The sequence below is a fragment of the Pezoporus occidentalis genome, unplaced genomic scaffold (genome assembly GCF_034315485.1).
Source record: "Pezoporus occidentalis ecotype Australia unplaced genomic scaffold, CSIRO_AGI_Poc_V1 ctg1, whole genome shotgun sequence".
NCBI classification, from domain to species: domain Eukaryota; kingdom Metazoa; phylum Chordata; class Aves; order Psittaciformes; family Psittacidae; genus Pezoporus; species Pezoporus occidentalis.
The window spans coordinates 15,829,950-15,948,764 of record NW_026912778.1 but is presented as its reverse complement, the minus strand read 5'-3'; the positions used below and the strand labels follow the sequence as shown (position 1 = coordinate 15,948,764).

Sequence of the window (118,815 nt, the reverse complement as noted above, 5' to 3'; positions counted from 1 at the left end):
ATATTTTAAGAATATTTTGTCATGATTTAAAGTCACTGTTGGAAGATCAAAGGCCCTTTCTAAGGAGCATCTGTGGGAAGCTGAAATAGGAGGGGAGTGAATGTCATTGTGCATCCTGGAACATGACCTCATGTCAGTTTTAACAGGTATAAACTCATTTTAGCATTAACAAACTACATTTTGCTTTGGGTTTTGTTTGCTTATTTGTTTGTGGGTTTTTTTTGTTTTGTTTGGTTTTGTTTCTTTCTCTTTAGCAGAATTAACAGCTAAATACAGGAAATTAGGAGAGGTTTGAGTAATAACACAGCTTTAAGAAACCTTGTCCAATCTTTTACAGCTGCCTTGTCCAGTCTAGATCCAGTATAGATCTAGCCAGAGACAGTTACATTTTGTGGCTGAATTGAGAAATTACCAAACTGTAACTCCTCTTTTAACCTTGGCCCTCATAAATTATATATTGTAGGGGTATACGGCAGATTGATTTCTAAATCAGAAAATAGAAGTACATTGAGCAAGACTCCATTGGTCAGTTGTGTTTAATACCTTCAGCCAAGTGGAAAAAATTTACAGAAATGAAGAAAACACAGTTTTACATATTAAAAAAAATCTACATTTTGGCAATGTGTAACAATTGCTTGGAAAAGACATTTTCTATTGTTCCTTATTGGTCATGGCCTGGCTACTACATTTTATCAGCCATACCCTAAAGACATGTTTATGTATTAACATGAATATATCAAACAGTTCAAGTAATATGCAATGATTTTAGCCTTAACTCTGCATGCAAGCACAGAAGAAATGCTATATTAATTTACATTAATAAAACTAAAAATGAGTTAAAAGTATTGATGGTGTGGGGAACCTCCACCAAAGCAAAGTTTGAACTGGAAGGTAGTTTCAGTTCTAACTGAATTCAGCAGTGGGTACCAGTAGCTACAGCTAGGTTTGGACATAATTTCTCATGGTTAGATGCCAAATCCTAAATTTCATGATCACTACTCACAGAGTAATGCTTCCCTCTGAATTATCCCTAGCATCAAAGGCTGCCAGTTTCTAAGGGTGCTTCTACTTAGGAGGAAAGCCAGAATTTGAATGTTTTTCACGGAAGTTATATTAATGCTGTGACCAAATCGAATTAAAGCACCTGATCAGAGATGGACTTCACTGTCATTTGAAATCCTAAGCTACTGTCATATTGTAATGTATTGAATGCATTTTGCAACCCCCAGTATACCTCCAGTTCTTTTGTGAATAGGCTTGTCTCCTAAAAGATACAATACTTAATAATAGCTTTGCCATGAGGTCAGCTGAGAACACAGATGCAAGTTGAAAGGATGTTAGTTTTGCTCTTAAAATCATAGAATGGTTTGGGTTGGGTTGGAAAGGACCTTAAGATCATCCAGTTCCACCCCCCCTGCCATGGGCAGGGACACCTCACACTAAACCATGTCACCCAAGGTTCTGTTCAGCCTGGCCTTGAACACCACCAGGGATGGAGCATTCACAACTTCCTTGGGCAACCCATTCCAGTGCCTCACCACCCTAACAGGAAAGAACTTCCTCTTTATATCCAGTCTAAACTTCCCCTGTTTAAGTTTTAACCCATTACCCCTTGTCCTGTCACTACAGTCCCTAATGAAGAGTCCCTCCCCAGCATCCCTATAGGCCCCCTTCAGATACTGGAAGGCTGCTATGAGGTCTCCACGCAGCCTTCTCTTTCCCAGGCTGGTCAGCCCCAGCTTTCTCAGCCTATCTTCATTCGGGAGGTGCTCACCCTGGAGTCGGGCAGGAGCCGCCTCAGGAAGGCACGCCCAGCCGCAGTGGAAAGAAGCAGGATCACCCTTCACCACGGCACTGCCTAGCAACTTCCGAGGTGCTTTCACCACCGCAGAAGCTCGGGAGTTCTCGGTGTTACCGTTCCAGCCCAACCCCATAGCACGCTTTTAGTGCCCAGGACGGCTCGGCAGGGCTCACAGCGCAAAGCCCGCTCTAAGGCTTTGCAGCACCCTCAACCCCGAGCCGCTGCCCTCCGCCTTCACACCACGGAGCCGCCCCTCGCGTTACGCTCATCCTCTCCGAAGAGGGCGCTGTGGGAGCTCTATGGGCTTCCTAGCCTGCAGTCTCGCTGCTGGCGTCACGTGAGCGGAAGCGGCAGCTGTGGGCAGCTTCCGGTGCTGGGTGTTTGCGGCCGGAGCGGCTGGTGTTTCCCGTCCGGCCTTGGCCCCGCGCTGGGAGCGGGGTGCCCCCGGCAGCCTTTGCCCCGCCTGTGGCGGCTTGCCGCGGGGCTCGCTTGGACGCGCTTCGCTGCGCGGCTCCCCCGTGTCGGGGCCGCCGGGCTCGGCGTGGAGCAGTGGTGGCCGCTGCCTCCCGCCGGCGGCTGCGCGGAGCCTTGTCTCTGGGGCGGTTGCTGCGGGACTCGGAGGCCGTGAAGCTGCTGTCGGACGGGCCCGTGGGAGGCCGCCGGTGCTATAAGTAACTCTTAATGAGTTTTCCTCTTAAGTGGGTAATCTTTTGGCTGATTGATTCCCGGGGATGTTGCAGGCAGGCTGTGCTCTCATGTTGTAACCCGGCAGGATGCAGGAATAGCATGTTTTCCTGTTTACATGCTGAGGGAGGCTAAACAGTGCTAACTAAGTAGTTTTAACAGATTGCTGTGTAGAATCTTTCCCGTATATTTCGTGGACAGGCTGTGTCTTTTGTGGTGGACTGAAAGACACGGGCTCAGTGCATGATCTGCTGAAGTCGGTTATTCCTTTTTTTCTTGTCCTTTTTATAGCTACAGTCAAGGATCTTGACTATGCAGCCAAAGAGGATATTCACGTACTTAGCAATCTCACCTCCTCAAGAACATGCAGGCATTGTTCCAGTGTTCTGGAACAGAAAGTCATCAGTTGTGCCCCAGTGTGCTGTGAACAGACCAAGTCAGCACAATAATCACTGTCTTTCTCACATGCTCCTACACATACTCCTTTTGCGCACAGAGCTGTGTACTTTTGAATTCCTGATGGTGGTTGGCCAAGGACCCGTTATGATTTATAATTTCACCTGCTTTTGGAGAGGCCGGATAGAGACATGATTGCATGTCCTTGACATCCTCAGTTTTGATGTCGTATCTTTGTCGTATCACATTCCACAGTCTGTGATGTCGTATCTTTGATAGATTTCATGTAGCTGAGGCCTTGTCAGTAACAGTGCTGGAAAAAAGAAAATAAGATGCAGAAATATGTAAAGGGACTTAGAGTCTGGTGTGGTCTCGGCTCTTGAAGCATTTTTCTGAGTAAGCAGCTTTATCTCTAGCTCCTTGTGCTTAATTCTGTGTTCCTTTGGGACCGTGGGATTCATGTATGAGGAACTTAATGATGTGCTTGGTCCTGGCACGTTCTGAAGGTGGTTGAGTTTGTAACAGAAGTTGGACTGTACATCAGAACAAATCTTTGATCTCAGGTTTAATGTGTTCTGTTTTATGGGAAAGGTGCATTCTCCACAACCTAAACAGTTTGTGTAGCAGTGATGTGGGAGAGTTAGCAAGTTGCAGCAGTCTGAATGTGACTTAGAGCAGAAAGTAAAATCCTAAATCAGGAGGATGTTTCTGAAGTGCAGCACCTTGTTGGTGTTTTGTGTGTTCATCTTACACGCCTGTTGAAGAGTAACAGGAATGATAACATGATGCAGTTTGGGAAGCAAAAGATGGGCCCAGCAATTGATGAAAGAGGAAGAAAATTGTTATGCAGCAGCTATGGAGTGTTACATTGCATGAAGTTGTCACATAAACAGCATCTCTTTGGATGCCCCAACATCTATACACTTGACAGTACTGATTCCAGCTTGGTGTGTTGGCCTTGTTTTCCCAACACCCTGGGGTTACTAATCTTCACTAAAATGAAAGCTGTGGTGGTGGCCACCTGAGCTGAGGTATAGTGGGACATTAAAGAAAATTCAGCACTATTTTAGTTTTAAGTGCCAAGAGAACCTTTTTAGTTTTGCTATGTATTTGTCAGAGGGAGCAGCCCAGGCATCCCAAAGAGAAAAATGCAACCTAAAATTTAACTCCATGTATCATCTGAGCATCAGGCAGTGTCCCATGTATTGTATATTAATCCTGTTATTAACCCTGTAGAATTCTGAGGCATAAGTTCAGGCTAATATTGGAACTTCTGTATTTAAATAAAACCACTGAAATGTGATGTCACAGTGTTGCTCTTTTTTTTTTTTTTAGTCTACCTAGAATCTGTGTAGTGTGAGGAATTGTTCTGAATTGGGTGAATGTTACAAATGTCTTAATTTTCTGAGTTTGGTGAGGGTTTTGTTTTTGGTTTGGTTTGGCTTTTCTGATTTGATTGAGCTCTGCAAGCTTGAGTATTGGGTGATGTTGTGTCGTGTATGTCATTCATCCCCCCCTGCCCCTGCCCTGGATCTAGCAGGGACTAGACTGCACTTTGCTAGGGAGCCAGGTGATTATGCTGAAATCTGTCTTGTATGTCTCTTTCAGAAGTTTGTGACTTCCTTGGCATTTTATTCTTGTTTGGTGCATGATTAGTTTAATGTTGGTCCTATCTTACCTCTGCAAATTCTTCACCATAAATGAACGTTTTAGAAGTACAAATGCTTTCATCTGTGTTGCATACTTACTTAGAGGCATTGCCAAAGAAAATCGGGACTCTCAGTGGATGTTTTTTAAACAAGCCACTTGTTAGAGCACAAATTTGAACAGCTTTCTTTTCTTACAGCTATTTCTTTTCTTACAGCTATTTCTTTTCACCCTTTACTTTCTCCTGTTGCTGTTACTGCAGAGATTCATCGCTTGAAGGGGGAACCCTGTGAACATCTCCAGTTCCACCTCTCCCCACCCCCAATCTCTGCCTCCTTTTCTACCTCTCTGGCTCCCAGAAATCACCTGAAAACTCTATTCCTAATGAGAGAAAAAACTAGAAAGCAAACTTTTAGGTGTTAGGAAAGTACTTTTGCTGTTACTGGCAGATGCTTCTCATTTATGCAGTGTGATGGTCTGATCAGGTGTGCAGCTATGTCAGTGACATTAAACTGTGTCTGCCACTGTACCAGAAGGCGTCAAGGGCATTCCTTGGTGGCTTTGTACAATCTCTTGTGTTTGCTGTTACAGGCTACAGGAGTGAAATAATGTCTGGTTTACTGTCTTTCAGCAAAAGTCTGCTTTTTTTAGATTTTGGTTAGGCTACAAGGTTTAAGGTCAGCATTTGATTCCAGGAAGAAATCTCTGCATTTATTACTAAGTGTATGTGATTACTTTGTCTTTTTTATATATCCTGTTACTCCTTGCTAAAGAAGAAACTCCATAATTAGTGTTCAGTTCCTGAGTTCCAGTCCATACATCCAAGAGAAGGCTTCAACCTAGTCAAACGTAACTGACTTATTTTTGCAAAATTCGGTGGCGGCCTTTTTAGATTTGAATGACCCTGAAGCTGACATTTCTGCCACCTACAAAGATGCATTTCTTTATTCTGCATTACTGTAACAATTGACAGACACTCATTTGCAGATAAAGAGAACAGCCTGTTACATTTAAAAGTAGGTGGCAGAAAGAGGGAAACAGGTCTTTGCAAAACATTAAAACACAAAACAAACACAGTGCTGTATTTTTAGAGGCTCAAAGATTTACTGTCTTAGTTGTGTATCTGTCCCCATAGTGTGTGTCTTCCAGGAATTGTTCTTGTTATAAGGAGGCTTTTATGAAAGAAACTTCAATATCCAGAAGATAAATCTGACTTAACAAAAAGTTATTTAATTGTATTGCATGGATCCTCTGCAATGTTATGTTTTTATCAATAATAATAATAATAAAGTATTGCCTACTTCCTGAATAAAGTTATAACACTGTGTGTGTGTGTATATATATATATATGCACACAGTGCCACTCATATGTTAATAGTAAGTTTCTAGTAACTCTCCAGGGATTAGTAGTGATGAATTTGGCAATAGATATCCACCACAGGTGTTCTTTACAGAGGTATTAAACCTCAGAAGACTCTAGTACACTGAGGTTTTTATTTGCTTGGTTGGGGGTTTCTATTTGCCACCAAACAGAATGTGATGTATTTATTCTGGTTTAAGAAAAATTTTTGAGTAGGATATTTGGGAATGTTGTCAGAAGATGGGATAAAGTACTAATTTAGAAATTCTCTTCCAATATCAAGGGAGGAAGGAGTGAGGAAGCATGCAGGGACATGGATCCTCAATCAGATTTTCCCTCTACCAGAAGACAATTAGTATGTGTATGTGATACCCAAAGACTCAAAAGTAATAATTTGTTAGACTTGAAATTGTGGCATCTGAATGGTGAATTGAATGACTGCTGTGATATACTGTATCCAGAATATATTCCAGAAATCTTCTTGCAAAGCAGGGAGACGGAGACACTTTCTCCTTTTAAACGGAACATTGTTTTCAAATTGGTCTGCCCAGTATGTAACCTTGAATCAGACTCTTGAAAATTTAACTGAAGGGTTTAGGTATATTTGATGGATTCTGGAGCTTAAGTTTCGTTTAAGGTCATCCCTGTCAAATTTTGTGTGTTTTTTTTGGTTCACCTGTCTTAGAGATCTTTACTGGATCCCCGGGTTTCATACCCATTCTAAAATTCCACTAGTTAGTGAGAGTCTTTTGATTCTAATTTCAACTTTTTTTGTCCATGCCTCACATTCGCTTTTACTACTAAGAAGCTTTTTGTTCTCTATTAAATTACATGGAAGAATCATTCTAGTGTTGATAAATTATAGTTGTCCAACTGAAATAAGATGTTAAGCTTTATCTTGGACTTCTTCCTAAAGTTGGCTGATCTGCTACCTAAGTCATATTTGTTTGGATTCAGTTACCTGTAAAATTTAATTCCAGGAAACTGTAGCTGCTATAAGTAAATGACTGGTGGTGGTGTGGTGGGTATTTTGTTAAATGTGACTGAATGTATTATGATTTCTTCAAATCTTTCAGTTAAGTGAAAATGACTGCAATCAAGCATGCTTTACAGAGGGATATTTTCACTCCCAATGATGAACGCTTGTTGAGCATTGTGAATGTGTGCAAAGCAGGCAAAAAGAAGAGAAACTGCTTTTTGTGTGCCACAGGTACATAGTAATACCACACTGTATTTCTTGTCTTCACGTTTTTCTTTTTTTTTTTTTTATTCAGTGCAATTGTCTTAGCTTTATTTACAGTATTTATTATTGCCCTATATAAAACAGATGTTTCCCATTGCTAATGCAGAAAATCAGTTGTAGTTTATATTTCCATTATTGCTTCTACTAAAAAAGAAACAAAACCCTGTACTTTCATTCTCAGATCTCATTGTAACTTTAAATGAAAGAATCAAAGTTGTGTGGGACTGGTAGGCTTTTGAAGCAGCATTTATATACTGCTTAAGAGGGGATTTGCTAGGTATCTAGGCTGATCAGCCTAAACAAAATGCAATATAGAGTGCTGGTTAGAGTCAGAGGCAGAGGGCTCTGGAAAAGCACAGTAACTGAACTGAGTTCCAATGCTCTTTTGAGTGTATGTGTATTCTGTTCCATCTCTTCAAAAGGTAAGGTGCTTTAGGTCAATCTATCAATAAATCAGCTTGTTAGAATATTTTTTTGACTGAGAAATCCCAGAAAATGTTTTTATTGTGACTATAATCTCCAATTACCTCTGTGCTTTGTCAGTTATGTGGCCATGGTCTGAGGTCTGCTGTATCAAAGATGCATCTGAAAATTGGGTTCATTACTTCATGTGTATAGAGATGTATATCTGGTTGACTGAGACTTAAACTGAGCTGTGGATATGGGGATGAAAATGTTTCCAAGGGCCTATTTTCATCAAATAAATATTATGAAAACTTCCCCACAGATAACCAATTTCAAAAGTTGAAGAACAGCAGAAATAGATGTTGAAATAACTTGTGCATTTTGAAATTACTCTTCTACTTCATTTAACAGTGACGACGGAACGACCAGTGCAAGTGAATGTGGTAAAAGTGAAAAAATCTGACAAGGGAGATTTCTACAAAAGGCAGACTGCATGGGCACTTCGAGATCTTGCTGTTGTTGATGCCAAAGATGCTGTTAAAGTATGTGTAACTGTTTTTGGTTTAGTGCTCTGCTCAGAACATCCTTTTGGTTCCAAGTTAGAGTTAAATGCCTTGATTCTGACTGCTGTAAAGGTTAGATTGCTAACATGTTAATTAGGAATTAGCATGATACGTTCCTGTGCTGCTTATGCTTTTCCAGGGATATAACCCTGGTAACCTGAGTAAGAGTAGTCTAGATATGCTTGAATAGCAATATTCTGAATATCTGTCCTGTTTATTGTAGTGATCCCTCAGTCACTGTGGAGTGCTTGTGCTAAGGACCAGTACTTTTTCAAGTCTTAAAAAAATATATGGTCATCTTACTAATGACATTCAGCTACATGTAATGTTTTTTGCTAGGACACTTAAACCATTCTTAATAAGCAGCATATAAGCTTGAAGGTGAGCTTTTATAATCTTTTTTCTAAATCTTGACATTGGCTATTTGTTGGAAGGTGTACAGTCCTGAGGTGGTGTTCTAAGTTGTACAAACAGGCAGAGGTGAAAATTCTCCATCCTCTTGTGTCTGGTTTTATGTTCTTTTAACTGGTGATTTGGAAGAATAATGCAGAAAACTATGAAGTTGGAAATTCTTTGATTTCCCCCTCCCCAAGTGTAGGTTAAATATACCTTGTCATTTATCCGTATACTTGTTGGGTAGATTCTAGATTTTCCTTGGTGTTCCTAAATACCATGTTGGAGAATTGCTTCTTTCAGGTTAAGGGTCCTACAGCATCTGTAAAGAAAAAGGCGAAACACACACGCACGCATGCACAGAGCTTTAACAACTAGTTCTAGTTCAGTTCTTTATTTGGTACAGCATAGTAATATGTAGCATACAGATACGGGTCTGAGCTATGAGGCCAAACAGAAACCACATCAATCACAGTGACTGTTTTCAGTCACTATAAATTCCATTCTATAAACAGTTACTCCCCAGGCTGTTTCCCAGCCTGACCTTGCACCCAAACACTCCCTGGCTTGCCCCAGACCCAGATGCACTATCAAGAGTTCTTCTTCTTTAATTATCTACATAGCTGGAACAGGATGGCTTGCAGTTCCCACATCTCCCCCTTTTTTGTTTTGCACGATGAAGGTGGTGAGCACTTTGGCTTTGATTCTTAACAAGTCTCCAGATGACACGGAGGAGAAGCAAAGCAAATCGGTGATGTCCAGGCTCCAAAAACAAGATTTCACCAATGTGTTGGCCAGATATACTGGGAGTCTTTGGCACCTGGAGATAGATGCTGTTACTTCCAAACACACAGTCCTTGGCTTTCCTTATCCCCTTCTCTGCTTAAGGAGTCTTAAATCACACAAGAGCAGTTTCTTGACATTAGCATTTAAGGATGGGAGGTTCAAATACAATAGTTACTGATTATATTATTATTAATTATAATAGTTACTTATGCTAACTTTTGCTTTTTTACTGTTAGGGTGATGAAACCTGCTTTAGATGACCCTGCTTGAGCAGGGGATTTGGACTACATCATCTCTTGTGCCAACCGCAGGCTTCTTGGCCTGCCCTTCCCTCCTGGATGGCCCTCTTATAACAGAAGAAGCCATCCTTCACATCAAGGTCTGGCATGGCATGTGTTGCCACCACTCAACATCTACTGGGTTGCAGACAGCAGTTGAGCAAAAGGTTCTTCTTGGTGACAAACACAGAGGCCAACCCAGCTTTGCCCTTGACTATGGTAGGAGGTGTTTGGCCAACCTCAGTCTTTGCACCTTGTTGTCAATGCAGAGTTTCACCTGCTTCATCCAGTAACAGGTCGCTCTCATGGCAAAGCACACACAGATTTACATTAGCAGTATGTCCTGGGTTCAGCAGTAGCAGTCATTTTTCTCCTTCTTGGTAGCTGGTGCAGTGCTGTGCAAAGTCAGGATAGGGTTAAAAAAAATGAAAATGATCTCTTTCTCTTGGTCTGTGTGTGTATATGGATGTATGTATGTGAGGGGGGCAAGTTAACAGTTGGCTGGTGGTGAGGTTTCTCTTCATTTCCTTTATCATTATTATTATTGGTGGTAGCAGTTGATTTGTGTTATACCTTAGTTACTAAACTGTTCTTATCTCAACCCAGGGGAGTTGCATTCTTTTAATTCTTTCCATTACAAGCTGTCTTCATGACACAGTATATAACTACTACAGGGTGCAGCAGCTTGTTGAAGATGCTAGTGGCAGTGGGGGACCAGACAAAGCAAATTTCCCACCAATGATGTTCTCCCACCCTGTTAATTCGTTCCATTACCTGCTTTATAACACTACCATCGTGATGTGTTAGGATCTTTCTAGCTTCTGCCTTAGCATCTTCTAGCAGCTACTGCACATTTACACACTCTAACATCTCTTTTACAAGTGACAAATACATAAGATGCAAGGTGTAGTTTCTTATTAGCAACTGGCTAGTAAATACAGGTGGTTTATACACAAAATTACAGCCTCTAATAACAGCTATGTTGCAAGCACACATATTTGAGTCATTAAACATAGTCTGGTTATAGACACTTTTCAGTTGCCCCCAGGTGATGTTTTGCAAATAATTTCTTTTTTTTCTTCCTCTGTCTCATTCTGCTCAGGGTCTCCAAGGTCATCTCCTGCATCTGAGGCATTGGGTTCTTCAACTTGCCTGTCCAGCTCATAGTATGTCTTGACAAACTGCAGGCAGCCACCGTGGGCCTGTAGGTAGGAGAATACAAGCATATCTCCCTTCCCCAGGTTATCAGTTCCACAGGCCCTTCCCATTTCTGCAGGCCCAAAGGATCATGATACAACACTTTACCACATTCTGAATGTGGACTATCAGAGCCAAAATGTCGTTGCGCTGCAGTGACAGGTGTATTCATGGAAGATTGAGTGCAATTTAAAAAATTCAATGGATAGATGGCATTGTCTAATTGTTCTTGAAGGACCATATTCCCCCTTTTTTGTTTTTGTAGCACGGATTTCAGAACAGTGTGAGTTTGTTCCACAATCCCCTGGCCTCCTGTAGGGGAGGGGGGAATACCAGTGACATGCGTGACACCCCATTGCTGTAAAAGTCATGATAATTCTAATGAATTATATGCAGGGCTGTTGTTCATTTTCAACTGGGAAGGTCCTTCTAAGGTAGCAAATGCATGTGTTAAATGTCGGATAACATCATGAGCCTTCTCTCCTTTATGGGCAGAAGCTGAAATCGTATGTGAAAATGTGTCAACAGACACGTTCACATATTTAATGGTACCAAAGGAAGCAATGTGTGTAACATCTGTTTGCCAACTCTCATTCACCTTTAAGCCACGAGGATTTACACCCATGGCAAATGAGGATTGAGCTATCGACTGACAGTCAGGGCAAGTCCTGACAATTTGCTTTGCTTGAGAAGAAGACAGGTTAAAGTGTTTCTTTCAAGCAGAGGCATTCTGATAAAAAAAGGAATGTGAAGCAGCTGCAGAAGTAAACTGCACAGTGTCAACAATCAAGGAATCTTCTATGTCATTACCCACAGTTAAAGGGCCAGGCAGGTTGGAATGCGACCTAATATGTCCAATAAAACCAGAGTAATTCCCAGTTTCCAAACAATGTTTTAGCTTCAGCAAAATGTCAAAAAATGCATGGTTACTGATTTCTTTTAGCACATTAAAAGGAAGGTGTGGTAACAATCAAACAACATATTCTGAGTCACAAACAATATTTAAGGATTCTGAAGAGAGCAACTGTAGGCCATGTAAGACTGCAGCAATTTCAACAAGCTGCATAGAGCCATCCACATCTGTAACAGAGGATTGCCAGGAATCATTTTCAAACCAAACTACAGCAGCTTTGCCAGTTTCTCCAAGGCCACCAACAAAAATGGTTTTAGCATTCTGAATGGGTTGTGTTTGAACTACAAATTGCTCCTGTAGATCAAAATCTGAAAAAGCTTTTAGCAATTTATGTTTTGAAGTACCATAAAAAACTTTTCCTATAAAGTCTGCTAATGCTATTTGGAAAGACACAAACTGAGCAAAAAGGAACTGAAAGTCTGTTACAGTTAATGGTAAATACAATTCTGCAGGGTTGTTGCCTGTTAAATGTTGAACCCTCGTATGGCCTTTGGCAATTAAGCCAACAATCGTATCTAATGATTCTGTCACAGCCTTTCTCTGGGTATGTGTTAAAAAAACCATTCCAAAAAGTAAACAGAGTTACTGTCAATTTGACATATAACTCCTAATGGCCTTTGTTGCATATTAACAACGAGCAGAAAAATCCACAAGTGTAAATGCACTCTATCTGCCTGTACTGTCTCAATTTTTTGAGTCGCTATATTCAGTATTCACTATATTCACTGTTACCATTCGTTGTGGCAAAACAGTCCATTGATATCTTTGCATAGGAGCAGCACAGTTGACTGAAGGCACGGAAAAAGCAAAATGATCACAATCTGCAGGATGCAAAGGAATTGCAAAAACCAGTCCTTAAAATCAATAATGCAAAGAAGCCAGTCAGCTGGAATCATAGTAGCATTAGGCAAACCTGGTTGTAAAGACCCCATGGGTAGCATTACATTATTAATTGCACGCAGATCTTGCAAAAGTTGCCATTTCCCTGATTTCTTTGGAATTACAAAAACAAGTGTGTTGCAGAGGCTAGTAGATGGAACAATGTCCTGCTTTCAGTTGCTCTTCAACCAATAAATCTGCTTGCTCCAATATTTCCCCTTTTTAAGGCCACTGATCAACCCAAACTGTTTTTTCTGTTAACCATGAAAGTTTGAGCAGGGGCTTCAGTTCAGCCACCGTTAGGTTAAATTTGCACTGTCTGTGGTAAGTAACAAATTCCATTGTCTTTGCAAATCTCACCCCCAGAGATTCATAGAAACTGGCAGTATATATGGTTAAAAATCAGCTACATCACCATCCGATGCAATAGCTTTGAGGACTCAACTATGTTTTAAGAGGAGACTGTATACCTCCTATTCTGGCTACTGTTGCTGAAGTATTTTCAAAGGGCCAATCAGTCAGCCATTGAGATGGTGAAATAATTGAAACATCTGCCCCAGTGTCTGTTAATCCACTAAAGATTCTATTCTCTATTTGCAAATTCAATAAAGATGGATTCTGAGTAATCTGCTGGGTCCAGTAAGCCTCGGCTTTCCCAGTTTCCAAATCCAGAGATACTCCTTGTGTTAATTTCTCCTTTTGGCAGCCAGTATGGAATCAAAGCAAGTCGTGCTAGTTTTTGACCTTTTGGAATTTTAAAACTGCCGTTTAAGGCGGATGCAAAAATTTTTATTTCTCCTGTATAATCCAAATCTATTACCCCTGGATGAACTTTTACTTCCTGGAGAGGTGTATTTGAGCATCCTAACAAAAGACCCATAAATCCATTTGGTAAAGGTCCCCAAGCATTGGTAGCTGTAGCTTTAACAGTGGAGCAATCTAATTCGATGTCTGCACTTGTTGCCAAATCCAACCTGGTGCTGCCTGTTGTGGCAGCTGCAAGATTGGAGATGGAGCATTTGCTGCAAAAACCATGTTGTTTTGAGGGGCACCGGATTTCGCCGCACCCCATTTGGAGTTTCCCAACAAAGGATTTCCATCCTTATCAAATTTAGATTTACACTGATTGCTCCAGTGATATCCTTTCTTGCATCTGGGACAGGGTTGAGATGGCGTTTTTTCTTTCTGCTTTTGTTTCTTTTTGGGACACATTTTACTGATATGTCCTTCCTGGCCACAGTTACAACATTTTTGCTGATGCATATTAAGTTTCAATAATGCAGCAGCCGATACAGAACCCTTATGAGTCTCCATACCGATATCCTGACATGTTTTCATAAACTCAGCAGTGTCTGTAAATTCTTCCCTGACTGGGGCTAAAGCAGCTTTGCAATATCCATTTGTATTTTCATATGCTAGCTGAAATAAAAGCGCATGAGCAGCCTCAGGATTATCGGTCTGCCTTTGTATAGCATTATTTAATTGGTCTATAAAAGACACACAGGGTTCCTGAGACCCTTGGCGAACAGTTGCGAAAGAAGTAGTTTTCTTTCCTGATGCAGGTACTCACCTCCAGGCTTGAACAGCCATACAGGTGGCTTGCTGGAATACCAAAGGGTTTAGATTAATTTGATTATGAGGTTGCAACCATCACCCATAGCCTGTTAACATGGCACCATCTATTGGTATTCTTCTTTGAGCATTATCTAATAACTGTAAAGCCACTAAGTCACTATATTCCAATCTCCACATTCAGTACTGATCAGGTGTCAAAATCGTTCTCATTTAAGTGTTCCAATCCCATGGCCCCATAGAACCTGAAGTATCCATCATTTCTAGCAGACTTATTGTAAGGACTTTGAATTCCATTTTCCATCACTGATTTTTTCAATTCCTTAAAGACTGTGTACGGAATACTTTCATGTACCAGTTGTTGTTGTCCCTGCCCATCTGTTCTATAAAATACAGGAAAAGCGAAAGCCATGCCTCCAATAAAATCACCATCCTCTATCGCTTTGTATTTTTGTATACATGTTTTAGTGGCCTTCTGGTTAACTAACAGCTGGCCAAATGATTCATTATCAAGACTAATCAATGGAGGTTCAGTAGTCTTTAACGTTGAGGGTTTTGACCCATAACAAAAGATTCATTACTTGTCTGTCAGACAAACGATATCCAGAGGATTTTAAAATCTGTTGTAAAACTTTCAAATATGATTTCTGTTCAGCTGATTCTACTTGTCCCATTTTTCTAATGAAATCCTGTAACTCCCCATTCAGTGGGGGATTGCTGACCTTTTAACAGGCGAATGTCGGTACCAGAAATTCCCCGTTGGATCATGCAGGCACTGCGATGTTGAGCAGTCTAGTTATCACACACGGGGCACCATTTGCAGCGCTATTAAGAAAGAGGCTAAACACACACACACACATGCACAGAGCTTTCACAACCTGTTCAGTTCTTTTTCATTCGCTACAGCATGGTAATATATAGCATACAGATACGGGTCTGAGCTATGAAGCCAAACAGAAACCACATCAATCACAGGGACTGTTTTCAGTCACTATAAATTCCATTCTATAAACAGTCACTCCTCAGGCTGTTTCCCAGACCAGCCTTGCACCCAAACACTCCCTGGCTTGCTCCAGGCCCAGGTGCACTATCAGCAATCATTCTTCTTTGTTAATTATCCACATAGCAGGAACAGGACGGCTTGCAGTTCCCACAGGTTCCATTTTAAATTATACTGGCTTTCAGGGCTTTTTCTTACAAGACAAAATTCAGTAATTGTTTTCAGAAATATTCTGTAATGTATATACCATTCTAATGAATAACTTTGAAATTTCCTTTCAAAAGTCAAATGTTGAATGACAAACTCTCTCATACTAAAAAAAAATGTAAGAATTAAAGTTGATAAGTGCATCATGTTTTCATTTCCAAAGGTGATGCTGTGCAACTCTTGACACAGGCCTTTCTTGTACTAGTTGTGAGACAACTCAAACGTTATGTAATGATACTGTTTGTTCAGAAATGGATGTGTCCTGGGTTCAGCTGTAATTATGTTTATCAATATAAGCTACAGAGAAAAGAAGAACAAACCAGAACTGCTTTTATTGTGTTGCACAGGAAATATTTCTCATCATGTGCGGTTTCATGTGCAGCCTGCTTCTACTAATAGTAGTGACAATGTAAGAAATAAATAATAGCCATAGCAGTTTTTACAAACTCTGTAAATAAGAATTTGATATGTATCTGAGGCAATAACATTTTTCATCAGAAGGAGGCCCAACCTGAAATGCTTGTAGTGTGATCTTTAAAACAGACTGTTACAGTCCATACTGAGTTACAGTCCATACTGAGTTCACAAGCAGCTGTAGAAAGTACTTTATTCAATTGTTATCAAAGTAATGTTCTCATTAGGCAATAAATCTAGTAGAAAATACTTCTGTAGTAGATTTTTACTGTTAAAATACCAAATAGTCTTTTCTATCCTGTTCAGTGCTGTCAAATAGTATCATACCTATAAAAATACATCAAGCATTTTATGTTTTTTCTCTTGCTTATTCCCCTCAAGTCTCCTTGAATTGTGTTGTATATGTTGTCAGTAATTCCAGCTTCCATTTTCAATTTCAGAGTGCTAACTCAAGGCATTAGTCATTCTAAGGACAGTGTTTCAGGGCAGACAGTACTGTCAAATGTTTGTTGAAATTTACAGATCACTGTATTATGTGTTATTTTTGCCTTATCTGGCTTGACAAAACATTGTCTTCATAGCATGGATTCTGTTTTTTTTTTACTTTCAATGTTTTAGCATCTTCATTAAGGTGCATCAGGGTGCTGGAGCTCGTGTATTAGGTTGGCAACTGTGTAATTTAATTTTTATCCTGTCTTCTCAATAGCTAAATATGTAAGCAACCTCTGCTGCTCAGAGAATCATATGACTGTTGGGCCTGTAACATATCCCATCTTTTGCAGGAGAGTCCTGAATTTGACTTGCATTTTGACAAAGTGTACAAATGGGTTGCCAGCAGCACAGTGGAAAAGAACACCTTCATTTCATGTATCTGGAAACTCAATCAGAGATATCTTAGAAAGAAAATTGACTTTACTAATGTTAGTTCACAACTTTTGGAAGGTAAATGTCTACGACAGTATTTTAAGTTTAATAAAGTTTAATAATTATTGATGTAAAGCAGATACACATAAAAATCCTAATCCTGATGGTTTTCCTATTCAGTTTTAATTTTGTATATTTTCAAAGTCTTCAGATAAACAAGGTGACTAGATAATGGCTTTTCTGTTAGAGGACTGAGACAAAACACTTCATTAATGAAGCTCTAAATATTGATAAACTTATTGTATTTCTAGGCTATTCTGTTTCTTGAACAATATAAAATATACCTGCAAGAACTGGTGGGTCTAAATGTGTAACAAATCTGCTTTTGTCCCCATTTTTTCCTGAATTAGAAAAGCACTTTAAAAAGTGATGCTTCTTACCACAAAGTACCATGCTAAAGCTATGAGGGTTTATATGAGTTTTCTAAACTGTGAAGCCTGTGTTAAATTCTGCTGGACCCTATTACAGTTTATGTGACAGATTTGCTGCGAAGGCTTTGTATCTTGTTTGCTCATGCTGTGTTAAATACTTTTGCAGTTACATTACCTTTTAGTAGTTAAAATTTTTTAGTCAAGCCCAGTGAGTAAGAGTATCGTATCCTGGGTCTGTCCAAAGCGGTTAAACTGTAGATATTAAATACTAGATTTGCTAGTGTGGAAGAACTTGAATTCGAACTGTAGAACTGGGAGCATTCCTGTATCTTGGTGTTAACTGAAATTTGTTTTTAACCAACCTCTAACTTTTCAAGTTTGTGCAATATTAAAGTTGTCAAACTTACTGCCCCTTAAAAATATACCCACTGTTCATGCTTTGTCTAGCTAACATTCTCTGCTTCCTTTCCTCTGCTTTTCCATACCTTGTAATTCTTCAGAACTGCCTAAAGTTGCAGAAGGTGCGTAACACCTTTTTCCTTTATCTTGCTTTGTAAGCAATTTTCCTTAAATAAAATGCCTTTTTTTTTTTTTTTTCCATAGCGGTTTGTATAGCTTATCAAATTGTTAGAGATAAAAGAAGTGTTTCAAATTTCCTAAATACTTTCTGGCTGGACTTCATTAATGTTCTGTAAATGCTTGTCAGCCTTTAAATGGCTTGTTGAATAAAGTAAGCACTGCTGTGAGAAATCATAGTTTATGACAACATTGTTATTAATTTTCACTTCAGTACTGATCTTCCTCCTGTGAGACTTACTTTGAGCATTAAGATATTATTATCATTATTCAATGATACATTTCTTCATTAACTTTAGTACGTTTTCCTATGTTCTGTCTACCAAAGGAGAATCTAACTTCTACTGATTTGCTAACAAGCTAACACTGTTACATATTCTGATGTTGATTACCAGCATGAGAGGTGAATAACCTGAGATGAAATTTCTCTTTGTATGTGCAATATAGGAAGGTGGCCATTTGTATTTAGCCTGTGTTGCATAATTTAGAAAACGTCACTGTTGGGAACCAGTTCTGGAAATATTAATGAAGCCTATGGAAGACTGAGACTTGAAAAAAGTGTACAAAGGCGGCAGCTGCTTGTTAGGAAAGTTGTTTAATGGATTCATTTACTTAAAAGCAGTTGAACATACTTAAGTATGTACTTAACTCTTAAAATGCTTGTGACTTTTGTGACTTTCTGCCCTTGATAGTGTTTTTATTTCTATTCTCTACATAAGAATCAGTTCCAAGTGGAGAGAATCAAAGTGTAGCAGGAGGTGATGAAGAAGCTGTGGATGAATACCAGGAGTTAAATGCCAGAGAGGAACAGGATATTGAAATAATGATGGAAGGATGTGAATATGCTATTTCTAATGCTGAAGCCTTTGCAGAGAAGTTATCAAGAGAGCTACAAGTGCTAGATGGGGTAAACATTTTTTCTGTCATTCAGTGTGGTAGCATGTTGAACTGTTTCATTGATATTGACTGTGTAGCTTTCTTTGAAAAGGTAGCTAATACGTGCTGTCACATACTTAAATGTGTATCTGCTCCTAAGCAGAGCTACGTTCTATTATCAGATGTTAAAGATCTTCAGCTTTGCTCTTTACCTTCCAGGCCTTCTGGGATGAGTCACAGGTTTTCAAATGAAGAGTTGAGAAGAAAAAAAAAGGGAGGCATTTTGAAATGCCTCTTGAATTACCTTTCTTCAAAGGCGTGTTGCAGGAAGGGAGAGAGCAGATGTTCCTGTCAATGGATGTGATCTCTTATACGTAAAATATTGCTCTCTGTGTAATTAGGAAACACTGAAAAGTGTAATGACATTGTCCTATTCAGCTGTCTGTAACAGTACCATATTGTTTGCTACTTTGCTTTTTAATCAACCAAACATTCTAGAGGTCAATTGGAAACCTTAAGGAGATGCAGAGGATACAGTCTTGAGGGAACAGTTAACAATCTTCTCAAACTGTTAAGTTGTATGTTTCTTCTGTATTTTGAAAACGGCTGTTGTCAGAGAGATAGGTCATCTTGCAACAGAAAATGTGACCTTGTCACCTAAGGCGCTTTTCTAGAACAAAAAAATGTTCCAGTGTATTAGGGATTACTGTTTGGTTTTTATTTTTGTGTAGATAAATACTTCAGTTCTAAGAACTGAGTAGATTTTGGGATTTATATCTTAATGGAATAAAGAAGTGTCATAGACTAAGGAACTGCTATGTTTAGTAACACTGAGAAGTACTACACGCTTATATTGTTTTGTCTCATTGAGAGTTTTGAAGAGTGTTTGAAAGTAACAGAGACAGAAGGAGATCTCGGAATGCATCTGAGATATCAAAATGTCTCTTAAAATGTTGTGGCTTAATTTTCTGTACAGGCAAATATCCAGTCAATTATGGCCTCAGAGAAGCAGGTGAATATCTTGATGAAGTTGCTGGATGAAGCTCTAAAGGAAGTTGACCAAATTGAGCTAAAGCTGAGCAGTTATGAAGAAATGCTTCAGAGTGTAAAAGAGCAAATGGATCAGATTTCAGAAAGCAACCACCTAATTCATCTCAGCAACACAAATAATGTGAAACTACTGTCAGAGATAGAGTTCTTAGTGGTAAGCATTTTTGTTGCATTTACTGTGGTTGTTCATATGAGGTATATAATTCTTTTAGGTCACTACCCTCTTTAGCAACTGCCTTTGAGGTTCATTTAAAATGTTGAGTTTATTTTTCTGTTTTATTACTGCACTAACTTCAGTAAGTTTTTATAGTGATGGAATCATTTATCATTCTTGGTTCAGCAGCATAGCAGGCTAACCTGCTTATGAACAATACTGTCTATTATTTTGTAGAATCACATGGATTTGGCTAAAGGTCATATAAAGGCCCTTCAGGAGGGAGATCTGACATCTTCTCGAGGCATTGAGGCCTGTACTAATGCAGCAGATGCCCTTCTACAGTGTATGAATGTAGCTCTTCGTCCAGGTAATGTTTTTATTAAACTATTCTAATATTAAAAACGTATTATGGTACTGCCTTTATCATACGTGCCTGTGCAACTAGTTTCTGGTTTTGTTTGTGTAGATTGAGAGAATAGCGACCTCTGGTCCTTTTGGCTCACATATACAATATATTTCTCTGTATTTTGTACTCCATGAAGTTCTTTTTTGTTTTTAGGACATGATATGCTTCACGCAGTGAAACAGCAACAGCAGCGGTTTAGTGACTTGCGTGAGCAATTTGCACGGAGACTTGCCAGTCATTTGAACAGCGTATTTGTCCAGCAGGTATTACTCCTTGCTATTTAACATTTTCAGTCACCAGCTTTTGCTGAGAAGAAAAGCAATCCACCTAAAATTGGTCATATTCTATAATATACTCAGTAAATGAATGGACTGCTAGAAGCACTTCAGGCAGAGATATCACTAAGCATGCCAAGCTATAGTTGCCTGCAGAAGTCTCTTACATTTAAAAAAAAAAGGCACCTCTTTTCAGTGGATTTGCTGTCTGAATTAGATACATCATGTGATATATAAGGATTTCTTTTAATTTTAGAGCTTATTAATTGAGAAGAAAAGCACTGAATTTTTTTAAGGGTGTCAGAGGCTGAGAATGTTAGAGTTCTTGCTGTCTGAACTTCAAGGGCTATAGAAAAACCTCAGCAAACATACAAAGTAAAATGTCTAAACCTTGATTTTTGAGCATTATCTTGAAATATTCAGAAATCACTGTCCTGAGACTTGTTTCCTAAAGTCTTTTTTAGCATCAGTTTTTTAATTTCTGTATCTCTTTATCTCCAATTAGTTTGCTCAGAACTTTCTTCAACTCTGTAACAGGTCCCACTCTGTTTCAGTTCCAGTGAGTACATTGGGTTTGTTACAAGCTTTTCTAACTAATTTTATGAGCTTGACTTACCTAACTAGCAGCTGCATCTTTGGCTTTACAAAAAGAAATTTGTCCTTTCTGATTGCAGAGCATCAGACTTATGCCCCTTCTCACTTCCATTATTTTTATCAGCCCTCAAAACTTTATCTGTTTGTGACCTAACATTCCTCTGATCTGATCTCCAGAAATTGCTAAGAGACAGATTGAAATGTACAGAGGAAAAATATTTTCAGGAAATTGTAATATGCGAACAACTGTACAGATATTGCAATTGCATGAAATTGTAATATTTATAAATAGAAATAATTTGATTTTTATGCATATTAAAACAATCAAAGTTCTAGAAGCTTTAGTTTTCATGTATTAGTCTGTGTGCAGAAAATGGAGTAGAGTCACCATGGATAATTGTATAGAAAATTGCATTTGAGATCACATGAATATTTGTCTTGCATATGAAAGTAGCTGTTCAACAGAATCCCTTTGCTGATGTTCTGTTCTGAGGGTTTTATTTTTAAAAATGGTAAAAGGTGATGATTATTACTATGTAATACTATGTGTTTTTGATGAAATACTTCTAAAGAGAGTTTTCAGAGAATCTATTGCCAATTTGGAATTTTAAAATTTATTTATTTCTAAATTCTGGTACTAACAGTGGTCTCACATTGTCTTTCATATAAACTCACTCTGAAAAGTTTTGGCGTGCTATTAGCTGTGAGGTATTGATTAATAGATCAGATAAAATAGAGCAGATAAAATATGTGACCTCACTGTAAGGTTAAGCAGGTTCATTAGCTGCAAGAGATGAGCCTCTGCAAAGCATTTCTGCTTGTTGTAAAAGAAGTCTGTGTTCTTCATTTTGAGGTACAGATTCAAGTGTTGGAGGCATAACAGATTTTTGTCCATGTTTCTGAAAAGTCTAACTAGAGTACTTTAACATCTGAAGTTGTACTGTTTGTTTAGAATACTTCTTTAAATTAAAGCATATCTTTATCTGCTTTATTTTTTCTGATTTCTAATTTAAAACGGCAAACAGAAACATGATGTCTAAGCAGCTGCTAATACAAGCAAGACATACTCTGATTTGGAACTCATTAGATGGAAAACCAAAGTTGCATTGACATTTTGGCCAAAATATATTATCTTGGAAGTATGAAATTGTTCTTTCTCTTAAAAGCAAACAAACTCAATGCTGTTGTAAGATTGAGGTGCTTCATCTCCTTTACATAAAAATGAGAGTAAATCTTAAAGGTTTTAAACAGAAATGCAACTTTGGATTGCTGTTCACTGCAGTGTTAAAAACAGCAGTAACTGTTACTAACAATTAACGTACTTGTCTTTATGGTGTCCTAATAATATTTGATTAACCTTACTGTGTGTCTATAACTTTAACGATTTGTTATGGTTGGTTGGTTGTTTATTGTGTTGGTTTTGTTTGTGTTTTAACAATCAGGTTCAGCCTTGAATTCAAAGGCAACTCTGGGCTTTCCACCTTTGAAATGCAAAATAGCCTGAAGCTTTGAAACTATGAAACACTTTAATAACAAACTTGCAGTATCATTTAGTAACAGATCATATAAATGTTATGTGTAGTGAGAGGAAGCTTGCTAATTAGATGGAGAAGGAACACCTTGGAGCTCCATAGTATTTTGGAGCAGAGTTGAACAGGACATAATTTAGGGTAACCAGAATGGTTAGTCCTGTGGAAAAGCTGGCTTGGAAAGAGATACTTACCTTTGGAGGGGATTTGTCATCTAGCTTGATGAAGAGTGCAAGCACTAGATAATCTTTAAGGTCCCTTCCAACCCAAACCATTCTGTGATTCTACAAAGTAGAATTCAAAGCTTTATTCAGAAGCTGGCATGTTTGCACAGAAGCATGTTTGCATGTTAGTCTTTCACAAATAATATCAAGACTCGTCTCGTATATATATAATCTGAATGTATTTTGGATTCTTTTAGGGCTTTTTTAATCAAAGACTGATTAGTACCTAATACAATAGGGAAGGGTAAGACAACGTTGCTTTAATTATGACTCTGCTATGCAAACTGGCTTCTGTTACAACTTAGACATGGAAAGGCAGTTTTTTAACTGTGTAGCTTATATTCTGCTAACTTGTCATATCCAAGAAGTAACTGCCCAGGAATGCTGCTTCTGACCTGACCTGACCTGTATAAAACACCTGCATGTTATACTACAGGAATTGGAAACTAATTAGGACAATCTTACTGTGCTGCCACAGCACAAACTATACTTAAGATGGAGTTCTGTTGCTATATTTATTACAAGCCCAGTAAAAAAGGCTTTACAGAAAATATTAAATCCATTTTGAAATAAATCACTTTCTCCCCTTCGCTAACCAAGGGCTAATGGTTGTGTGTTCTGCTACGTGGCTGAGCTGTGGTGTTACTTTGCTTGCTTCTGGAATTGTCCAGGAAACTTGTGACTTCAAGCAAATAAAAGCTTAAAAAAGCTAAATCATGTGTTGTTCAACCAATATTATGTGATCTTCACTTACAGGATAGCGTTTTTCAGGAGCCAGAAAACATGAGGAGAGTGAAATTAGTAGCTTGCTGTTAAATGGATTGGTTTATGCTGCATGTTGTAAACTGTTTAACTCTAGTAAATGTTCACTGATAGCGTGTGTGTACCTGCATTTGTGGGGAGGGAGAGAGAATGTGTGTGAGCTGATGTTTTTAAGACTTGACCAAGGCTTGGCCAAAGTGGGCTAAAGTAGGTTGACTTGGGGTAGACTTTCAGAGGTGTAGCATAAAGCTTATCATTAGCACCTAGGCCATGTGTTGATTACTGGAGACTTGGAATGTCTTATGTTGTATGGGAACATCTTTAAGTTTTTTTTTTTCCTTAGAAAAATAACCTCATAATCTCTTAGAATTTTTCAGAAACAATTGAACACTTGTCATTATACCTTCACTCGCGTGTACTTTGCATTTAGTGTGAAGTGGTAAACAAAGAGCTTTACAATGAACAAGCTTACTGAGATGCAGTACCTACAACAGCTGTAATATCTCAGATTTCGTATTATATTAGGTCTCATTCCAATCTGCATCTCTAGACTTTGTTTCTATGCAAGGTATCTTAATGCTCCTCAGTTTGACTGAGATGCTGTCTTTATACTAAGTTTTTCAGGAAACTTCTAGTAGATCTGTATAGTGCTTCCAGACTTATTTTAATACTCTCTTTTATCAAGGGTCATGATCAGAGTTCTACTCTTGCCCAACACTCTGTTGAATTGACACTACCCAATCACCACCCATTTCACAGAGATTTACTTCGATATGCTAAGCTGATGGAGTGGCTTAAGAACACAGATTATGGAAAATACGAAGGGCTAACGAAGGTATGTAAAGTGCTCAAATGATGCTAGAGAATGTATGTAACATACTTTTTTTGAGAGTCAAAAGAATTGCCCACGCGTGTGCGTGTGTCCTTTAATATTCCCTTATACTAAATTTAATTCAATGCTCTTCATCCTCTTTGGAATAGGAAACTTCACCTTTTTTTGGTTTTTTTTTTGGTATTTGTTGCATCCTGTGTTTTTTTTTTCCTTCAAGTTTCTGTGTCTCTGTTCTGAAGTCTCATAAGATATAAATATTAATGTAAAATAAGTTTGCCATTTTACAGTCTAGTAAGAAAAGCAATTAAGCTATTTCATCTTGATGTACTTATTGCCTGCGTAACATATTTGTTTCAGTGACCTTCATTTCACTTGGAAATATCAAAAGCTTCAGAAGACTTCTGCAAATAGATGAAATAGAAACACTGGCTTTGTGTGTATATATATATATATAAAAAAACCTTTTAACTGTCTTGTTCAAAATGGACATGGAGTGAAAAAGTTACTATGGAAGTGTAGAAAATGTTTAGATAGAAGCCAAGGGAAAGTTAGTCCTTACAGACCAAGTGATCTTTTTTTATTAAAGTACTGTCATTCTTAAAACTCAGCCAGAGAAGATTTAAATTAAACTCTTAAAATGGCTTTGAAGTAGTTTTCTTCTGCCTCCAGTGAAGGCAAATAATCAGTGAATGACTGATGTCTTTGTTACCTTTATAATAAAAAATTAAGAGAATTAAATATTTATGAATTATGTGTGCTAAGTAACAAAAGTTTGAAGAACACAGGAAAAATATTATTGGGTGATCCTTGATTAAAAAAATATTCTGTAACTTTTGTTCTAAAAATCTAAACAAACCAGATAATTTTCAAACTTAGTTGCCCTTCTAAAATTTGAGCTTATTTTTGGCAGTGTTGCAAACAAACTATTTTGAGATCGACTGAATCTTGTAGTAAGTAGGCACACGGAGCTTGTGCCTCCCAAAGTTTTCTGCTCTTTTGTTTTCTTTCTGAGAACAGTAATAAAGAGTCATGTACTCAGGAAGATGTGTAGGACTGGCATCCTGTTTGCCTTTTTTGACCATTGTAAGAGTCTGGTAAAAGAGGCTACAGAGAATGGTGCTGAATTCTGTCTGTTCTACCCTTGAACTTTATGATGCTCTGCTACTAGTAATCCTACTTGCATGTACCAACTTGCTTATCTTTCCTCATGGAGGAGAAGTAGTAGTGTCTGTTGTTCAGCGAACTCACTAGGAGAATGAATATAACCTGCTTAAATGTCATGAATACATTTTTGTCTATGCTACTTTGTTTTTTAGTAGAACTTATATACTTGCTGGTTTCTAAGAACTATTTAAGATAACAAAGTCAATATGTATACCTGTTAACTGGTTTACATTTTTCTCTTAAGAATTATATGGATTATTTATCACGACTGTATGAAAGGGAAATAAAAGATTTCTTTGAAGTTGCCAAGATCAAGATGACAGGCACAACCAGAGAAGGAAAAAAGTTTGGTAAGCTTCCAGGGCGCATGTATCTTTGAATCTTACTATTTGCTAATGAAATACTACAGTACCTAGAGCCAATTTTATAGTGGTGTAAAATTGTTTACTTTTGGTAAGGTAGAAGAAGTTGGATGAAAAATACAATTGGTGAACTTCTGACTTCCACGAGGCTGAAGTAGCACAACTGAAATCTGTGACACTGGTCAAGGCAGAAGGATTAAATACGATATTTGACAGATTTTCAAGTCTACACTCACTTTTTAACAAACTACCAGCCATATTTTATTACTTGGACTATCTCCCTTTATTAGTAGAACAGATTTGACAAATCAACTTTTGTAATTCAAGCAAGGTTGAGCAGCACGTGTGTGTTGTTTCTGCTGTCATTTTTGCTTTTAATAAGTTTTGAATGGATTTTGAAGAGGCTAGTTTTAATACTAATTCTGCCTAAGGAAACCTGTCAATTTCATTATCTTTTCAGTCGGAATTACCTATAGTCTGAGACCAGATTTCATACTTCGTTAACTTGTAGGTCTTTCTGTTTAAGTGAGTATGTACTCCTGCTAGGGTTAAATAGCCTAGTGTAAGAATGGTAATGAAGCTTTAAAAAAAAGAATTTAAATACTTAGAAAGCAACAGTGTTACAGGTGCATTTATATATTGGCTATTCTATATTTCAAACTGCTTGGTTTCAAAACATGCTTAAAACATATGTATTTGCCACAGTTCACCAGTTTCTAAATTCTAAATTCAGAAATGATTTACGGCTTTAACTAGTGAGTTCTGCCAAGACTATTTTGGGTCCTGAACTTAAGCTTTGGAGTTTGATGGTAGAGAACAAAAAAAAAGAAATGAAAGGAAGAAAGCAGGAGAGTGGTGAGGCTTGACTGAGGGAGGAGAAGCTGGAAAGATGTATCTTAGCAAGCTGTTGGACAGCAAGTGGTGCCATAATGTATCGTTGTCAGAACAGATAAATTCATGAATCTTGAAAAGCTGTCTTACTGCAGGGAAAAAAAAAACACTTTATCCTAATAGAAATTAATTTCTAAAATAGTCTATAAACACTTTGTCTTGGCACTTCTTTTTGATCTGCAGTCATGAGGAGACAGTTTTGGTAGCAACTTCCTAACTTCTGTAAATGTTAGGGAGTGATCAGGCATTTTGGAGAAAAGAGGTCCTTCAGTGCACCAGCATAAGAGCTGCACCTTGAGAAGGCTTCTGTTGTGTATATGTGCAAATGTAGCTATTTTGTAACCGCTTATAATGATGTGTAATTTCAGAGGCTTCTATGTTGAAGATAGTGGCTGTACTATTACTAGTTGCTCATTAATTCAAAATACATCACTTCTTAATAGTAAACTTATTTGAGGAATAGTGTAGATGCATAATGCCCCAGTTGTATGCAGACACTAAAGATGACCTGTTTCCAAGCTGTGTTGGTGTGTGTTCTTGCCTTTTTTTTGTGCTTTGGGAATAGCACTGCTATTTGAATGCCCTAAATGCAGAGGCAATGCTGGGAGAATTCTGGCATTCTGTGCTACTGCAAGGTTCTTTGTCTGCATTTTTATGGCAAAAAAAAATCTGGGTCGTGAGCATTCACACTTGTCTTAAGTAGTTTGTTGTTTGTTTTTTTTTTCTCTTCTTTTCTGATGAAGCCAAGACTTTGATACTTAAATACCATAAAAATCAATGTGGGAAAGAGTACTACTACTGCCATATTTTTATATGCTGTGGTTTCTTGAAAGCCACTGTGGTTCCCCCGATTGTCCAGGGCCTGATCTTTGCCTGCAGTTCTTCACATTCTCTAATACAGTCCCATGCATTTGGAAATTGAGGATGATGAAGAAGTGGGGCCAATGCATGACAGATGTATACGCCAAATAGATCAGGCCTAAACCTTTTTATTTAAAAACTGCCAAAATCTCCAAGATCAAAAAACCAGGCTGCAATTTTTTGCAGTTGGACATTGTAACTGTAAGTAGTGTTGCCTACTTGAGAACATCTGGTATTTAAGACATGTTTGTGGCATTTGGAAGTATTTACTCATTCTATTACAGTAGGTTCTGCTTGCCTGCTCCATTTTGGGCAGCTTGTAGCATCCATCTTCATCAGTATCTTCTTAATACCACATACTGCTTTTAGTGTATGTATGCAAATGGCTTTTACTGGTTAGGGATTCTCTATTTACTGCAAATGCCCATTTACCCTAAATTTCACATTGAAGTCCACTTGAGGAAACTGTTTTATTCTGCAAAAACCAGGAAAAATAAAAACCACCTTGTAAATTTTTTTTTCCTATGTATTTATTGTTTTCATCCTCTCCAAATTTGCAGTCATCATTTTTTGGTGCAGCATGAATACAAAAAATGTATTCTTTATGTAAACATCCTGATTTGCAAACCACAGAAAGGGTTAGCCAGTCTGTCAAAGCAAATGATTTTGCAGTATTGGTGTGTGTTTTTTAAATTGAAGAGGTGGCCAATATATCTGACTCAGTACAGAATTGCGTAAGTACATCTTAATTTCATGCCTGTTATCGATATGATGATAGATTTTTTGGAAACTGAGTCTTTTGCAATATTAACTTTGACAAACAGAGCCCTAATTTAATGGACTTCTCAATTTGGGAGGACTTAAATATGTTACCAAAAATGTTCTTTGAACATACTATGTAAGTCAAAGCCAAGTTTACTACCTAGAAACTTACTTTGTTTTCCGTGTAGCTTAGACACTGAATTTCTGGAATAGTACCTCTCCAACTAAATGTGTTTGCCATGTAGTTACTTGCTGCTTATAGTTCTCTGCATGTTTCTTTCCAGTTAGAGCTTAACTTGCATCTTGTGCATGGTTTGTGCAAACTGCATTTTAACTTGTCTTTGTCTTTGATGCTTGCAACCTAATCCATCCCAGCTACACTGCCTCGAAAAGAAAGTGCTGTCAAACAGGAAACTGAGAGTGAGTATAACTAGTTGCATTAGTTGGTATTGTCAATGCATGTGTGTCAATGTAAAGATGTAGTGCTGCATTGTGGAAAATCTACCTAACACTGAAGCACTCCATTCAGAATGAAATAAGCATTAGCAGAATCTTGTTTTTGAAAAGCAAAAATGAAGCATGGCTAAAATGGCCCAGTGTAGAAGTAGAGGAGGTTTGCAGGTTAAAGCAACAACTTTTGGTTTCCCCACGCCACTGGTTGATACAAAATATGTCTCTGCCTAAGAGCTTGTCCTAGTTTTCTAACTCTTCCAATAGGTTGAGGTGACAACTTTTATTAGATCTATAGACTTTGTCTTGTGTCCCTAGGTCAGATGCCAACATAGCAGTTAAAAGAAAGGGTTGCTTTTAAGTTTCTTTATGGTTGAGGTGTCAAAAGTTTACATGAGGGTCAAAATATTGATGATTTCTTGGTCTTGTTACTAGATTTCCCCATCCTGTTCCAACATTTCTGAAAAATTGGGAAAAAAAAATAAAATGCTCCTCACCTAGGAGAAGGCCCCAGAATATCAGGAATAAGTATCTGTATGTTAATCACGATCAAAAGGAGGGGAGAACATTAACAATAGGGTTACTGTAGGACTGTAGGTCCAGCAAAATAGCTGGAGCAAGCCATGTAGACAAAAAGATATTAACAGCAGAAAGAACAAAAAGTGTCTTGGTGTATATAAAGCTCTTTAATATTTTCAATCCTGTGAATTAATTCTTCTGCTTCTGGCAGCCTTTGCCCAAAGTACATTCACAAAGATCATAACTGGTCTTTGCTTTCAAGTTCTCAAGGAGAATATCTATCCCAGTGTTCCTGGATTTCAAAGCTTTGTGCCTTTTATACCTTTTCCATACTTCACAATGAGAGCTTATGTATCTACATTGTAGTTTGAAATTTGCTGAGATATTTCATTTACCTTGTCAGGAGAAAATAATGTCTTTATGGTAAAAGCATTTGCAGCTTAGACAAAAATGGAGTTGTTTGATTTTAATGTAGGACTACTAGCAACTCTTAATCTCCTGCATTCTGTAACGGAACTGCTCTTGAACGGTTTATCCTGCCTTTGCTTCCCTCCTTCATAGTGTCTATTCCACAGGTCTTCATGGAAGTTCTGGAAAATTGACTGGGTCTACTTCCAGCCTAAATAAACTCTCTGTTCAGAGTTCGGGAAACCGTAGGTCTCAGTCATCCTCACTGTTGGATATGGGAAACATGTCTGCCTCTGACCTTGATGTGGCCGACAGAACAAAATTTGACAAGGTAGGGCAAAATGTTGCATAGAATTTTTGTCAGGTTTTGTATTAGAAGTGTTGTCCCATATGCAGGCTCGTTGCCTGGTGCATGGTGCCAATACACGCCAAGTCAAGGTACTTCTGTTCTTTTATCCTAGTTTGCAGAAAGTAGGAGCTAGGCATTTCACCAAGACAGAAGCGTCTTGCCAATCCTTGTATAAAAATCTGTACTGTTTAAATTTTAAAACATGTAAATTTCAAATTCTGTATGCACTACGCATCTAAAAAAGGCAGTTTCTAAGAAATATGTAGATCAGAGTATTATTCTCTCATTATAAGATTCCAGGTATTTTATATGCTGCATGTGATCTTTAAAGCGTACAATACGGTCTAATAATTTTAGGCCAAATACACATTTTTAAGCAAATAGGAACTGAACTGATGGATTCTCCAACTGATTTTATTTTTCTCCATACAGATGTTCGTGTGTTCTGTTGCATTTTGCCACTATATTATCAAAAGTGAAAGATAAGAAAGCATACTCTTCTTTTAGCCAGGACTTGATCATGGCCCCTTGCTCAGTCTTTTTCTGGGAGGAAATATTGTATGAAACAATTAAGTTATTACACATCTGTATCAGCAACTTCTCTAGCATTCAAATGATAGCTTTTTTAAAAACGACTTTATACCAGTACAGGTATTGTGCTAATTCTTTCAACTTCTGACTTTTATCTCACACCCATAGGGAACACATGACTGTGACTATAAATACTTGTGGAATAAATTTTGTGTGGTGTAAAGATGACAGATTAGAAGCATGTCTAACACCTGACTTACAATTTCAGTAGTTTGTATTAATAAACTTCAATTACTTTAATGAATTATTGCCAAAATACTGTTTCATTTTAGATTAAATCTAAAAATTGTGATGAATGCTTGTTTCAGTGCAAAACTTGCTGTTGGTTTATGTAGCAGAGATATATGGAAAATTTTTCTACTGGGCAGTTATCTTCTTACATACACAGTTTACCTGTTTTTCTTCCCTGAGGCTTTGTATTTTGTGTTCTTCCTCTCAGGAACCCAGGCAGAAAAGAGGGTGGCAGAACCAGTGATTTACTAGTAAAATGTGAATGTTTTCATTATAGCACAGAAGTCCTTCCTCAGGCTGTGGCTAGAAAACTTTTAGTTGTGGAAAAACATAGATTGTTCTTTTCTTACCTGTGTTATATGTATGAGATGGGACTATGTTGAAGATGCAGATACAAGTACAAACTGTTACCATTTCTATTAAGTAGAAATTAGTCTTGTAAAGCTTACTGAAGATAGAAAATATATCGTCTAAGGCAACAAACAGTTAAAATTAGTATTACTAACTGTTCATATTATTTGGTGTGTTGATAAAATATTTGGCTTTCTTTAGATTTTTGAGCAAGTATTAAGTGAACTAGAGCCTCTGTGCCTGGCAGAACAGGACTTCATTAGTAAATTTTTCAAACTGCAGCAACATCAGAGCATCTCAGGAACAGCAATGGTATGACTCTTATTTGTTACTTCTGTGGCAGAGTAATCCATCAGGCCTCATAAAAGACCTGTTTAAAAGATAACTCCTGAATTTATCTGGCAGTTATGTGATCCGCGTGATCAGTAACTTGTTCTTCTCCATTAGCTGGCAGAATCTTTTATTTTTGGCTGACCAGTACAAAATTTATTAAAGAAGGACTGACATGTTTATTTTGCCATGGCTTTGTTTTCTCCTAAGATCACAGTAAACACTTCATCATGCTATGTAGGAATGCAGTGGGTAGTAATTGTGGATAGAGTCAGGTTTGGTGGAACACAACCATAAAAATACCAGAACCTTGCAAATCCCTGTAATTGCTACTTGTGGAATGGGGGCTGATAATTATGTTGATTTTGTCAGATATACTTATCACTTAAATATAGAATTGGAGACAAGCTTTTAGTTTCCTTTATATACATTTGTTCTTCTTACAGAATGAAGGGGAGGAAATGGATGGAGGAACTTCATCTCGTTCATACACTTCTGGTGTTCCACAAACAATACTGTCCGAGTATGTGCTGCTGCAATTTGTTAGTAATTCTTGAGCCTACATGTGTATTTATTTCGCGCATAAAAGTTTTTTCTCTGTAATCGAAATTGTTCCCTTCTAGTGAAAGTTAGTAGTGAACTCTTAATGTGTGCCCAGACACTGAATGTGGCAGTAAATTTAAAAAGTTGCGTAGATGGATGTTTCTGTCTGTAGTCTTATAAAAAAGGCACTTAATTCTCTAATAGCTTGCAAAGTGAAACTAGGCATTGTAATATGTAAAATGTGCTTTGGAAAATATGCTTAGCAAAGTTGTGAGTTTGTGTGTGTGGCAACTTCCACACAGAAAACACTTTTTTATAATATTTTATACTTGGGATTATTGATTTTTACTGTGTGGCATTAGCATTTTCTCTCTTAGCAGTATTCTGAAAATCATGAGACTTGTTGAATTCAAATGAGACTACTATAGCAATAAATAAATTTATCCTCAAAATGTTAGCAAAGAGTGTAACATAGCCTCATAAACTGTCAAAGTAATATTTTTATCTTATGCATTTTTAATAGGAAGGACATGATCCGACAAATGATGACAAAAATATTTCGTTGTATTGAACCTGAGCTGAATAATCTTATAGCACTGGGGGACAAAATCGATAGCTTTAACTCACTTTATATGTTAGTTAAGATGAGTCATCATGTATGGACAGCACAAAATGTGGACCCAGCTTCCTTTCTCAGCACAACACTTGGAAATGTTTTGGTGACTGTCAAAAGGAACTTTGATAAATGCATTGTAAGTCTTTTAGTTATTTTAAGGTAACTATAATATTACAGGAAACTTACTTCTACCCAGTTTAATTTTCCTTTCCTTATAGCTCAATTTTTGCTTTTAATTTGAAGTGAAAATGAGTAACTGTATTGCTCTTCTACTGGCTAAATCTTAAAAAAAAGATAAACTAATGGATGGTTGTATTTCTTCTTTCTCTCCATTCCAGTTTCCTTCAATAATTAGCTATATATGACCACTTATTCAATGCTGTGAGGTAGCTGACATTTTAATTTGTTTATTTAAACAAACTGAAGTAAATAAACTTCAGTTTATTTAATGAAGTCAGTCAAATAAACTGCTGGTCTATGCCTTTTTTTACTTTCCGAAACAAACCATCGCAAACTTAGGAGGATTTTGCTTTCCCCTTTGAGCATAATATACCAGATAGACATCTCTTCCATGTGTTCAGTTACTTCTGTCTAACCTCTAACAAAAACTTGGTTTAAACAAAAAGGTAAATCTTTTGGCAGCAGCAGAGGCAGCTTCCACTGTCAGAAACTTCTTTTTGCTAACACGGTATGACCATTATATGAAATATGGCAAGTTCAGTGAAAATGTAGCTGCTGGTATAACTTCTTTTTGTATATCTTTCTGTTATAAATGTAATTTGAGTCTAGGCCACCAGAGTAAGACTGACCATTCTTGATCAGTTCAATGCTTAAAATATTTTGATGCTTATTTGTATTATACTGAAATTTTATTTCAGTAGAAGATTAAAGAAACTTCTTGTAGCAGAAGGAATTGTTAGCGTGGCTGAATCAGAAAACCGAAGTTCCTTGTTAGACTATAAAATGAAAATGCGTAATTGTTCCTGGTGGATAAGTTTGGGTTTTTTGGTTTTTTGGATTCTTTTTTCCTTAATACTATGTAGACAAAGGAGAAGAAAAGCCAGAAGATTTTGCTTGCCCATCTTCCCTTTTTCTTTCCAGTTATTTCTTAGGAAATTTTTGAGGGTAAAAAGGGAGAGAGACTGAGTAGATGTATTAATTGAAATATAATATATTTTATATATATATATTTATATATATATATTTATATATATATATTTATATATATATTCTGTGTTTGAATAAGTGTCATTTTTTTCAGTATGTCTGCATTTTTCTTTTACAAGTTGCTATATAGTCTGGAGTCATATTAGAGTCTAACATCTGTTCCTCTTTTAAATTTAAGAGCAATCAAATGAAGCAGATGGATGAAGTAAAAATCTCAAAGAAGAGTAAAGTTGGGATCCTTCCATTTGTTGCTGAATTTGAAGAGTTTGCAGCCCTCGCTGAATCGATTTTCAAAAACGCAGAACGACGAGGAGATCTCGATAAAGCATACATAAAACTTATTAGAGCTGTTTTTGTCAGTGGTAGGTCTTTTGAGGTTGTCATAGTAACTAAAGTGATTGCTTCCTCCAAAGTGTATATGGTTTTGCACAAGTTACAGGTTTTTCTTTTTAAGACTTTCTATTGCAAGCCGTGTGACTGATACATATGCTGAAATATTTATTATCTCTGTTATTTGTAGAACACATATAAGCCTCTGATCATAATATGCTTTTTAAGAGCAAACTGTAGATGCTTCCCTTTGTACACACATGTAAAGTAACTTTACATTATGACAGAGGGAAGTGGAGGGAGAGAGGAGATTGCAGCAACGTGGCACACTCAATCTGAAGTAGTTTCCTGTCTTTTGCCCCAAGTGTAGCTTAAATGAGTTGATCAATCTGCATGGGATCCCTGGCATTTGGTCCTAATACCATTCATCTTCACAGCCTTGTGAAGTGCAGGACACTTGAGTTCTGGCTATGAACGTGACCTTTCCTTGGCACGTTAAGTCCTTTGTGTCCTAGCTTGATACAGCAGGTCTCTCCAGTCCTTCCTGTCACCAGCAATAGTCTGAAAAACAGCAACACCTTTGTTCCACTGGTTTTATTTAGCATTAAAAAAAAGAAGGGGGAGAGAAAAGGGGCAGATATATGCAAGCCAATGACCTCTGGAAAAATTTTCCTTCCTTTTTTTTAAAATGGTGGGATGGGTAACAGGTTAAAACTTAACGTGTTAGAACTTAAGCAGGGGTTAGATTGGATATAAGGAGGAAATTCTTTCTTGTTAGGGTGGTGAGGCACTGGAATAGGTTGCCCAGGGAGGTTGTGAATGCTCCATCCCTGGCGGTGTTCAAGACCAGGTTGTACGAGGCCTTGGGTGATGTGGTTTAGTGTGAGGTGTCCCTGCCCATGGCAGGGGGGTTGGAACCTGATGATCTTAAGGTCCTTTCCAACCCTAACTAGTCTATGATTCTGTGATTCATTTACCTCTGCATTTACCTGCAAACTTTCAAACTCTTCTACATATAGTAAGTGTTGTCCTCCTGGTATGGTTATCTATTTTGCTTCCTTTTACTTTCAGTTGAGAAAGTAGCCAATGAAAGTCAGAAAACACCCAGAGATGTGGTCATGATGGAGAACTTCCATCATATTTTTGCAACACTTTCCCGCTTGAAAATTTCTTGCCTTGAGGCTGAGAAAAAAGAAGCCAAACAGAAATACACTGATCATCTTCAGTCCTATGTAATCTACTCACTTGGACAGCCTCTTGAGAAATTAAATGTAAGTATGCTTGAGTTTATATACATTTAAGTGGTACAGGGTAGTCTTTCTCAAGTGTTTAGTTTGCACTATCTGATCTCTCTATCACTATCATAATCTCTGTTATTTTAGCTTTAAGCATGCCTGGCAGTAGTACTCATAAGGGTAAGAGTCTCAGATGAAAATAACCAAATTTTTCATGGCAGTTAGTAGAACTGACAAAACCTTAGTGTTGTCTTTAGCAAGTGGTTTAGAGGTAGGAAAAAGGGGAAAAGTAATTGGGAGCTTTGGGATAAATTTCCCCACCTCAGCTGCAAAGAAAATTGCTCTAGTTTCTAAACTGTTCAACAATAAGAAAAGTTTTAGAGAAGTTTGGTATGTCTGAAGCTAAACTAAGAGTTAAAGTCAGTGCTGACTTAGGATCGGATGTAGTTCTGCCCACCGAAATTTTCCCACTGTTCGTTGCTTTTTCTATAAGCAGTATATCAGCCATTCATTTTCTGAAAAGTCTAAGATGTATTCTCTTTCTGAAAATTAAAATGCTTCCCACTTTTGCGTTGACTGACCAGCACCTAAGCTGCCATGTAATAACTGCTTTCTTGTTCCCTTCTCCCCAGGCAGGACAGGAGAAAGAATAGGAAGAGCAGAAGTGAGAAAACAAGGGGGTGGAGATAAAGACAGTTTAATCAGTGGATAGATAGAGAGAGTAGGGAAAATATTAAATAAGTGGTACAAAGGCAGTCATTCATTCCTCCTCCAAGCAGACTGATGCACAACCTATTTCTGAGCAACAACTGCTTTTGAAGACAAACATCATCCCTGCCCCCTCCTTTAACCCTAATTTTTACAGATGAGCATGTTGTTACATGCTAAGGAATACCCTTTTGGCCAGGTTTGACCTGCCCAGCAATAACCAAGAAACACTGGTGCATTACTAGCTCTGTTTTACACACACATCCAAAATACAGCACCATGTGGGCTGCTGTTAAGAAAGTTAACTCCTTTCTGGCCAGACCATTTGAAGCAGTTGTACTGTGTTTCAACAGTTGCATTGTTTCAAATGAAGTTGTGGCTCTACATGTGTGTTCATAGGCACACTTCCCTCCATTTTTATTATGTTGAGCCAGCAGGTGAGGGGCAGTGAGAAGAGAGGGCAATTACAAACAAATGCTGCTGAGAAATTCATATTTAGGTGCTTACTCAATTTATCCAAAAGAGCCACTATTTTCCCAGGCTATAGCCTCATTAATTGTGGATTTTGAGGCTGCTTCAGTATTTCTCACAAGGTTGCAAAGAAAAGCTTGGTTGCTTCTAGAAATGATTAATTTTGGTTTTATGCTAGTACCTGTGAAGTGCTGTATTGTTGTGCTCTGCTTTAATGTTTATAGCTGAGCACTATTTCATGCCCAATTAAAAAATAAAAATGGTTGGAAACCACAACAGTTGTCCAGCAGAATCCAGACTTAACTATGCATATGCTTGTCAAATTATTAGTTCAGATTGTGATAATCATTAATGGTATTATTGTTTGTTAGCATTTTTTTGAAGGTGTTGAAGCTCGTGTGGCACAAGGTATACGAGAAGAGGAAGTAAGTTATCAACTGGCTTTTAATAAGCAAGAGCTTCGTAAAGTTATAAAGGAATATCCTGGTAAGGAAGTGAAGAAGGGATTGGATAATCTCTACAAGAAAGTAGATAAACATCTCTGTGAAGAAGAAAACTTGCTTCAGGTAAAGTAAAACATGGCTTCAAAACCTTGTTTTTAAAAACGTTTGTTTACACACAGGCTCTTTATTATTGCTTTTCCATATGTATTCTGAGGAGTGCCTAGCTTCAGCATTAACTCTGAAAAAACATAAATTGTGAACAGAGTTTTTGCTAATCCCACTCTGATTCTATTTGTTGTAACACCGATTTGAACTGTGGTGGTAGAATTCAGAATGAAACTTCCTTTGTGATTCTCTAGCTGACCATTAATGAGTGATCTCTGTTCTGAAAAAATATACTGGAAGTAGAGAGAACTCTATTTGAATGAACTATTAACCTGATGGGAGATCTAGCTGGTACACTGTGGCAGAATATACTTTCATTTACATCTTTTTCTGTGAGTTACATTATTTTTTTCTTACACTCTCTAAACTTTCTCACTATAGTAAATGGTAAGTAGGTTTAAGAGTTGAGCTTCTATCAACAGCTTTTTAAAGTCTGAAACATGAATTAGTAGCGCTGTTCTGGTTTGGGGTATTTTTAAAGACAAAAGCAGTACCGCTTTCAGGACAACTTCCTCATCTTCTTTAGTATTTCTACTTTGCAAATTTGGTAGGAGTCATGTAAACATTAAAGATCTTAAGCTTAATGGGTGAAAAACTTTTTTTTTCTTAATGTAGCAACTCAGTTCACTGAACTTTTGTTAGCAAGCTTTAGTTTTAAAATGACACCTGAACTGAGAATCAATTAATGAGGCAATGGTTTATAGTTCACATAGAGTGTATTGTGCCGACATTTTGTTTGCTTGCTTTGGCAGGTTGTGTGGCATTCCATGCAAGATGAGTTTATACGGCAGTACAAGCACTTTGAAGGGCTAATAGCTCGCTGCTACCCTGGATCAGGAATTACTATGGAATTCACTATACAGGATATTTTAGACTACTGTTCTAGTATTGCACAGTCTCATTGAGCCCTCTATAAAGGGAAAGAGAAGTGAGCTGAAATTGTGGCTGTATATTATAAGGGAATCAAACACTATAAATGCTGTTTGTTTTTAAAAGGTGTATGTGTAGTCAACTGCCATATATATATATATATCAAGTTACACTCCTGCTTCAAATGTCCTTCAGGGCAAAATGAAACCTTTAGGGATTTGTTCAAGTACTGTCTGGAAGCATTAATTCTGTGAAATGCTTTGGATGTAGTTTTTCCTTTCCCCTAATGTTCAGATACTTTTATTTATAATCCTTTCTCTTGTTAAAAGTAGTAAGCACTACCTTCACAGTATGCAAAAAAGATACTACTGTTTTCACTAATATTTTGTATCTTGAAAATCATGTCAGCATTAAAGACTGTCAGATCTTTTCCCTTCCTTGTTCTAGAAAGTATGAATGTGGAACTTTATGCGGTGGTAATACTGAATTCATGTTCTGATATGTAATGTGGCTATGGCTACAGGACTTAATTAAATGGTGTTCATCAGATTCTTTATTTCTGTGGAGTGTTATTTCAAAAAGGTGAAAAGGCAGAGTTATTTCCATTGTCTTGTCTCTGGGCATTGAAGTAGAACTGCGCTACTTCCCAACACATGGGTGGTGGTTTTTTTCCTTCATAGAACCATAGAATACTAGGTTGGAAGGGACCTCAAGGATCATCTGGTCCAACCTTTCTAGGCAAAGTATGACCTAGACATGATTTCCCAGCACTCTGTCCAGCCGAATCTTAAAAATGTCCCAACACTGAGGAGTCCACCATTTCCATGGAGAGATTATTCCAATGGCTGATTGTTCTCATTGTGAAAAATCTTCCTCTAGTGTCCAACTGGAATTTCCCCAGGAGTAACTTTGCCCATTATCCCTCCTTATAAAAAGAGAGTCTCCATCTTCTTTGTAGACACACTTTAAATACTGGAATAGTATTTAAGCTGCTTTTAAGCTGCCTTTTATCAAGGCTGAACAAACCCAGTTCTCTCAGCCTCCCCTCCCAGGCTTCCCAGTGTTTTGGTGATCTTTGTGGTCTTTCTCTGGACCTCCACCAGCCTGTTGATATCTTTTTTTTTGTACAGCAGGGAACAAAACAGTACAGCTTTCCAGATGCAGCCTGACCCGTGCTGTGTGGGATGACATCTTTATCTCTGCTGGTGATGCCCTTGTTAATGTAACCCAGCATGCTGCTGGCTTTCGCTGCAGCACACTGTTCATTCATTTTGCTGCTTGTCCACCAAGGACCCCCAGGTGCCTTTCCACAGAGCTGCTGCCCAGGCAGGTAGATCCCAGGTTTTGCTGCACTCTGGGATTGTGCTTACTGAGGTGCAAGACCTTGCATTTCTCCTTGCTGAACTGCATAAGGTTCCTATTACCCCATGCTTCCACCTTCTTTCTAGTAAGCATGATGTAGCACCACTGTGCTCCCACCTCACTTAATCCTTTCCTCCCCCTGGAGCTTCAGCGGCCTGCGATTCAAGGCTTCGTTTTTCTGAGAAAACCGCCGCGTTGCTGGGCAGAGCTGAGGTGTGCACAGCACAGAAACACGTACAACAGACACGATAACCCCGCGCACGCAGGGTCTCGGGAGGCAGAAGCACGGATCAACCCCCGGCACCAGTACTTACAACGTTACAACCCTCAGCAGGAGCCACCAGCTCACCCGCCGCCGCGCGGGGCGGGGCGTCACCTCGCCTCGCCCCTCCCCTCACCGCGAGGGCTGCCGGTCGCGCGGGGCTGGCGGCGGTTGGGCGGGCCTGCCACGGGTGCGGGCGCGTGCCCCGTTGCTGAGGTGACGGGGCGGAAGCGGCGGCGGCTCCGCGCGCCATTTTCAAACGGGTGGCTCGGCCTAGTGGGGAGGGTGGGCGGGCCTGCACCGGGGGAGAGCGGTGGTCTGTAAGGGAAGGAGGCGAGGGTGTCTTCCGGCAGGACCGGGCACGGCCGCTGAACAGCTTCCGTCTGTGCTGTCGCTGGGGAGCGCAGATTAGCCCGGGCAGCTTCCTCAGCGTCTGGCCTACGCGCTCTGCCGAAGCCTCGCTGGAACATCTCGGATGCTCCTTAGCGGCTGGTCTTGCAAGAATTTGCTTGTATGTCTGGTAAGACCGGCGCGGACGGAGGGAGGAAAAAGAATCGGGGACTGACAGGTCTTGTGTAGGTACAGTTTGGGGTTGCTGAAATGTCTATAAACCTTCCAGTCTAGCCAGATAGATAATGAGCAGGCTCATAAGCAATAGGCTTTTCTTGTGCTGTAATGAAAACCTATAGGTTCTGGCGACTCTTTAAAGAAGAAATGTGTTTTTTCTAGAGTGAGAGTTGTCTTTCTAATGGGCAAAGAGGTGACACTTTGTAGCAAACGTGGTGTCTGTATTTCTGGTCCGAAGTGAACTCCCAGCTAACAAACTTGGAAACAGACGTTGTCAAAACAAGCGCAGGCTCATTCGGTGCGGCTTGAGAACGAAGGTGCAGTAACGGCGTTTCACCAGAGCCTTCAGCGCCCATGGACTAATAGAGGCATGTGTGGGAGCATTACCGTAGTCAAGTGGTTTGCCCACTAGGTGCCTTTTTTGCTTGGGTGAGAACAAACGTAGCTCTTCATAGCATAATGAACTATGTGATCAGTAATTACAGGACAGGAAGAGATGTTTTGGAAGCGTATTTCACATAAATAAATAAAAAAACCTTTAGCATATCAGTTCTGAAGAATGAAAAATACACTTTGGTATTTCCCACGAAGACTAGAAACTCCAGTTCATAGTTCTTCGGTATCATAGACTCAATAAAGGAATTAATTTCATAGCGTATAAATTTGTCTGTGCTGATTTCTTTGTGTTCCATTGTTACCTAGGTAGTTTTACCTAGGTAAACCTGAGTAAATTACTGGACTTACCCCAATTACTGCATTATGTTTTCCATGGCCAAGATGTGTCTTTGCTTTGCTTTTTTGTTATTATATTTTCTTATTGAGAGCACAAGTATTGCATGTGGAACAGTTCTTAATTTACACTAACCATGAATTCTGCTGTATTGCTTTCAGACTGAAAGGAAGGCTTAATGTGCTGAAGCTTTTGTTTCATATTCCATCTGTAATGGTTAGTCTAATATGTATAAACATTGCTTCTTTCACACAATTTCATGCAAATTGATTCTGTACTTATGGCATGAAGGGACTGGATTTGAAGTTCCATTGTTGCCCATGTCAATGTTCGATTTCAGTCATCAGTAACTTAGAGTAGGAGGGAACAGTTCATGGGTATTAAATATGTCTGTTTCATAAACACTTGGGTCTTGAAAAACTGCTTACAACTGTCTAGGTATGTCACAAAATGAAGCAAGTGAAAGCTGTTATCTTTAGCAGTCTCTGAACAAAGGAGGAACATGAAATATGGCTGTTGGCTCCGAGTATCTCTTCTATGAACCACTGAAAGATGCACTCATTTAGATGTCTTGATAAATCCTTGTCTGGAAATGCTGACTGAAAGTACCACTTAATTTTCTCTTTTTGTTTGTTTATCTGATTTTCTGTTTTTCATCTAAAATGGAAATTATATTTTCTTCCTTAGTGGCACTAAATTACATAAAATATTTAGGTAATGAACGATGTGAACTGTTTCTGCAGCTAACAGCCTGTCTTCTGGGAAATACCGAAGTTGTTAAGAGTGCTTTCCAGTACTTAGCAAATTTACAGGCAAATGTAGTAAGTTCAACATACCTTTTGTCATGACTCAATTGTGGTTCACTAGACTATTAAGTTTCTTTGTAGAAAAGAATATTCTGGATTGAGTTGACTGAGTAAGAATGATGTAGAAAACTTGGATTTCCAAAAACCTTTCGAGAAATTTCTGTGCCAAAGACTTTTAAGAAAGATGGTCTCTTTCAGAAATGGAGAAGAAGTAGTTTAATAGCTCACTAAGTGGCTAAAAGAAAGGGTAGTAAGTATTACCTTGCCACTTTATGTGGTGAGAATGTGTAAAAAATTTTCTGCTGTTTAACACTGATCAGTGAACTGAAAGAATGGGTTAAACAGCAAGGGACAAAATTTGCTCATTACATGGACATGTTAAGGGCAGTTTAAGAGTTACCTGAGAATATTACTGGACAGAGTAATAAAGTGGGAGTTAAGGAACAGTGTTAATAAAGACAAAGTAATACACATCATGGGCTCTAAAGTGGCAGTTATATCTCGGAGAGATGTTGGTGTTGCAGTGAATTCATCTAATTATTGCTTTAGAGCAATCAGAAAGGCAAATGGTATGTTGGGAATCATTATGAATAGTGAAGGCTACAGTAAAGAATCTTTATGGCTTCTGTATGGCTGCTCAGAGTGATCTCTGCCAGAAAAACCACGGGAAAAGGACAAGCTGTACAAGCTACTAGAAGTTTTTAAAACTAGATCTGCTAAAAATGCAATGATGAATAATTGAAAGCATTAGTAAGGAATGGTCGCTTAGTGTTGTCTTGCAATACAAATAAGAATAAAGGGGGGGGTGGCATGTGCACACACTCAATTTATGATACTATTTTCCAAACATACAGTTAAAATTGGGAAGTCATTGCTATAGGCTATTCTGATGTAAAAGTGCAAGAGATTTAAGAAAACAATCGGCCATATCTAAGAAAGGTCTGTCAGCTACTATCATAATGATTTAAGTTCAACATTAGGCCCACCAACTTCCTGCATTACAGGCACTAGAAAGAGAAGGGTATGTAGGAATAAGATTTAGCTCAGGGGTTATGATTTTATAATCTTGCTGTAGCAATTGACAGAGATAAGGGGATATTGGGTCAGACTGATCTTGGGTTCAAATGAATCAGTACAACAGTTCATATATTCATTCTATATTTCCAGAAACCCCAATTTTCCTGATTCACAATCTCGATGTGTTTAGTACAAATAGCACTGTGTTTTCCAAAACACAGCTTTTAAAATCAGGTCTGGTGGGTGATTTTAAACTAATTTAATTTTTTTTAACTCATGTAGTTCTTTTTAAAGAGATGATGGTCTTAAGAGTTATCAGCTTACTTTTGTTGTGATATGTTGTTGGTGATGAGGAACTTAACATGAGCTTGCAGTGTGCACTTGCAGCCCAGAAAGCCAACTGTATCCTGGGCTGCATCAAAAGGAACGTGACCAGCAGGTCAAAGGAGGTGATCCTGCCCCTCCACTCTGCTCTCGTGAGACCTCACTTGGAGTATTGCGTGCAGTTCTGGTGTCCTCAACATAAAAAGGACATGGAACTGTTGGAACAAGTCCAGAGAAGGGCCACAAGGATGATCAGGGGAACGGAGCACCTCCCGTATGAAGACAGGCTGAGGAAGTTGGAGCTGTTCAGCCTGGAGAAGAGAAGGCTGCGTGGAGACCTCATAGCAGCCTTCCAATATCTGAAGGGGGCCTGTAGGGATGCTGGAGAGGGACTCTTCACTAGGGACTGTAGTGACAGGACAAGGGGTGGCGGGTTAAAACTTAAACAGGGGAAGTTTAGATTGGACATAAGGAGGAAGTTCTTTCCTGTAAGGGTGGTGAGGCACTGGAATAGGTTTCCCAGGGAAGTTGTGAATGCTCCATCCCTGGCAGTGTTCAAGGCCAGGTTGGACAGAGCCTTGGGTGACATGGTTTAGTGTGAGGTGTCCCTGCCCACGGCAGGGGGGTTGGAACTACATGATCTTAAGGTCCTTTCCAACCCTAACTATTCTATGATTCTGTTCTATAAGATGTATGCCTGAGACTAAATCTAGATACAGTAACACAATCACCATTTTCCTGAATTCAACACAGAATCCTCAACATGAATGCAGCAATACCAAGGTCTCATCACTTTTAACCTTAATCTGTGGCTGCCAAGGGAGAATGAAGCATTTAGTGCGCATTATTGTGCTGACTTCCACTTAGCACACTTACAGTTACCATTTAGTGAAATGAAGCGCACCTCCTCCTCCAACCACTCCAGTACAATATATGTAAGGGATTGTTCTATATGCTACTGCTTGGTTAATAGCTGAACATAACCTCTCCAAGGAAATATTTTGGCAGTGCCTGGGACAGATGCTGAGCTCATAAAATGTGATTTTTCTCTCACCCATGGAGCAGTGCCTGGCAACCACAATCCCATTGCTAGACTTACCTGTAGTGTTTTGATACAGTAAGATGAGCTCGCTCTTTCCAGTCTCAGTCAGGAGAAGAGCTTGCAGGTTTTCTCCTTTAATTATTTATAAATAATTTTGTTTTCAAATACTTGCTTATATATTTTTTAATGTATTTTTAAAATCGGAGGATTTTGAAACAGCATTGTTTAAATTATATCTATATTCTATCCCCTTTATATGAGATACAAACAATACTTCCTCAGATTGGTAGTTTGGCTGCTGAGGCCTTTACAGTCAGTAGGTTGATACTGATACTTCTGAAGAATTGTGAGGGAAATTTAAAAAAAACCTACCTATTTCAGAGATGTTTTCACATATTGAGGAGTATCAGCATCAGTATTCTGTTTCTTTTCTCATTCTATCTCTAAATCCAGAAGAAGTTAACAATGTAAAAATTCTTCCTCCCTCAAGGGGACATGGCAAAACCAAAATTCTCATTTAGGTTAAGCTGCAGAAGTGCTGCTCCAGCCCCTTTTAGGTCAGATTAGTAATAAAAAGGTAGCTAACCAGACATGAAGGAAAAAAAAAAGCCTCTGATCTTTGAACTATATTTTCCAGGCAATGATGCAGGTAGGACTGCAATACACTGGTAGCTCTTTCCTGTTTTCCCTCATAGAAAGATGTTCAAAGTTAATCTGCCTTTAAAATTTGACATTTTTTATGCAGTTTTGCAAATGTCTGATATAAGTACTGCATTGAAAATTCTGAAAGCAAGATTTATAAATGAAAGTAAAAAGTATATGTGTTTTTTGAGAATAATCTGTCAGTTTGCATTGTGGAAGATACCTTCATGAACATCATTCAAAAAATCACTGTCTACTTTTTAGTCTTTCCACAGAAAGATCTTTTCACAGTTTGCTTTTACACACTGGAAAGAAAAAAATATCTTCATACTCTTAAGGTATTGGAAAAGAGAAAAGTAATTGCCAAGACAGCTATTTAAAGAAATATGTAAATATGTTTAAAACGTTTTAGTTGCTCTATGATTCTCTTTTGGATTACTTAAATTTTAAGGACATATATACTGTACTTCCTGCAACAAAAAAATGTGGGTTTTAATTTTTCTTCCCCCCCCCCCCCCATTATTTTTTTCCTGTATTATTCCTTCTTTAAAGGACAGGTGCTATAACAGACAATCTTTTGCAGGTGCCCTAGTTTTCTTGACTGTGACAGAAGCTGCTTTGGAGGTGTATTTACAATGACGACAACTGCAGAACGAAGGTTCATTAATCTCAGAAAACGTCTAGATCAGCTGGGCTATCGGCAACCATTGGGAGTGGAGAGTTTACCTTTGGTGGAAAAGATTTTTAGGTATTCAGAAGGAGATTCATTAAAAAATATAGTAATCCTATAGTAGGTGGTGTTTGATTTTTCACATATAAGGAAGCTCTTATGTAGCTTCTGATATCCATATAATACTAGAAACCTTCTGGCCTTTTTAATTCTTCAAGTTCTTCTGTGGTAAGTAGTGCTACAACTTACATAGTGCTTGGAGGGAAAAATTGTTTTGCCAATTTTGAATATCTCATTTTATATAAAAAATAGTCTATTGAATTATCAGATGTAAACTCCTGATATGCTTTCTAAATTTTTTTTATATTTGTCCTGTCCTTTCCTATTTCCTTTTTTTTAAAGTGAATAATTCCTGTCTTTCTGTTTTTCTTACATGACTGTTCTCTTTGCCTTTCTTTGAACCCATTTGTTCTACAGTTAATATGGTCTCGGGAAAAGAGTTTTATTTCTCATGTCACAATAAATACTTGCATCTGCAGGGTAAAGGCTGATAACAGTTCTAACATTCTGATGCTTCTTTATTCTAGTGACCTAGTTCATACAACTGAGAGCTTGCGCAGTGCAAAGTTATCTGCTGAAAAATCTGAAAAAGAGTGCAGCAATTATGATGCTATTTTAGAACCTTATAAAACAGAGAATGCTAAACTTACCAGGGAAAATAATGAGCTACATTTGGAAATATTAAAACTGAAAGAGCAATCTGATCGTTATGTTAAAGGTAATGTAGAAATTATGGATTTTTTTAATCCTTCTGTGCCAAAATAAAATTGCGGCCAAATCCTTGATCTGCAGATTCATTTATCTGTACTTATAAATGAGTGCAAGGGGTCATTGACTTTGGTGCCTTTAATGAATTAAGGTTCATACAGATACATTTCTTTTGTAGTTAGAAGGCTTCTGAGGTCCTGGAAATCATGCTTTAATCAAACATGAAAATGTTGTAACTTTTTAGCATATACTTTCATACCTTTTAATGCTACATTTTAATTTAAAATGAAATACTGGTGTTAAATGTGCCTTTATTCTACAGAGGGGTTTATTTGTATAAGATATATAAATATATATTTTTGTGTGTAATATGTATATGCATATGTATTTGTGTATACATATTTGAAAAGTTCATGTTCTGGAAGAATAATAGAGGATTCTCTTTATGCCTGTTTTGGTGCTACTAGGAAAAATAATAATGAATGAGAAAGATAGTATTGCTTTTTTTCTCTCCCTTGAAGATTTGAAAGTCTCCTTAAGGAGGGTTGAACATGAAACGGCTGACTTGAAATTTCTGAATAACCAATATATACATAAAATTAAAATGCTAGAAAAAGAGAACAAGGCCAAGACTGAAAAAATTCAGCAGCTTCAGGAGAAAAATCTTCAAGCAGTGGTGCAAACACCTGGTGAGTGTAAATAATCACAGATATTTTAAATTTTCTATGGGCTTTTTTTACTCTTCAGGACATAATCTTTTTTTTTACTTCTGGGAAGAGAAGTTACTACATCAAAATAACTATCCAACAGAGTAACATTACGTTTTGAATGTTTTGACTCTGAATGTACACATCACATATTCGGGACAAATTTGAATACAAAGATCTATGTAACCAGATCTAAAAGTAGCAAAATGCAAAGTATGTCTACAAACAAATATTACAAAAAATATTTGTAATTATTTGAAAGCTTATTTAAAGGGTCTTGATGATCGAAATGTTCTGGATGTTTCTTTCAGGTTAATTTCTTTTTCCAGGGTTTTATTTTTCTTCATTTTTTTCAAGCTAATGGAAATAGAATTATTTTGTGAAATTTTGAAATTGTCTTTTTTCTTTCAAAGTCATTGAACTTCCTATGTATTTTTGGCATTTAAGGAAAATTAATAGGTAGTTAGGTGAAATTAAAATTCCTCTCTATTTTTCCACACCTTTCTGCATTTCGTGTCCTTCGCTTCACAAATGCCACGCTTTTTTCTGTCTTTCTGCATACTTTCCCCTTGGTCACTAGTCTCCTGGGTTTTTTCTATACTTTCTATAAACATTGTATGTTCTTATTTAATTGTGTGATGAGGAGTACTTCTTCCCTCTGGAAATAATACTATGTTTTGCTTAATTTTTAATACAATTTTTCCATGCAAGCAAATAACCGCCTCTGCTTGCTATGATATCCATTCACTCAAATGACAACAGGATAGAAGGTGAAAAAACAAAAATTACTTAACAATGCAGACATTAGTTGAGTCATAAAATGGTTCTTAAATGTGGAAACAAAATGTCTTTTGTGATGTTTTAATTTAGCTCTTTTTAGTAAGGTAAATCACCAACAGATTCAACAAGTTTGAACTGTGAAATATAAAGGGTCTTACACACTGGGGAAAATTACTTATACTGAGCTTTGCATGTTTCCTTGTTATAAAACTGAACTTTGACAGAGTTGATACTAACCTGCAAGAATAGTGTTGTCTAGAATGTACAATTTTTATCAACTTATTACAGTAAGAATTAGAATGGTGACACATGCCAGTTTGGAAGCAGTGGAATATTTCTTTTTGTATTAAAAGAAGACTTCCTTGCTTTAACTCCAAGTAACAGGTCATTGGGTTTGGGCTTTCAGGTGGCAGAAAAAGAAGCATTCCCTTCAGGCGTCAACGTATGCAGATAGACCAACCTGTCCCCCCATCAGGTGTTAGTGCCTATCCAGTTCCCCAGCCAGATGACCCTTACATTGCAGACCTTCTTCAGGTGGCTGATAATCGGTAATCCAAAGAATTTATAAATTTTGAAGTATAGTTGTTAAATATCTGCAATGATTTTCCAGCCCTTAAACTCCTTCTTTCAGATTTGCCTCAAACAAACTGTATTTCATGATGTTTTAAGAGCTCTATAGTTCTTAAGTAGGGTTTTGCTTGGTGATTGACAGTGATACCTGTGACAGAGTTGCAATGGATCTTTAATAAGCCACTTATTTTCTTAAAGGTTTTCTCATAAGATTACTGGTTTTACTGTTATACCTATTTTTAGATTGGGTGTTCTGGAAAAAAGCTAGGTGTAATTAATGGTTTGCATAGGAATATACTGATTTTTCCTATTTATTTTGGAAGACTAAAAGATTCTTCATTTGTTGTAGTTCACTTCTGTATTTTACTTGGGTATTATGAAAGCTCAAGTAAATTATTTTTTCTTACTTAGAAAATATCTGTAGAGAGTTTATGTATTAGGTTTTGGGAGTGGAGGTTCTGCAAGGGGTAGTCTCTCTGAGAATAGTCCAGTGGATACCCTGTGCTGGACACAACTAGTTCCAGTTGCTTCAAAATAGACCCACCATGGATCACAGGTGAGCTCAGCAACCATGCTGGTGTCTTCCCTCTGAAAATGTATTTAAGAAAGGGTAAAAAACCCATTGCTGCACAGGAGTAAGAAAAATATGAAACACCCAAGATCAATGAAAAAGGGTGGGGGGAGGAGGTGCTGTGTAGGCACTGGAGCAAAAGATTCTCCTGCAGTCCATGGAGACCATCTCTGTCCTCTCCATGGAGGACCTCATGCTGAAGCAAGTGGATATGCCCAGAAGGAAGCTGCAGCCATAGGGGCATGTTTCTGGCTGTTGGAGAGGAACCCACGCAGGAGCAGGTTTTCTGGCAGGAGCTATGGCTCATGAGGGACCTGCACTAGAGCAGTCTGTTCCTGAAGGATTGTGCTGTGTGGAGATGACCTGTGCTGGAGCAGTCTGTTCCTGAAGGATTGTACCACATGGAGATGACCGATGCTGGAGCAGTTTGTGAAGGATTTGTATCCCATGTGAAGGGGCCTCACACTGGAACAGGGGAGCTGCGAGGAGGAAGGAGCAGGAAAGCCTCAGTGTTATGAAGTGTTCTGCAGCTCCCATTCTCCATCCCTGCTGTACCACTTGGAGAAGGGAGGAGATATAAAAGCTGGAGGTGAAGGAGTGAAGTTGAGCTTGGAAAAAGGAGGATGGGAGGAAAGAGTTCTCAGTTTGTCATTGTTTCTCATCATCAAACTCTGCATTTAATTGATGATAAATTAAATTAGTCTTCTGCAAGTTGAGCTTGTGTTGCTTGTGACAGTAATTGCTAAATGATCTCCCTGTCTTTATCTTGACCCATGAGCTTTTCCATTTATTTTTACTCCATCCTGTTGAGAGGGGGTGAGAAAGCAGCTGAGTGGGGGACAGGCAGTCAGTCAATATGGCAGCCAATATGTAGCCAATGGCTAATATTAATATTTTGTATGAACAGAGGTTTGTGGTTTTTTTTTTGTGTGAAATATTTATGTTTTGGAGCAATGAGAATATACTAATAGTGAATTGTTATATGCACATGATTCTTCCATGAGTCTGTCTATTATTACATTTCAGGATTCATGAACTTCAGTCAGAAGTAACAGAGCTACAGGAGAAACTGGAGGTATCTGAACGTGGAATGAAAGATTATAGCAAACAGGTGTGTTTACAGTTTTGGGTTTTTCTTTAATTACTGTGTTGCTGTGGTAGCCACTGCAATGGCTTTGATTATAATTTGTGTTTTAAGCTCATTGGGAAAGCATTGTTGAGCTTGTGAAATACAATTATTCTAACTTGCCTATGTTGAACTATTTCTCTTCTCTACCTTAGGAGACAGCAACAATGGTAAAATATTTGCCTGCTGCTTTTGCTGATGATTTTGTGTATTAAAATTTCATTAAGTAAATTAAACTTGATGATCACAAGTAGAATTTGTTTATGTCCAAGGTTTTTTATTGCAGAAGCATTAACTGGTCCAAAATAGTAATTTGATCTGCAAATATCTGAGGATGATTTTTTCACTGTTTATACTGGTTATATTTTTTAAATTTTGGAAGTTATTTTATGAACAACTGGTTTTACAAAAATCCAGTTACAGTGGGTTGATTAGATATGTATAATCTTTTATGTGAGGGCATTACTTCAATTGTTATATGTTGTTATGTCTTTCAACATCTGTGGAGTAGTGGACACCATCTTTTATTTTTTCGCATCTTCATTTTCCTCTGCCAATATTCCCCGTTTTCAGTGTTCCAATTAATTTGCTTTCAAAGAAATCACTTCTTATTTTCAGAAAAATCCAGAATTCAAAAAAAGTGGATATTAAAGGTTAAGATTGCATTATTAGGTGCATAGCTTTTTACTCAATCTTATATGGGTGTTTATTTGAACAAAGATTCTAGTAAATGTTATAGAAGATACCAAGAACTTTTTTTGTATTTCTTCCCTCAAAGGTTGAGCTCAGAGACAAAGAAATAGAGCGCCTTGTGCTAGCATTGGATGGCGGGCGCTCTCACAAGATTATATCTCTCGAATCAAGAAGTAAAAGTAATGAGAAGCTAATTGCTCATTTGAATTTGCAGGTAATAGATTTCTTACTGTTGTGTAGCCAAAACTACAATACGAGCAATCTAAAAAAACTCACAAAACTTCTAGCTCTTTAAAACAAATCACCATTAGATGTAAAACCAGTTGATTTAACTTGCTTTGCTTTTTGGGTGTTAAAAGGTGACTTGTTTTAAAAGCCTATTCGAATAATTTTGGTAAAGAATTCTATGAACTCACATCTGTACATAATAATGTTAATCAAAAAGTATTCTGAAAATGTTTTCACTAATCTTGAAAATACCTTTTTTGTTTCCTGTACTGTTTATGTTTCAGTACCCTTCAGAACCCTTGGTTCCCATTATTTTCTTATAAGGAGTAGTCCTGCAGATAATCTCATCAGATAGTGGGGAGTCTTCCTCATTTAACTGAAATTGTCCCCACTTTTACTCCAACATAGATTGCAAGGAAAGGATAAGCTTAGGATAAAGATGTTCATGCTTACTGTGCATGTTAACATGCATTCAATATTGGTCTCAGAAGGAGGATTTTTTAAAAAGTATTACAAGACAGGCTGTAATACAGATCGAGTAAAGCCTATGTCTGGATTTATACCATCAGCTCTCTGTTTTTCCAACTGAAAACCAGAAGTTTTTTATACTGATTGTGCATGATGTACAGTGGCAAGAGAGCTACGTTGCGGAGTTTATTAGCTTATGTTCAGTGCTGCAAAAGTACAGAATGATCTATGACTTGGAAGCAGTACAGCTGTGTTCAGTGATCCTGAATTAGTAAGTCATGCTGAACAGAAATTGATTGTACAGAGGGTGAGCCCAGAGCATAAAGCTAGTTTGGGGCCATCAAGACTATTTGCTCAGGTTCAGTTCCAATACACCATTTTTATTCTCTGACGATAAATGGATGGATATCTCTGTAGTATTGATGGCTTGAGAGGGTCCTGGCTTTCTTCTGTTTCTACAGTAATACTTCTTTTAAGTTCTGAGGAAAGCTGTGTGGAGATGGAAGTGGAGCACCTCTGTTATCTTGACTCTTTCAAGATACTCTAGACTCCTGGGTAGTGTGAATTACTGTATATGTTTTTTATTGTTACACTATATCACTGCCTATCTTAATTCTTAGGGAAAGGTACACTGGAAAAACAGTGTCTGTAGAGCAGGATTTCTGAGGATGTTGTGTTTAAGGTGCTGGGATATGTTGGGGGCAGGATAGTGTTTATGAATCTATTTTAAAGCTTCACTTTCATGAAGGAGTAACAGTGAAACTAAGCCTAACAAATATACTACAAAGGTGGAGAAAAGAATGTGTCCTCTTACCTTGTGAAATCTGGGAAGACTGAGTACACTGGGTATACTAGACTGTTGGCCAGCACAGGTTTATGTACAGATCTCTGCTTTTGTTTTTAGAATAAACCTCAGGTTTTGGAGACTAGATAAAGAACGGTGTAGTAATGAATTCCTTCACCTTGCACCTTTTTAAAATAATATTTTTTCATATTGATAAGCATTAAGTTCTAAAAATATAAAATTTTGCAATTTTTAACAGGATGTCCCTTTTTTACCATGCATATAGTGATGCTGTATTTCAGAAGGCTGGGAAGAACTCTTGCTCCATAGTTTAACAATAAAGATTAATGTTTTAATGAAACATGTCTTTCAGGTTGAATATCTTCAACAAACAAAGAAAGAACTTGAAAATCGCATTCAAGACCTCTTGGACACTAAACAAAATGTGACTAGTGAGGTAGTGCATTTAAGCAATAAAAATGAAGAACTGTGTCAAGAACTGAATGAAATAGACCACTTAGCACAGCAGTTGGAAAGACACAAGGAAATTGTGCTCGAGACTGCAGATAAGGAAATTGGAGAAGCAAAGGTAATCACTAATGTGTTAGAATGTGAAGAATCTGCTCAGCTCTTAGGTGTCTTTATATCTTTTAATTGCAACAAATGACCTATTTGCTTGTAAAGGAAGATTAAAGAGCTTTTTTTTTCCCAATTAATTTTTTTATTTTACAGAATTTCTTACTGAAAGTTGATTAATTATGTCTCTTTACCATATTAGATAATAAGAGTTTAGTTAAGCATTCTGTCTTCTTTCTTCTGTTAGTTTAGGATGAAATAAAATTCTCAGGTACTTAAAACTTGATAGGTAATAGATATTTGCAACAGTGATGTCTATGTTTGGAGACTTTTTTTTTTCTATGAGGAGTCATGCAATGATTTATTTAATTCTTGTGTTTCAAAAGAGCATGGTGTGTATGCACAAGTATTTTGTGCTTTCATTCTTAGGAGTTTTACTATTTAAAATTTGGCAGATTAAAAGTAACTAACTATACTTTATTTCTTACCAAAATATTCTGTTTCCTTCATTTTTTGTAACAAAGGAATTGTCATTTTGAATATATAACTTTTAACATATAGGTTAATTTTGGTTGATAGAAAGAAATTGAAAGAAAACATAATGAAATACAGGATCTTGAAGAAACAATAACAAGGCTTAAATCAGTAAGTAAAAATACTTTCATTTTCTTTTTTGTAGCATTGTTGTCATACTGTCATCCACATGATTATTGTACTTATTATAAAAATTAACAGTTTAACAATTAACAAAACTTTTATGGTACCCCAAAATTCTATTGTAATAAATTCCTATTTAATAAATAAAAGAGCTAAAGAAGTGTCCTGGGTTCAGCAGTAGCAGTCATTTTTCCCCTTCCTGGTAGCTGGTGCAGTGCAGTGTTTTGACTTTCAGCTCGGGAACAGAGCTGATAACAAGCGATGTTTTGGTTTGGCCAAGGACTTTGTGAGCCTCATGCTCTGCCAGGGAGGAGGGGGAGCCAGGAGGAAGCAGAGACAGGACACCTGACCCAAACTGACCAAAGAGGTATTCCATACCACAGCACGTCATGCCCAGGATGTAACTGGGAGTTAGCCGGAAGGGCTGGGGGACTGCAGGGTTGGAGGAGGTATCGGTCGGAGCTTGGTCGGGCTGGGGGGGCGAGTTATCGGTCGGCTGGTGGTGAGATGATGTATTCTCTTCCCTTGTTATTTCCTTTATCATTGTTATCATTGGTGGTAGCAGTAGTGATTTGTGTTATACCTTAGTTACTAAACTGTTCTTATCTCAACCCGTGGGAGTTGCATTCTTTTCGATTCTCCTCTCTGTCCCTCCGGGAGCAGGGGGAGGGCAAGAAAGGGGGGGAAGTGAGCGAACGAATTACCTGACTGGGTTTAAACCACGACAGTTCTTTTTGGCGCCCAACGTGGGGCACGAAGGGTTGAGATAACGACAGATTTGACTGGATTAATAGTCACTCGTCACAATGCTGATTTATTGGCTCTCAGAGTTGTTTCGCTTGATCTCACAGCTTCAGAATGTTGTAATTTACGTAGAGCCGGTATTTGCTGTGATAGTGTTTATCAAGTATGGGGCCTGGGCTAAGGTTCTTGTCTCAGTGTGCTTTATGGCAATGGCTTGTAATACGGGCGGGCTCCAGCAGCAGGGCGGGACGGACGTGGCCGTGGACTTGTACCTGGCCGTCCGGCTGCTCTTCACCGTCCTGGCCCTCGCCCTACTCTCCATCTTCGTGAGGCTGCGGGGAGCTGAGGGGGAGCGGCCCCGGGAGCCGGCGGCAGCCGAACCGGCCCGGGAGAGCGGCCCCGGGGACCAAGCGGCGGCGGGAGCGGGGCCGGAGGCCGCGAGGGGACGGCTGCGGGTGGAGGAGGTCGGGGCGGTCGAGGAGCAGAAGGAGGCGGCTGCCGAGCAGCGGGAGAAGGCGGCGGAGGAGCCGAGCCCCGCGGAGGAGCCCAGCCCCGCGGCCGAGCCGAGCCCCGGGACGGCCGAGAGCATTTCCCGGAAGCCGCCCGCCGAGCCCCAGGAGGATGCAGGAGACCACGCAGCATTTCCCAGCAAGGCAGAGGAGGAAGAGCTGGACTCGGGAAAAGAGAAGCTGGCGGTGGGAGAGCCGGCAAGCACAGCGGCTACACCAGCCCCAGTGACAAGTACAGCAGCATCAGTTGAGAGTTCTGAAGGTTTTGAATGGCCTTTGGGTGTCCTTGGTACCTGCCTGCTGATTGTGACGGGGATCAGCATGTTGGCACACACACAGGCTGTGTTTTACCCACAACCATTTTGTCTGATCTCAAAAGTTAAGCAGAGTCAGGTTTGGGTCTTGTCTGGGGTTAGACGAGGATATGGGGGGACCAAGAGGTTTTCCCCAAGGCTGGACAGCCAGGAGTGGCAGGGTGTGTGGGACAGTATGGGCAAGTATCTAGTCCACTGGGCCCCTCCAGTGCTTTGGAAGCATCGGAGATGGAAGGCAGCTGTATGGAGTCCAAAGCAACAAGCTGCAGAAACTGCTGAAGGGGACAGTGAATTATTTTGAGCCTGGTGGGCCCAATGCGCTTCAGGCCATCAGAGCAGAGATGCAACACAGAGATGGACTCATGATCGAGGGGTGGACTTAGCAATGGACACTATTGCCCAGGTTATTCACGAGTGTGAACACTGCACACAGTCTCTCCTGCTCTGGAAGACTGTTACAAGAGATGGAGCCTGACATCATGGACCAGATGGACTCAGCAGCTTTATAGGGACTGGTCCATGCACTAAGATAAGAGTGCACTGAGATAAGAGTGATGGTATATTGAAAATGTGGGATCTGAGCATGACGTGAATGGTATGGAATAAGGGGTGGATAATGTCCTGGGTTCAGCAGTAGCAGTCATTTTTCCCCTTCCTGGTAGCTGGTGCAGTGCAGTGTTTTGACTTTCAGCTCGGGAACAGAGCTGATAACAAGCGATGTTTTGGTTTGGCCAAGGACTTTGTGAGCCTCATGCTCTGCCAGGGAGGAGGGGGAGCCAGGAGGAAGCAGAGACAGGACACCTGACCCAAACTGACCAAAGAGGTATTCCATACCACAGCACGTCATGCCCAGGATGTAACTGGGAGTTAGCCGGAAGGGCTGGGGGACTGCAGGGTTGGAGGAGGTATCGGTCGGAGCTTGGTCGGGCTGGGGGGGGCGAGTTATCGGTCGGCTGGTGGTGAGATGATGTATTCTCTTCCCTTGTTATTTCCTTTATCATTGTTATCATTGGTGGTAGCAGTAGTGATCTGTGTTATACCTTAGTTACTAAACTGTTCTTATCTCAACCCGTGGGAGTTGCATTCTTTTCGATTCTCCTCTCTGTCCCTCCGGGAGCAGGGGGAGGGCAAGAAAGGGGGGGAAGTGAGCGAACGAATTACCTGACTGGGTTTAAACCACGACAAGAAGCTACATCATACTGCTGGAAAAATAAACTGCAGGAACTGTTAGCCAGTGTGGTTCACTATGTCCTTATTGTACATTTCCTTATTTCTGCTATCTGAAGTTGTAATTCCCATGACATCATAATTTTTACCACAAACAACTTATGACATCCTGGAGCATTTTCTTCATTTAAAAGCTGCTTTGTCTCTTAATTGCTATGTGAGTAATTGTGTAATACTTGACTCACTCAAACAAAGCATAGTAACCCAGATGAAAAACATGAGCATTGTCAATTCCTTGAAGACCAAACTCTTTCTATCATATAGCAAGTTATGTAATAGTTGAGTACTGTGCTTTGGTTTAGTATTTCTAGTGAACTTGAAAATACAAAAATACTTAATTTCAAGGGCACCAGATTATAAGAAAGACATGAAAAATAACATTTGATTAGCTGCAGGGATGGGTCGACTGAGATACCATATAGTGATGTACTTCAATGCCAGCAGTGTTACTAAATGCCATTAAAAATTATTCTTTCCTTTAGTTTTTACTTCTTTTCACATTTGTATCCCACTATCCTGCTGGTTGGTTTGTTGACTTAAACAAGGGTTAATCTGGTTTGTTTTGATACTGATTGCAAACTGTGTCCAAACTAATGCTTGCTTTGATGTAATAAAAAGTAATATAAAAACACAGTGATTGCCTTTATCAAATGTTAAAGCAGAAAACATCCAGGTTAATCAGAAATAAACAGTGTTGAATATTAAAAATGTAATAAAGTGGTTTTTTTTTTTTTTTTCCAAATGTGTCTATTGGCACTTCTAATTTTTGTAACAATGCTTCTTACTTCAGGAGTTGTGCTCATGTCGTAGGGAGAATGAGAGACTGAGTGAAGAGCTCTTTGGAAAAACAGATGATAAAGAGAATCTTGAAGTGTTGTTAAACCAGCTTGAACAAGAGAAACAAAGGCTGACAGAAAAAACAGAGAACTTAGAAATAAAAGGTAAATCATCACATGTAGATTCCTGTAAATCATCTTCCTGTAATATTTGAAATAGAAAAACTTACCTAGTTAAGAGATAGCTAATAACAGTCTTGATATATGTAAATTAAAAGAAGACTGTAGGTCTTCAGTCAGAGTTGAAGCAAAAACATTTGTCACAGGAAAGTGTTTTCATTCTAAATGTGAGAACTGAAAAAGCTGATCTTTTTACTATGTTCTCACTGGACAGCCTAATACTATGGCAGTTTAATAAAAAATAATTTCTTTTATGCAATACTGGCTTTATTTGCTGTCTTTCTGAATGAATGAAGTCAGACTGTGTTCCTTGAGAGCTTTATCCAGTTGGATCTAGAAAACCTCCAGGGATGGAGATTCCACATCTCTAAGCAGCCCATTCCAATGTTTGTTTATCTTCAGAGTAAACATTTTTTTTTTTATTGCTTGTAACTGTCTTTAGCAATTAATCACCATTGTTCCTCGTTTACCTGCTGTGCACCTCTGAACTGGCTCCATGTGATCCGTAACACCCCTCTTAGTGTTGTCAGTCTGCTCTTGGGTCCTCAGCTCCTGTCCAGGCTGAACAGAGTTCTCTCAGCCATTCTCCTCAGGGCAAATATTCTTCTCCTTAACCAGCTTGGAGGGCCTCCCCTGGACTCACTGAAGTTCATCAGTATCTTGTGCTAGAGGAGAACAAAACTGAATTCAGTATTGTAAATGGAATCTAATGAGTGCAAAGTAGAGGGTAATAATCACATCCCTCGGTCAGTGTCTTCATTGATACAGCCCAATATGCTGTTAGGCCTCTAGCAGGTGCAAAGCATGCTACTCATGTTTAGCCTACTGTCAACCATGACTCATGCATACTTTTCAGCAGACTGCTGCCCAATCGGTTAGGCCATCCCAAATGCACATCATGAGGCTCTTACACAAATGCTTTTATTTCTTTTTCTGCAGAACGAGAACTTGTGCTAGAATTAGAAAGGATGAGATTAGAATATGGTATAGCCCTGGGAAATAAAGCTCCATCTCGCCTAGATGCATTTATAAAGACTTTAGAAGAAGACAGAGATTATTACAAGCAAGAATTAGAATATCTTCAGAAAATGATAAAACGAAGGCCTAGCCCAAGCCGTAGGACTTCAGAGAAGGTAAAGTTCCTGCTGTCAAGAAAATATGAAAAAATAATGAAAATAGTATAGAACCATTTAAGGAGCTATCAAATATATTTTTAAATTCAATAGCAGTAAATGGCTGTAGTAGTTTTTTTAATTACATTCTTAACATAAAAAAGTAACTGAAAAAAACTCCAGTTAACTAGCATTTTATTTTCTTATGTGCATTTTACAGTAAAATATTGATTAATTATGGATCAGTTTGTTTGAAATAAATAGAACCCTATGATAGACAGAAAGATATTGAAATCTTATTAGCTGTTTTTGCTTTTTCTCCTTGATAGCTTTTATTGTTCAAATCATACCACCAATGCCAGGCTTTTTTTTTTTATTATTTACAATTAGAATTCATTAAGCATGTATTTTTCATGTATTACTAGTAGTGTGAATTCTTTCTTATTTTTTATTAATTATCCAAACATTTTAATGTGTATATTTTTAACGTAAATTTTATTAATCACCTTGCAGAGTGAAGATCTTAGATTCATCACCAGAGAAAGAGATGAACTAAGATCCATGTTAGACAGATTTGAAAAACACATGATAGAGATTCAATCCAATGTCAAGTTGTTGACTACAGAAAGAGATAGATTGAATATTCTTTATGAGCAGGTAAGAAGATATTGTTTATAATTGGAACTGAAATAACTGATTTAACACTTGTGTATGATTGCTTAAAATGAAAAAACTTTATAATAGAAATTGAAGAGTATAGACCTACTAGAATAAAACCCAAATAATAAAATATATTCTTATTAATTATTAATAAAATGTGTATTCCAAAGTTACTGTGTTAATTTTAAATACATTATAAAACTGTACTGGCATTCAGAAATGAGAAAGATCAAGAAAAAAGCCCCATGGAATACATGAGAAAGTTGGGTAAGGATAGAGGCTAGAAAGCAAGGAAGAAGTAACAGTTTAACTGGTAAGAAAACAGAGTGAAGTTAGGCTATACTTGGAACAGTAAGAAGATGATGAGTATGTTGGCAGCATAAGTTGTCATGACACTGTGTGATATAAGGAATATATTTTTAATTATCTAGAGAAAAATAAGACTATAATAGCACTGAAACTTTCTTTTTTGTTAGTGTATATGCTATATTAATTGCAATCCATGTATGCTAACAAACAATCTTTTAAAGTCTCAGGATGAATTGAACAGGATGAGAAAAGAAGCAAAACAAAGTTCAGTTTCTCAAAGTCATGTGGAAGAAGAAAGAGACAATGCACTGGCTGATTTTAGAAGAATAATGGCAGAAAAAGAAAGCCTCAGAGAAAAACTAAAGGTGCGCTTTTACAGCTTCATTGCTTACAGTGAGGTGGTATATAGGGGAGGCTCATACAATAATGCTGTATTTGTGTCTGGCTATCTGTCAGTTCCCATTTTGAAGAACTTTTGAATTTACCTGATTTCAGACTCACTTGAGAGAGCTCAATGAATTGTCTGAATTTTCCTTTAACTCAGTTCCTAAGTGGGTGTAGGGGAAGAAGAACATGCCTCTAAGTGTCCTAGGGCAAGCATGGCATCACCTTGTGTAAAGAACCTACATAATGAAGCCCCAACTACAGAATATTTCTGTTTGTATGCACTGCTTCAAAGATAGTGGTGGAAGAAGTCATGCACTTCACTTGCAAGATTATTTTATTGATATGACTGAGTTAACAAAGCTCAATAGTAAATGCAGCAGTGGCTTAACAAGATTTAATGGCAAAATACACTTGAGTGTTTACTGCATAGAAGACAGAGACAGACAGAACTGTCAGGGAGACCCTCCTGTTGAGTCATGAGGTTCAGAAAGGAACCCCTTGTACTCTCAACTCCTCAGAGAGGAGTTTAGGTGTGGCTGGATCCAGACTTAGTCCCAGACTTGGTCAGTGGTTTATGTCTAAAGGGATATATATGTACAATCAATCCTTTGTGTCACTTAGCTAAGATTTAAAAGTCTCAGTGCTCTTATTGCCAATTCACTTTTCAAATATCTTAAATGATAAGAATTTTCTCAGTCTCAAAGAGTAACACTTGGGGGTGTCCCTACTCAAGGGAGATCCTGGTGTACAGCACACATTCCTGTGGTGTGCAGCACACACTGCTGTGCAGGAAAGCTCAAGGAACTCTCAGCTATCCACTATGGAGTAAGATGAAGTCACATTTGTATACTAGCAGTATTTCAGTTGGTGATGCTCAACTAACCCTCAGCTGTTGGGCAAGATTTATAGCCTGTAGCTGTTTTTTTGATACATTAAGTTTAAATTTAAATATTTCTATCTCAGATTCAGCAAGAAGCAGCTAACCTTGAAAAATCAAAGATGCAGCATGATATTTCGGAACTGGAGAATAATATTCAAGGAGTAAGTACATATTTAGGAAGTAAGCTTTTATCATTTTAAAATAAGATAGACTTTTCAAGCAATTAATTTGGTAGCTGTTTTCAACTTAAATTTATTCAAAAGACAAGTTGTGATAGCTTTCTACAATAACATATTTGGTTATTGTTTTTTAAATTGCAGTTTGAGATGGAAAGGTGTGAACTAAAGGCTACAATCTCTGTCCTGAAAGAAAGAATAAACTCTTTGGAAAATGAATTAAAATTGAAGTCCAGTAAACTTGTCCAGACATATGATGATTCTTCTCAATTTAAAGCTGAGATTTGCTCACTTCAGTAAGTCTAATACAAAATGTGGCTGTCTTTCACAGACACTGACGTACTTTTGTTTGTTCTGTGACCATACAGCAGAGTTGAGTCTCTGGGAAAGACCATAAAATACTTTCAAAATCATGTTGTACTGTTTTTGTCTTAAGAAAAAGTAAATATGAGTAAGGAAGGTGCTGTGGTGGCTTTTACAGCAAGCTTCTCCTAGACTTATTTGATGACCGGATATACTGATAATTTTTATGGCCAATTGTGAATGAAAATTTTCTCCTCCCTCTAGAACTGTTTCCTCTGACAGGCATATTCTCTGCTTAGGAATGTATCAGAACAGGAAATTTCTAAAAGGGTATTCAAATGCTGTTTGCTAAAAGGAAGACATATGTCTTTGCAGACAGTAGGACCTAATTGTGTCATATTTACAGAGTTGTCAGGAGTACTGAAAATTTTAAGCCAAGCATTAGGCATTAATATTCCACAATTGAGAGCTTCATGGAGTGTCATTCTGTAATAGCATTTTACTTGCACTGTGTTTTTCATGGTCACTCTCTTTCATATGCTGATGCTCGCACACACTTACTACAGTTTTGAGAGTTGACATCTTGTGATCCCTGGACACACAGTCTGTGAGAATTTCATCAACTTGTTCAGAACCGGAGGATCAAGTATACCCATGTATTTTCAAGGCCTATTTAAACTTGCAGGATCTTTTGGATGTTTCACAAGGAAAAACAGGGCTTGTGGCTCACCCCCTCCACTCTCAACCTGAGCAATACTATACTGCACTGTATAGCAGTACAATAGCAGGGTGAATAGCCATGAACTGAAGCTGGGAAGCAGGCCTTGGAGTTCATCTCATGCTCTCCGTTTCACAAATGAAGATTGTTAGTAAAACAATTAGTGTATTTGTTGGTAAAATTGTGACAACATTCATGAAAGTGAAATACCTTATTAGGTTCTGTGTAATTTTAGTGGAAAGCACTGATATCCTCTGATATCCTAAAAAGGAGGAGATAAGGAGTACAGTAATTTCAGCATTTGGTTCTGCTTTGTGCATGATGGGAATTTGTTATAGCTGTGTTTGGCACCTTCGCTTCCTCACTCCCCCCAAAGTTTCACTCTAAGCTGAGTGAGAGCAGTCTTTATCTGCAGACATGCTATATACCGGATTGGTGGTTTTTTTAGTAAATTAAAAATTTCTCTAGCATTTGTAGAATCCCATTTCAGAGGGATTTCTATTTCTTGACCTGTAAGTGATTCATTTAGTTACTTTGGAGCTGCAGGTTTTTTTCTTTTTTTTTTCATAGGTTACTAATACTTTTTTCTGAGCAAAGCAAGTATGTAGATAGATGGTTTCATACATCTTTCAGGTTCTGTATTTCTTAAAGTAGGATCAGAACTACAGCTGTCAATTTGATTGCTTCTTAAAAAGTGGTGTGGCTTATAATCACTGCTATGAGCTACATCTCAAAATCTTTATACAGCAAAGAGCCAAAAGACACAAGTAATAAGAGTTACCTGATGAAGAGTAACAGAATTCAGAGGAAATTAATGTTTCAGATTACCATGGTTGTTCCACCAAGGTTCTATTGCTCCATTTTGGAATGATGTTGAGGTGAACTTGTTGCAGGGGTCCAAGAGCAACCAAGTGGTGTTGGTCTTGGCAATAATTACTAGTCCTCTCTCTTCCAGAGAGTGAGGGACAGTTCTGGTTAGTATGACACAATCCTGTGCTGCTGGTTGGTATGGAACACTGAAACTGTTCCAGCACTTCAAGCAGCTTTAAAAGCCATAAATTGATGACCCTGAATAGGTCCCAAACTTCTTTCAACTATGTACTGATTTTCTAGGCTCTTAAATGACCAACTCCAGAGGTCTGTTGACGATTTACAGCACCGATTAGCCCTCAAAAAGAATGAACTGCAATCAGCTCAAGAAGAAATTGTAAAGCTAGAGGAGAAAATAGGTAATCACTGGTTATGTTTATGCTTATTTCCTGATTTTAAAATAGAAAGTACTTATTCTTTTATTTATAGATAGGTTAAACCAGAGGAGCACTTCCCAGGATGAAGCAGTCAATGTGCTTAGAAGTACTATCACTGTTTTGGACAAAGAAAAGGATAGTCTTCAAGAAACCGTAGATGAAAAAACAGAAAAAATTGCATGCTTAGATGACAACTTAGCTAACAAGGTATGTGCAGCAGAAGTACTACTTTGCAGTCCATCTGGGGATTTTTAAAACAGACATTTTGCTTGTATGGCAAAGCCAATGCAAAGCCCAAGGCATTGAATGAATGCTATGTTTGGACTGAGTCCAAAAAGTCATTTGCCAACTCAACAGCATTTAAATTATTATTGTTAGTGTATTCCCTAAACACTCCAAGAAAATAAAGTAGTATATTTTTGCATTTTGCATTTGGAGGTATTTGAGATATAAGCTTCTAGCCTGATGTGACAGAATCTGTAGCTGACTTCCATCTTTTTGATAAGAAAATCCTTTCTCAGTAAAGAAGCTTGGAAACTTGAATATGCAAAGATGCACTTATTATTGGTGAAGGGTTAAAAGAAAGGTTTAAATGTAAAGTTCTTTAACTTGAAGTATCCTGTTATGTTGCCATATAATAATACAATTTTGGCTTTTATTTTCATAGGAAAAAACGATTGCTCATTTACGTCTAACCCTCTCTGAACTGGAATCCTCAAATGAGTAAGTAAAGACTAAGATGCCTTCTTCAGTAGTTTTATCTAGGAGCATACTGTGTTGAGAAAGATGTACCCAACTTTTGAAGAAACTTCTCCTGCAATTATATTGCAGGCTGCTAAGGTACTGTTAAGACAGCAATTAACCATTGTTTGTGTATATTTATTTTCCTAAACGGATAACATTTCCTAATTCTCAGTTAGGAAATAGCTTTTTAGTATTCTAAGTACTCCACTAGATATTAGATTGAGCCAGGTAAAACTCAGATCTGAACGCCTAATTATTGGCAAGCTAATACTTCCAACTTAAGTTACCAGTGCAATTTCAGTTGTGGTATATGTGCGTAGATTTTAGCTGGGCTTCATCTGATCTTTCCTTCTTGCCTCTTTTCATGTATGACTTTAAAAACTATAGCTTCTTAAAAGAAAATATTTAAACACCTGAAGACCAGTGTAACTGAATATTTAATACATTGATACATGAAGTATCTGTGGCAAAAAAAAGAGGCAAAACTTACATAAATTCACACATTTTAATTCTAGTAGCTTGTTTAATCTTTTTCTTACTCTTTTGGTTGTGGCATTTCAAGTATAAGCTGTCTGTCTTCATCCTTTATGGTTTATAAAATATGCAATGGCTAATATACTGTAATCACTACCAAACACAGATAAACGTAAGTATCTGTGATTGCTGTTTGCATAATAAGATACATCTCACCAGAAGCATCTTCAAAGTTGAAGTTTAATTAAGTTTTATTTGTGCATATTGACATTTTACAGCTTTAGATTATGTTTATGTTTAGACTTATTTGTCAGCCCTCAGAAAGCATGAATTCCCCCCCTTTAAAAAAATAAAAAAGGCTTTTGCATATCCAAAATCCAGATCTGATCATTTTCAGCAGTATGTGGTATAATATAAGAAGGGACAACTTAAATAAGATTTTCACTTGATAGCCAGATAAAGGACATGCTGAGCAGCAGAGACCGTGAGATATCTAGCTTACATCGCCAGCTTGATACGTCCCACGTAGAGCTTGCAGAGATAGGAAGAGTAAAGGAAATGGCTCTGAAAGAAAACAGACGACTGCAAGATGACCTAGCTACAATGGCCAGAGAAAACCAGGTATGAAGGCAGTACATAATGCTGAAGTACTAAACTATTTATTGCGTGCTTATGTATAGGGGTGCATCAAAACTGCTGTATCCTCAACTTTGATTTGGTATACTTAATTAGTTGTATTTCTTGAACACTGGGATATTAAAAATGGCTGGGCAGAACATGTAAAAGCAATTACTTTAGATACTTCAGCTTAGTCAGTACAGTGAGGAAGAAACAGACAAGCTTTCAGTTTAGTCACCCTTCCCCAGATTAAAAAAGAAATCTAATTAAGTCTAGGACATAATTGTTTATTCCATAATGAAATTACATTTATGCTATAATGAAATTGGTTATATCAGTAGCTGGTATTTAATTGTTAAAAATTGGGTTTTATCTGTGGATCAGGGATTATTGAGAAGGAGCAAGAAACCACAAAAGGTATCAGGTTATTAGTAAGGTCGAAGTGAGAGGGAGGAGATTGCTAGCACATCTGAATTTATTCTGGGGCATAGTGATACATTAGTTTCACCCATTTAGTTTCCATGAAGCATTGGATATACTAAGTGAGGTATGCCACATTTTGAAATTGTATGTTTTGGAATGTAGGTTTAATGTTTGTGTTCTGTGAGCCTTAGTAATGGTGGCTTTGAAGAGATATTGGCAGATTTTTAATTTCCAGTTCTGGCAAGCTTAGTTGCCATTCATGTGTGCTGCTCTGCAGGAACTTTGCTTTAATATAAGAAAAGTATAAGAGGGCTTACAAAGATACAAGGCAGAGGGACTGAAGAAAACTTACTTTTAAGGTATGATAGTCCTGAATAGTCTGAATTTGTTTACTGATTTCAGGAATGGATAAGGATGCACAGTCGATGAGAATAGGAGGGGTTCCCTTTCCATTGTGTCAAGTTTGTGTGGGGTTTTTAGATGGTGAATTCAAAGGTGCCATCTATTTCCCTGGAGAAATGTTCTTACTGGATTGTCTTTGCATTGGTAATGTAGGTGTCACGGTGAGGTGGCATCTTATAGACTTTAGCTGTATAATGCAGCTTTGTGTATGTGGGGATTTTGCCTTTTGTGGAGATTCTGTTCACGTACTTTTTTTGACTTCTTGCAGAGGTTTTTTTATTTTTTTTTTTTTATTTGCATTAGTTTTATATGATTTCGTCTTTCATTAGAGTCATAATGTACTTCCTTGCTAACAGCTAGCCAGGCAGTAGCTTTAGGTCAGAGGGCAGGTGGGAAGGGGCTTGTGACTGCCCAGTGGACTCTGAGTTGGATCATGTGCATTCATGGTTAGCTTTCCATTTGGGAGGTGTACTATCCCTCTCAGCTGCTGATGGCTAAATACATTCCCTTGTAAAGTGCATGCTGTGAAGGCACAACTTAAACTTACATCACTTATAGAATCAAAGCTGAAATAAACTCTTTAACTCCTTGAGGAATTACATGTTTCCATAGGGTATTATTGAAATTTTATTGAAAGGTGAGCTATCTCAGGTTGATGGTGTAGTTTAAATAAAAAATTTGCAAGGCAGAGAGGGTTGAGAGATTCAGTGAATTAAACTGTTTGACTGTCATCATTATTCTTCTTGCGGGATCTTCATCTTGAGATGTTCTCCAGGGGTCCGCAAGTTAAACGAACTACTGGTATGTAAAAGCACGTTCTTTAAAGAGCTTAAGAGACTTGTATAGCCCATTTGCAATGTTCAAAATCATCATTGCACCGTCTCTTCTTCCTTGGAATTCTCCAAGTCCGGAGTCCATGGCTTGGAGAGCATGAAGTGCATTCAGTCTTGTTAATCCCTCACATAGTTTGAGGAATAATGAATTGGTTTAGTGCACCAGCTGGATACGGCAGACCAAAAGCTTCCCAGCTCCAAGTGCATGATATGGATGTCCTTGTACAATAGAATGTGTGTGTGGACAATATATAGAATCATAGAATAGTTAGGGTTGGAAAGGACCTTAAGATCATAAAGTTCCAACCCCCCTGCCATGGGCAGGGACACCTCACAATAACCATGTCACCCAAGGCTCTGTCCAACCTGGCCTTGAACACCGCCAGGGATGGAGCATTCACAACTTCCTTGGGCAACCCATTCCAGTGCCTCACCACCCTTACAGTAAAGAGCTTCCTCCTCATATCCATTCTAAACTTCCCCTGTTTAAGTTTTAACCCGTTACCCCTTGTTCTGTCACTACAGTTCCCAATGAAGAGTCCCTCCCCAGCATCCCTGTAGCCCCCATTCAGATACTGGAAGGCTGCTATGAGGTCTCCACGCAGCCTTCTCTTCTCCAGGCTGAACAGCCCCAGCTTTCTCAGCCTGTCTTCACATGGGAGGTGCTCCGGTCCCCTGATCATTCTCATGGCCCTTCTCTGGACTTGTTCCAACAGTTCCATGTCCTTTTTATGTTGAGGACACCAGAACTGCACGCAATACTCCAAGTGAGGTCTCAGGAGAGCAGAGTAGAGGGGCAGGATCACCTCCTTCGACCTGCTGGTCACTCTCCTTTTGATGCAGCCCAGGATACGGTTGGCTTTCTGGGCTGCGAGCAACACACTGCCGGCTCATGTTAATTTTCTCAGTGACCAACACCCCCAAGTCCTCCGGAGGGCTGCTCTGAATCTCTTCCCTGCCCAACCTGTAGCTGTGCCTGGGATTGCTCCGACCCAGGTGTAGGACCTTGCACTTGGCATGGTTAAACTTCATGAGGTTGGCATCAGCCCACCTCACAAGCATGTCGAGGTCCCCCTGGATGGCATTCCTTCCCTCCAGGGTATCAACCGAACCACACAGCTTGGTGTCATCGGCAAACTTGCTGAGGGCGCACTCAATCCCACTGTCCATGTCAGCGACAAAGATGTTAAACAAGAGTGGTCCCAACACCAATCCCTGAGGGACACCACTCGTTACTGGTCTCCAGCTGGACATTGAGCCATTGACCACAACTCTTTGTGTGCTGCCATCCAGCCAGTTCTTTATCCACCGAGTGGTCCGCCTATCAAATTGATACCTCTCCAATTTAGAGACAAGGATGTCATGTGGGACAGTGTCAAATGCTTTGCACAAGTCCAGGTAGACGACATCAGCTGCTCTACCCCTGTCCATCATTTCTGTAGCCCCATCATAGAAGGCCACCAAATTGGTCAGGCAGGATTTCCCCTTAGTGAAGCCGTGCTGGCTGTCACCAAGCACCTTGTTGATTTTCATGTGCCTTAGCATGCCTTCCAGGAGAATCTGCTCCAAGATTTTGCCAGGCACAGAGGTGAGACTGACTGCTCTGTAATTCCCCGGGTCTTCCATTTTCCCCTTCTTGAAAATAGGGGTTATATTTCCCTTTTTCCAGTCATCGGGAACTTCACCTGACTGCCATGATTTCTCAAATACGATGGACAGTGGCTTAGCAACTTCATTTGCCAGCTCCTTCAGGACTCCCGGATGGGTTTCATCAGGTCCCATGGACTTGTGCATGTTAAGGTTTATAAGATGGTCTTGAACCAGATCCTCTCCTACAGTGGGCGCAAGGTCTTCATTCTCACAATCCCTGCTTCTGCCTTCCGAGACTTGGGTGGTTTGGTCAGAGCATTTGCCAGTGAAGACTGCGGCAAAGAAGTCATTAACCTCAGCCTTCTCCAAATCCAGAGTAGCCAGCTCTCCTGATAGCTTCTGGAGAGGGCCCAAGTTGTCCCTAGTCTGTCTTTTATTTGCAGTGTAATTACAGAATCCATTCCTGTTACCTTTCACATCCCTAGTGAAGTTTAGTTCTAACTGGGCCTTAGCTTTCCTAACAGGATCCCTAACTTCCTGGACAACATCTTTGTATTCTTCCCAGGCCAGCTGTCCTTGCTTCCACCTTTTATAAGCCTCTTTTTTCCCCTCAAAGTTTCCTCAGCAGCTCCTTATCCATCCAAGGAGGTCTCCTGGCCCTCCTGCTGCACTTCCTTCTAGTTGGGACGCAACACTCCTGAGCTTGTAGCAGATGATCATTGAATATCAACCAACAGTCTTAGGCCCCCCTGCCCTCTAGGGCTATATCCCATGGAACCTTACTAAGCAGGTTCCTGAAGAAGCCAAAATCTGCTCTTATATGTATATAACATAAATGTCCAGTGTCTTATAGGGTAAGTAGCATTTTTTATTGAGCTAAACATTAGAAAGAACATAGAGAATATGTGAGTGTGATTTAAAGACTTAGCTCAGAATTTTGTTCCAACTTATATTCAGTTACATCAACACAGATGTTGCAGCTCATCAGGAGACTCAAATGCCTTGTATGGTTTTGATGCTGAGATACAAATATATGTTTGAATTCACTAAATCTTAACACTGAAAATAATGAGAACCTTATTAGCTAAACCATTTATTTCAATTCCCCTCAGTCAAGCTGGCTGCATCTGAAGCTAGAAAGTACAATATAGCAAAATGTTTTAACTGAGGTAGTGCCCTGAATTGTTCTTGCAAAACCTACTGTGCAATACATAAATATGTGGGTGTATTATTGGAGCTAGATATTCCATTAATAGGTATCAAGATTGTAGATTTAGATTAGATATTAGGAAAAAAAAATCTTCATTGTGAGGGTGCTGAAGCACTGGAACAGGTTGCCCAAAGAAGTTGTAGATGCCTCATCCATGGCAGAGTTCAAGGCCACATTGGACAGGGCTTTGAGCAACCTGGCCTAGTGGAAGGTGTCCTTGCCCATGGCAGAGAGGTTGGAACTAGATCTGTAAGATCCCTTCCGATCCAAACCATTCAGTGATTCTGTGATATTACCATAATATGATGACTAAAGCTTTCTCGGTGTGCTGGGGAAGGCTACCACAGAGACAAGCAAACTGATTTCAGCATATGCTAAACAAGTCACACAATAAAAAGGGTGCCATTAATGAGTATTAATATACCACAAAAAAAAAGAAGGGAAAGAAATAAGACAATATCATCTATTTCCCGCCACATTTGATAGTGGGAATAGAAGAAGATAAATGCTTTTTTGACTCTCTAGGCTAGAGGACTCAGAGAAAGGTGAGAGCTGAACCTGAGAGAGCCAGAATTAGCAATTCCAACATCTCAAACTTATTCCAAGGTGCCTTTTGGATGTCCAAATATGATCTTAATAATCCATTTAGTTATCTTTGAATTCTATTTTAAAATAAATGTTCTGGTTTTTATAAAGTTGACTTTCTAATGACACAAAACTTTCCTTCACTCGGGGATAATGAAGCCTAAGGCTAGAAAAATCCCAGCTCCTCAACTTTTGTATGTTGGATTTTCCGAAGATCAGTAAGGTATGTCATCAGGAAAGTTGCAGATTTTATGAACTGGTGTGACATTCATTATTTTCTGTGATTATTCTTGCCTCGAAAACTCTTTGTTGTATCTAAGGTAGTATGGAATATTCTGAACCCTACAAATCCCAAAGGGCTTTGACTAAATTACTTAAAAGAATACAGTAAAATCTGGGTATATGCAATTACATTGATTTAGCCTGGTACAGTAATATATAGTGATTAATTCACTCTAATGCACTGTTTTGCCTTTATGTAATCTCTTTAGGCTATCAGTACAGAGCTTGAAGATGCAGTACGTGAAAAAGAAGAAATGAAAACCAGGGTTCATAATTACATAACAGAAGTTTCTAGGTTCGAGACCTTGATGGCTTCAAAGGTATAATCTGTAGGCAGTCATTACTGTTTTCAATAAATCCATTGGGTTTATGGTATCATTAGAAAACAAATCAAGAAATGTATAGTTTGGGTCCTGTTCTCCCTGTCCCATTTCTTTTTTTTTTGTTTTTTGCATTTTTTCCTCTGCACTGTTTCAAGCTACTGTTGGATTAATATAAAACCTCCTTAGATCTGAAGCACTGATAAATACTGCACATCACAATTTTGTTGACTATGTTTCAGTTGGCTATAGCACTGGAGAATGACAAACAAATCATATTTGAACATCGTTTTGCTTTTTGAGAAGGCAACCAGTAAAATATCTGGTATTATTTCATGAGTATAGTCAGCAAGCAGCTTAAATGTTTTTTTTTAATATTTAATACTTTTTAAAAAAGAGAAATTTTATATGTAGCTTTGCAGGAAAGTGTAGGAATAGCACATTGGAATTTTTCTCTGAATGATAAGAGTTTTAGCTGTACTACCAAAACAGTGCTCTTTTAAACTGTATTTTATCCTGATACTTGGATTCAAAAGTGTGTGAATTAAAACTTAAAATCATTTAAAACAAATGGAATTTATGTCAAGACAACATGAACTGGAAAATCCATTATGTGATTTTGAATAGGAAAGAATGATTTTTGATATGACTTTGCATTGCATGTCTAGGTGAATGCATGCAAAGTCATCCACTTTTTACAAGTAGAAAATGAAGTATAGAGAAAAAATGAAGGTCAGTAGTATGTTAGCTTAGAACTCTCAAATTAGAACACTTGAAGTTTAATTATTAAGAATTTGATAATATATCATACGTCCAAAGCACTTCAGCTACAGATGTGGCCCCATCTTTGGCAAATGAGAAACCAGTTATTTAAGTCAGGTACTAAAAAACTGTAGAATATATAGCCAGTGGCCAATTAGGAAAGGTTGGTTTCAGGGATTTGTCTAGTGTCTCCACAGGCAACATCCAAATGTGAGATGGGGAATTTACTTTTCTGCACAGTGTTCTGTTGCTTAATTATGTGTTTCTGTTTCCTAATGCACTGCCTTGTTCATCTGCACCTTCCAAGTTATGCAGGAAACACGGAAGAAATTTCTAAATAAATAGCCTTCTTCATCAGATAAATTTGACTCATACTAGCAACATGCTTATCCCGTTGTGCCTTACATGAACAGGGGAAGAAAGGAATGGAGCTAAATAAAGCAGAAAACTAAACACTGCCTTATAATACGCACTTGTATTTGGGCCAAATGAAAATTCAGAAGCAACATTTGTTTGATCACTGCATAACTAATAAGCACTAAAGCTTGCAGTTTTGTACTTTTATGATAGACTGCTTAGGTGTATGTGCCCAAATAGGTTATCAGTCTTTTAGGCACTCCTGTAATATAAATATTTGTAAGAGCACATGCAGTAAGTAAAATTACTTAAAATTGACTCCTGCTGGAATTTATTGGAAAGGACAGCACTAGGATTAGTACATCTCAGTAATGTGACCCTTGACAATGCTGCGAAAACCAAAATAACCCCTCCCATGGGAACTTTGAAATTCATTAACAACCACTAAATGTAAATACTTCCATTTAAGAAAACTGAATGTTGTCATTATATTTATTTACTATTTGGACTAGCAAAAGGGATGATGCCCTTTGGTAGCTGCCAGATAGTGGGATTAAGAAAATGGAGAAAAATCTACTTTCTTCTGGGGAAAATAGGAAGATATTGTAGGGAGTAGGCATTTGGTAAGATCAAGCAACTTGAAGGCATGTTGATCATTACAGAATGATTTATTGTTTCATCTAGGAAAAAGAAAATGAAGAATTGTTAGAGAAGTTCCGAATGGTCCATGCACAAGCAGAAGACTGGGAAATGAAGGCTCATCAAGCTGAAGGAGAAAGCACCTCAATACGACTTGAACTCCTTTCTATAGATACAGATCGGAGACATCTCCAAGAGAAAGTAGAGCTTCTGGAAAAAGAGATTCAAGGGGTAATAACTTGTGCAATGAAATTCTGTCAAGGAAAGTGGGATACATTCAAGTGCGCTGTAATAAAGTCAACATACTATTTTTAACGCTTTAGTGGAAAATAATTCATATACATGAATGTTTCAAATGTAGAAACAGTAACTGATTTTGGTTAGATGTTCTTTCTTTCTCCTTTCCCTGTTTTCCCAAAATTAGAATCACACGGTGTATTTTAATACTTTTAGATCTCTTTTGTTGGGTGATCAATGGTGTTATGTTACTGTCTCTGTAAGAACCTTTTGTTTAGTTGCTTAAAAATATTTGCATATAGCTTTATCAGTATTTTGTCAGCTAACTTTATGGGTATTTTGTAAGCTTGGTTCTTAGATTTCCTTGAAGCTTTGAATGAATTATTTGAAGCATTGGTGGCTGGACTAAAGTTAAAAATCTGGTCATAGTAGTCCAGAGCCACAATCAGGATGGCTTAATGCTGAAACTTAGACCAATAGCATAGAAAATAATGATGTTTAACTTTCAGAAGCAATAACTTTATGAAGATCAAGGTAGGGTATAATAGTTGTGGATTAACCATGTTTTGTCTCATGCGTTTAATTAGCCCAAAAGCTGAGTAAAAAATTGATTGTATTTTGAGGGGTTTAAGCTTTTAATTTTCTTCTGAAGCTGGAATCCAGCCCCATTCCACTTATATATAGTACTTGTATAATTCTTCAAGATGGTGATTATAAATTGCAGTGATGCTTTATTAGTTGTTCTTAGCTGTGATTTAGGGAGATGAGAGGAAAGGAATGTAATATAAACTTAATTTTATAGGAAAAGCTAATTTTGAAGGGAAAAGAAGGTGTTAAAAAAACCTAACAAACCTGTTATCCAGCAGAGAACTGTTTACTCAACATTTAACACTGAAGGGGTATGTGTATTTGTCTTTGTTTAGCATATCTTTGCACATCAAGCATATGAATCTCAGATCTCCTCCATTACAAAAAAAATGTCCAAATTGGAAGAGGATGTTAAACGTGAAAATCAGGATAAGTCTTCTGTGTTGGCGGACCTGGCTTCTGTGAGGGAACTCTGCGTGAAACTTGAGGCTAACAAAGAACTTTTATCTCGACAGCTGACAACCAAAAGCATGGATTATGAAAGGGTAAGCAGCAAAGACAAATTTAATTTGCTATGATAAAATATTTTCCTTTGTCTTTAATGGTTTTTGGAGAAAGCAACGATTTGCTTCTGAGAGAAAGGTAGGTTAATTTACATCACTAGTTTTGCATTTATATCTAAATTAAAAATTTTGCAGTATACAGATCTGTATCTGTGGGTTATGTAAGCAAAGAGTTTCTTTCATGATCACTACAAAATGTGGCAACAAAAACTGCCATACCACAGAGACAAATTATTTTTATTTGGTTTTATGTACTGTTTTAATTTACTCAAATTTTGAACTTTAAAAAGTTGGTATTGCACTTCTTATATAGATATTAAAGATTTTTCCTTAATGAATTTTTTCAATTAGATTGAAATTTAGACTGAGCTGAAGTTTATCAAATATTTTGAAATGGTTTAAACTGTTCTAAACATCCATAGTTTCTGAACTTTTTTCTTTACAGCTGGTTGTTATGTCTTTACTTAGTGAATTGGTCAGGTTTCTTGTTACTATACTATTCAAGATGTTGAGAACAGTAGTTCTCATCCCTGCAGAATTTGTTTCTATTCATAGGTATGGTGAGGAAAACGAGCATTACTTACATTTTCAGCAAAAGCCAAGAAGCTACTTGTGAGCTAACCTAGTCACAGAGAATGAAGTATAGTAAATACTGGTTTTGTACTTGTGCAAAAGCCTACTGCTGTTAGAAGTCAATTAGTGTTATGGGTACTTAGGTAAGCATTCCCAGGACTCAGTAATCCAGCTCCTAGTAGAACATTTGACAGATGCAAAGCTTGAATAGTTTTAAACTAAGTATAGTTTTAAATAATTGTAGGCTTTAGTTTGTTTTGTGAGCTCAGTTTCCTGTTCATTTTTATGAAACTTACAAGTATTTTAGGTTTTGTATCAACTGTTCATGAAAGAGAACTGTGTGTTGTAAACCAGTGTATCAGTAATGCATAAAATTTGTGCCCTAGGTTCTAGGTGAATTAGAAGATATAAAATCAGAAGTAGAGTTGCTGAAAAAGCAGTTATCCAGTGAGAGACTTACAGTTCAGAATCTTGAAGCATTGCTGGCTACTAGTAGAGACAAAGAATTTAAGAACCATTTAACATCCCATGAGAAAGATTCCGAAATTCAGTTATTGAAAGACAAGCTAACACTCGCCGAGAGCAAACTGTAAGTTTTAACAAGTGTATGTTTGTGTTACGTAGTTTACAAAGAAACTTTTTCTGTCTGATGACACTTACTCATATAGTCAAATTCTTGATTTTCAGTAAGGCTGAACAGATTTTTGCAGCAATGCCTTCTGGACTTCCATGGCATCTTAAAGTTTCTTTACAGATCTTTCATATCTCCTTCATTAATCAGCACTCTGGTGGACAGCAGTTTAATATAAGCATTAAACTTAATGCTTGTACCTACTTGTACTGAGTTTTCACAGTCTTGAGAATAAGCACTTGGTTTCTTTCTGGATTTGTCCCCTGTCTGACTCCAGAAAGTTTGCTTCACTTTCTCTGTCATAACTCTTTCTTACATCAGTCAGACACAGGAGGTGTGATACTTTTCCTGAAGTTCACTTGTCTGGTATAACTCTGCTGTATTTTCAGTGCAGTCACTAAAATCCTGTCCTTCTGATCCTCTTAGAGGACATAGTTACCAAATGGCAAGATAGCTGATCTGTTGCAGATGTTATTTCCACCACAGAACCAGCCAACCCATGATAGTTTGTGATTTTTTTTTTTTTTTAACTATTGAGTACGTTTGTAAGTGTATGTATGCATTGCAGTATGATTTGGGTATTTAACTTCTGCATCAGAGTGTATCAATTCTCAACATATAAATATATATTCTACCTCTCTCACAGGTTGATTTTCTTCTTAGCTTGGGGAAGCAATCTAATTCAACTGCTTTTTAAGCAAAATGCCATATTTTTATTTGCTTTGAAGAATTTAACTATTAAAAGAACACAAATTTTCTTAGTCTTGAGCTATGGTTTATGTTTTTTTTATTGGAAACTATTCTGAAGTCCTGATTCCTTTAGAACAATGTGGATTCATCAAACATCTCTTCATTGAGTTCCATCTCTTCATTGGGGACTGTAGTGATAGGGTGGGGTGTGTGTGTGTGTGTGTGTAGTGGATTGGAGCTTAAACAGAAGAAGTTTGGATTGCATATGGGGAGGAAGTTCTTTGCTGTGGGGGTGGTGAGGCACTGGAGTGGGTTGCCCAGAGAAGTTCTGGGTGCTCCATCCCTGGCGGTGTTAGGAGCCAGGTTGGATGGAGCCTTGGGTGGCATGGTTTGGTGTGGGGTGTCCCTGCCCATGGCAAGGGGATTGGAGCTGGATGATCTTAAGATCCTTTCCAACCCTATTCTATGATTCTATGACCTCAAAGCAAGTTGAAAGTAGAATTTTAATATGTACTGCTCACAAAAACCACACCAAGTAGTTTAAATACATGGTAAATGTGAATTGCTTACCTACTGAAGATGCCTGTTGTCCTTACTTTGATTAAAGGAAGAATGACACAGTGAAGTCATGGTGCTTTAAAAAGGCAAAAGTACTTTTGCTGCTGTTAATATTAACTGTTAAGGAAAAAGGCCTGTATCATTTCTTGTTCCTTTGAAATATAAACGGAACTGAATCTGGCACCTACACTAATTGTGGCCAGTGTTTTCCCTTAGAGCTAACTGCAGCTTCTCATCCTGCTCATCTGCTGAGAGTAGAAATAATTTTTAACACTCTCTTAGAAGAAAGACTAGTCTGTTTGGAGCAGTGAAGTTAAGGGGGGTATATTTGTATATTATGAAATTCATGTACATTTTTTAATTATTCATTATCTAAATTTTGTTTAAATATCATTGACATGGAATAACCTCAGAACTCACAAAAGTCTTTGCTTTCTTTCTTTATTTTACAATAATGATATTGGCCCCGAATTCTTACCTTCATCCTGAAAGCATATGCCTGTCTCTGAAGGACTTAGAATAAGATATCATCGAGACCTCTTGTCTACTGCATCAGTTCTCAACGTACTGGATCAAGATACCATTCTAGGAATTTTACTGATGAGTAGGGAACACAGGAAAACATATTCTGCGGTTCTTTTTGGATCAAATTCCTTGAGTAGTTTGCATCTTCCTGGAGTCAGAGACCAGCGGGTGCCAGACAGGAAGTCTGTGACTGAGCTAGATCTGGAACTCTTTTTCAGAATTCAAGTCCAATGCTATAACAATAAACTAGTGCATCTTTGCTCCTCCAGAAGTGGCTCTGAGCACTCACTCTCATGTTGGCTTTGAAGACTATGGAATAACAAAACTGTCTAGATTCTGGTTTAGACAACTTATTTTACATTCAATGATTTTTTTTTTTCCTTGCTTTATAATGTAATTAATGGTGTTTTGCAACCAAGTGTTAAGTCATCCAAGCTGAAGATTTGCTAATAAGTCTATTTAATTATGTTACTTAAGATTTTCGAGGGTACTTTTTGGTTCGATTCTCACAGTTGAAACACTTAGGCACAGACACTACTGGTGCAGTTGAGAAGCTTTCAGACTCTGGGTTTTGCTGGTCTGATGGCCAGATAGGTACAGCCTACTTGATGCAATTTTTACTAAAGCCGTATCTGCTGTTCGTATTTTTTGCTTATAGTTACTGTTTTGTACTTCTATTTCTTAAGTGTACATGTAAAGACCTTCTCACATTGCAACAGAGGATAGTAAATCAATAAATTAATGATTTAATTGTTTTTTTCTGGTTTTATAAATGTTTGTGTTTACCTTTTCCTGAAAAAAAACACAATGTATTGTAGTAAAGCTACATCATTGGTTTGCTGGCTTCTGACTTCTCACCTTAGGTTCTTCCAGAAACTTGTTGCATTCACTTGTTCTTACTGCCTCTGATTTGTCTTTCATTTGGTCTGTGTGAAGCAATACATTGAATCTATCTATATTCTATCTTGCTTTAATTCCTCTAACCTCCTAGCCAGCTGTGTTCAAAGAAAACTTTGTTGCTTCTCATGATCTCTTTTTAGAAACAGCTGTAATAGAGAGGTTCCCATACTTCGAAGTAAAGTTGCACAGCTGCAGACTGACTGTGATACTTTAAAAAGGCAACTGACAACTGAACGATTTGAACGGTAAGATTTTTTTTTTTTTCAGTGAGGCAACTTGTTCCTTCTTTCTCACTTTAAAAACTGTTGCTTTTTGTCAATAGTGAGAAAGAGGCTATTATGAAAAATCTTGTTCCTGTTGTCATTCAAAAGCTAATATTCTCATCTCAAAAACTGCTTAATTAAAAGAGAAAAAACCTTATACAGTTTCTGAATTCCCTCATAAATTTTGTGAGTTCACTATTGCATCCAAAAAAAAAAATCCCTTCTTACAAAAATAAGAAGAAAGTTGAACAGCATTATGAGAAAGCAAGGTGCTTTGCAAAGTACTGTGAAAATCATCGAGTGAGAATATGGGGGGAAAAGTTATGTTTCCCTCCTTTAACATCCTGCAGTATTGAAGTGTAATGTAACTGAAATTGCTGTCTGTTGGTAGAGAGCGTGCAGTTCAGGAAATGCGTCGCCATGGGCTCTCTACATCGTCCTTACGTGCTTCACCTCCTCTCAGTTCAACATTAAGGTCTCCCTCACATTCTCCAGAACGTTCCAGTGTAAGGACAACTGAGAAAGCAGCATCTGAAAAGTAAGCAATTTGATTTCACCAGATTGTTTCAGTTTAAGAGTTAGGTTTAAACTGTTTCTAAATAGTACTTCTAAAATCATATTAAATTCTTCCACCTTACACACTAAGTTCTATGGTTGACTGTCCTACTATAAAATATTGATTGGAAACAATAGATGCAAAGTGCTCTCCAAAGACCATATAATGTAATGGATTGACATTTCTGTTAATGGTCTTGCTACAGCTTCCAAATATATATGACCTGATTATTACTACTATATCCAAATATTTATTGCCAATTATTGTTATTATTTTTATTATTATTTTTAATATTTATTTCCAAACAATTAATGGTTCATATTAGGAGAAATGCCATGAAATTCTCAGAAGTACAGCAATGAAGGAAGGACATTCCGTAAGAGTGAGTCTAATTAAAATGAATTGAACCCTACACATTAGACTAAACTTTCTCCAAAAGAAGTGCATAAAAATAATCATTACATTTTTCATTGCTAGTGCTTGAATGCTCATGGTCACTAGAGTCCATAAAAAAGAAATCAAAATCAACCTCTCACCTGTTCATTTTCACTGACATGCTTTTAGTTTTAGAGATCATTGTTGTTTTAGATGATGTCAGTTATTGGCTATAGGCCTGATTATTGACATCATATTATGTTTGTCCTATACTGCATAATAAATTGCAGAAAAAGAGTGGACAGGGAGAGATAAACAGTGATTGTCTTAAGAAATACGTGTTCTATAACAGCTGTATAGTGTATTATAAAAATACATATAAGGAAGAAGTTATTTACTGTGAGGGTGGTGAGGCACTGGAATGAGTTGCCCAAAGAAGTGACAAATGCTCCATCCCTGGCAGTGTTCAAGGCCAGGTTGGACAGAGCCGTGGGCGACATGGTCTAGTGTGAGGTGTCCCTGCCCATGGCAGCAGGCTTGGAACTGGATGATCTTAAGGTTCTTTGCAATCCTAACTATTCTATGATTCTATAACAGCTCATGAATCTAACTATCTAACTGCTAAAATCTAAGAAACAGAATTCCAAACCAATAAGACTTTTTGTTGGTAAATACATATGGCTTGTTCTCAGTCTTATCAAAAACGCATGCTTCCTGAGAACTGAGGTCAGCGTGACATGATCCACATTGTAAACTATTTTCTTCCTGTGATTTTTTTGGACAAAGCTAAAATGGGAACTGTAGCAAATGAGGTATTGATAGTGGGGATAAAACAGCAGGGTTTGGATTTTTTTTTGCTGTGCTAGTGAGCCATTGAGCAAACCCTATTACATTGCAAATCACCATTTTGACTGAGATAATGATAGATAATACATTTGTGAGAATGAACATCATCAGGAGAGAATTGTCTTTAGTCTTCCTTGCTTTGCAGTGAGTCCCAAGAGCAATAAAGGTAGTCCAGTTGCTGTACTTGAAGAATGATGCCATGTAGAGAACTATTTTTATCCTGCTTGCACACTTAATTTTAAGAATGACAGTTCTGTACTGTATCTTGTCAGAAAATAACTCATTTTCATGATGTGTTTTAAAGTTGTTTTTAACAGCATAATTTATATGCAGTTTGACTTTTTTACTATTTTGCCTTTTAAACCTATCAATGGATTATTAAATTAGAATGATCTCAGTCGTATTATCACTGTCTTTCACCCTACTTATTTCTTCCTGTGAGCTTACCACAGTAATGTGTACTCTGTAGTAACTGTTCTGTTGCATTACAACTGTTTGTCTCTTATCTAATTTAATTTTCTCAAGAAATCTTTTCCTTCTTGTCTCCCATGTACTTAGTTAAGAATTTGATCAATGAGTCAATGAACTGAATGTACAGTTTTAGATAATATGCTAATAGTTGATATTTCTGAATATCAGAAGGAAATGTGAAGAGGCTAAATCTAACTAATGTGATAGCTTTATTTTGAAATTTTGTCTTTCTCTGCCAGAAATGTGAGCTTCAAGGAGTAAGCAGTGCTTGAGCAACTGAAGCATTACCTTGTCACTGGGGCTTTGTCTTATTTTGTTTAAAGTATGAAGGCTGACACATATTCTACCTCTGTTTTCTTCAAGTCAGTAATTACCTTTGAAATTTCTGAGACACCAGTGAAGTAATCAACTTTGCAAAATTCTGCTTTCCCACCTGACTGGACTGACTGTTTTTTACTGGTTTGACAGGTTTTGTGTCAAGGCTGGCTAAGCTCTGTTACTATTTTGCGAACATAGTAATTATGAGAAGGAAATGAGTGCTTGATATGACAATCTTTTGTTTTCACTTTCCTATTCTATATCTGTTGGCTTATCTCACACAGTTACAGAAGTTTTTTATTTTAGTGTGAGCTAACATAGAATAACATACATGATTGTCCTAAAAATGCTGAGCCAGTATATGTTTTTTACTCATGATAATTTCCATATTTGGGCATTTAACAAGTGTATTCTGATTGCATTCTTCATGGTATTTAAAAGTATTGGTGATCTATTTTTGAATGTATTTTGTTTACTATACCTTTTCTTAATAAAAAATATATTAATTATTCTTAATGTTTTTGTCATGTAATAACTACTGTCCTGGGTTTAGAAGTAGCAGTCATTTTTTCTCCTTCTTGGTAGCTGGTGCAGTGCTGTGTTTTGACTTTCGGCCTGGGAATGGTGCTGATAGCACCAATGTTTTTATTTACTGCTCAAATGTTTGGTCTGGCCAAGGACTTTGTGAGCCTCATGCTCTGCCAGGGAGGAGGGGAGCCAGGAGGAAGCAAAGACAGGACACCTGACCCAAACTGACCAAAGAGGTATTCCATATCACAGCACATCATGCCCAGGATGTAACTGGGAGTTAGCCGGAAGGGGTAGGACACTGCGGGGTTGGAGGAGGTATGGGTCGGTGCTTGGTTGGGGGGGGGGCAAGTTATCGGTCGGCTGGTGGTGAGGTGTTGTGTTTTCTTCCCTTGTTATTTCCTTTATCATTGTTATTTGTGGTAGCAGCAGTGATTTGTGTTATAGCTTAGTTACTAAACTGTTCTTATCTCAACCCAGGGGAGTTGCATTCTTTTCGATTCTCCTCTCTGTCCCTCCAGGAGTAGGGGGAGGGCAAAAAGGTGGGGGAGTGAGTGAACGAGTTGCCTTACTGGGTTTAAACCACCACACTACTTATCTCCTTTTGTTTAATCTCTGTGTGAAATTGCATCTTAAACATTACCCCAATTGTTCTGGTTTCAGCAGAGTTAATTTTCTTTCTTGAAGGGATACTTTTCCTTCGCACTTGACAGGAGTTGCCTCCAGAGGCCAAGGGCACGACACCAATATTGAATAAAAAGTGAAGAGAAAAATACTGGTTTTTAAGATGTATTGAACTCCTTTAAATACTATAAACTAATTTTTTTAATTGTTTCTGTCTGGAGATATTTTTCAAATTTTGGTTGTAAAGATCAGAATAAAACCTGAAACCCTACACAGTTAAATTCAAGCTGTTGGAGACATCACATAGGCCTTTATGTTACTACACATCTATTAGGTAAATGCAATGAGAACTATCTTTAAAATAGTGGCATTATTTAGCAAAGGAGCATTTCAGATTTAGACTATGATGTAAAATGCAATTAGCAACCACAATCTTATGATGCAGATAATTGTGTATCTCATCATTCTATTCAGGAACATATAGTTTTCTAATAATTACAAACCATTCAGGTTGACACGACATGTTATGTTCATAGGTATCATGCAGAGAATGAGAAGCGGGAGCATGTCTCGTACATCCTTGCACTGGCCACCAGTTGCATAGTGTTGAATGAAAAACTGTGATTACCAGCTAATATTACAAGCATTTCTAAGGTGTAAGCAGCATATTAAATGATGGGGAAAATATATATATACGTGTGTGTGTGTGTATATATTTATTTTTTTTTTAGATTTTGTGTATTTTGCACTAAGATTGTTACAGTTAGAAATTATAAATACTAGTGTGTTGACTGGCAATATTTTATCGTATATTCATAGATAAATAATTGCTGTTGCAAGCTATATATTTAATTTTTCCTATGTTGTATCTTGTAGTTTTTGTTATTTAGTATGTGTCTATATGTATTAAATTTTACTAATTAAAACCAACTTACAACACCATTCAGAAGTACCTGAAAGTACTTGTACTCCATCAAGCTTCTGAGCTATTGGAAGGAATCGTGTATTTGACAGGGGTGTACCTCACTTTTTACCTTTAAGGTCTCTCATATCCCAGTTACAGGAATTGGGAAAGTGTCATCTCTAAATGTTACTTGCGTATCAATACTGTTTGTAACTAAGTCAGCAGTTTCCACTGATGCTAATTATTCAGGATGAAGCAGTTCATTAAGAATGAGAAAAGAACTCATGTTCTGCTCTCAGCATCTTCAGTGGTGACTTTAAAATATCTTATTTTGCATGTAAACCCTTTACAACTGGAATCTGAATTTTTAAAAACAAAACACGTGTTCCATTTTATTGAAATTACTGTATTTCATCTTATAAAAATGTATATTTTGACATTACAATTAAAACCATAGCACTTCAGTTACTGGTAATTTGTACATGAATATCAATTATGAAGAAGTAGTGGATTTGAGCACAGGTGGTATAATAAAACTGGTATTACTTCAGTGACCAAAGCCTGTGCAGCTTTCTGAAACTAAAACCTTAGTGATATTCACACTATAGTAAAGCTGTCATTTTACCTTCTCTTACTATTATTTATATACTTTTTTGTAAGCAACTACAATGCAAGTAATACTTACACAACTTTGCTTTGAAATCGAATATGTCATTCCATGAAGTACAAAACAAGCACAAATTTGTGGAAGATTTGAATCTCTTTCACACATGACCCTATGTGTCATGTATGAAACAAGCCTTATGTGAGTTGGGATATAAGCATGACTCTCCTGGACTCCCCTCCAAGAAGCTCCGGTGCTGTCCTCACCTTCCGGAAGATCAAAAGCCTAGGGAAGCATCACAGCCTGTTTTAGCCCTCAGCTGGGGTGAGTTGAAAGCAGAGTGGAACAGACACTAAACTGTGGGAAAAGTCAGAATACTCAAGTAGTCTGTTTTCTGTTATCTGCAGTTGGGCGTAAGGGGAAATAACATTATAAAAATAATAAAGGAGCTGTTTCTCTACAAAACATGTATACAGATGTTGCAGTTTCATTTCATCCTCGGACATGAAGGAAGTAGCTGCATGTCCTGGGTTCAGCAGTAGCAGTCATTTTTCTCCTTGATAGCTGGTGCAGTGCTGTGTTTTGACTTTCGGCTTGGTAACAGAGCTGATAACAATGATGTTTTGGTTTGGCCAAGGACTTTGTGAGCCTCATGCTCTGCCAGGGAGGAGGGGAAGCAGGGAGGAAGCAGAAACAGGACTTCTGACCCAAGCTAGCCAAAGAGGTATTCCATACCACAGCACGTCATGCCCAGGATGTAACTGGGAGTTAGCCAGAAGGGCTGGGAGACTGCAGGGTTGGAGGAGGTATTGGTGGGTGCTTGGCCTGGTGGGTTGGGGTGAGTTATCAGTTGGCTGGTGGTGAGGTGTTGTATTCTCTTCCCTTGTTATTTCCTTTATCATTGTTATTATTGGTGGTAGCAGTAGTGATTTGTGTTATACCTTAGTTACTAAACTGTTCTTATCTCAACCTGTGGGAGTTGCATTCTTTTCGATTCTCCTCTCTGTCCCTCTGGGAGTAGGGGGAGGGAAAGAAGTGGGGGAGTGAGTGAACGAGTTGCCTGACTGGGTTTAAACCACGACACTAACAGAATCAATTCCTGGAGCTGAAGCTGCTGTAAATGGGGGGAGAGGGAAAGCCTTGGTGCTGTGCAGGCACTGTTCAGCAATAGCTGGAACACTGCAGTGTTACCAGCTGTGGTTTAGCTGCAAAGGCAAAAAAACCCCACCCCAATCTATCTTGTGGCAGGCTGGGATGTTACCTCTCACACATTTTTATGAGTATAAAAATAATTGTATTGCAGTGTTTTATCTCAACTTTAGATTTATCTACATTAGAGCTTGGGTAGATGGTGAGTTTTGGAACTTATCACATGATAGTTGCCTATAGCGCCTGTGTGTGCTGCTTACTCAACATCGTCTGAGCAGAGCTGCTCTACCAGGTTTTGGGGGGGTTGTCCTTTACCATTTCAAGGTGGTGGTGCAGGAATTAGCCTGTCTGCTTAAACTAACTAGAATGGTGTGATGGTAAATGGAATAAAATGGGGAAAATGAATGTCAGTGGCTGTATCTCTTCAGTTTTAATACTGCTGAGCAGGGGCAGCAGTGTTTTCCTGAATGAGAACACAGCGACGAGTTGCAGCATGGTTAGTGAGCCGTAAGTGAAGGTCTGCAGAAGATACTGCTCTTCAGGGAGATTTTCATTGAGCCTCTAAATCCAAAGGAACACGTTGGTAATCTGAGCTTGGTTTTATTTGGGAAGTGTGGGTTACTGGACTGTAGCTGTGTGTGCCATCTATATCTGTACCCCTTTGCTTTGCATAAATGCAGAACTAAAAATGCTGGGCAGGAGCTGGGCATCCCTCGCCTTCTCCTTGCTTTTAAGTGGGGTACTTGTGCCACCTAGTGGAACTGTGCCTTTTTTAGCGACCGTGGCACAGGCTTAACAGCTTCTTGTTTCTCCACAGACATTCTCGATACCCCAAATAAACTCGAAGTGAAAGGATTTCTAATAAAGCCGCATATCCCTGAAGCCCATCCATCACTTGGGTCCTGAGGTTTGTGACTGCATCGCTTTCCAGAAATTGTCAGTTATGAAGAAAAAAATAAATAAATCTCATTTTAGCTCATTTTCCTCTCCGCGAAAGTGAAAAGATCAACCTCTGTCAAGAGAGGTCTGGTGTCTTTGAGTAATTTGACTGATCTGAAAGCAATGACTGGATTCACCTCTTCTGGTGGCTGCTTTTGAAGTTTTTTATCTGTACCACTCTGCTGCCTGGAAATGTGCAAGTGCTGTGATAGCAGCACAAGCCCAGAATCTGTCAAGAGGAGTGCTGCAAAAATCAGCTCTCATATTTGAGGTGATTTATATCCCTACGTTTTTGGTATAGATACACATATATGTAATTACTAATGTAAAGATAGCACTATACTTATCAGCCATCTAAGTCTGGATCTGGTGCATGAGCTTCATTTCAGAGTTATCTGCACGCTGGGTACTGGCTTTAGTTGTGAGGGGACTGAAAGGGGAATGGGCTGCACCTCTCATGACTCGTGCAACTGATCGTCACTAGAATGCTGCAGGAGAAAAAGTGATTTCTGGAAATTACTATTTATCCCAGAGGCACATAACTGGCTTTTTGCACAAATATCACTTCTGCCCCAGGAATTCACTGAGTTGCAAATCACTAAGGGGTGGAGAGTATCAGTAAATACCTGCCTAGACTTACATTCTTCCTTTAAAATGTCCAGTTCTGTACACAGTCAGAGACATAAGAATGTAAGATGGCTTTTTAGTCTGACCCAGCATGCATGCTAGTTTCCTGTGAGACCCAGATCATTTTAAGAATACCATAAGGACTGCTGCTGACTGGGGCAAAGAGGTAGGGAGCAGGCAGGATCCAAAGCTGGATCCCCAAAACCTTTTCATCCAGGGAGCATCTGAACCAGGAGACTGGGCTAGCAAAACATGTTATCTTTCTCAGCAGTGGAAGATCACAAATCACAATTAGTTCTGGTTCAAAAAGCAGCAGAGTGTGGATAGAACTAAGTTTATCATCTGATTTTACTGAGTTCTCCTTGGGAAATTTGGCAAAGCAGTGGCTGGTACAGGTAAAATCTTGACATAGAAAAGTGAATTGGAAGAGCCCTAGAATTACTGATACAAATACCAGATTACAGAATCATAAAACCATAGAATGGTTTGGGTTGGAAAGGACTTTAAGATCATCAAGTTCCAACCCCCCTGCCATGGGCAGGGACACCTCACACTAAACCATCTCACTCAAGGCTCTGTCCAACCTGGCCTCGAACACTGCCAGGGATGGAGCATTCACAACTTCCCTGGGAAACCCATTCCAGTGCCTCACCAACCTAACAGTAAAGAACTTCCTCCTTATATCCATTCTAAACTTCCCCTGTTTAAGTTTTAACCTGTTACCCCTTGTCCTATCACTACAGTCCTTAATGAAGAGTCCCTCCCCAGCATCCCTATAGCCCCCCTTCAGATACTGGAAGGCTGCTATGAGGTCTCCACGCAGCCTTCTCTTCTCCAAGCTGAACAGCTCCAACTTTCTCAGCCTGTCTTCACACGGGAGGTGCTCCAGTCCCCTGATCATCCTCGTGGCCCTTCTCTGGACTTATTCCAACAGTTCCATGTCCTTTTTATGTAGAGGACACCAGAACTGCACACAGTACTGCAAGTGGGGTCTCACAAGAGCAGAGTAGAGGGGCAGGGTCACATCCTTCAACCTGCTGGTCACTAATCCATTCACCTGCTGGATTTAAGGACATGGGAAAGATGGGAGGCTGTTGGGGAACAGTTTGTTTTGTTCCTTGTAGTTCCGTAATTTAGTAAATGAAGGGGGTAAGTGTTTTGCTGATTATAGGGCTAGCCAGGTGCTGAATTCAGGCATTGGTCTTGCAGTGAGATGAGAACAAAGTCGGGTTCAGAGCCCGGGTGCATCCAGAGCTGCGGGTCTCCTCTGCCCGAACAGCGCGGTGGGCAGCGAATGCGCTAAACGGTGCCAAGACCAGCGGGATCCCTGTGAATCCGGATAAATCCAGCTTTACCCCTTCGCTCCCAGCAAAAGGAGCCCACCACCGATGGGTCGAGAGCGGAGGGACTCGGGAAGAGGCTGGGGCTGGGTCGCGGCGCTGCGGGGCGCCCGTGAGCGACAGCGGCAGTGCCATGGGGCGGCCGCCGTGGGGGCGGCATCCGACGGGCTGGGCGGCGGCACCGACACCGCCAGCAGCAGCAGCAGCAGCAGCAGCCGGCTCGTCCCTTCTGGCAGCGGGGAGACGGAGCGCAGGTAGGGCCCTGAGCCCGTGCCCCGCCCCGCCGCGGGCAGAGGTGGCTGCGGTGCTGGCCGCGGAAGGAGCCAGCCCGCCGCTCCCGCGGAGCTCCGCACGCCCCCTCCCGCCCCTCCGCCCGTGCGGCGGCAGCGCGGTGCGGGGCCCTGCCGATGTGCCGCCGCTTTGCGCGCACATCCATCGCTACATGTGGCGTGCCGCCGGGCCACAGCGGCCGCGGCGGTGCGGGCGGCGGGCGGGCAGCCGGCAACCCCGGGAGCTGCTACCTGCCGCGGTGAGCTGCCTTTGTTCGGGGAGGGGTGTGAGCGGGCGTGCGGGAGACCTTCTGAAGGCGCTGCCTTACTGGTGCCCGGGAATTCAACGGCTGGGCTGGTTCTTTCCCATTCTTCCCCTTTTTCCCTTTGTTAGCGTTTCCCCAGGGCGTCCTGTGTTCTTTCAGCCTTGCTGGAAAGCAGGAGCTGTCAGAAAGATGTCTTGGTTTCACACGATGCCGCTCCAGAGCAGCGTTGCTTTGTTTAAGCTCCCGTAAGGCAGCACCCCTTTGCGATGAGCTAGGAAATCTGCTGCTTTTCACGGCTGAAAGGCAGCGGTACATCGCCTCTTTCTCACCCTTTCCTTAAGAACCGGAGCAGGTAAGCGAGGTAATATCGTTTTGCGTGGGAAATTGTTGTCTGGCACAATGTGTTCGGTTAGAAAATGTCTGATCTAGAGACAGAACTGTGTCTAACACGAATCTTTTCCGTGTCATTAAGAGAATTTTGATGAATGAAGGTTTGGGTTTTTTTTCAATTAATTTTGCGGGTGTTGCCATGAATCAATGACAAATCTGCTTCTTTGTAGTTGTAGCACGTAAAACGTTATTGTGCCTCTGCTCTGTCATCTTAAGTGTAAAAACGCCCGGTCAAAAACACAGATCAAGGGGTAAAGAGAGACCTGGAAACCACAACTGTGTGTCCTGAAAATTTAATATGCCTGACAATAATGGCACTGAAAGTGATCTGCTGCTGGGGGATGGGGGCATTGAGAAAGGGAAGAGTCATTTGTAGCCACAAGGCCTAATAACAGATACTCTGTCACTAATAGATATGTAGATAATATAGTTTATTGTATTCCTAAATGGATTTTCTGTACTTACCTAAATAGGTGTACAGCAATTGTACAAGATCTCTTTCCTTAGAGCCCGAGCTATTTAAGCTACCTGACAGCAGTAACGTAGCAGGTCCTGTATTTAACACATTAAAGATAATAAATTAGAGTCAGAACTGACTTTTATTTCACATTTGGCAGTGCATGTTCAAGAAATTCCCAGTGCTGAAGTAGTTCTAATTGCACTTTGCATAGACAATTAGGTCTTTCAACTATATCAAAACATTAACAATTGGCCAAAGATGTTATTGTGAGTTTCTTTAACAAAGGCATTGATATGTTTTAATGCAGGCAGTAGCTAGCAGTTCTGCATGCAACTTACATTCTGTGGTTTGAATCCAGGTCAGGAACTTGCCAAATTGACAACTCCAGCTCTTCCCTGGCTGCTACCAATTTATCGTATTAGAGGCTGCATTTAGTTTTGAATATTTCTTTGCAACGACGAGCTTGAATGTAACACTGTGAAGTGTATCCAGGCTTTATAGGAAAGTGGTTTGTATATTTATTTATGTCCTGGTTTAATGATAACTACAAGAATTACCTTGAGATCTTTATTCATAAATATGGCACTTGCAAAGAGACTGCTGCTGGTGGTTATTGGGTCTTATTCCTCCAATAGGAAAATCTATCTCAGAGCATCCTGTTAAAAAATTAAGGATCCTTTTCAAACATCCACGTGGGCAATCCTGCATTTTAGAGAGAATTGCTTATGAACAATGGTTATTTTTCCCTATATGCTATATAATGGGATTTTTAAAAGTGCAAACAATTTGCAAACACAGTTCGGTGGCAAGCACAGTTGGTGTAAAGTCTGAACATCTTGCTGTGTTCTGTGCTGAGACGTTGAGTTTCTTCTTTCTTTTTTTTTCCTGAGTTTGTTCTTCATAGGTCTTGTTTTGGTCTGTTGTGAGGTTATGCAGGTAGTGGCAGTGGTGAGCTGGTAATACATTAGGTAATACCCTTTCTGTTTAACTTCCAGTTTCTGAAAAACTTAATCAAAATATACTTTTAAAAGGGACTGTTACGTTGGCAGTAATATTTTATTTTAATTGCGTACTGAAAACCAGCTTTTTTAGTTTCACATGTCTGATTACAGCAATAACTTCCATGGTTTCTTCTGCTTTGCCTCGTCATCACTCCAAACACTGTTTTACCAGGTATCTCAGTCACTGAAAATTGATATATATATGAATGAATAATGTAGCTTAGGGTTATTTCAATATATTCCTACTGTAGATATGTCAGGTAAGCTGTTTTTAAATAAGAAATACATGGCATAATAAGTGTTGACTGAAATGTGGTGATGAGCTTATGAGTGTGAATGTATTTGGTGGTTGTTTTGCAATGAAATTGAACATAAAGAGAATTTTTATAGAGGCAGTGTAAGCTTAAATAACTGGTTTGACTCGTTTCCTCACAAGGCAAGAGGAGAAAAAGACATATTATTTTGTATTCTGAATTATTCATATTTGAAAATCGCTGACTAGGGTTGTTAGGAGGAATTTTTTCTTTTCTTTCCCTGCACAAAATCAATGCACAGCCTTTATCCATAAAGGCCCAAACAAGAGTTACAGCAAATGTGGATAAGCCTACTACTGGCATGTTAGAAAAGTACAGTCGATTTCCTTAGAGTCAACAGACTCAGGGCAATGTAGTTGCATAATAGCTTTCATCAGCAGATGTAAGTGCTGAGATGCTCTAAACACCTATATGTTGTCATTGATCCCGTGTATTTGAACAAGATTTAATAAAGTTTTATCAATCAAGTGCACGTTAGAATAGGATTCATTTGTTTTGAATAATGTGACAGGAGGCAACCTGAAGTCACAGTGTTATCTTTAATTACATTAGTGCTTCCACTGGAAAGGCCAAATTCCTTTTTTTTTTAAATCTATTATTTAAATCAATTAATGATGACTAAAACGTGTGTTTGCTTCCATGGAGACACTGAGAGTCCTGTCTTGAGGAAACAACAAGTTGTTGTGTAGATATTGTGTTTATTGTTTTCTACCACTTCCTGAAGGGACTTTCACTCCTTTTGATCCTTCACATTCCATATCACATGATTTCTTTGTTTAAGAACTAAAATATACTTTATCAGAAGCATATAGGATTTAACCTTACTTTACATTCAGCATTTACACTTCTATTGATGCAGTCTTACAAAAAGAAATGAAAGTAACTTGTAACAATTAATACTATTCAATAGCCAGCGTGTCACATGGGCTGAATCACAGGGGTTTGTTAGCTATGTTTGGTGGGAAGAAAAATGTACAGATCTTGCTGCATGGTATCCTGGGGAAGTGGCTTATGCGGCGGTTGCTCCATACATTAAGTGAAGATGATTCAGATGCTACTATAAAAGTATGAACTACATCAATGCATCTTTAAGCTGCTCTGTTGGTTGCTTTTATTAGTTCTGTTTCTCTTTCATATATGCATGCTGTATGTTAAATTACAGCCTCCAACAAGGCCATTTAAGAAAGTACTGTCATATTCAGCTGATTTTAGTTTATTGGACCAAATGATGTATTGAAGTAAGGGTAACTGACTTCTCTGTTAACTACCTTCATTTGTGAGAACCAGCACATATAGTCAAATCAGGTAAGTCAAAACTGCACATCCCAATGACGCTTTGAAAAGGTTAAACTTATGATTTTAATAATAACACATCTGCAAGCTTTATTTTCTTCACTTTTATTGCCTTAAAAAAATATGAAAATGATCCAAATAAGTAAAAGCTTTCCTTGGACTTCAGTGTTTGGGTGCATAAAATGCTGTGCACCTTTGCTGACCTGCTTGAACGTCTTTTTCGTTACTTGGCATGCTTTGAAAGTCAGCAGTCAGACTGGGCCAGCTTCATTAAACAGCTCAGTCTGGTGACTTGTGTTGATACTCTGTAGGAGGATGCTGCATGGAAGAGATTATGTTTATTGTTAAGTTGAAATGGGGAGAAAGTGTGATAGAAAGGGCTAAAGGAAACTGAACCATACAAGATACTGCCTTTCATGTTGCTCTTCAAAGAAAGTTGATTTTCTTCAAAGTAACATGCTGTCTTTCTCTGTGGCCTTTAATAAAGCCACGTTTGAAACTCTCTAGCATGGAGAAAAAACCCCAAAAAGCTATAATCACAGTGAACATTTTGGCCAAGAATAGAAAAACGGGGATAGAAACCCATGTGAATCCATAGTGTCTGTGGGTATCTGTTGGCACACATGTGATAGAGCTGGGTTGAGTGGCTGCCGACAGAGCTGAACTGTCTTCCCCATTGTAAAACCTCTTGTCTGGTGCTTACAACTTTGCCAAGTTTTAACCATGTAGGTTGTCATCTGTCACATGTCTTTATGACTCAAGCTAATTCTTATTATAATTCAGCTAAATGATGAAGAATTAGAGTAACTGCTTTGCCTTGTTAAAAAAAAAAATAATCGAAATCCTAAGACCTTTTGGAAACAGTATTGTCAATCCAGTTTGTACCAAGGCTTCAGATCCTGCTAACACAGTGTCCTCTTGTTAAAGATCTGCGTTTTTACTGCCTTCATAAAAGCCTGCCCAAATTTTCTGCCTCGCATCTTCAGAATATTGTAGATTTTGCACATTCACCTGTGAAAACTGTGGAAATAAAATGAGAGATATCATGATACGCGTTTATCCAGCAACCAGTACTACAGAGTATTTTCAACAGTGGCCTCAGGGGTGCTTGCTGCAGCTGCAGTTGACATCTAAATGGAGAGGTACTGTGAATGTACTGGAGGTGGAATTAAAATTAATGTATACAACAGGACAAAGATATTTCAGTTATCAACTGTCTAAGGAATGGATTTGGTTGCAATTCTTTAGAAGAGAAGTGGTTTATGGTAGATTACTTCAGGGTTTCTGCTATAAAGACAAAACCAGCACGGAAGACAAGAGTATTGGTACTTCCACTCCATGCAATAGACCTTCTCAGCAGTAACACCACATCCAGCTGGGGTTCAGACTTCAATAAGGTCATGGATGAACTGGAGAGAATCCAGAGGAGAGGAATGAAAACAATGAAATAGTTAAAAAATACTGCCTCTGGAGGAAGGTTGAAAGGTCTGCAATTGTTTCGGCTCCAATGAAAGCAGGGTGTCAGGCTGAAAAAACATGATAACTTACAAATGTCACAAAGTTGGTGTGAAGCAATGCTCTCCATGCCTGTGCTTGACCAGATGATATGTAATGGGTTCAGCATTAGTGAAACTGCAGCAATGGAATAGACCATTGAATTGGGATTTTCAAGATTATAACATCCTTAAAAGTTGTTTGAATATTAGTCAGGAACAACATAAATATAGTTGAATTCTTTCTGGAGTAGTATGGTGGAACAGACTGCCATTTGAGGTTTCTTTTAGCCTTATGTATCCACAACATCTATGCTCCCTGATGTCGACCAGGTTGTTTTCCCCTCAACAAATGCTGTGGCTGGCAGGATTGCTTGCATTTGACCTTTTATGCCTCCAAAGAGAGCAGGTGAGTTTCAGAGCTTTCCCTGTATTCTATTGTTCAAAATCTGACATCCACTCCTCTCTTCTTTCTTAGTGGTTCCTCTGCTGGTACTTGGGCCGGAAGTGTGTGGGATCAAAGGGCCAGGTTTGATGAGAGGAACCTGAGATCCAAATAACATAGGAAAGAGGAGGATTGAAGAGCATGGATACAGATTAAACAAGAAACTGGACAATGTAATGATTAGGACAGAACATGAACAAGGAACATGGAGAATGTGAAGGGGAGATAAAACTTTGAGGCAGATGACCGGGACTTGGTGAAGAGTAGGGTATGGAGTAAGGTAGTAGGCATAGAAGTCAGATTGCTGGCAGAGACTGCCAATATAGCAGAAGTCTTGACAAGTGCAAACTGGGATTTGCAAAAGTAGGGAGAAGATGACAAAGAGCCAAGGGAGATGGAATCACATGATTGGGAAATTCACGTTTTAGACTATGGGACAGTAGTAATTAAAAGTTGGAGGAAAATGGCGGTCTTTCTTCTGAAGATAATATGGTATTCTTAAACCTTAGCTGAGAGCCCATGGTAATGACTTAGCATTCATGTGTGGGAGACGCATTGTAAGTGATTTCTTGGTCTTTCCAAGGGGAGAATGACCACTTGTTACTGATAAAAGAGATCAGCACGGGGGTCTTAAGGACCATGCTGCACCATATTGTTCCTGGTTGGGTGTACAGAATAAAAGATGTAGATGCAAAAGGATCATCATTCAATCTTTGCTTTTTCTTTTTTTCATAGAATAGAATCATAGAATAGTTGGGTTGGAGGAGAGCTTCAGAGGTCATCTAGTCCAGCTCCCTGCAATGAGCACAGACAACTTGAACTAGATCAGGATGCCCAGAAACACATCACCTTTTTTTTGGCTTTTCCTTTTGACAAAGGGGATTGCCAAGTTTGCAAGTGAAAAGAAAGGAAGTGCCAGAATGAAAGTTCCCTTGTAAAGATTTAGGCTCTTTGTGCGTATTTATTTTAACTCAATCTTTAATGATATTACTGAATTTTCTTTCTCTTTCATAACCTAAGCTTTACTGAGTGCAGAGTGTCAGTCACAGCTCTGTACTGAAGGAAGCCGTGGTCTCTGGCTTCTGTGGTATATTCTGCAGAAGCAGGAAGATACCTGAGGAAATTGAGGCAGAAGGTGGCTTAACTAAAACATTTTCCATGTACACAAATGAAAAGCTTAGCTAAAGGTACCACAAGCTAATTAAGACTTGCTATTGCAATCCTGACTTTCAAAAACACTTGGTTTTTTTTTCTTTAGTTGCTAATAGCAATGTGGTTCAACCCTGTCCAGGAACTGAGCCCCACTCAGCCGCTCACTCACTCCTCCCAGTGGGATGGGGAGAGAATCAAAAGGGTAAAAGTGAGAAATCCTGTGGGTTGAGATGAAGACAGTTTAATAGGGAAAGGAAAAGCCGCACACACAAGCACAGCAAAACAAGGAATTCATTCACCACTTCCCATCTCAAGCAATTGTTCAGCCATCTCCAGGACAGCAGGGCTCCATCATGTGTAATGGTTACATGTGAAGACAAACACCTCCACTCTGAATGTCCCCCACTTCCTCCTCCTTGGCAGTCCTGGGGTAATGGTTGGTCTTGATGATCTTGAAGATCTTTTCCAACCTAGCTGATCCTATGATTCTATGATTCTTCCCTCAGCTTTATGAATAAAATCACCTCTACCCCAGCCCAAACCAGCACAGATGTGCATAAAAGATCAGGTCCTAATTCCCACCTAGCCCAGTGTGTTCTGGGAGTTAGTACTTCCCCAACCTTTGCAAATGACATGGCCCTTTATGCCAGGAAGATCGAAAGATAAGAGCTTTTGTTTCCCATTTCTGCTTCTGGTGTCAAATAAGGCACTTTTCATAATAAGGCACTTTTTCATACCTTTCTTGAGGAGAAATCTTGGACTTTACAGAATTATCAGATTACGTAAATTGCTAAGAAAAAAAAATGAGGCTGATTCTTCTTGTTCATTCAGGATCCTGTTCCCAGCTTGGTAGATATTTTGCAGTAGCCTACGCTGGTCCATCTGGGGACTATAATGATGAATGGTGCCATGCTGCTCTCAGCCCAGAAGCTTTGGCAGTCATTGGTTCATGCAGTACTCATGTTCTGAGGAAGAACAGGAACCCTCAGCTTGTTCATGTGGGTTTTGATGTTCTTCCCAGCCACCCTGTTCCAACATCCCCTGTTGACAGCACAAGGGTGGGTTGTACTAAAACCCCCTGTTTTTCCTGGCAAATCAATTAATCTTTGAACCACCCCCACAGCCTGCTGAACACTGTCACGAGTTACTGGGGTCTTGTATCCTGATACCAACACCTGATATTTGACAAACTCCATGCTTCGGGTGATTGTGTTTCCTCAGATAAGATGGAGCAAACAAAAAGTAGGTAAGCTCTGAAACACACAAATGTTTCTTCAGAAAGGCTCCGTGTGGCCTGGGATTACATCCCCTTCAATGCCTGCCTGCTGGAACACCCTTTCTAACAGTTAAAGGATGGATTCCCATTGCATTAAAGCTCACCTTTCCTGGCACTCTTCAGGGGCTGTGTCAGTAAGAGGCAGATGCCCTGTAAGCCAGAAGGGTCACTCAAGTCATTTTTTCTCATCCCCACTGTTTTCATGGAACCATTCTACACCGTCAGAGCAAAAGAGATGATGAAGAACCATTTGTGACTCTTGATAGGACGCCAGATGCTTTTATTTGCCAAACAGAATGGTAACAGTGGCATTAGCTGTTGAGCTGCATTTTACATCATTTAATCTGCAGGGTGCTTATTGACTAATTGCAGTTTGACTGGTTTGGGAAGTCACTTTCGATTTGCTGTAGTCCATATCCAAAGCCAGTATGGGGTAATGCCATTTCAGCTCTAGGCTGCTCTCAGATTCTCTTCTTGTGACAATAGTTGTCCATTTTCAGGTGCTTGGGATGGCTCTTCATCCTTACTGCAGAGACTGGTCAGTGAAGGGCAGTTCTCCTGGGCAGGAGGATTGCTCCTGCAGCTCACTCTAGCTTTGGCACTTTGTTCTTTGGCTGTCATACTGAATATGAGAAACATCTCCTTTAATTGTGCACTGCAAGCCAGGCTTTGCAAGTATTGTCCTAGATCTGACAATTGGCAGCTGACCTGCAGATAGGTCTACTGCTTACTCTACTTTGCTTACACTTGACATTTTGTCAGCACTGGATAAGACAGGAGTCTGTGCTTATGTGAACATGACTGCATACTAAGGTGGTCCTTGCAATATACACAAATATGCAAGTGTTACGCGTGGCTTTGTACTGTCATGACTTGGAAAGACTCCTGGAGGCAGGCCGATCACAATTTTGCAGTCAGATTTGAACTCTGTTTTTGATTGTGGGAAGTCCCCTCCAATATTTTGGTGGGAAGGCCTTTTTATTCTTTACCCTCTTCTTTTGTCAATAAATTATTGAGACTTGGTATTGTTCATCCAGCACCAGATCATCAGACAGTAACTTTTGTCTCGCAGGGCCTGCTTGGTGCAGCAGATGATCTGAATCACTTCAAGCCAAGGGACCATGAGTAGGAGAGTATTTTAAGAACTGATTTTGGAGCGGAGATTTTAAAGTCAGTCTTGTTTTTCCGTGGAGACACACAGGGATAATGAGTGTGCTTCCTATGGGTTATGTTGGAGTCAGAGGATTTTTTTACTGAAGATTTTGTTTACATATGTACACTGAGTGTGTGACTGTGCATGGAAAACTATATACCTTGAAGAAACTTCAGTTCTTGGTAAGTGACTTTCCATCTCCATGTACCTCTACTTCACTTTAACTAACCTGTTCACGTGGGGTCCTAAATTCCATGTTCTTCTGTTTGTAGTGCCTCAGTTAGGAATTTAACTGATTTTAATTAATTTTAATTAAATCCAGTTAATAAATTGCTTAACATTACAACTGGCTGCAGATGACAGTTATGTTTTAAATGTGTGAATAACTACATAGCATTAAGTAGTCACAAAAAAAAGAAAGCATAGATATTTTAAATTGGGAACCCAGAATTAGTGACACTGTTCTTTCCATCATTTCATGTGTGGCTGTACTTTTGCCAGTGATGAAAACATACTCCTTGCTTCCAGGGTCCACTGCAGTACTGGCTCTTCCCATTAAGGTTTCTTTGTCCCACAGACAAGTCTGTCTCACATGCCACTTTTACCCTTGGGAACCTTCGTGTCTCTGAGTTTTACACTCTTTGGTATTTCTACTTTCCCATGACACAGGGCACAACTGACCACAGAGGTCTAAGCCCACTTCTTCCAGGGACCAAACTCGCTGAGTTTTGCCCAGCCACACAACTGAGCTGCATATTGAATTTGTCATGCATATGTCTTTTTTGCAGATATTCATTGTATGTGGCAAGTGTAACATTATCCTGCAATGCACAGTGGAGTCCAAGTGTCCAACAGTAAATCCACAAAAGCCCAAGCAGTGATTTTCTATTACATATATGCAGTCAGTTCATAGAATCATGGAATGATTTGCTTTGGAAGGGACCTTAAAGCTCATCTAGTTCTAACCCCCTGACATGGGCAGGGACGCCTTCCAGTACACCCTGTCCAGCCTGGCCTTGAACACTGCCAGGGATGGAGCAGCCACAACTTCTCAGGGTAACCTGTCCCAGTGCCTCACCATCCTCGCCTCAGTTCTTTACAGATTGTATCAGACTCTGCTGTTGATTATGGTCTTTTATTGTGTGGCTCTTAAAAATTTCAATTCATTACTTTTGCCTCATGCAAAATACTAATGCAAGTTCCCTGCGTTAGTAGCACCGTTAAGTCTTTCCATGCTGTGTGGCTGCTAGAAAGTGTCATTCTTAAGCCTGCCCCTACTTCAGTTGCACAGCTATGCTAATTAACATAATTTTATGTATCTACTACATAGACACAGATATATGTAGATTATAAATATTTATATACTGTAGAACTGCAGCTGGACCTGCACTGCTACAGCCTGCATGAAGCATACTGATGTTACAATACTGACTGGGTTTGTGAGGAAGTGAATCATTTGGTCTTCAGAGCAGAGCACAACTACTCTGGCAAATCAAGCCTTTGTTTCTAAACAAGAAGAAAAATGTTGCCTAACTGCCCATTAAGTCAACTTCAGTGTTTCTATTCTCTAACCTGTTAGTATTTATCTCATGAATAATAATATTTTTAAGTAATGTTTTGGGTGCAATATCATATGCATTTGTTTATCATTGGATAAATTTGTGCAGTTTTGGTCAATCAGAGGCTGTCAAACAGATGTCTCCTGCTGTTTATAGCTGTTGTCTGTAATTCACTTTACTCTCATGCATTTTCTTCGCTCGGGCCACGAAAGCCTCAGATCTCGGAATCATTTAGCCAAAATATGAAAGTTTTTATTTTTGAGAGCCAGCTGATGTTCTAAATACCTAAAACTGACACGTCTGGGATTTTCAGAAAAACTGAATTTTAAAATATTTTTTATTTAATATTTTAGATAACCCTAATTGAATTTGAAGGAAATTGGATTAGATTCCAAAAGAAAAAGTATTTCTTATAGCAAAACCCAACTCTCAGCCTTGTTTTCAGCAAAGCAAAACATATTCCAAGAAAACTATTGACAAGGCTTGCTTTAATATTGACTGCAGCTTGGCAGGACTGTGTAATTTAGGATATAATACTGAGTTCCTAATTTAAAGCATTAGAACATTGTAAGTTCAGCACTTTCAGACTATGAATTTGTTTCATCCACAGAAATGAATCAGAAGGAAAATGGGTATAATATGGGAAACACCCTAGGAAACTCTTAACTTTTGCCATTTAGTAAATCAGTTTAAGTAAGTCCCTTCTATCCTCTCTTCCAAATGAACAAACAATCCCCATCCCCCAAAGAATCCTGCGGGGTTTTTTTGCTTGTTCTTTTTATACCCAACAAAGATACAAATACAGAGTTCTAGCACGAATAGTATTTTTCCAAATGTAAAGTCTACACCTGTGGTTCTAATTATTAGGACCTATGAAATTATTATAAGAATGCATTTATTAAAATACTGTGTATATATAAATACAGGAGTGTATTGTTAAGTCATAGAATGGTGAGAACTGGAAAGGACCTTAAGATCATCCAGTTTCAACCCCCCTGCCATAGGCAGGGACACCTCATGCTAGACCATGTCACCCAAGGCTCTGTCTAACAAAATAGAATGTAATAAACAATAAATATTATCCTGGATAATATGTTAGGGAAAGAGCTCCACAGACTGTGATTCCATGGGCCAGCATTAGCCTGCCTAACCCTAGCTCTGCAGACCCTGTGCAAGTATCAGCCTTACAGCAACTGCTTAAAAGCTGCCTCTCTGCTCTGCCACCCCAGACTTTTAGTGCTGGAAAAGGGGATTTCGACAGGGAGAGATACTCACCAGGTGGGAAACAGAGGCAGTACATGCAAGGTTTCACTATATGGTCACTGGTGCTTGCATGGGCTGTGCCACATTTGCTTGCGCAAAGAGGCAAAAGGAGGATGTGTTTCTGTGACAAAAGTGAGGTGGTGGGGTCAGCTCAACACCTGGGGAGCTGAGTTACTCTTTTGTGCATGCATTTATTGCTGTTTCTGGAAGGCCATCAGTGGTCTCACGTCTGAGGTTTGGTCCAGTGGGGAACCTTGCTGGTGCCAGAATTTAAGAGAAACAGGTAGCTGTACTGTCACAAGTAGACCTGCAAATGCTGACAAGATAACCTTGCTTTGGGACTTGTGCCAGGAAGGTGTCTAGCAGTGTTTAATCATTCAAATTGTTATCTGGTGACCTTCGTGTATGCTGCTTTCTATGTTTGCTTTTGGTCTCAGTGCTCTATGGATAGAGCTCGTGCTGAATACTGCCTCCACTCTTTGCACCCTTGGGGACTGCGGTGCCAGCTTTGCACCTCTCAGCAATTAATTGCAGTTACCCATTGTTCTCTTATCATTTAAAAGTTTCAGTTCTCTCCTGTGTGTTTAAGCCCAGCAGTTTTTGTTAACCTGTCAATCTACAAGCAAAGAGGTCACCTGGATTTCTGTTTTATGCCTTTTCCTGACTGCAGCTGTGATTTATTTAAGCCCTGTTAATTACATTTGTAGGACCATGCATTGTTGGTCTCAATCAGCAGAAAAGAGGCAGCTTGGGCTTTTTTTCCAAACTATCTTTTAAAGTTGAAGAAAAAAAACTCCTTGTAATAATGAGTTATCAAATTTTAATGATTAAGCAGTCAAATGTCAATAATTAAATAAAAATGTGAGTAATGAAATGGTCAGTGGCTGATTTCAGACTTCTCAATGGGTGATTTAAATCAGAAAAATACAGACTGATTATACCATGTGCTGACACCTTCTGGAGTTGGTAACTGAAGAAAGTGAACTCTTTTCTTCTTTTGCAATTCAAAGGTTGCCTTTCAAAAACATTCCAGTGATGCTTACCCTTGATATTCTGTTAAACACTATCAGAGATCCCCTGTGCTGAAATAGCAATGCGGTGAATCTATGTGTTCATGGTCTGCATTTTCTGGCTTTGTGATCTCTTGGATTTTAGTAGAGAAATTAATGACTTATGGCAATTTCTAGCTTTAGGAAAGCAAAACGCTATTGTCATCCACTGTCAGTGACATTGCCAGGAAGGATGCTCAAGTCATAGGAATTTTGCAGAATACTGCTAAATTTATGGATACAAGAAGAGTCAGAGTAGCCAGTTCCTTAGTTGAGTATCACTTTCCAGCTTCCATTTTGACCCTTTCACCCTTTTCTAAAGAAATTTGAATGTCTCATAAGCACTGCAATGATTTTTTTTCTCCCTGGTAATTACGTCTGCCAGTGTTTTAGTATTCCTTAGTTAATTTTGCATATATCACCTATCAGAGCTGATACTGGTGTCAAGCACAACAGCTTGCACGTATGGATCCTAGACATGGGTGATGGTGGCAGAACTGCAGCCTTCAGTTTAACTCATGAAGTGTCTTGTGAACCTGGTTTCGGGGGCATTCTGCAATTGGGTAGAGATCTGGCTCCTAGATATTTTTTATTGGGCTTTTTTATCTTTCATCAAGACCTGGAAGTCTGCTCAGTAGCTATGCTAAAATAATACCAAAAGTAAATAAATGAACTTGCAGCTGGATAATAGGTTTAAAAAACAGGGAGGACAACCTCACTGTGCAAGGTGATGTACAAGAAAGATGTTATATATTTCAGATGTTCTGTTGCTGCTTCCCATGAAGGGAGAAGTATGTGGGCTTCTCAGTGCAATTGCTAGCCTTAGAAATTGATGTGTGTGGTCAGGCTGGGGAGAAAGCAGCGTGCAGGCTTTGAGACTGGGCTTTTAAATAGAATTTTCCAGCTTCAGGTGATTCTCAAGGCAACCTCTTGGTCTGTGCTGCTGAACCTGGATCCTCCTGATAAAAATATCTTTATTTTATGCTTGAGCAAAATGCATGCAGCCAGCAATAAATGTCATGATGGCTTTCACACTTAAGTGGAAAAAATCCTATATGAAGTATATAAAGTATGGTATACATTCTTCTTTGTGTAGGTCCTGGCACAAGCAGCTGCTGGCCCAGTTCCCTGACAAACCATCTGATAAAAAGGCAGTAAAGCCCTGCTGAGTATGAGGGAATGCCACTGCTGGGATGGCTCCACAGATCAGCAGGTTTTATCCTCCCTGTAAAATGCTCTGTTAAGTTTATGAAAAAATACAAGAAGCAGCAGCACTGAGCTGCACATACATTTGCTTTCTTGTCAGCCACATAATGTTGTCTCCACCTGACTGACCGTGGTGCTTTCATTCTTTCTCTGAGTTGCTGCTATTCTTGTAACTTGTGCCTGATTTCTCTTTTCCTTTTTCTGATGAGGCAATGCTGAAGATTTTTCTAATGTGCAATACGTACCTCTTCATTCTCTTACCTTTAGTATAATCTGATCTTATTTGGCATAGGCTTGTCTCAAAAAATAGTATTTGTGGTCTTATCTTCTACAAACTGCAGTAACATTTTGCATCTTTCCTGGCATTCCAGTGTCATAATGTTCAACATTATGACTATTTTTTTGTTTAGCGGCAGTCAAATAACAGTCCCCCATTTGCCTTGCAAAATATTATTTATTTTCTAAATATTTAAAGAACTAATGCTCATCAACAGTCATTAATTCTGCCATACAAACTTCTTCATTAGTACTTTGTATTGTTGATGTGTACATCTATTCTATGCCTAGGGAGACTGGTTGATCTAAAAACAAACCATTTTTCTAATGGGGGAAACACTGGGACTGACTCTGTGAAACTTGGGTTTTTCCCAGTGCTTTAGAGTGTAAATAAGCCCTGCACCTCACAGCAGACAGTAAGGATCAAGGCCAATAAAAATAGACATCTGTTTACAAAGTGGGTACTTTTTCTTTCTTTTGCATAAAAAACACATCTAAAGGGGGAATGCAAAACTGGTTCATGGTAAAAAAATGAAGTTTTCTCACTATATAGGTTATTTGCTCTTTTTTTTTTCTTCATATAAAAACACTTTGGATGGTGTAATAAAGTATATTTAGTGCTTAAGGCAAATCCAGCTCTGACTGATTATCTACCTAGTGCCTGTATTCTGGCTCAACTATTACTTAATTCATTAATACCATACTTAATACAATGCTGCTATGGCTTTTCAATATTATAACAAGAAATGGTTTGTAGGCTAATACGTGGTATACCAATTTGAAATTTCTAACTCTAGTACATTATATTAGATAACAGTTTAGTAGAGAAGAATTTTTTTGCTTTAGGAAACATTTTTCTCTCTATAACTTCTAATGTCTGCTAGACATGTAGGCATGTCTGCTAGGCAGACATTAGAATAGAGAAAAATCTATGCATAGAATATGTGTAGAAAATAATGTAGAATATAGAGAATAATATTTTTTCTGTATGAATTCTAATATCTGTTAAGGGGATACTAACTTTGCATTTTAATATTTCACATACCATGACAGATTTCCTGATCATAAAGCCATTTACAACGAGTCCTTGACATGCTTTTTGGATATCATGAAGGGCATTCTTTGGTCAACATAGGCTATTTAAGACACAGGCATTAATAATCTCAGATAATTGTCAGGATAATGTATAATAGACCTATTTACCAAAGGCACTAGTCAGCATTGCTTTTTGTGAACAGTTTCCTGATGACCTAAACTATTACTGTGTCTTGTAAAATTAATACATATATATTTACATCTGTTTAGGTACATCTGTTTCTTTTTTTTCTACAGCTTTTTTCTTTTGTAACACATAAAACCCTTTTCTGCTAAGGTTAATAAACCTAATTCAAAAATCAAGTAGGCTGTACCTATTCAGATTCTCCCCCCATTTTCCTGAAAGCAACAGATGTTTTTTTTGCTCTGTGCTTATTCTTCCTACATTTATGTCTGGTTTTAACTATGCACAGTTGAATACAGCATCAGTGTCATTCCAGTTATTGTCATCATGCAAAATAAGAAACAATATAGGGATATTTTCCCCAGCAGTATAAACCATGTTTTCATTGCTAGCAAAGGGGAGATGGTAATTAAACCTGTCAGGTTATTTCCAATTTCCTGTAGGTATATGTGAACTCTATCTGGTCTGCAAGTTGGCAGGACAGCAAAAAGCCCTCCAGCCCATAAAGTGTGTGACTGCTTTAGAGTCTTCCTGAGGATCTGGGCTTATGGCTTCAGGCTGTGGGCGCTGTGCTCAGGGAGGACACACATTTCTTGGTTCACAGATGGCTGGTGACATGCCAGCCCCAATTATGGGTGACTGATCTTAAAGGCTATGTAGACATTTCTGGGGTAGCACTCTGCTACTTTTCTGAAGTGTTGGATCATTGAAAAACTACATCAGGAGGTGGAGGAGTTTGGACCCATGTCATTCACACTTGCTGAGTCACACTTTTGATCTAACACCTTTGTTCTCCAAAGCAAATACAGTAAATACAATGGGCTGTCCTGATCTATCCAAAAAAGAAAACCTTTCTCTGCAGGTCCGGTGCCTGGGCAGGTTGACTGAGGCAGTGTGAGGGATGCCATGTACCCCATAGCCAGGCTCTCCAGCCTCCTGGTCAGTCTCTCATTTGCACATCCTCCCTGAGTCATTGGAGGTGGCTTTGATGTTTGTATGTAGGCTAATACCATTGCAAAATGTCAGTCTTTCCTCCTGGGTAGAAAGTTTCCCCCAGGAATAGCCATTTACTTTTAGGAACATAAGCATGTACGTCCCTTTTTATAACTAACCTCCTCTGCATTGAAAGCAATGGGCATTTAATTGCTTTCAATGGTCCTCCTGTGTGGCTAAACTACAGTGCTCATCATTACTGAAAAGTATGCACAAGTTCTTCAGGTTGCCCGTTTGTAAGGCAGTGCTCTGCTCTCCCTGAACTGGCAGATCTCCTACTGGTAAGAGCTGGTGATTCAGGTACTGAGTAAGGAAGAGTAATTATGGAGGTTGTTGACATCTGGAATCAAGGAGAGAGTTTTCCAGAGCATTAGAAAATGCAGAATTGTATAGAATTCTATTATTTAATATTAGCAGAAGAGCCGGAGTCCTCCTATGCTTGTGTGTGCATAAACAGCTGTTTTCTAAGCATTACCCTTTTTTATTCTCATTACTAACGTAACCAGGAAGAATATTTAATTTGTTAATGAGATGTAGATCTCCTGATTCCTATGGCATTCTTGAAAAAGCTAAATTCTCATTAGGAAAGGGAAAAGTGAAACAGTTATCATATGAAATAGGTCTGCTGTCTCAAGCAGGAGTTGTATTTTTTCTGGAACTACTAGTTGCTGAAGCACCCTGAAGAATGATGCTCACAAGATCTATCTTCCCCTGCTTTCGAAAAGAGTTTTTAGAAAAGTCAGTGACAGTTTGACCTGGGAAGGTGTTGAAGGTATTTTAAAGCTGATTTAATTGAAAGATAACTTGATTATTCTTTTTTGTTGTTGTTTCTATTTTACCTCCACTTACTGAATTTATTTTGCAGCTGATCTGGGTTGCACCAAAATTGAAGCCCATGTAGTGTTTAATGCATTTTTCCTTTTCATGCAGACAAAGCTTATCTATGTGTAGATTCAAGAAAAGCAATACAGGTGACTTAATGCCGAGCAGGGGATGTCAAATAACTTGGGACATTAAGTTGTCAAATGAGGAATACCAGGCTGGCTGTGACCAAAGACTGACAAATGCAGAACTGTGCCTTTTTGCAGTTTTGGCTTTTACACATAGCGTAACTTTAGGCTTAGTAGTTAATCAACATGTTCTTCTGCTTGATTATCTGTGAAAATATATGCAGCAATATCTGTACCACTTCATCTGGTAACGCAACAGTTTGATTACATTATTTAATGCCTTTGTGCTTCCAGACCAAACAAAGTGATATGTTGGTGGTGTAGAGATGGAGTCCACAGGAATAAATTTCGTTTGAGGACGTATGTAAAAAGCATATGTAAAAACAAAGCGGACGTTAAAGATATTTGTGCATATTGGGTTACGTGTTTGTATGTGCCTGCACATGCGCATGTTTAATGTACATAACAAACTTGTACTGGTAGGGTAAAAAACTACCACCCCAGCCACTACTAGCAATGAGGGTGGAACTGCATTGTGCTAGACCAGGAAAACACTGGTCTAGCACATAGAGAAACCAGGTTTCTCTGGTCAGTATGGAAGATAACAAGGCTTGACTGAGATAAGAATTCTGGGTTTGCAGATGAAGAGGGATCTGATCCTTGCTAGGATTTGGAAGAAGTGGTGCCTTGGTTATGACAGTCCAAAACAGATGTTAAATTTACTGTCTAAAATAAGTAAGAGTTCACAGTGATATGCCTGGGAGCAAGAAGTCAGTTTTAGTTATGCTGACCTTAAGCTGATTTTGTCTTTACAAGGAGGAACCAGAAAAAGAGCCAACTCAGTAAATTGAGTAAACAAATCTAGATTAAGGCAGAGAATTTGGAGTACCAGCTTTGGGCCTTAAACTCAGAAGAGCATCAGAGTTTAAGAAAACTAATTCCTAACTCACTTACCCATTATTTTCCATGTGGGAACAGACATCCGCTCTTCATATCTCCATAACAAGCCTGATATATTTTCCTGCCTGAACAATATTCTGTCATACTTTAAGGGTCTTAGCCTTGGATTCTTAACAGTAATGTCAGTTATTTATTTATTTCTTGCTCAAGAACTTCCAGTCATTGGAAGACTAATTCAAATGTCTGTGCCTTAGCTTGGTCTCCTAAGACCTCTTTCTGCTCTGAAAAGGTTTGCAGTGCTCACCGAGACTTCAGCGGAGCAGCATTGCTGTCTAGTATAAGCAGAGTCTTTTCACAGGTATGATGCATCTAGTGTTGCTGGACTAATAAAACACTCCTTTTTTATGCTTTTTTATGCCTGAGACAGCCATTTAAGGTATGTAATGAGTAAGACAAAGGTATGAAAAGGAAATGATGCAAGACAAAAAACAGCAGAGTCACCAAAGCTGAGCTGCCCATTGCACATGAAGAGCTTTCAAAATAGTGGGAAGAATCAGCAGACTTCGTAGCTTGCATCACAAGCCATTACTGGTTTTATATGACAACTTCTCTGCTTAAGTCATCTGCTCTGCACATTACAGATTAGATGATTGGGAGTGACCCAGCTTTCAAAGTTAGGTTTGCAGTCAAGCAGCCCCAGTTTGTCGTGCGACCTTCAATCCACAGCATTTCAAGTTGGCTGTTTGCAAAAGCAGTTGACAACATATAATGTGAGAAAGTAGTCTTGGTTTTGAAAGCAGCTATTGTGCTGTGCTAGACAACAGAATAAGTCAAGTCGCTCTGGGGCACGAGACTGCACTGTATGACAAACTGGAGTCTAAATAAATGTATTCTGTCCCCCCAAGGAAAAAGTCACTATGCCTTTTATAGAGACTGCTGACTTGAGTAGGATATCAGTACAGGCATCAAACATGTACAGTATAAAAAGGATTTTTACTCTTAGTGGACAGTGGGTAATTCAAATGTGGTGTTTCCCTAAGCTTTTTAAAAGGGGATCAGCCTTACTCAATAATTTACCAACACTGGGAGTTTTCTATCCAGGTAAATACAAGGCGATTTTCATAGCTTCCTTTTAAAATATTACATGCAGGTGCAGATTACTAGGCTGAAATGGGTATTCTTCCACAAAGTAACTATTAAAAAAGGAAACATGCTGTCTATTTGGCAGTGGGTATTGTATTTTCAGCTGCAAATGGGTGCTTGTATGACAGAGAAAAGGGAATATCTTCATATTAGAATTCATATTTGCACAATTTTCACCATATATGTAACTGAAGTCATTTACCATGAACCACATACCTCAAAGACAAATGTAAATGGGCTTTTTGCAGCCTTGACTGCAGTATGGTTAGTTGCAGTGCTGGCAGTCACCTTTTAGGAGCAGGATGAGTACAGGAATAGGAGAAGAAAATTGCTTTTGCGCTCTTGATTGCCAGGTCACCGACCTTCAGTAGGGACAGAGTAAGGCAATACATATATTGCAAATCAAATACCTGTCAAGTATTATTCTACCAGTAGCATGCTTCACTGCCATGGCAGTTCTTGGCTTCTTAAAAATTGTTTAATATAGCCACATAGTGTTATAGTAGTATTTTAGGTCTGATAGCGTAATCTGCCTCTTAGTTCCTTCTTTCATCATACCTACATCAAAATAAAGTATTGCACATGTGATGGAAGAGACTAGATCCATGATTGTTGCTCTTAGTCTAATTGTAAGACCAATTTCTAATCTAATCTTTTTAAACCCAAAATATTGGTGCTGCACCTTTTACGTGCAGCGATGCATACAAAAAAATACAAGAAATAAATGTTTGTGAAAACAACTTTACTTCTCTTGGGGAAAATCATTCTGATAAGTCTTCCTGTGTACTTACATAAGGAGTGGGATAGAAATCTTCAATAGGTGCAGATAAACAACAATTTAATTATGCTATTCTGTACATTTCAGATTTTGTAGCTATTCTTAACCTCCGGATTAGAAGAACTGAACCCAGCCTGGGAATACACTTTTAGTTAAATCGGGAGCCTGTTAGCCAATAATTATTTCGAACATATTCTGAACTTTCATGTTAAAGATGAGGTTTTGTGGTTTTTTTTCTCTGGTTACTATGGTATAATATATTTTTGTCATTGCTGTCTAGCCTAGCTGAACACCGTGACTGAAAGAACTGTGTCAAGCCCCCAGTGATCTATCTACACTAGTCCTACAGCTGATGCTCCTTTCCTGTACATTGGTGGTCAGCAGCTACGGATGCGTTTAAGGAGGAAACTATACCACAAAAGGATATATAGATCAGATTTCTTAGAATTTTATCTTCTAAAAATTTAAATATTGTGGGGTTTTATACCAGTCTGCTAATACATTTCTCCATTTATATTATGAATTGCTTAAATGTTTGTTGTTTTAGGCAATGTGTAAACAAGAAGTGGTCAGAGCAGCAAAGCAGCTCATGTAACAAAAAGAGGTTGTAAAACATGTAAAGCTGAACAAAGGGAAAAAAAATGAATGGGTGTGTGTGTGGGGGTCCCTTTTGCTGCAAATATATACTGGCTTGTATAATAGAGTTCTCTTCAGATGAAGCACTATTCATATTATGAATAGCCTTTTCAAGTAAATATGTCTCACTGGCATGAGCATCGAGAATCACTATGGCTGTCAGCATCTGTTCTTTTATACTCAGAACAATTTTTCCATCAAATATTAGAAGCTAAAAGGATTTTTAACAGTGGTGTAGCACTACATTGTAATTTTCCTACTGCAGTCAGTCCGGGAATGAAACTTTTTTCAATAAGAAAGTAAAACAAGTAAGGTTGTTTGTATGAATCCAACATGACAAAGCTCTTCCTCCACAACCCTGTTAACACAAAAAGCATTCATTTTGTAGAATGACACACAGATTTTATGTAAATAAGGGGCAGTTCCTTCAGAACAGATGTTTAATACTTAATGAAACTATTTTAATTTATCACCCTGAAAAATTGTTTTATTCTAAATAATTGCCTTATTGTGATTGCCTTTTAAAATGCAGAAGTCTGAGCAACATTTAAAAAGCCCTCTTTGTATGTGCTTTTTAAACAAGTGCATACATCGTTAGTGCTTGGTTTCTAGCACAGTCTCTGTGTGAGTTTCACCAAGGAAGCATCTCTGCGGTGTTTGGAAGCTGATTCTGGCCACCTCTGCTCCTCTGCAAAGAGTTGTGATATTTGGTCACAGCAGCCCACGCAGGAGACAGATTTTGTGGTCAAAGCAAGTACAGTCCTGAGCAGTAGAGATGATCTATTTATATTGCTTTGATATATTGACCCTCAGCAAGGAGGGGAATTACCTACCGGGCAGACCCAGTACTCCTCGCAATTGGCTGGGGTGGGTGCCCAAATTAGAGGCACCTTTCCTCTCTCCCCAGTGATGGGAGGCTGAGATCTGTTCTGTGTTTTCAGGTGGCGGGGGGATCGGTACGGTGCAAAGAGGCTGAGATGGTAGCAGTGGGATTTACTCTATCCCAGGTAGCTCTTGCGCTGCTGTAATAAGGGACCTGCACTGGTGCAGGGATCAGTGGCACGAGCCTCCTGCCTGCCTGTCAGGCTGGCATGGATTACACCTGCCTCCAGCTTTGTCTCCAAATTGTAGATATTTCTAGTGTCTGTCGCCAAGACATCCTAGCAACGGCGACAAAAATAAAGGTGGGTGAGTGCAAAGCTTTTGCTGGAAAGTGGAAGAATTCAGAGGGGCTATAAAGCCTTGTTCACTGCAGCACTCTCTGTCAGCTAAAATTCCTGACGTTCCAGCAAGGCATGGGCACAGAGCTGACAGCTGTCCCAGCAGAAAGGAAGGGTGTTGAAATAACCACACGCAACATGAGGGAAGAAGTCAATTTATAATGTTTTAGTAACCAAACCCTGTTTTCACAGCAGAATATTTAGTGGCTTCAGCAGCAGTTAAAAGAAAACACCAACTCAAAGAAAAACCGCACTAAAACCAATTTAAATGTTTCACTGATTGATTATTATCTTTATTATTTTTAACACTGCTATCCATAATTTTAATTTATAAATATTTTCCATTATAATTTATAATTTTAAATTATAAATGTTTTTATAATTAATAATATTTAATTATATTTAATAATGTTATTTAAATATTTATTTTAGCAGAGCAAGTAGATTTTCAGTCTTTCACAGCAGTTACCTTGTGCACTTCCCTTTAGCCCTAGTTTACTCAGTGCTGGCTGTGTTAAAGGGATTTATGATGACACCTTAGCCAGAAGAAACAGTGTTTGATCAGTCCACCAGTCTGCCTCTAGCTGCTCTTGTACTGCATATACATTCTGTTTTGAAGAATGTTAATCCTTTATATTACACAATCCTCTTAAAAAAAATAATCCTGGTGTTACATAAATGATAAGCAACACATCCTTAGTATATCGAGGGTAGCAATATTTTATCACAAATACTTTTATCCACGTAACCATCAGTAAAAATGAGAGGGAATAATGTAAAAATAAGACTTGCCCCACGTCATTAGGGAGTCAGTGGTACAATCAGAATTTGAGAGCCCTTTTCCAAACCACAGGCTTCATATACTTTCAGATCATCTTGCTGATATTGCTGCACATTGCTGTGCCTCCCTTTCCATGAGCAGTGAGTTGTTTTCATCGGAGTTCTATGTCTGCTGTGGGAGTTTTCAGTAGAGTGCCCAGGAAGTTTAATAATTAAGTCCTAGTTCCAAAACTGGAACTGTTCTTGAAATAACATCTTGTTTATTCTTATGCTTGGGGGGTGCTAAATGCACTAACTTCAGGTAACACCATCTGTGCATATAGAAGCTTTTTTGAATGCATGATAAAACAACCACAATAAGGAGTATTTTGTTTCTTTATTTTGTTAATCAAGGTGTCAGAATGATGCTCTACCAGCATACTAAACTACTCAAAATCTACAAAAGCTTTAAAATCTGCTTAAAGAATACAAGCATACATCAGAAGTATGTAGTTTGTGTCCTGTTCTGCGCTAATCATTCTTCCTGCTGCTTCTTTGCCTTTGATTAGTGCACTATCTACTTGTTCACACAAACAGTTTAAAGTAGGAAATCCTTTATTTAAACAAGTGCTGTTTTGTATTTTTTGATTAGAAAAAGCAGACTGTTTTCTGTTCACTAAGGAAGTTAGTCTTTGGAACATTTAGGAAGTCATTATCATCTTGTCCAAAGTTATATCTGATTTTGTACCCAAATGTGAAATGTATTACTAGCGTGATGGGTCTTCACCAAGATAATAAATATATGAAGAATGTCATACTACCTGGAGGTATTATGCTGTTAGTTTCAATTACCTGCAACAGCAGTCATCATTTATGTCTATACTGTGTAGGATATAAAACACATCTGCTCACAGGTCAAGAAATTCAGAGGTGCATGGGAATTTAATCTGTTTATACTTTGAAATGGTTTAGAATTGCAATGTTTTTCCCTTATTCTGAAAGCAGAAATTTATAACAATAGTGATTATAGGAAGATAAATTAACTGCCTAGAAGTCTGTTTATCTTAAAAAACCTATTCTTTAATTGCAGAAGATGCAGAATGTGGAAAAAACAATCTTATCACACTACATTCCAAAGTCCTGATTTGAAGGTCGCTTACATGCTCATGAAAAGTTAACATTGCTTTTTCTTCTCCCCCAGTTACTATCTTCAGTTAAAGAATGATGACTCCAAAGGGAGATGAAATTTGTGTAGTGAAGGAAGCAGTGCAGTCAGTCTTTTATAATCTTATTATGCTAACCATTTGGGAGACTAATTGGAGACTGTAGCAAAGCCTATATGCAGATCCTACTTGGTGGCAGTCTTTGAGTGGTCTCGTATTCCTGCTTGCAGGATCACAGTTACAAAAATTTCTGGAAAGTTGTGCCCAGGGTGTCATTCTCTCCATATTCCTCTCTTTTCCCTTCCCATTTCAGAGCAGCATGAAACCGCAGATGACCCTGGCTCTCATTGCATGTAGAGAGGGATAGGTCCAACCCAAAATCTCTCCTACTACAGGAACACCTGCCTAACATAGCCGTTGTAACCCGCTAGGTCTTTTGGAAGTCTGCAAACGCGGCTCTGGAGGCCTGAGCTACTTGTCACCAGTCAGTTGCCAGGGTGTGCTTTGGAGACAGGAGAGCTTCAATGAATTGTATTAGGAGTTAGCAGAAATCAGTCTTGTCTTAAAAAGTACTTAGTGCTTTTGTTAGTCTAGGGTAGTAAGTGATTGAACTTAGCACCTTCTAATGAAAATTGTTGGTTTTAATTAAATTGCTTTGGTTAAGCTGACAGGCAACCCTGGGAGGTAAGTGATTAAATTGTATTTAACATTTTATCTGTTCAGGTAAACTCAAGTAGCTTAATATTCTTCAATGTAGCTTTTTGATTGGGGGTCTTTTAGAACTGAAAGGCTGGACTCAAAAAGCATATTCTTGCTTTTATAGGAAAGTGCCATGCTGGAGGACTGCATCAGAGACCTGTCATACCTTTGAGCACATGAGGGGAGAGCATCCCTTTCTGTCTGCTGTGTTACCATTCTGGAGGATAAGATAGACCATTAAGGACTTACTTTTCAAAATTTCCCAATTTATCAGGTTTTAGGATGTTACTAAGATTGACTCTTACAAAAGAGGCTGTGTAGGTTTTGAAGAATAGGAGAGCTAAACTGAAAGTGTCCAAAAAGACTTGAACTAGATATGGTATTAATATCTGTTCAGGCTGTGCATGAAGGATATTAGCAGTTGAAGTCAGTGAGGTTCCAACTCCATTGTGCCAGATAGAGTGGTTAGTGAGATTTTGACTTAAAAACAGGTATTAGTTTTGTCTTTCAGACATAAACAGCTCTGGAGGGTTTATGGTTTTTGGAAAGAAAAAGATAAAACCAAAGGAAATGTGATGAAAAAATACCTTCTTCCCATTCCCTAAGAGTGCAGCCATGCAGGTAATAGATCTGGCACTGGATACAGCTGGGAGGTGAAAATGAGACTGGAGTCAGATACACTTCAAATTTACCTTTTTACTAGTTGCATGGAACTGACAAAGTTTTGGGTTTGGATTTTCAGCAGGTCTGAAGAAATTTATGAAAGTGTGGAAGAGGCAAATGTCACCAACTCAAATAGCTAAATAAGGCCTTTTAAACTGGAATTTAGAATAAATATGAGAATGCATCTGGCTTCCAGCCAATAAATGTTAAATAATTACTGCATTAAAGATAGAAGGTTTATCTTTTCATGCTGCAGATTCTCCCTCCAATTACATCTGCTTAACATAATTTAATAGATAACAAGCTAGTATTTGCACATGCTAACAGTTAAGATGTAGGAAGCATTTATTTAATACTTTTCCCCTCCAGTAAAGACTTTTCTAAGCTTTTAGGATCTTGGTATGTTTTAATTTAAACCACCTGTGGAATCCTTCCCAGATATCTTTCTCAGGATATTTTAAAAGCTTTTACAAACTCTACTAGAAATACATAATGTGTCTTCATAGCAGGTTCTCCTGTTCTGCCTGGGAGGCAGAGCAGAGGTCAGCGATGCTCCTGCTAGGTGGGACAGCATCCTTTAGGCTTTTTAAGAATTAGCACACTCATTTACTGGAGATAAGAAAGGGCAATTTTCCAAAAGCCTGTGGGAACCTGCTGAGAGGCAACCCAGCTGGAGCAGGCTAGCCCAGGAGCTGCTGCCTCTTATGACTCTCCTTGGGTTATTATGCCATCAGGTGACACAAGAGCCTGTTCTTAGGAAATTTTGACTGATGTCTTGCTGGGTGATGGGGTCAGTGCCTACAGAGCTGGCAGCCAGTGGTAGGTACCCCTATGTTACAGCCCAGCTGCCTGCCTGCACTGTCAGCTGGCTGACAGTGGGGAAGGTGGGAAAAGAGCTCTGAGATCAGCAGGGTGCATAAGACTGCCACTCAGAGATGAGATTTAAATGGTGTGGTAATCCTGGCTGTGTTTGCTTGGGAATGTTTAGTGCTGAAATGCTTAAAAATGTTTAGCTTAAAACCAGTTACAAATAAATGACCTTTACTTCTGTTTGTATGTAGGATTTTTCTTACAGTTCTGGAACTGCCGCTGAACATCAGATCTGACTTTGGCCAAGTCTGTTAATGAATGGGATGAAAATGATGGTGGACTTGGCAGCCTTAGGGTAACGGTTGGACTTGATGGTCTTAAAGGTCTTTTCCAACCTATGATTCTACATGTGTGTCCCTTTACCACTGAATTTACCATCATGGAATCATAGAATGTTTTGAGTTGGAAGGGACCTTAAAGATCATTTAGTTTCAACCCCCTCTGTACAGCAGGGACATGAAGTACTATACATTGGGTACAGATGCTGTTGATGCTGAGTACAGTTCTGACTTGCATGCCACCAAACTCCCTGGTAGAGATTTAATGTAATGAAGTAGAAATGTGGTTCTAGTTTTCAGGTACCCTCCAGTCCTAAGAGCCACAAGGTAATGGAATTGAACAGCTTACCAATATTAGAACATGTTGTGGGAAAATTCGGATCTATGGGTTGTGTGTGATTTTTCCTTTCTGTGCATTTCTGTTTTTCTGAATGTTTCCTTTTCCTTAAGAAGTCCTCATTGACTGTCAACAGATGTGTACAAAGGGTTTTGTTGCTTTTTTTCTTCAAGAAATGTTATGATTCAGTGAGATAAAGGCTTATGCAGATAATGCTGTAATTGGTTTTGAAGGCTGTCTGGACCTGCCTGGTCACCAAGCAATGCTCACCCAGTTTCTCTTGAACTGAATTTTAATGCTGCTTCGATGTCAGATCCTGATTCTTCTAAGAGCTTCTGTTTCAAAACAAAACACCCATAATTCAGAGCACTCTGTCACTACTTCTGGGAATACCTGTGGCTTTTTTCTTTTTTTCCTTTTTTTTTTTTTTTTTTAAGCCAGTAACAATATTTTTGCCCTCTGCCTTTTTAAGCTGTAATTAAATGTTTAACAGCCACTTATTCATGCTTATTCTGGTTTACTATCTAATGTTCCTGAAAGTTATATGGACATTGCAGCTTTCTTTAGATCAGCATAAGAAGGGCAAGAGACTGATACAAACAATGAATTGTTGTAGCAGTAGATTCAGATTAGGAAGAATCACAGAATCCCAAGAGTTGGAAGGGACCTCAAAAGGTCATCTAGTCCAGCCCTCCTGCAAGAGCAGGGTAACCTAGAGTACATCACACAGGAACTTGTCCAGGCGAGCCTTGAATATCTCCAATGTAGGAGACTCCACAACCCCCCTGGGCAACCTGTTCCAGTGATCTATCACTCTCACAGTAAAGAAATTTTTCCTGATGTTCACATGGAACCTCCTATGCTCCAGTTTACACCCATTGCCCCTTGTCCTATCACTGGACATCACTGAAAAAAACCTAGCTCCATCATCCTGACACTCACCCTTTACATATTTGTAAACATTGATGAGGTCACCCCTCAGTCTCCTCTTCTCCAAGCTAAAGAGTCCCAGCTCCCTCAGCCTCTCCTCATAAGAGAGATGTTCCATTCCCTTAATCATCTTTGTAGCTCTGCGCTGGACTCTTTCAAGCAATTCCCTGTCCTCCTTGAACTGCGGGGCCCAGAACTGGACACAATATTCCAGATGCGGCCTCACCAAGGCAGAATAGAGAGGGAGGAGAACCTCTCTTGACCTACTAACCACACCCTTTCTAATGCACCCTAGGATGCCATTGGCCTTCTTGGCCACAAGGGCACATTGCTGGCTCATGGTCACCCTTCTATCCACCAGGACCACCAGGTCCCTTTCCCCTTCACTACTGTCCAGCAGGTCAGCCCCCAACCTGTACTGGTACATGGGGTTGTTCTTCCCCAGATGCAAGACTCTACACTTGCCTTCGTTGAATTTCATCAAGTTCCTCTCCGCCCAACTCTCCAGCTGAATGGCAACACAGCCTTCTGGTGTGTCAGCCACTCCTCCCAGTTTAGTATCATCAGCAAACTTGCTGAGGGTACACTCAGTTCCCTCATCCAGGTCGTTGACGAGAATATTAAACAGCACTGGTCCCAGCACCGACCCCTGAGGGACTCCACTAGCCACAGACCTCCAGCTAGATTCTGCCCCATTGACCACAACTCTCTGCCTTCTTCCTTCCAACCAGTTCTTGATCCACCTCACTAGCTGATCATCAAGCCCACACTTCCTTAGCTTATCTATGAGGATGCTGTGGGAGACAGTATCAAATGCCTTACTGAAATCAAGAAAAACCACATCTACCGCTCTACCATCATCCATCCACCTAGTTACTTGCTCATAGAAGGCTATAAGGTTGGTCAAACTTGACTTCCCCTTGGTAAAGCCATGTTGGCTGCTCTTAATGACCCCCTCATCCTTGATATGTCTAGAGATGGTGTCAAGAATAAGTTGTTCCATCACCTTTCCAGGGATGGAGGTAAGGGTGACCGGTCTATAATTACCCGGGTCCTCCTTCTTGCCCTTCTTATAGACCGGCGTGACATTTGCCATCCTCCAATCCTCACCTGTTTCCCACGACTTACCAAAGATGATGGAGAGTGGCTCAGCAATGACCTCCGTAGGCTCCCTCAGCACCCACGGGTGTATTCCATCCGGACCCATCAATTTATAGACATCCAGATTACTTAACTGATCCCTAACCCAATCCTCATCTACCAAAGCAAACTCCTCCTTTATCCTGACTCCTTCTGGGGCTATAGGAATCTGGTCCCCCCGGGAGAGTCTGCAGGAGTAAAGACAGAGGCAAAGAAGGCATTCAACACCTCTGCCTTCTTTATATCCTCTGTCTCCAGGGCACCCACCTCATTCAGCCGTGGGCCTATACTGCTTCTTGTGTTAGTTTTATTCACTATGTATTTGAAGAAGCCCTTTCTATTGTCCTTGACCCGACTTGCCAGATTAAGTTCCAAGGAGGCCTTAGCTGTCCTAATTGCTTCCCTACATCCTCTAACAGCTGTCCTATATTCCTCCCAAGTGGCCAGCCCCTCCTTCCATAATCCATAGATTCTCTTTTTCCATATGAATTTGCCCAGCAGTTCCTTGTTTAACCATGCTGGTCTCCTGGCTCCCCTACTTGACTTCCTGCTCATTGGGACACTGATCCTGAGCCTTGAAGAAGTGGTCCTTGAATGCTGACCAACTATCTTGAGCCCCTTTACCACCTAGTACCCTTTGCCATGATACTTCCCTTAGCAACTGATTGAAGAGGCCAAAGTTTGCCCTTCAGAAATCCAGAAATGTGGCCTTGCTAGGTATTCTATTCCTCCCACACAAGATCCTAAACTCCACCATCTCATGGTCACTGCAGCCCAGGCTGCCATTGACTGTCACTACTTCAACCAGACCCTCCTTGTTGGTGAGTACCAGATCCAGCAGCGCTCCTCTCCTAGTTGGTTCGTCCACCATTTGCATTAAGAAGTTATCATCAATGCACTGGAGAAACCTCCTAGACTGCGAATGACTGGCTAAGTCTTCCAGCAAATATCGGGGTAGTTAAAATCCCCCATAAGGACCAAGGCATGTAGTCGTGAGGCTGCTTTCAATTGCCTGTAGAAAGCCTCATCAACTCCTTCATCCTGATCAGGAGGTCTATAATAGACCCCCACAACTGTGCCACCCGTCCCAGCCTGTCCCTTAATTTGCACCCCACAGACTTTCCACTTGCTCCTCATCTGCCCCTAGACAGAACTCAATGCGTTCTAGTCGCTCTTTCACATAAAGAGCAACTCCACCACCTCGCTTTGCTGATCTATCTTTCCTAAAAAGGACATAGCCATCCATAACCACATTCCAGTCATGTGAGCTGCACCACCATGTCTCTGTAATTGCCACCAGGTCATAACCTTTAGACCGCACACAGACTCCTAACTCCTCCTGTTTATTCCCCATGCTGCGTGCATTGGCGTACAGGCATTTCAGGGAGCGAGCTGAGCACGCTAGTGGCACCCTTGGGAGGCAGGAGGCCTTCTGGTCTTCATTCATACTAGAACACTGCCCCACTAGTTCAAACCCAGCTACAACCCCCTCGCACTTCAAATCTAACCTAGAGCTCTGTGAGTGAGCTCTACTAACTCTTGCCCAGGTACCCTTTTTCCCCTGCAGGACAGGGTTTAAACAACTACCCTTTCCCTCAAAGAAAACAATAGATTGAGAGTTCTCCCTAGTCTGCCATTCTTCAAACCCTAGCATGTTTCTCTTGGGCTTGTCCCCAACAGGCCCAGTTATCTCGCCTTCCCTCTTCCTACCTAGTTTAAAGCCCTGTCAATGAGCCCTGCTAACTCCTGCCCCAGAAACCTTTCCCCCTCTGGGACTGATGTATCCCACCTGCCACCAGCAAACCAGGTGTCTCATATAGCAGCCTATGATTGAAAAACCCAAACCCCTGCCTTTGGCACCAGTGCCATAGCCATACATTAATCTGCAGTCACTTCCTATTTATCTCTTCACCTTTGCTTGTAACAGGTATGGAGGCAAACACCGCTTGCACTTCAGGCCCTCTAACCAGCCGTCCCAGGGCCCTGAAGCCTCTCTTCATTGCCCTGGCCCTCCTTGTAATAATTTCATCACTGCCAATCTGAAACAGTGGTGGATAGTAGTCAGAGGGCTGCACCAGATCAGAGAGTTTCCTTTTAACATCTCCAATCCGAGCCCCAGGTAGGCAGCAGACTTCCCTGTGGGATGGATCAGGTAGACAAATGTGCCCCTCTGTTCCTCTCAGAAGGGAGTCACCCACCAC

The 118,815-nt window shown here is 39.0% G+C and overlaps 2 protein-coding genes across 11 annotated transcripts; both read left to right on the top strand.

The window, feature by feature from the left end:
• The first annotated feature begins 2,243 nt into the window (after positions 1-2,243).
• EXOC1 (exocyst complex component 1) lies at positions 2,244-38,680 on the top strand. Of its 8 annotated transcripts, XM_062602659.1 has the most exons (21): positions 2,244-2,472; positions 6,965-7,098; positions 7,948-8,078; positions 16,521-16,680; positions 17,534-17,554; positions 18,329-18,516; positions 19,462-19,689; positions 19,927-20,059; positions 20,252-20,361; positions 20,879-20,932; positions 24,168-24,317; positions 25,723-25,828; positions 28,730-28,774; positions 29,899-30,062; positions 31,455-31,565; positions 32,030-32,106; positions 32,650-32,878; positions 34,088-34,271; positions 35,311-35,510; positions 37,025-37,219; positions 38,014-38,680. In XM_062602659.1, exons 2-21 carry the CDS (start codon positions 6,975-6,977, stop codon positions 38,164-38,166), a joined length of 2,763 nt encoding a protein of 920 aa, XP_062458643.1. In that variant the 5' UTR covers positions 2,244-2,472; positions 6,965-6,974; the 3' UTR covers positions 38,167-38,680. The 8 variants fall into 8 exon arrangements, with proteins under 8 accessions (XP_062458643.1, XP_062458718.1, XP_062458869.1 ...); XM_062602734.1 differs by lacking the exon at positions 17,534-17,554; XM_062602885.1 differs by lacking the exon at positions 20,879-20,932.
• A 1,526-nt stretch (positions 38,681-40,206) lies between these two features.
• CEP135 (centrosomal protein 135) lies at positions 40,207-80,872 on the top strand. 3 transcript variants are annotated; one of them, XM_062602375.1, is made up of 26 exons: positions 40,207-40,334; positions 45,467-45,631; positions 46,141-46,331; positions 46,843-47,010; positions 48,215-48,356; positions 49,976-50,060; positions 50,854-50,982; positions 52,622-52,837; positions 53,404-53,469; positions 57,066-57,216; positions 58,171-58,364; positions 58,857-59,000; positions 59,534-59,677; positions 60,663-60,740; positions 60,900-61,051; positions 62,890-63,005; positions 63,076-63,230; positions 63,691-63,746; positions 64,694-64,862; positions 70,394-70,504; positions 72,308-72,493; positions 73,423-73,632; positions 74,610-74,812; positions 77,668-77,772; positions 78,182-78,328; positions 80,278-80,872. In XM_062602375.1, exons 2-26 carry the CDS (start codon positions 45,519-45,521, stop codon positions 80,297-80,299), a joined length of 3,453 nt encoding a protein of 1,150 aa, XP_062458359.1. In that variant the 5' UTR covers positions 40,207-40,334; positions 45,467-45,518; the 3' UTR covers positions 80,300-80,872. The 3 variants fall into 3 exon arrangements, with proteins under 3 accessions (XP_062458359.1, XP_062458439.1, XP_062458516.1); XM_062602455.1 differs by lacking the exons at positions 40,207-40,334; positions 77,668-77,772; positions 78,182-78,328; positions 80,278-80,872 and adding an exon at positions 76,595-77,429 and having other exon boundaries at positions 45,441-45,631; XM_062602532.1 differs by lacking the exons at positions 40,207-40,334; positions 45,467-45,631; positions 46,141-46,331; positions 46,843-47,010; positions 48,215-48,356 and adding an exon at positions 48,819-48,934.
• Positions 80,873-118,815: the final 37,943 nt, after the last annotated feature.

Coding starts and splice junctions, on each gene's coding strand:
- EXOC1 (XM_062602659.1), top strand. CDS start 6,975: ATGACTGCAATCAAGCATGCTTTACAGAGGGATATTTTCACTCCCAAT. Junction 32,107..32,649: donor CCACAAACAATACTGTCCGA/GTATGTGCTGCT, acceptor CATTTTTAATAG/GAAGGACATGATCCGACAAA. Junction 34,272..35,310: donor TAGAGCTGTTTTTGTCAGTG/GTAGGTCTTTTG, acceptor TTTTACTTTCAG/TTGAGAAAGTAGCCAATGAA.
- CEP135 (XM_062602375.1), top strand. CDS start 45,519: ATGACGACAACTGCAGAACGAAGGTTCATTAATCTCAGAAAACGTCTA. Junction 57,217..58,170: donor AGAGAACTTAGAAATAAAAG/GTAAATCATCAC, acceptor CTTTTTCTGCAG/AACGAGAACTTGTGCTAGAA. Junction 63,747..64,693: donor GAACTGGAATCCTCAAATGA/GTAAGTAAAGAC, acceptor TTCACTTGATAG/CCAGATAAAGGACATGCTGA.